Here is a 122485-nt window from a genome sequence, read left to right on the forward strand (position 1 = left end):
GCTGGTTGCTTTTGTGAGCGGTACCTACGATTAAATGAGGAAATGTAGGCTTTATTCACAGGTGATGTGAACATGCATGTTTTCCTGAGCAGAAGTGTACTCCGAGCTGCTTTAACTCTGCGTGTGTTACTGTCAATTTGCTAGTCTCTTTAAAAAAAATATATGCAGTAAAAAGGTTTGCAAATATAGGATATTACGCGTACTCTCAGGTCGTTGCATTTACACATCGAAACCACGAAACGGCTCATGCAGGTAGATCGTCATCGACGTCAGTTTGTCAAGATTACATTCTCTGCTAGCACACGGTAAATTTACTGTGCATAGTTTTGTTTTCATTGTATAGGTGTTTGTCGAACGAATATACATATCTCTTTCACTTTATTGTGTGCTAGTCCTGGATGCTCTGGCCATCCGCTATGTGTTGTCGGTTCTCAAGGGAGGACATGTCGTCAGCGGCTTCACTGCGGGTCTTGGGGACCGTAGCTTTACTGTGACCAAGCTTGTTCCTCAGAAATGGAAAACAAACATTTAGTTTGGATTTTATCTACGTTTGGGTGCAAACAGAGAAATAACGAGACGAAAGACAACACGCAGGGCAGCTGTGCACCACAATTTTATCGATAGGTTTTGTTTTTGATGCCGCGGGAGCAAAAGCGGCGAAAGGAACTACTGCGCCACGGCACAGCGGATGTGAGGGCGCGACATTTGGAATACTTACTATTTCATACTAATTTACGCTGTAATTTATTAGGATTGTGCACCTCCTACATATTTCCACAGATGCGCGGAAGCACGTTTCAGGCGGCGTTCGCGTCATGCACAATCCGTTGCCTCTTGCGAAGGAGCATGTTATGAGATGCTGCCAAAACAAAGCCATTGCTCATTGAATTCATTTACCGCTGCCTTTTTTTTACAATTTGTTCTTTTTGGTGCAATAAATGTGGTGTCGCGCTTCGCATGGCGGCGATGCATGTCACCGTAATGTCCCCACGTCCTTGAGCAATCCCTAGGTTGAAGCTTTACACACACGTGTCCGCACCTGATTATTTCGCTCTGGCGGTTTTCCCGAACTGTTCGTACATTGAACAGCCAGGGCGCTCACTTGTACCTGCATCCGACGCCAGGAGGCTCCACAACCGCCCCATCCATCGACCAGTGCATGGCGGAAGGGCGAGTGCGCGCGCGCGTGTGTGAGTGTTCGTGTTAAGCGTATATTGGCTTGGGCAGGAACGTGCACGTAGCTCGTGCAGTGTGATTTTGCGACACGCTGACCAATGTTTCGTGGAGGCATTCTATTGGCCCAGTTGTTTCGAATAAGTACACGGGATTATATTACCAACGGCTATCTGCTAGTGTGACAGCTGAGTTGTGACAGAGGTAACCGTTGTCGATCGATCTTCTGCGTATTTTGTGTACTGTGCGCCTTGTGATGGGTCCCGATTTTGTCGTTGCGATCATTTGATTCTCGTTCAGTTTCAGTGACCACTCGGCTTTTATAGCGTGCAAGCTTCACAAACGTGTCTCTGTGCCGTTCAGTTTCATTTGAGGTCAGGCCTCGTGATTAAGTTGGCATCTGACGTTACTGGAAAGTGAAGCCTACATTACTGTGTCAGGTGTATGTGGTTTGTTGCAGGTACTATTGTCGTGCCTCTCGGCTGTCGGACTCTGCTCGGTATACCTGAGCTGCGGCGAGGCTGTAATTCCATAGCCTCTGCTTCCGCTGCTTTTGGCGCGTATCGATCACTCGACGTGGTTAGCTGACGATTGTTGGCGGCGTCATCAACGGAAAGCTGCTTCGCGTGACTTCTGCAAAAAGGGCCCCTTTTTTTGCAATTTCTCGTGAGTTTTTTGTCGCGTCTCTGAAGCTTTGATTGCCCCGCCGCGGTGGTCTTGTGGCTAAGGTACTCGGCTGCTGACCCGCAGGTCGCGGGTTCGGATCCCGGCTGCGCGGCTGCATTTCCGATGGAGGCGGAAATGTTGTAGGCCCGTGTGCTCAGATTTGGGTGCACGTTAAAGGACCCCAGGTGGTCGAAATTTCCGGAGCCCTTCACTACGGCGTCTCTCATAATCATATGGTGGTTTTGGGACGTTAAACCCCACATATCATCATCATCTGAAGCTTTGTTTTTTTGGTTGTCGCATTTAGTGGAGTGCTGTGTCACGTACCATTAGCTTGTGGGCTGGAACGCAAGCTGACGGTATTGTGAGAGCGCTAGAATATGCTTGAAAACAGCGGTATGTAGCCCCGTACGCTTTGCGAGTTCATCGTGTTTGGCGCTACTGACCGCAGTTTTACTGGTGTCAGCACAACTGTTATAACTAACTGTTTGTTATTATGTAATCACATTTTTCGGTGCCGTAAGGGTTTCTTCTTTAGTTGGTGCCGCTTATTAAGGCTATGCAACATTAGGCTCTGCTAGTGCCACAGTTGAGTGCCCATGAAGTTTACCACTGTCTTCTCTGTGCTCACGTCTCACAGAGATCACATTTTATGGTTTGATTACTATAACAGCACCGAAGCATCACAATGATAGGCCGCAATTATTGAAGATATTGGTATGACGAAAGGTGCACACTGTGGACCAACTTATGGGCCGAGTGTCAGCTACTTGTAGTTTTTTGTTTGTTTTGCACCCTTGATGACACTCGAGTAGCATGAGTATAATGTTATAATTGCATTGCAGGCAAGCAGCTAAAGTAGTCTCAAGAGCATTTTTGAATGCCAGTGCTGCAAGGGACATGATTTTACAGTGTAACCTCAAGCAGAACCAAAGAAGTGCCGCTGTCTGGGTATTCTGTTATGTGAAGTGTAACACGAAGTTCAAACACTGTGATAATGTGTGAGCATGGAAAGAGTCCCCGCCGCGGTGGTCTAGTGGCTAAGGTACTCGGCTGCTGACCCGCAGGACGCGGGTTCGAATCCCGGCTGCGGCGGCTGTATTTCCGATGGAGGCGGAAATGTTGTAGGCCCGTGTGCTCAGATTTGGGTGCACGTTAAAGAACCCCAGGTGGTCAAAATTTCCGGAGCCCTCCACTACGGCGTCTCTCTTAATCATATGGTGGTTTTGGGACATTAAACTCCACAAATCAATCAAATCAATCGAGCATGGAAAGAGTGGTGGTAAAAGAATTTTGAGAAGTTGTTAGGTTAAATACTCGTGTTGCTGAACATGCGACAGAACATGAAGTGTGTTTTTATTATGCATTCTTATATTGCACAAAGTTATCCAAAACTGATGTAGTAGAACATTTGATTTTTTTATAGCATTGATGCAAGAACTTATCCCCGCTACTAGAATGTTGAAATGCTTGCTGTACTGCATTCTGTTATAAACAGGTGGTGAATAGGTATGCCATTACTATTGGAGGATCTAACCCTGCTGCTGACATGTAAATTCTGAAAAAAAAAAAAAGGTAGTTTATGCATAGTAACATTTCTTTGTGGCCTAGAATTTGGTTTTGCTTTTCTGACAAATTGGTGTTACTTTTCCAGGGTGTAAAAGTGATCTGTTATGGCCCCAAAAAAGATGGACTTCTTGGGACGGAAAGTTGACCATCAGCATCTAGGCCTACACTCGTACATTGGCGCTAAAGATCACTTGTACCAGATTCTTTACCGTTCTCTAGTGTCAATGGAAGGACCAGAAATGCTCCATGGTGGCCACGGAGGGATCTTCAACTTGGAATTTTCACCTGATGGGTATTGACTTCATTTTTCGTTCTTGCAAAGTTGTGGGTTCAATTGACATCGAAGTGACAAAGCAGACCGGAATGTGTGTTTTCTATGCAAGTTTGCTAGCATGCACGTTGTCTATGTTATTTAATACCGTTACTTTGAGGCAGGTTGCTTTGAGCTAGGCTGTTGCCCTGCGACACTTTTTGAACAGTCTTTATTTAGCAGCGGAACACGCGTAGCGATGATTATTGAGACAAATGCAACAAGAATGATGTAAATTGGTGCACGGACAGTGAAGGTATGAGTCCTCAAAGTTCATAACTTGAGCAGACGAGGAGAAGCATTCTCTTTTGCATTTCACTCGCCTGCCGACGTCAAAGACCGCTTCCAGTCTCGGTGCATGTTTCGTAAAGACATTCCGGAAATGTCACCTCATGGTGGTCTTCACACAATACCTCACTACCGCTCTTTTTGATGGCGTCGTTAGTATGCTTACTATGAACCACGTGCGTCGAGTAGAACCTTAGAAGACGCTTCCATGGTCACTGTGTAAAATACGCACATACACTTTAGGCAGGTTTACTTCTCAGCTTGCATGCAAAACTTGTTCTACGTCAACACTGGCACCCACCGCCCGTCGCATTGTTGGCTCGCTAAAAACGCGGCATGCCTTTTCATGTTTAGTTGCTTGCTGGTGTACCATAGCCTCGTTCGCAGGCTGTGTTGTGTTCGTTGTTCTCCAAAGACATCATTTTGAAACAGGAATGATTTCTTTCTGAGAAAGTATAAAAAAGGTTTTTGGTATTTTTAGCATTCACTCCTATGGCCTAGCTACCACCATATGCATATTGCACACCATTTCTCGCGTCCATCCAATCAAAAGTGAACGGTGTTTGTCGTCACATGACATTACGTCACTTCCCATAACAAAAATAGCCGATGTGTGTCGCCGCAGTCTAAAACCAAAGTAGTTTGTCCCGTGAATTAAAATTATAACAGCGTCGATTTCGACGTTGCCTTTTGTGCTATGATATCGGCACGTTCCAGAGCACCTGAAGAACCAATGAAAAAATACATGCTCAAATAGTGTCGCAGGGCCCCTTTATTGGGCGACCAGTAAAGTACAACACAACTAAATGAGGATAACAGGTAATAAAACAAAGGAAAGTATAGGGAGTGGAATTTCTAGTTCTAAATTGAAACTAATATATAAATTAAAGGGAAATAAAAGTTGACCAAAAACAACTTGCTGCTGGTGAGGACCAAACCTTCACATTAAACACACTACCAGTTCAGTGGCTGGTGCTGTGTTTTCAGCCAGCATCACTTGAAGCCTTGGCATTGAGTGTGAAACATGCTGTCATGTAGACCTACTGTTGGTTTCGCATAGTTATTTAACAAAACAGATGCCTTTATCTATCCCTCTTGTTCTGTTCATGTAAGGTGCTGTAATGCAACACCTCACCTTCATGTAATTATGCTCAACACAGTGCTGTGTTTTGCTCGCATTCAACTGGCACATATAATTTCAGTGAAAATACAGGCCCCATAATGCTCGAAAATTAATAATAAATAATGTCTGTGAGTTCTTGCTAAAGCCTCTTTAAATATGAGACCCCTTTGATTCGATGAAGTGCAATCTTCCAAAGTGCTGTTCTAGACAGCCTTCATCAATTAAGGTATAAACTATGACAACCATGAAAGCAGGCTAAACATGATTGAAAAAATGCCCTTGTGTTATTAAAAGGTGAATTGAAAGTGATGCAGACTTTCTTGGAACGTTCCAAGTCAAAAGAATTTCATTACTGCAGTTACTTAAATCATTACATGCATGCTTTAATATTGCATTTGGTGCTCTCATTTGGGTCTCCTTTTACTTTCACTTATTTAAGAAAAATCCTCAGCGCATGGAAGCAGGACTCCTTGTGGGATGGTTGTACAATTAGCAATATCAATAGATTTCCTGCTCTTGCTTCGTTTACTTAGAGGGAGCAAGAGGCAAACAGTAGTTCAGATTTCAGTGATAGGTTATTTTTGGGGAACATTTAAAATGTTATTATTTTTTACTACTGTTTAAAATTGGGTGCATTGAGGTGATGACTGAACTCCAGCAGGACATTCGAGCCCTAGCCCATCATGCAGCATCTCCTTAGTATAATTCTGACTTTAGTACTCAACCATTCTTATTGAAAGGCCATTGCATTGTGTAGTAAGTAACCATGTTACCATTACTGTTACAAGCTTAAACAAGGTAATTGTTGCAGTGCATGCGAGGGGAAAATGAGTAACAACAATTTTTCGTTACTCTAAAAGCAGTGATTAAAATGTCACAAAAAGTATATTTCATATGGCATAAAGTTCAGAAGACTGGTAGAAGGGTCAAGTAACAAGTGCGATCAGAACACAAGATGAGTCACAACAAAAGAATGGTGTCAACATATGTTTAAAAAAAGTGGGGAAGGAACGTTATTGCTTCTCTCAATAAATACACCTACTGACAATCAGCCTCTTTCCTTTTTAATTATGAGCTGCAACATCATTGTTAGAGATATAATTGTGTGTGTTTGAGCAACTGTAATAGATTGATAGTAGATGATAGATGATGATAGATGATTGATCATAGATGATTGTAATAGATTGACTGTAATAGTCGAGAGTCTGGAGCATGGTTGGTAAGGTGGCAGGACGAGGAGCACATTCGCTTCCTCTAGTGGACACACAAGGGGAGAGTTTGGAAGACCAGGCAAACACTCTCGGAGCGCACTTTGAACAGGTCTCCAGCTCAACACACTATAGTGAAGCGTTCCGACGATACAAAACCGCAATAGAAAAACAGAGATTAGAGCGCAAGCCCAGAACACATGAGGCATACAACGAACCTTTCTGTTTGGCTGAACTGCAGGCCTCACTTGCCTGCTGCAATAAATCTGCCCCAGGCCCGGACCGTGTGGCATATGAAATGTTAAAACACCTGCCCACTGAAACCCAGAAAGCTCTCCTCTCTCTTTATAATGCGATATGGTCTTCTGGCGAGCTACCCTCAGCCTGGAAGGAATCTATCATTATCCCAATTCTAAAACAAGGCAAGGATCCGGCCTCAGTTTCCAGCTACAGGTCAATAGCATTAACCAGCTGTATTTGCAAAGTCTTTGAAAAAATGATTAACAGGCGCCTGATGCACTTCCTTGAAATTAGTGGCCTACTTGACCCATACCAGTGTGGGTTTCGAGAGGCTCGGTCCACCACTGACCACCTTGTCCGTATCGAGGCACAAATTCGCGACGCTTTTGTTCATAAGCAATTTTTTCTTTCTGTGTTTCTCGATATGGAAAAGGCATATGACACTGCATGGCGCTTTGGCATATTGCGAGACCTGTCACATTTAGGTGTGCGGGGTAGAATGCTGACAGTTATCGAAAGCTACCTGTCCAACCGTACATTCCGTGTCCAAGTTGGCACTGTCTCATCTCGAGTATTTGTCCAAGAAACAGGAGTGCCACAAGGAGGTGTATTGAGCTGCACACTTTTCATAGTTAAAATGAATTCCTTGCACCTGTCTCCTCACGAAATATTTTTTACTGCATATATGTCGATGATGTGCAGATTGGTTACAAATCGTGCAACATCTCAATGTGCCAACGTCAAGTTCAACTAGGGTTGAACAAGGTATCTCAATGGGCAAACGAGAATGGTTTTTATACTCAACGCGCAAAAGAGCACTTGTGTCTTGTTCAGCCGAAAGAGGGGCCTCCATCCTGACCCCGACATTGACCTGCATGGTCAACTTCTGTCAGTGAAGGCCGAGCACTAGTTTCTTGGTCTCATATTAGACACTAAGCTAACCTTCATCCCACACATCAAGTATTTAAGGGACAGGTGCTTAAAAACAATGAACATTTTGAAAGTGTTGTCACGCACTACATGGGGTAGTGACAGGAAATGTTTAATTAACTTGTATAAAAGCCTCGTACGCACACGCCTAGATTACGGTGCTATAATCTATCAGTCGGCAACACCATCAGCCTTGAAAATTCTCGACCCTGTCCACCATCTAGGCATTCGCCTCTCTACGGGTGCTTTCCGCACCAGCCCTGTGGAGAGCCTGTATGTGGATTCGAATGAATGGTCGCTCCACCTACAAAGATGTTCCCTGTCCTTTTTGTACTTTTTGAAGGTAAAGGCAGACAAGAAACACCCTTCCCATTTCACAATTAATGATTTGTCTTGTTCTGGCTTGTTCGAGAACCGTCCTTCGTTTAGGCAGCCCTATGCGCTGCGTGTAAGGAGCCTGGCCGAAGAAACAGGTGTGCCTCTTGAACACAGTTTGATGGCTCCTGCAACATATCTGCCACCGTGGCAGTGGCAGCTTATAGACTGTGATGTCTCTTTTGTTGATGTCACAAAGCACGCACCACTTGCACACATACATACATACTTCCTAGAACTACAACATAAATACACATGCCCCGAGTTCTTTATTGATGCGTCAAAGTCAAACACTTCTGTGTCATATGCAGCAATAGGCCAATCCTTTTCCGAGGCCGGCGTTCTTCATCCTAATGCAAGCATTTTCACAGGAGAAGCTTACGCAATACTGGCGGTCGTAAAACACATTAAACAGATAAAATTACAAAAGGCGGTAATATGCACAGATTCTCTAAGCGTGGTCAAAGCCCGGAAAACTCCTAAAAAAACACAAGAACCCCGTGCTGGTGTCACTTTACTCACTTCTGTGCACACTCTACACATCAAAACAGCATGTCGTTGTCTGCTGGGTTCCAGGGCACCGTGAAATACGAGGGAACGTTTTGGCCGACAATCTGGCTGCTTGCGCCAATGTCACTACTGCCAATGCATCAACACCAGTCCCTGCACTTGACTTAAAACCTTTTATAAAACGAAAGCTCAGGGGGTATTGGCAGAGCATGTGGGATAAACACACAGATAATGAACTCCATGCTATTAAGCCGTAACTAGGTTATTGGCTGCCACTATCAAAATCACGACACACAGAAGTAATACTAACAAGGCTTAGAACAGGACATACACATTCTACACATTCATTTCTTCTGTCTACTGGTGATCCACTATATTGTGAGAGATGTGGAGAGCCCCTTACGGTTCTCCACATTCTCGTCCAGTGCAATGAGCTAGATGCTCTAAGAATAAAGCACTTTTTACTGCCCTACCGACAGCAGCTCCCTCTACACCCTGGGATTGGTAGGGATCCGCTTTTTAAACTGCAAACACTTTTCACGTTTTTAAAAGATGTGCAAAGCTTTCACCCGATATTTCGAGGTCATTCGTAGCACGACCTCTATAGAGTGGTCGTGGCTGCGGTGACTACACCTTCATCATGGTTTTGTTATCATGACATTTTGCCATCCGCTATCACTACACATATGTCACGCCACTGTCATGATTTTATTACTTTCATGTTTTAACCCGCGTTAGAGCAAGGAGTTTTAAGGCCCCTTTACAGCCACGCACCATATCATTGTTCATATTTGTAGTCAATTGAAATGGCGCTGTTTGGCCATCAATTGGCCCTTGCGCCACTAAAAAACTACTCATCATCATCATCTGTAATAGATTGATCTTGCCATCACTATGGTAAATATAATGGCATTGCAGGGCCTAGTTTCTCACATGAAACATTTATGATGTAGTTATAGGTTATAAAATAAAAGTGATCGTTTGTGGTAATGTGTTACTATTACCTAGTCATTGTCTGAGTCTGGTGCACGTTAACTTAAATTATGTGCCTTTAATGTCCCCTTTAAGGGTATATTGCCATTGTTACATATACGAGTCACATTCACCATTATCCTTGTTGATCTTCATGTTTGCGAGCTTGTTCTTGTGTTAGGATTGGTATTGTAACCATCTGGCTCAGGGCTGGCAACCAAACATCGACAATTGAAGAGTACCTGGGTGGTTTGAAGAAGTGTGCTCAGAAAGAACAGGCAGGGGAAGAAATATGCAGTATTTACAAATATCTGCCTCATACGTAGTGAGGCGCTCTTTGTTTCAGATAACTTGCTTTGCTGCTAATGTGTTGGACACGTTGCTTTTGCTTAACCTTTTGAAACCATTGCTTATCTTTGTGTATAATCGCTCTTTCTCCAGCTCAATATTGGTTGCAGCCACAGAAGGCAAAAGCATCCTGATGTTTGATCCGCTCAGCCGGAGGCTTACTAGGGAAGTGAAAAATGCACACGCCGACTGCGTGAACAATGCTAGGTAAGTATTGTATACATGATAACAAACATGCTAGTCTCGCAGAGGAAGAAAACAACTACAGTGAACGAAAGCATAACAAAATCTCCTATCAACAGGTTCCTTGACTCCCGAACGTTTGCCACCTGCTCTGACGATACCACAGTGGCATTGTGGGATGTGCGAAACATGAGGAGGCAGATACGTTCTTTTATTGGTCACTCCAATTGGGTCAAGAACATCGAGTACGCGTCGGCAGAGAAACTGCTTGTGACATCTGGCTTTGACGGAAGCATACACACATGGGACATAAATAAGTGAGTCTGTTCCAGTGCTTATTTGTTTGTGTAGCATTGCTGAGTATTGAACTGTTTTATTTATTTAAAGGGGTACTGACACGGATGGTGGAAGGTGAGTTTGCTCTGCTTTACAAATCTCCTGTATAGTGAGACGGCTCTGCACAAGTGTGAATACACACTTGTATTGACTTTCACAGGGTGCACCTACTAACATTGACACTATATTGTCAGGTCTGGCTACAGTGTCAATTCTCGTGTTTTCACATACCAGTATGGCTAGTTGTAGTAACATCAGGTTCCCAAAAATTCTAATCGGCCGCTTGTGCATGAACAAAAACATCCAAAATGGTGGCTTGTTTGTCACCGATGAAGCACAAAGCGGATATGCTGCAGGAACATCATGAGCATGTGGCAAGGAGCTCATAAACACAAAAACCTGGGCCAGATGTGGTTGTTGTGCCTTCAGAAAAGTGCCCATTTTTCAGAAATCTCTATATGTTGTTGTGCATGGTGCTCTGTTGGCAGTTTACTTACTTTGCGGCTGTGTGTATATTTGCTCGCGGTATGTGACGGCTGCACTGTGGCAATGCATAATCCCTCATTGTGCTTGTGCTATGCGTGTGCTTTCAAAGCTGCTCATGCGCATGATCTCTCCTTGTGTTTCGCTGAACGGCAGCACGCATGCTCCTACTCATTGGCCTATGAGAGTTAGCTTACATGCCAAACACACGCTGCGCTGGCACTTGTGTTATATTTCATTGCAGGTTGTGGACTTGCGGGGTTAATGGAGATGGTGTGTAGCAATTTTGTCTAGAGAGAACTGTAATGCCTTGGAAGTCCAGAAAGTAAAACCTTGAAAAAAAAAAAAGTGGCCTCAAGGTCATTCAGAATATTGATGATGAGACCTTGTGCAACTATGAGGTGAAAATAAGTGCAAAATAAATGTGAATGTGGTCACGCTGTTTAAAAGCATGTGTTGATATTAGAGTGAGGTGTTCATAATTGAAACAACCAGAATGGAGATTCACGCTGCAGCAAGTAAGCACCAGCTCGCCCAGAAACAAGTTCTTTTGGACAAATTCAAGTCAACACGAGTTCGGCACCAATTAACCTAGAAAACCACTTGAAAAGGTGTTTTAAGCGATTTATTTTGTAAATTGGTAAACTAGATTTTTTTGGGGTGAACTGCACGAGGGAAGGGGATCAAACGCCATGGCAGGGACAAGGACAACAAGGGAACAAAGACCACAAGACAAACATGCCATTCCTTTATTGTCCTTGTTCTTGTTGTGCGGTTTAATCATCTGCTATAATTAGGAATCGGCTAGTCCTCGTCAAGTTGTTGCTAATGCACAGGGGAAGGAAAAAAAAAGGTGCAGTTGCATCTGCTACTGTTTTGCCTTTAAAGGGCCACTCACCAGGTTTGACAATTTTGAGCTGACAAGCGCAATATGTAGACAAGGCGTTCATGATCACATCAGCAAAATTTGCAACGCTACGCTACGCGCCACGGAAATGGGTCAAATTTCAAGATGAACGCTGCTTCCTCTCTCTTCTGCCGGCACGCGCCAAGAGAATGAGGGCATGACGTGTGCGTATGAATGGCCCTACGTACACGGCAATGCAGTGATGTTGGTCCTCTACGTAGACGACTCTGCTCTAACGTTGCAAACAGTGGCACGTGACATTGCGAAAATTATTTAACACGGCATGCGTAGTTTATGTAATTTGTTGCTTGAAAAGATCAATAAAACTCTAGATAAATAAAGAGACGCAATAAGAGAATGCGAGTGTCGTTTTTTTATTTTTCTCCCGTAAATTGCAACGAGATGCGGGGCTAATGTGTGGGCGTTTCGCATGCATTCATGTCCCCGCAGTCGGAGCATAGAGCAGACGACTGCTGTGGATCGCTCCTACGCGTGCGCACTCATTGTGCTCATCTATTCCCCCGCGTCTAAGCCAGCGTTTCCAAACCATCCCGCAGAAACACGCAAAAGACCACAAAGTAACGCTGATCAACAAAAAAACTCTGCTCGCGTGCTCGGGGGCTGGATTTGTTTGGGCACGTCATGCGCACGTGACCTCTTGGTCGGATGCTAGAAAGGGTGGGAAAGAGATTTGGCTTGCGAAGGCTACGCAGAGGAGCGGCAAGGGTTTCGAGCTTGCCTTCTCTCATCCTCGTTTCGCGCTGCTTCAAAAAACCTGTCCGCTTATGATTAACCGATTATAAAAATTTTTGTGGCAAAATGTTCCTCATCGGACACCCAACAACTTCCACTGTCTAACTAAAATTTGGTATGGGTCCTGGTGAGTGGCCCTTTAAGTTCTCCCCAAGTTTGAAGTTGGCAATTTTCCTGTTCCTACGTTTTCCAAAGATAGAATGGGGTAAAAAAACAATTGCTGTTCATTTCCTTCCAATATCATTTCAAAGCAGCATAAATGTGCGCGCACACATTCACTCGCTCTCTCTCTCTGTGTTCGGCCAGCAGCACTTTCGTTTTACTGATTCCATTTTTTTAAAGTTTGCATTTGTATGCAAACTAAGGCCAGTTATCACATTATTTTCTGCTCTGTTATACAAAATGGACGAGTTTTTGAGTGCTGAAGCTTCTCATGTATTTATGCATCTCATGTGACGTGATTATGTTCGCAGTAAAGCACTCAATACAGGCCATAACAAAGCTTGCCATTCTCAAAACTAAGTTGAAATGAACGAGCAAGGTCTAAAATAATGTAATTAACAGAAATAAATAAGTAATTGCAATAATTGAATTGAAATAGCTAAGAGCACTTTGGGTACATCTGTCACACTCTCATGCAGTACAAGAGGTAACGTCACCGACCACTAAAAGCACAATGCAGGGGTGAGACAGCTGCGCATATTGCATATTTTTTATACATTTCTGCTTTCTTGTTCCAAGCTGCTGCTAAAGCATAAAAATGGCAAAAACTGCTGAACTGCTCCGAAACAAGCAAGAATTTTGACGCCAACCTCAGCTTCAGTGGCAAAAAACGGCCGAGTTGACTACATGATTTTCCGAGCAGCGTCGGTAATACCAAGAAAAAAAGACGTGCCCTAGCGTGTTCTTTACTTGACACCCTTCTGGTTACGAAGGCTCCCACGGTGCCGCCATAATCGCCTGTGGACTGTTGTAAATATGCGTGACCCCGCAAAAATGTGCTGTCGTGCATCGAGCATGCTGCTTCTGCTAGTTAGACCTTGTGTTCTGGCACCAGTCACTTCGCGAAAACCGCTGTGTTAGGCACTCTTAACGGAGTGGCATGCGTAGCGGGATTTTTACTCTCAGGTTCTTTGTTGTGCGTAACACGTTCAAGTCATTGCAGTCGCCTACGCGTGCGGGTTCTGCACATTCGTGTTCGTAGGTGGCGAGAGACCCACTTGATAGCAGCACTAAATACTCGTCTATAGTGCACGGTATGAAACTTGCACGTTTTGCGAAGTCGTGGTGCACAGAACCTGTGGTGTTCAAACCAGTTTAAACGGACGCCTTGGTGCTTTCTTCATGGCTCATGATGTGTCGGCGATCATGTGGCACAGTTTTCATGGGTGGTAGTTTCCAATACTGCTCCGTTTTATAATCGAAACTCGCGATGAGCGCTTTAAGAGGCCAGTCAACAAACCCTGACTTATTTTTTTACACCCCCCAAACAGGCTTGGTAATTCCTAAAGTAGACCGCAGCGGTCACGTTTCCTGAATATTACAGAGCTGTGCGTCACGCACAGCTTCCATTTCGAAAAACAATTTCTATGCTCTTTTCCTATGCCTGACCAATCTCCTTGCGTGCACAGTGACGACAACTCAGCGATCGGCGACGTGATGCAGCACGCAGCTCGTCGATTGGTCTAAACCAGGTCTCAATAAACAGTATTGAAGTCAACGACAGTTCCTGTTCCCGCCCACAGCTACGACAGAGCTATTCAATCATACGAGTTGTGAAACTCCCCATAGGCTTTAGGCATCAAAATCGGGACACTTCACCTACGCAGTTTTTGGGAGTGAGCAGATTGTCGCACCACACCCACTATTAAGCACATTATTTGTGTTTCATGTTGCTGCTCCCAGATGGTGCGACATTCTAGAAAAATTGGGTCAACTTCATGTTCGAGTTTTGAAACAACGTTTTGCTGCAAATCGTTGTCGGCTGAAAATCAAGCGACTGGGCTGCAGAGAAGCATCGGCACCAGGTAAACGGAAAACAACCAGGCTTCGCAGAAAGCAGAACTGCGACTGATCGAGTTCGCCTGTGACGTCAATCGCTGACTCCTTGTCACATCGCCGAAGTGGCCAGAGTTACGACAACGGGCTACGCCTTCCCCTTCCTCTAAAGGAGAAGGGTGGCGAGACCGCACGAAAATTTTAAACCAGCTGAACGCAATGTTCTAGCCCCTGTAACTTCCTTAATATAGCACGTATTCGCAAAATTCTTGCGGCAGCATGTTCACGAAGTAAAAGTGTACTTATTACTCTTTACAACAATTTTTGGTCCCTGGGGTTGTTTACTGGCCCTTTAACAGGCATCGCTGTGTGCCACAGCTCTGGGCTACACGACCTTTAGGCTTAGCTTTACGTTTGACTGGTGTTTCGGTCAGCGGCCATTCTGCAGTGTGACTGGCATACTTCTTTCTTTTTTTATCAACTAATCTGGCCTATGTCCGCTCTGCGGTTCATTTGCATGGACCGCGCGGGGCGGTGTGGGTGGCAATCACAAGTCAATGGCTATTGATATTGAAGAAAAAGTCATAGCTTTGCTGCAAAGGCGAAGCAATAAACGCGATAGCAACAAATTCGAAGGTCACGCGCAGAATGTCCAGCAAATCGAAACGTGCCCTGTGTTTCTCACGCACAAATCACGCATGAAAAGTACTCTCAGGTACAGATGAATGTGAATAAGCGTCTCGATTGTTACTTCATTGTATATGAAAAGCGCTCTCTTTTTGCAAACAGATAATGTGCAACGATTGCATTATGCGCCCGGTAACTAGAACAGGATCGTTCCGGTAAAAACCGAAGGCCAGCCAACACATATGATCCTTCCTGCCGTGAGATAAAGGCGTGAACGTCGATTCCCTACTCTTCGCGAGGCAAAGTGCGCATGGGAGATGAGAGTGCGCGCCGCCGCGTCGTGACGATGTTGCTATGCGCGCTCATTGCGGCATCTTGCTGATAATGCTGACAACATGATAGTTCTCCCTTGAGATGCTCGTCGGCAGCGGTAAGTGGTAGATTAGATAGTTTGCCGTTTGAAAGTTGAAATACGTGCTCTCCTTGGTGGCCAAGTGATTAAAGTCTCGCACTTATGATTCAGAAGACCCAAGTTCGAATTCGTGTGCCGGAGTTTCTTTCTAGACTTTTTTTCTTTCTTGCATTTTCATATATATAGATACGTATACATATACGGTGAGTGATGGTGACGCCCACTCCTTCGCTGACTGCAAAATACAGCCGAGAGTGTCCATATAATTGCTTGTGCATTAAAATAGAATAGGCTAACGTGGGAGTACTAATACTGCGTGGTTGCGCCTGTCGAGAGATGTTGTCACCTAGTGCCATCTGCGTATCACTTAGTGCTATAAGCATGCGCTTTACGAGATAGTCGGTGAGGTGAGATTTCTCGGTTTCCGCTCCGCACTCTTGAAGTGGTCCCTCACAAGGTGGCCTTGAACGGCGGTGCGTCCGCTTTTCTTGTCGGTTAAAAGCTTGCAGTACACTTGACAATAGCATGTCACTTTTCTTAAACGAAGACCCACTGTTACGTAACTACGATTCTTGTGCAATCGTATTTTCGCAAATTTTTCAGGTGTGTGATGCGTTTATCTTTTCAATTTTTTCCGGTGAGCCTAGTTTTTAGAATGTTTTAAAATGTCATTTCACGCTTGTTAAAAGGTCTGGATATGTTGCGTGGTATGTAAAAAGGTAGTGCAGTTCATGACTGGCAATAATCTGTTCGAAAACTTTCTTCAAAGTTTGTTTCAGTGTACTGTGTGTTATAAATAAATTAAAATATGCACCTGTGCTGACGCGTTGCTAAAAATTTGCTTTGTCAAGCTCCCATGATGACATATCAAATGCCGCTAACTGCTCCGAAGCGAGGTGCATCTGCTCTAAAATTGAAATTTTGCTGCTCCAAAAACTGCTCCCAATTCAGTCTCAGCTGTCTCACCCCTGACTGTGGAATATTTGATGTTTGGACAAGTTATAATTGGTTATGCATTTTAGAATGGACACTGCAAGAAACAAGGACGCTAGAAAACCGGGCAGCATGCGTCGTAGTGCGCAGCCACATGTACGGATAAGCCAATGCGAAGTTTTAAAGCCCACTAGGGCAGCATCCATGGCTGTCATTACGTGTGCAAACTTGGTGTGTATAGATAGTGTCTTTGTGTTTTGCACTGTCCATTGCAAAATGTAAAAGCGTGATAGCTGCTCCCACATAAATGCATGCATATCTCCAACGCTTGCTCACTATATTGTTAGTTATCTTGCCCAACTCTTGCATTACCATGCCTGGTGAAATTGAGCACCAGTGATCAAGTCTTTGAATTGTTGATTTTGGCGTGTTGAAATTGTTTCTTGTACCTAGCACAGCTTTATTTAGTCCGGCCACTGAACTTTCAGAATCAGTTTGGATTTGCCATTTTATGGCAACATAGTGACTTTTTTTTTACAAACTCTTGCATGAACGAAGAGGCCAAATGTGTGTGTGTTGTTGGGAAAATGTGCTTAGCTGACAAACTTGCGTGCCAGTCGCGATTATGCGTCAGGAACATTGAAGTTCTGCAATCATAAGAACCCTTGAAAGTCAAATGTCAAGTTATGATGCCAGCTTCACAATCTGACAAGCCTTGAGTGGTGATAATTGCCTGAAATTTATGCCTAGTTTTTCACTCGGGAGCTGTTGGTAGGGGTAGGGGAAGATTTATTTTGCCTAAAATTATTTCCGAAGGTCTGCCTCATGTATTACAGATACAGGTGGCCTTTTCAGCCACTTTCCTGCAGCTTTGGTTTCACTTCTATTTTTATCCAGTGTTGCTAGTCTCTCTCATGGCGTCGTCGTCACACGTGCATGGGTTTGCACCTGCACTGTGAAAAATGCGCACCACTTGAAGCTATATTGAGACTACGCATAAATTGAATGACAATGAGCTTCAACTCCAAATCAGCCTGCGAATCTGCATTTGTTCAGGGGTTAGTTTCATTCAAGGGGAGATGCTACTCGAAGACACTTTTTTTTAAATATTCACCCTAGAGCAGTGAAACTTGAGCTGTTTATATAACTTAGTATGCTGATTTGAAATATATTATGAGTTTTCTTGCAAGTTGCGTAACTTTCAGCTCTGCGACATGACAAAGTGAAACAAGTGTACAAGTGTGCCCCCTTTTTTAAAAGTATGATGATGTGTGAGAAGTTGAATAAGCTTTAATGCTGTATACGTAAGGGCTACTTAATGTGCCTTATTACAATGATCAAAAGAAGGCACCCGAAATAAATTAGGATTTGAATCTGCGTACAGCTATGGGCATGTTTTGCCTATGTATTTCCCTTGAATGCACAGTTTCACAGGCTTATTTCAGTGATTATAATCTTCTCAAGGCTGCTGTGGCACTGCACGATGTATAATTGGTGTGTACCTAATTGTGGGATGATGTGGCTTTCCTTGCTGCATGGAAATGCAAGCACTCTCAGCACACTTGGTAATGGGAAGCAGCTTGTACAAATGAGCCAACAACCATCAACATTTAAATCAGCCCACCAGGGCAGCATCCAGCGCTGGAAATGCACATCCAAATTTTTATGTTGCCTCAAATATACTGTGAGCGCGACAAGCGAATGACTCATTCTCTTTAGATATCATCATCACCTGTACATCCTCATCGTCTGTAAATATCACCACCAGTCTGATTTAGCTCGAGCCTGGCTGAATAAATTGGTTCCTCACAAGTTGTGGATGGTGCTTTTCATTCCCCCAACTCGCCCGTTCTCGCTGGAGCTCCGCTCGGGTCGTCGCATACAACCCGCTGCCATGGCGGCCCAAGAAAACCCTGGCCCATCCAACGTCACCGTCCTACTGCAGCCACCGACACCCGTTTCACCCAACAACATTCGCCTGCGTGATCCACCTGTGTTTTCCGGTCTCCGAGCCGATGATGTAGAAGGCTGGATCAAGAACTACGACCTCATCAGTGAGATGAACGGGTGGGACAATCCACAGAAGTTGCGCAGTGTCCCATTTTACTTGTCCGATGTTGCCAAAACTTGGTTCTGGAACCACCACCTGGATCTTCCCGACTGGGACACTTTCGAGCAGCAACTTCGTCTAATTTTCGGTGCCCCCACAGTTCGCTCTGAGGCAGCAAATAAGAAGCTCGCTGAATGCAAGCAGCTGCCGGGTGAATCTTACACCTCGTATATTGAGGATGTCCTTGCACTGTGCAAGCGTGTTAACTCCATCATGTCTCAGAAGGATCAAGTACGCCACATCATTAAAGGCGTTAACATCGTTGCCTTTAACGCCCTCGCCACGCAAAATCCTGCCACCACCCAGGACGTGATAACCACCTGTCAGCGACTTGACGAGCTTCAGTCTCTTCGCCTTTGTTACGATGCCACCGACATTCGTTTGCCTGCACCCCTCGACTTGTGTGCACTTATTCGCGACATTATTCGTGAAGAGTTTCACGGGTGCTGCTCTCCCTGCGCTGCGGAAGTTACTCTCCCTTCTGCAAAAGATAGCTTGAAAGACCTGATTAAACAAAAGATTGCGTCCGCATTGCGTCCGACGTGTTCCAACGGTCCCTGCGTGCGCCAGACGCCTACGTATGCCAAAGTTGCCACGCTCTCTGCCGCACCCACCGTTTCTGTGCCTACACCAGCAGACCATACGCCCGTGGCTTCGTTGTCACCTTACTACGCACCTCAGCGCCCACCTTGGCCAATCTGTTACTACTGCGGCTATCGTGGACATATCGCCGTTTCGTCGAAGGTGCCAACGAGACGAGCAACGCGGCTACATTCCTGAAAAACATTGAAGTTTACGTCTGACCATGAACTACCTACGACCACCCTCCAACTCGTCTTATTACCGTTCACCGTCTCTTACCTACCATACTGACATGCCTGGGAATTCCCGTACGTCTCACCACAGGTCGCCTTCGCCAGGTCGCCGTTCAGTGTCGCCTCTGCGGCCCGCCTCCAATTCTACGAAAGTTCACGCAGAAAACTCCCCGATGCAGTTTTAGGAGAGGAAACTGCATCCACCAGACAGCTAACAATTCCTCCAGAGCGGCCATCGAATTTGATGGTAGTGTTTGTAGAAGGCGTAGGCGTTGAGGCTCTTGTAAACACTGGCACTGCTGTTTCGATGATTCATGCTGATTTTTGTTCCTGCCTTCGAAAAGTCACTATGCCTTATGGCGGCCCACCTCTCCGGGCATCGACCAACGCTCTCATTTGTCCACTTGCACAGTGTACCGTTCGTGTCTGCATAGAAGGCATTCGTCATCACATTGTTTTCGCGGTATTTCGTGAGTGCACCCACGCTCTCATTCTGGGATGGGATTTCTTGTCTTCTGCGTCCGCTTTCATATCTTGTCATCAGCGCCTCCTGCATCTAAATGCCACTGACTCTTCTCCGCTTGAACACGATGGACGTATCCGCCTTGTCACCATCTTCACCTTATGTACTTCGGCCATACATCGAAGAAATTATAAGTGTTATTGCACTGACATTGTGGATGGTGACGTACTAATTCTCCCTTACGGCCATACCCTACGTAGGGGCATTGTCATCACACCAGGGCTTATTCGCTTCTTCGATGGGTCTACCTACCTAACCACCTTAAATCAAACGCCCGAGTGTGTACTGCTCCCCTGTGGCTCAACAGTATCTTGCGCAGCCGACAGTGAGCCTGTTGCGATTGTTACTCTTCCGAACAACAACCACAACAATGTCCTAAGTCACAATCACTGCCATTCAATGCCTCTTCCACACCTGTGTTGGCAACCATAAACACTGACTTAACACCTGATCAAACTGAAGATTTGCTCGCCCTGTTAAATAGACACCGTTCTCTATTTGACGTGAACTCGCCCGCCCTCAGCATGACTACCACCGCTACTCACAACATCCAGACTGACTGCTCTCGTATTGTACATCGGCGTCCATATCGCGTGTCTCAGGCAGAACGCAAGATCGAGGAAAACGTCTCAGACATGCTACGACGCAACATCATACGTCCTTCCTCGAGTCCCTGGTCATCCCCAGTTGTTCTCGTTCAAAAGAAAGATGGGACAGCGCGTTTCTGCGTCGATTACCGTGTGCTAAACAAAATAACGTGCAAGGATGTTTATCCCCTCCCTCGGATTGACGATGCACTGGATTCATTAGAGGGCGCAGAGTATTTTTCTAGCCTCGACCTTAGGTCAGGCTACTGGCAGATACCAATGTCGGAGTCTGATAAAGAGAAGACCGCCGTTTCAACGCCTGATGAGTTGTATGAGTTTAATGCAATGCCTTTAGACTCTATAATGCGCCCTCCACCTTCGAACGCATGATAGATGGTGTATTGCGTTATTTGAAATGGAAAAAGTGTCTGTGCTATGTCGATGACATAGTAGTGTTTTCATCCACGTTCTCGCAGCATCTACAATGTCTTGACGAAGTCCTCACGTGCCTCGCAAAAGCCGGTCTACAGTTTATACCTTTGCTTGCAAGACAATCAAGGTTCTCGGCCACTTCATCAGCAAAGAAGGAATTCAGCCGGACCCCGAGAAGCTTGCCGCTGTCCCCGATTTTTCTCGTCCATTACGTCAAAAGGACCTGCGCAGCTTTCTTGGGTTATCTTCTTATTTCCGGCGCTTCATACGTGGCTTCGCGGAACTTGCGTCTCCGCTCCGACAACTCCTTGCAAAGAATGGCGCCTTCGTTTGGTCCGAAGACTGCGAAAGCGCTTTCACGGCATTGAAGCAAGCCCTCACGTCGGATCTGGTACTGTGCCACTTCGATTCAACCGCACCCACCATCCTTCACACAGACGCAAGTAGGTCTAGCTGCGGTACTCTTGCAGCGTGACAAAAACTCAGGCGAACGCGTTATTGCTTACGCAAGTCGTGTTCTTGCTGCCGCAGAAAAGAACTACACTATCACCGAGCAGGAGTGCCTTGCTGTTGATTGGGCAGTGCAAAGATTCCGACCATATCTTCATGCCCCGATGAGTTTTTCATCGCTGAAAAACTTATCGGGTCGCCTCGGTCGCTGGGCGCTTCGCTTGCAGGAGTATGATTTTGATGTCACCTGCAGATCTAGGAAGAAGAATCAAGATGTTGATGCTCTATTGTGCTGTCCTTTGCCCAGCAAAGGCCATTCACCATTCATACTCCAAAACGACAGCACCTCTCCAATTGCAGCGCTATCCTATCCGTCCTTGTTTCACAACAACGTGTGGACCCATACTGCCACACCATTTTTGACCGCTTGACCGGCTCTACTACTCCTCCAAACGCTAGACTTCATTGACAACTGAAACAATTTAAGCTTGTCGGTGTTGCTTTATACCGCTACATTTACCACATCGATGGCAACAAGTGGGTACCCGTCATCCCACATTCTCTGCAATGTGAAGTTATGGAAGCCTTTCATAATGATCCAACCGCCACTCATCTAGGCTATCACAAGACTTACGACAAAATACGAAGTCGTTTCTTTTTGGCCTGGCCTCTCTTCAGCCGTCCCTAAGTACGTTGCCTCCTGTGTCCATTGCCAACTGCGAAAACAACCGACAACTGCTCCGGCTGGCTTAATGCGACCTCTTCCTTGTCCCGCCTCGCCTTTTAATGTCGTTGGAATTGACTTGTATGGCCCTCTTCCTATATCATCCAATGGGAATCACTGGATTGTCATGGCCATCGACCATTTTACCCGCTACGTAGAAACGGCTTCTATACCATCTGGGACTGCCACTGAGGTCGCCGATTTCTTTCTTCGCCACATCTTTTTGCGCCATGGAGCTCCGCACATTCTCCTGAGCGATCATGGCAAAGTCTTTCTCTCGTCTATTGTCGAGTAAGTTTTGCGTGCCTCGAACACTGTTCACAAGACCACTTCTAGCTGCCACCTGCAGACCAACAGATTGACTGAACGCTTTCATTGGACCCTATCGGACATGATCGCCATGTGCCTTCACCCTAACCACACGAACTGTGATGCAATTTTACCCTTTGTGACATTTGCTTATAATACGGCTGCTCAACGCACTACCGGCTATTCTCCATTTTTTTCTCGTCCATGGTCGCTTTCAGAGTTTCTCTCTGGATGTCTCTTTTCTTTCGGCCCCTGCACCCTCGATGGCTCCTTTCTCTGAAGAATTTTTATCTCGTCTCGAACACTGCTGTCACCTAGGCCGCGATAACACCGGCCTCTCTCAAGACACTCGAAAATCTCGCTACGACTCGTCTCGCCGTGTTGTGAGTTTTTTTGCTGGTGACAAAGTTCTTCTATGGACTCCACTGCGTGTCCCCGGCTTATGCAACAAATTCATCAGTCGCTTCATTGGGCCATACACGGCGGTCAAACAGACATCTCCTGTCAATTACCGCATTTCTCCTTTTAACACTAACTGATCATCGTTGCCGAGGGACAGAGATAGTGCACGTATCTCGTTTGAAGCCTTATGCGCGACACATTTCATAATACTCTCAGGCGACCAGGCAGCTGCTTTCACTGCGCGGGGGAATTGGTGTGAGCGCGACAAGCGAATGACTCTTCATTCTCTTTAGATATCATCATTACCTGTACATCTTCATCATCTGTAAATATCATCACCAGTGTGATTTAGCTCGAGCCTGGCTGAATAAACCGGTTCTTCACAATACCTTGTTGTGACGTCGAGGTTAAGTATGAATCAAAAGTAGCATGCTGTTAAAGTCGAACCTTTTTATAAGAGACACTGATATAAAACACAAATGGGTAGAGACACGAGCACGCTTACAGTAAAATACGGGTTGATAGGAAAATGCTTACAAGGTACCCTGCTTATAAGAGATGTCTCATATAAAAGACAGGTGTGCTCCAAGCAGCAATTCTTCTTATAAAGAGATTTAGCTGTATTAATTTTCTAGGGTGAAGTCATACTTACCAGTACACTTTCTAGGCCTTTCATTTGATGAAAAAAAAAAAAAAAACTGAATACTTCGTGTCAGTACCCTTTTAATGATGTTGAATGTATGTGTGTAGCTGCCTGGTAGAAGCTCCAGTCATGCATTGCACTGTCACACCTCTTCCTTGAGGGGTGTTGGCAGTCTTGTGTTATTGTGTGAATCCATAGCAATGTCCATAATTTCGAGCGATTGCTTTTAAAATAGGCTAAAGGTAGAAGTGATTTGAGTGAAATGATGCTCTTACTATAAGAAGAGACTTGATCAACTGGAAATCTGTGATACAGCTGGCAAGGTTGCCATGAAGTTCTTGCACCCGCTCACTACCATGTCGTAGATTTTGATGGTGTGCATCGAAGCCTGCGTATTTAGCTATTAATAAATAGTGACTGTGTTGTCTTTTAACAGAGATGAAGATTGACTTTGGCAGGTTTGGTGAGCTTTTACTGAGACCAAATTGTGGCATAAATGCCTTGTGATGCTTGATACCATGCTAATGTGGTAGCACTGGCTATTTGGCAAGAAATTCGAGAACTTTCACCTTTATTTTTAAGAAAGACTTTATAAAAAATGTTTTATTAGTATAAACTTCTTTGATTTAGTACCCTTCTATAAACTTGATTTTCAGATATTGTAGACCTTAGCACTTACTCGTACGATCTCAGCTATATTATTTTTGTCTTGGCTTTGGGATTTAAATATGCTGCCCGGATGTGCTGCTAAATGTGTTTGTTTATTGAGACTCTTCTCATTTTCGCTCAGGTTCTCAGAGAATGGGGTAGAGTTCCAGAGAGTCTTTTACACAAATGGGCTCATGAGGATGCGCCTAACCCCAGACAGCAAGAAGATGGTGATTTGTACAACAGGGGGTTACTTGATGGTGATTCATGACCTCAACTTGCGCACACTGGCTTACGACTTACGTGGGTTTAAGGTAAGTACTAAATGATTGTCTTTCCTTTTTTAGCAGTGATAAACGACGTTTGCATGTTTGCATAGGCTTACTGAATTCTGCCGGTTAATCTGGAGCTGCTATGTTACCTGGGACAAATGCTCACATTTATCGAATCTAAATAGGCCGGAAGAAAACTGTATACAGTGTTATGGCTTACAGATCGAGCTGTTGCATGCAGTTGGGTTGTAGAAATGATGGCTTTAATTTCTGCAGTGTCTAACTGGGGTGCTTTAACTTGTACGATGTTGTTAGAGGAATATTTTTGCTCCTCTCTCTTTAATTGACAGTCAGATGACCCCTGGTACCAGCATGAAGCCCAGTGGTAGCAAGAGAGTTTCAATAAAAGGGCAAAAAATGCCCTATTGTTCGTATATAGAGTCAAAAATGGACTTCTTTGTGCTCTTTGTAGACATGACTAGACTCATTGTGCAGAAGTTCTTGCTCATCTCAATCCTTACTAGCATAGTGCTCTGCACTCCGCTGTTTACTGTGTTGACAGCACTCTGCTGTTACATTGTTCCGAATTATCCGTGGTCAATGTTGAACATCTCGGCATTGACCAACATCATTCCATGACCACTCGGCATGACCAGCATCCAAGCACTCAGCATCATTAATGTCTCTCTGTCAACATAGTCATTGTAACCACTACAAGACTGCACAAGAAGAAATTCCAGTTGGGATTTATTTTTTACTGCTAGTTAATAAATGCAGTAAGTCTTGTATATAAGTTGCAACAACTTTTGCATAAAAGGTAAATCATGTTTTTTTGCTATAACATGTCACTATATTAACCTAAAAACCTAAGCCCCTAATTAACTCTTAAAAAAACATGCATATAACACATTATTCTTTTTTTTTTTGCATGGGTTATACATGAGAAAATATGCTGTTTATCAGATTGCATAAATTGCAATGCTGCAGATGGAAAAAAATTATTTCGATATCTTGAGGGTAACGAGATAGACTGCCTTGGCGTGGTGTTGCCTTTTTAAAGGGCTGCTAAAGAATGCCATGATTCAAAACTTCTCATGATGTACAGATCACTGCACAATCCTAAAGTTAGAACCTGCTGTCACAATAATTTTGCATACAGATAGTGTAATAATGAAGTTATGGGGGTAACACCCCCATTTTGACTGGTTTCTGTTTCGTACTTGGCCTCACAGACCTTCTTCGTCACACAGAGGTGTTAGCATAGCTTGTTGTTATGCCTATGCCTACTTTGGCAATGTAACACAATATCGGCAATTACATCAGCGCGCAGCCAACGAAAGAGCGAGGCTTTCTACTCATGTCAGAGCGGCGCAGTTAGGAAGCGCTGTGCGAGGTGTGCATGGCACAGGCGAGGTAAACTAGAATGTGACACATGTGACAACTGTCGAAGCCAAGACACCTTGTAGCACAGAGGACCAGTCGATGAATTCAGGGCTATGTAATGTTGCCCATGGGCAACATTACCTCACTAGGCGGGTAAAGGGGACTGGACAGGGATTCAGGAATAGTTTTTTTTTTGGAAATGAAGCATCTGCACGATGTGCAGCACTGTAATTTTCTGAAAATGTGATCGCTGGGGCCTTCTTTACTACGACAGGCATAATGCCAGCCGCTTGAACTATGCACGTATGTGCCGGGCGAAAAGAAAGATTCTTCTGCTTGGGCTCTGGGCTTAACCGGTCAGCCTGAGTGAGCTTGTCAGAATGACGAGCTTGTTGGGGGGGGCGGGTTGCAAAAAGAAAGTTGTGGCCCGTTTTACTGGTGGTTTAAGCTTACATTGTTGTTTTACCCGAAGAAAGAGAAGATAGGCAAACATGCCTTCAGGAGACATAAATAAGGCACTTTGCTGTCGCAAAAATTTAGTGTGAAATTCAGGTAAAACGTGCTCTTCAAGCATATTATTCAGTATTTTTCCAGTTGTGAAGGCATGCCGATGGTTAGTGTCGTTACTTGAATGAATGAGGCACTGTGCTGATTTGTGTGAAGAGATAGAATGGATACCTCATTATGGTGATTAGTTGGGGAATTTATATTTTGGTTATACACTTTAATAAAAACACTTAATAAAGATCTGGGGCTCCGCTGCGGTGGTCTAGTGGCTAATGTACTCGGCTGCTGACCCGCAGCCGAATCCCGGCTGCGGCGGCTGCATTTTCGATAGAGGCAAAAATGCTGTAGGCCCGTTGGCTCAGATTCGGGTGCACGTTGAAGAATCCCAGGTGGTCGAAATTTCCGGAGCCTTCCACTACGGTGTCTTTCATAGTCATATGGTGGTTTTGGGGCGTCAAACCCCAAATATAAATCAATTAATAAAGATCTGGGCTTGATATCTAATTTCTGTCTCATCAGGTGAATTAGTGAAGATGCGGGCTGGAGATCACATGCGAGACAAAACATCGACTGCTGTTGTCCGATTCACAAAATGAACTGAATTATTTTGTGAAGATTTACGTTAGACTACCTGTCCAAATTGCAGATTTAGCTGCCTTGGCTGTCCCATTATTATGGTTGGGAGCTTGTTCAAGAAACCCAGGTGCTAAAAATGAATCCAATTTTCCTTACATTGTATGACGATTTCAGCATGAAGAACCCAGGAATGTAATATAATCAGTCATAAGATTGAAGCAGGATAGGAGTGAAGTAATGTGCATTCAGCAGAAGTCCATCATTTAACCAGTTTCGAGAAGTACGTCTTCAAAATTTATTTTGAATACATATTTCTTTTTATTTATTTCTAAGTGCTCTGATGTTGCATGCAACCCTTATCAGTTTGCCATTTCCCATAATAGTGAAGGAAGATAGCTGGAACAATAGGGCATTTTTTCATATATTGGAGACGTACCACAGATATTAAAGACGTACCAGAGATATTACAGTTTTTCAAACTAGTGCTATGCACAGAGTATCTGACAACCAATAATTTATTCACTACTGCATATGTTCTGTTAAGTAATTGGTATGTGTGCTGTAAAGTGGTTAGTTATAAAATAGTCAAATTTGTGTTTATCTGATATACCACTTTGCAACTGTCTTGCATATAGTAGCAGCTATCTTTTAAGGTGTGTCACCACTTTAAAAAACAGACTTGCTAACAAAAGTAATTTTATTTTCTACATCTTTGAGAACCATTTTTATTCAAGAATATTCGGAAAAAGGAATTCTGTTTTTTTAACTAGCGTAATTCTAACTCCTCCTTTGTGCATTCTTAAAGCGGGACTGAAAAGTCCCACTACAATAATCCGTGCTTACTCATCATAGCTGCCACTAATCATAAGACTCTGGTGTGGTAATAAAAATCTTTACTGTTGTTATCATTGTTCTGGATTACTACAGTTTCCTAAATTGTCTGTTGACTGTATCGTAGTACATATGCTTACGAGTCTAGTGAAGTGCATTGGGGGGCTTATGCAGCTGTGCTGGCATCATTCGGGTAATATTACATTTGCATCAGCATAGGACCACTTTGTTTTTATGATGATGCACACTGTTTTGCCAAGTTCTTTTTGTTTAGAAGAATTGGCTTCCTGCATCAAAACATCATCTGTGCTTGTAAGCTATACGTTGCTGCTAGCTGTGATATTTTGTTATGAAAAGAAAAAAAATCTTGAGTGGAAGAGTTTCAGCGTAGTTGCCTCAATGTACCGTATTTACTCGATTCCACCGCGCCCTCAATTGTAACGCGCACCCGGTTTCCACGTCGAAAAAAAAAAAAAAGTAAGATATCAATTGCAACGCGCACCCATTTTTCTCGCTGGCCCGCACAATGACATCACTCGAAAAAAAGGACTCCTTTCGGGAGCGTCTTCCATTTAAATATGAGGTATGGGGGAAGCTTGTGTCCACATTGACGTGTAACAGAGCATTGACGTCACTGTAGTTTTACCGTGGACCGATGTCAGCACGCGAACTTGCTTCGCCCCCTTCTTCTCGAAGGTTGTGGTGCCAGACATGTAGAAGTAAACAGGCGTCTAATCGGCATTCCCGATTTTCCCTAGCAGGTAGCCGTTGTTGTGCTGCAAGTTTAGGATGAACTTCTAAAAACTGTGCAGCTTTTCATTGCACTCCTCCGCAAAACTTTTCGCAGATGCCCGTTCACCTTCAAAGGGAAAAGCCTTTCCTCTTCATAAAGTTAGTTAGCCAGTGCCTGCTCGCTTTAAACTGGGTCCGCATTAGCCCTTTTTCCAAGGCTAATTGCATAGTCCGTACTTGGAGCAGTCCTGTCGTCACGGGCCACTGTGCCGCTCGCTGCTCAAGCACATACTAGCCGAGCAGCTCTTTAATTTGCGGAAACCGACCCTGCTGTGGTCCACTGAAGCCTTTGCGTGAAGCTTTGCTGTCGACAATCTTCTGCTTTTGTTACCGCCGGTCCCGCACGCACGTTTCGGGAACTCCGAACGACCGCGATGCGGCCCGATTTCCGTCCGTTTCTGCACACGCGATGACTTTTCTTTTAAAAGCGGCATCGTGGTGCCCTCTAGTTTTTGGATTCGGCCCTTTCATGCCGTCGGTGCTAATGCACTACAAGATGACGAACTCCTCAGCACACGTACGAAGTGCCGCACATGGGAAACACATAGGCAGAAATGGCCGACGTGCCATGCCGACGCATGTAGGGGGTGGCCATTTTGGAAATGCCGGTGGCAATAGAATGACCGTATTCATTTTTTTTTCGTACTTGATTCTAACGCGCATGCGATTTATGAACTCGCTTAACCGGAAAAAAGGTGCACGTTAGATTCGAGTAATTACGGTATTCCTAGTGTTGAATTAATAGACTGCCTGCAACTGTGTTAAGAGCTGTGCACATTATCTGGCATCTGGAAGAAAAATGCTGCTGAAGTGTATGGTGTGTGGAGTCTATGCCACAGGCCAATCCCTCCTAAAAAAATTATGCCTGGAACGTGAGCTTCAAATGTGCCAACGTACCCTCGGATTTTACCCTCCCCCTCTGGTATGGAGGCGAATGCCTGTGGCGGCCGCCCCTTGCGAACGTAACAACGCTCTCACAGTTGCCTCCGAGCAGCTGTGATGTCACGTGACAGAGCGGTACGGTGACGTCACTTGACTGAGCGGTACGGAGGCGAGTGGTCACACGCGGCGTACGGTCGCAACAAGCGGCAGGAGGCATGGCCTCCGAGATTTCGCGCTGGCAGGAAGCTCCCAATTGAAAAGAGAGCAACGTTTCAGGTATAGTTTTTCTAGGAAGTGTTGCACAGGCATATCTACAAATGCAGTGGCTGGCATAAATATGGCTGGCTTGGATGACAGTTGCATCCACAAGGGTGTTGCTAAATAGACTATTCACAGTGGCAACAGTGCCCTTTTCTGACTAGGTAGGCTCCAGCAGCTGCCTGCAATACATGCATGAACAAGTGCGGGAGGAAAGCAAGAGAATTTGCATTTTCTGTCCAAAGGTATTGTGTCGGTTACATACATTCAGACTACATAATCCATTGGCATGACCTGCATCCTTTCAAGGGTGGCTTGACATCAAGTCTAGTCCTTATAGAAATGTATAAAGGGTGCCCTAGCTATCTCTAGCCAGAGCCTAAAAATGTGCCAGTGCACTCTATGATGGTGGGACCAGAAAAAGAGAGTGAGAATTTATTCGAAGACAGAGAGGTCGGCCTGAGCTAGTGCGCTTTAGCTTGCTACTCTACACAGATTTCGTTGGACCGAATGCATGTTGATTGCATGGAGTAAGTCGCACTATTTTTTTTTTTTCAGACCCTAATTAGGCATGTTTAAGTAACGTTTGAAGTAACAAAGCTGGGCAAAAATTCCAATGAGAAAGTTTCAGATCTGTTAAACATTCGATTTGACAGTTACCGTATTTACTCGCATAATCCTCGCAGTTTTTTCGTCGAAAAACCGATGCAAAGTTGGGGGGTGTGAGAATAACGAGGAAAAAACTTTCCATGAATACGTACAGAGAGAAAAAGAGAACGAAGTGGCCGCAAATCGGGATTCTCACACCAGCAACTAAGAGCAAGCTTTAAGAAGTACTAATTGAAACTTACCTCAACAATAAAATCGGAGGTTTAACACAAGACAAGATTTATTTGAGACACAGAAAGTGAAAGCAAATAGTCGAGAACTAGAATACCATACGCAAAGCTTGTGGACGTTGCGGGCGTAGCGGTAGCGTTCGTCGCTCAACAGGAGCCTTCAGAAGGTAAGCGTAGGACGTCAGTATTGGGCTGATGGCCATTTAACAGAATCGTCCGCAGTTTCCTTCTGAAGAAATAAAAGTTTACCATCAATCCCAGTTTTAGGCACACGGCAGGCCCAAGCGTCTTGGTGGCTTGCAGCTGCCGTCACCAGTAGCGAACACAAAACTCGTAGACCCTGAAGGGCCTACCGACGGCCCTGTTGCCGTGTTTTAGTGCATGATCTATCACTTTCAACTTGAAAGCAGCCGTGTAGCTTCAGTATCGCCTCAAAACGTGACAAGATTACTGACACAACATACAAAACACGCCGCAACGCGCACTGGCCACTTCGGCTACGCTTAAATTCAATTGAATCTCAAATCTCAGTGCAATAGTACGCTTGATGGTTAATAGATGGCGCCAGATGGCGCATGCTATCATCATCAGTGGCTGGAACGAGCAGACGACATTATTGCGGCAGTTTTTGGGGGTGCGATAATTACTCGAGGAAAAAAAGAAATGGGCGATGTGGGGGGTGCGAGAATTATGCGAGTGCGAGGATTAGGCGAGTAAATACGGTAACAACCTTCTGCAAATAACTATTGGTGTTGCTATGCTTACTACAGGTCACTTTTTTCTCTACAGATGCCCGCAAAAAAAAAAAAAAAAAAAAAACCATGTGACAAGCCCGCTTGCATGCCCATGTGCACCTAGAGTTACTATATATGTTACCTTTAGGCTGCTTAGAGGTAGCATATTGCTACGAGGAGTTGTTAACGCACAGTACAACACAGATATTGTTAACAAAGAAGAACGCTGACGGAACCGCTACGACAGATGAAGGCAGCTGCAATGCACGAGCTGGCCCTGGATGTGCATGAGCTTCTACCAAGCGGCCAACGTGCATGAAAAAGAAAACGACTGTGTTCAAAGCAGAGGCTCGTAAGAACTATGCAAGAACTACGCGAGAACTTTGGCTTTGTGCACAAGTTCACCCTTAATAAACTATGTAAATAGTACATCCTCCTTGCGAGATTGTTACATTTGTCACATTTTCAAATGGAGGTGCTGTGTAGATAATTTCGAGCACCACACGAGAGCGAAGTCCGAGCACTGACCAGCCGGAAGCCGTGGGGCTTACTCCCGTGCACCAACGGGTCAGTCGCCGTATCTGTGGAGGCTGGCCAGAATTCGGACCACTTCCCTCAGTGTCAAGGGCATCGGCGATGAAGACAAGTGACACCGCCATTATGACTAGCCAAGTTACGCGGACACAGCTCATTCTAAGCCAACCTGTCGTCCCAAAAGTGTTCCATGGTGACCCATACGAGGACGCTGACTATTGGTTAGAACATTTCGAGAGAGCTGTGCAACGTCTACATTGGTTTGGAAGACCCTGCACGAGGGTGGTTCGAAAACCATGAGGCATCTCTGATGTCCTGGCAAGTATTGTGGTTGCAGCTACTGAGTACGTTCGCCAACAGTGATTGTCGGTAAAAGGCAGAAGCAGCTCTTTGTACACAGAATCAACATATGAACGAAACTGTCGCGATGTACATTGAAAATAGGTCCCGCCTCTTTAAGCGAGCCAACTCCGGCATGGCGGAAGACAAAATCATGCATGGCGCAAAGCAAAAGCTATTCACGAGACTCGTTCACAACCCACCCCGAAACGTGGCAGAGTTTCGGTCAGAAACAACAACCATCAAAACGATGCTGCAGCAGAGAGCCCAATAGTACAACCACGGCATAGCCTGTACATCAGCAGGAGTTTATTCGGCAGGCGTCGTGGATAATCTTGACACCTTGTGGGAGCTCGTCCGGTTGGTTGTCCGGGGGGAACAACGAAAGTGCAGTCACCTCTGAGCTCTCTCTCGCTGAAGTTGTCCGAGAAGAAGTTTGGCAGGCCACGCGGGAGCCAGGAATGATGTTCCAACGACACGGCAGGCGGTAACATACTTTGAGGTCCTCCGGCTACCTGCTCTGCACCGTGCACCGATTTGGATGCTGACTACTTACGTGCAGACAATGCGCAGTCCACTTCATATTGTAGAGGCAGTACGCAGAGCACCTCCTGCAACAGAGACAATACCACGGAAGAGTGATGTATGGCGAGACGCTGCTTGTAGGCCCTTGCGCGTCCACTGCGGAGAGGCTGATCACCTGTACCGATTTTGTCGATACTATCAAGCTGGTCTTAGGAGATTTGCCATCAACGCACCGTGTGCGCAAAATGGCAAGAGACCATTCAACATGGAATAATACTTATTCTCGCCCCAGAACTTTGGCCTACGTCGTTGTCATCAACCTCGCTCACCATCTCCAATGTGCCACTGCTCACCCAGCTCAAGTCACTTTCCAAGCACGCCTAGGCATCGTTCGCCCAGGCCAAACCCAGGAAACTGAAGAGGGCGTCCTGTGGAGGCTGGGCTGCTGGCAATCTGGAATATGAAGATCCTCCACTGCTATACCAGCGTGACGACGACTGTTTGCAGGTAAAGAAGTGCAGTAGTGAAAAAATAACTTCAGACTTGTCGTTGGTTATTGACGGACTAGAGCTCAATGTTTTAATCAATGCCGGTGCTTATTACTTTGTGATAAGTTGTGACTTAGCGAAGCTACTCAGGAAAGTTCTGACTGAATGGAGTGGACCTCAAGTACATATGGCAAGCAGTCACCTTATAACGCCTCTCAGCAGATGCACCGCAAGAGTTGGGATACAGGGCTTCACTTACGTTGGTGATTTCGTCATCATGTCCGTGTGTTCGAGGGATGTCATGCTGGCAATGGATTTCCTACAAGCTAGTGGCACGATTATAAATTTGCAGAGGTCGAGCGTGTCATTTCCGATGGAGCAAGCTATAAAGGTAGCACGAGCAGACGAGCGCTACACGACTCGACTGAGTGTCGTTGATGATGATGCTACTGTACCGCCACGGAGCAATGTAATGGTTCTGGTAAAGAATGATAGACTTAGCGACTACGAAGGTGTGGCGGACAGCAACATAGATGTTTTCTGGGAAAAAAAAAACGCCAGGCCTGCGCGGAAGGTGCAGCACAGTCACAGAGAAAGCTAGGAGAGCGGCCTTTCAGAGCATTTTTTAAACACTCATTGGGTAACTACTGCAAGCACAGTTGCTTGATACCCACTAGGGCATTAATAATAATCTTTTGGGTAGTAGGCCGGCATTTGATATGCTATTTTTCGTCATTTTTCTGGGAAGTGTGGTATCCGCTAAACACTTTCAAAGAATTTTGTGCCAATTGTTCATGCAGTGGCTGACGATGATGAGGAATTATGGCTGAAGTGGGTATGTGCCAGAGTTAATAGGGGAGCAAAAACAAGCTTTTGTGATGGGTTGGAACATTGGACGGCCCACTCTTTACGCTATTCGCATTGTGGGTCGACTGGTTGTTTTTTCGCTGTTTTAAAACGCTTTATGAGTCGTATTCACGCGATTGTTTTGCCAACATCAAGCCTGCCTAAGGTAAGTTTGTCAACAAGTCACAAGCACCAGCGTAGCTCAGTGGTAGAATACTGGGCTGGCACCCAGCGGACCCGGCTTTGAGCCTCACTGTGTGTTTGGTGCTAGGTTTGCCAAGAAGTCAAAAGCACAGGTGTAGCTCAGTAGTAGAATACTGGGCTAGCACCCAGCAGACCCTGGTTTTGACCCCCACTGTGTCTTTGGTGCTAGTTTTTTTTTTTTTCTTCTAATTTTGCGCGATGTGATTGGGGACACTGGCGGCGGCGGAAGAGGACAACTGCGCCTGACCTGAGTTGTGATCTCGTAACAGCTTTTGCTGTAAAAAGGCGTTTGTGTGGCAGAAGGGATCATCCAGATGCGAAACGGGTGTGCAGACATCCTCGAGACAAATTTCAGGAACAAATTCCAGCACATCGCAAAGGGGATGGCCATAGCCTTTCTTCATGAGTTTTGTAAAGTGACAGAAATATCCAGTTTTGAAAAGACGTCAATGAATAAGAAACCACCATCTGATGTCTGAGATGCAATACATGTAAATACTAACCTGCCAGAGATTCAATGTCAGCAGTTCTATGACCTCATACGGGAATTTGGCAGCTGTTTTTTCTATTGTTCAAAGGTATGCTGCATGAGCATTACAAAACACAGGGTCATAACGGTTGAGACAACCAGGTCGGTATGCCAGCACCTGTATTGTGTTTCACCAAAGGAAAGGGAAGTTATCAAGAAGCAGGTACGGGAGATTTTTGAAGATGATGTTATTCAGCCTTATAGCAGTCCGTGGTCATCTCCCGCGATGCTTGCCAACAAGAACGATAACACTCTACGGTTTTGTGTCGACTACTGGAAATTGAATGCTGTGACTAAACGGGATGTAAACCCCCTTTCGCGCATCAACACCTTAAATCAACTTCAGTGTGCAAAGTTGTTCTCATCACTAGATCTGAAAAGTGCATAGTGGCAAATCGAAAGTTGATGATCGTGATCGCAAGAAAACTGGTTTTGTTACCCTGGACGGACTTTAGCGAATGTCAGTAGTTCTCGCGAGCCTCTGGCTCGAATATCGTCATTTTCTTCTTCACACGTTGGCTGCTTGGTAGAAACTCATGCACATGCAGGGCTGGCTCGTGCATTGCGGCTAGCTTAAGCTGTCATAGCAGAACCGCCAGCATTCCTCTTCATTAACGACATCTGCGTTGTACTGTACGTTAACAATTCCTTGTGGCATTATCCCCCCCTCTCAAGCTGTATCACCCAGATGCAAGCAATGAGGCTGTCTAATACCTTTTGTCTATGGGTTTGAAGAAATAAGCTGTTGGTGCATCAAGGGATTGAGGTGGCTATGTTTCGTACCGGTCGTAGCAGGGCTTCATACATACAATGTGTTTACGCTTCGTGGAATCGCGTCATTTCGAATGCACGTGTCCTGCAGGCTTGACTTCATAAACAAGGTCACCGAGTCGCTGTACTATCTCATAGGGGCCAAAATATTGGCAAAAGAGTTTTCCGGAAAAGCCTCGTCGTGGTACTGGGGTCCATACCTACACTTTGTTGCCAACGTCATACCGTGTTTTATGTCTTCCTCGCTTGTAGTGGTTGGCATCAGTCCGGTATTGGTGACGTTTTCAGTACCTTGCTAACTGGTGGGCCTCTTGCACTCTTTGTAGAAAGTCGTCATGATCAGGGGCATAGTTATCTTGCTCTATCGATAACATAGCGTCCAGTGTTGCGGTAACAGCACGACCTAGTTCAAATGTGGGTGATCTTGGTGGTCTCTTGTACGCAATATTGTCAGGAAAGGTGACATTTGGTAAAATTTTGTCCCACTTTTTGTGCTCGACATCCACATACATGTCAGCTAGAGTTCTGTTAAGACGTTCAGTCAGGCCACTGCTTTGAGGATAGATGATATGCGGTGGTTTTTCTGTGAACAGTGTGAGTCGTGTTCAGCAGGCACTTCATAAGTTTCGCCGTGAAAGCCGTTCCGCAATCGGTGATTACAATAGTTGGAGCGCCATGTCAGAGCTATGCTGTGTACAAATTATTTGGCCACTTCAGCAGCCGTTCCCCGTTTTAAGGAGTCTGTTTCAGCATATCTCGTTTAAGTAATCAGTCGCCACAACCATCGATTTTTTGCCGCGTGAAGATGTCGGGAAAGGTCTAAGGAGGTCCATTCCAATTTGTTAGAAAGGTGTTTTTGGTGGATCTAAAGGTCGTAGAAGTCCCACTAGTTCAGCACTTGGTGTTTTCCGTCTTTGGCACTCACGGCATGTTTTAACGTAGTGTTGCACTGAGGCTAATAGCTTGGGCCAATTATAATGAAAACTAATTCATGCAAGTGTTTGAGTCACACCCAAATGTCCAGATGTGGGCTCATCGTGGCACACTTGTAGTATTTCTTGCCGCATTGTTGCAGGAACGACAAGCAGGAACTTTTCACGGTTGGGCTTTGGGCTTAAAGGGATGGTGCCACCAAATTTCGAGGCTAAAACAAGCCTCTTTTCCTTTGTATGTTTGGACACTCGACACGAATGGTCGGATACAGCAAATGTTTATAATATATTTAAATTCACCCCCATAATGTACCTAAATGCTCATTCTCCTGACCGAAGCCCATCGCGAGCGTGCCCAGAACTGTCATAGCTATCTAGGAAGGCCAACAAAAGTTGCAGTGACGTCACACCAAATCTGTAGTGAGCGTAGGTGGGAGCAGGTTTCCCCTTTGGGGGGGGGGGGGGGGGCAAAGGTTTGTCGTAGTGCACCCCCTCCCTATTATGTCAATGTATAAAGCTGACTGACCCCCCTCCACCCCAAGTTGCAGCGCTTCGTCCTAATTATGTCAACGCAGGGGGCTGTGTTTATACCCCCCCTTGTAGTTGACTACAGGAGTCCTGCCCCCTCACCCCCCTTTTGTGGTACACCTGTTGTATTGAGGTGAGGGATCTTTGGAGACCTCAGCTACGTACGTACTGTCAAAGCATCATGGCTGCTGTATGTTTGTTTGGCAGGTGCTTGTGTAGCACGTCTGTGCGAGAGCGGACGATTATCAACATGAGGTGCATCACATTGTGTGGTCTCATGACCGAGCCACCTACACTGCCATGTCACAGTCCATTTTGGTGCCCAGAAACCGAAAATTGGCCACATAAAAAAGGCAATAATAATTTATTCAGCGAGAATAAATCTTGGTGCATGTATCATGCTTCCTGGAGCTATGAGAAACGCTTGCAGCAAAGAACCCACAAGCTACAATTACGGTGGCACTACCCCTTTAAAGTTTTTCTCGTGGAGAACATTTCGGAGGCAGACCGATGCGAGGCTTCAAGAAAATATACGGGGTACTTGTATGCCAACTCTTTCCTGGTGTTTGATGAGCTAGAGCAATTATTTGTTTGCATGTTGAAACTTTGCTATTTGAGCAGTCTCGCCAATACCTACGAATGGAAAGTCCTCTTATTCTGGTAGTGGTGTGTCTCTGTAGTAGCCCGTGACAGTCGGCATTGGTATGCTTTCTCCCAGATCGGTTTATCTTGCTAGTTGTCCTGACGGGTCCTTGATGTTTGCCAGCCAGCAAAGAGCACGATGATCGCTGACTGCCTCGAATGGTCTACCATATAGGTACGGCCGAAGTTTACTGATGGCCCAGATGACGGCAAGGCATTCTTTTTCTGTGGCCGAATAGATTGCCTCCGCTTTTGTTAGTCCAGCTGGCATAAGCTGTCACCTTGTCTTCGTAATTCTGTCACTGTATTACGACGTATCCAAGGCCGATGTTACTGGCATCTGTGTGTATTTCTGTGTCAGCTGTCTCATCAAAATGAGAAAGCATTGGGGGCTTTTCTAACCTTTTTCTTAATTTATTGAAGGCTCTCTGTTGCTCATTTTGCCAGTGGAAACGCACATCTTTTTTCTTTAGTTTCGTTTAGGATTCTGCAATATTCGAAAAATTCCTGACAAGTCGTCTGTAGTGAGCACATAGACATAGAAATTTCCGTATCGACTTTTTGACTGTTGGCACCGGAAACCTTGCAACGGCGGCCATCACATTGGAATCAGGGCCAACACCTTGGGTGTGGACTACATGTCTAAGAAAGCGAAGTTTCTAACACTGACCGCAGGCGCTTGATGTGCTCCTTAAATGTAGCGGCGAAGATGACCACGTCGTCTAGGTACACTAAGCAATACTGCCACTTAGATCCGGAAAGCACACAGTTTCCATCATGCATTGGGACGTTGCCGGCGCACAACAGAGACCAAACGGGAGAGCCTCAACTTCTGTGCTTCTTTAGCTTTGGGCACAAGTACGCCCTTAATAAACAGTGTAAATAGTTCATCCTCGGTGTGAGGTTGTTACACTTGTTACAATATACAGTAACTCTATGCATGCTGCAATTGCAGTACTTCCTAGTGCTCCGCGTGCAAATGATGAGATCACTTGGCTGTGTGTGTTGCCTGGACAGGATAGCGACGATAGTAGTGGCTGTGCAATGATGTGTATTTTGCTAGTGGCAGCACAGTCGATTAGCACTCTGTCTGTTTGTCGTTGTTATGAACCAATAAGAGGAAAGCGTATGGTCTGTACGAGGAAGGTTAGGGCGCTCAGCGATCAAATTGTGGCATGAGTGTGCAAGCAGGCATGTCACGTGGTACGTGGTATTTTTTTGTATTTCTTGGGCATCTGCAGTTAGCAGAAAACACGATTCTTTTTAACAGATAAAATGCTGAAAAACTGTCTAATCGAACATTTTTCAAACCTATCTATAACTTTCTCATTGGAACTTTTACCCAGCTTCATTGCATCAAAAGTTTGTTATTTAAACATCCTTGATTAGACAGTGAAACGGCAAATAAAAAACAGTGTAGATTCTTCATGTAGTAGTCAGCAGCATGCATTTGGTTGCATTGTCATCAATTTCATCGGCATATTGTTATCCTCTGGCTAGACATAGCTGGGGCACCTTGTATATGTGCTGTTTCCAAGGGGTCATTATTTTCTGCTCTGAAAGTGTTTAAGATTTGTTTTACTGTTTGAACGCAAACAAAAGTATCTTTTGCGTGTAAATTCGCTTGTTGGCATTTATTTTAGCTGCTTCATGATAAAGTTACGGCAAGCTTGTGCTATTGGAGCATATTTGAGACATCCTAAGTACCTACTAGGACTTTCTTGATATGTATGGCAGGAAGTATGCACATCTATCTGTGCAGAAGAATACATTAAAGCCTTTCTTTAATTTCTTGGTTATTCCTGTGAAAGAGTATTTATACTGCTGAGCAGCATCACATGCTTCATGAATTTTTCAGAACATTATAGAAGTAAAAAACAACATATTTTGATATGTCTTGTTTTGCAGTTGGCTGATACTTTCGTATCGCCACTCTTTTTGCCCCACTGGTGAAATATTGTCTCATTTAAAGGCCAGATTCTTGGTGACAAGCCATCGTTATCTTGAGCAAGAATGCATAGCTCAAAGTTTTTTTTGGTGTCAAGTATCAATCCCTGAACACTGTACAAGAAAGTGAGCCTGCTCAGTAGCCTAAACTCACTTTCTCAAGAAACAACTGATAGGTTCAAGAAACACTTAGTGCATTCTTCTTCTCAGATTGATTGGAGTGCATACTACCTATTGGGCTTACTCAGAAGGTTTTCAAGTCTGCTAGCTAAATCAAAGGCTCCTGTAGCATTGAATCAACTTTGCAGAATCTTGAAAAGAAAGCTATTTCACAAGCTGATGTATGCATAAACATTGATTGCCCTGCATCGAAAGCCTGTGTGCAATTTTCAAACACTTTCCATAATGAAACTTCAGCACGCCTTTCTGTGTGCTGGAGCTTCATTATGGATCTTTACTCACACCCCCAACTGCATACCCTTGCAAACACTGTTCTGAATGTAATTTTTCACTTCAGTGTTCACTGTAACTGTTGCATAATGTATTCATGCCAGCTTAGTTCCAGTTGGTGTAATGCCATACATTGTCTTCTGGCATGCAGCTTCCAAAGATGCACCACTGGCAAGCTTCTGGCAAAGCAGCCTACCATGTGGGGGACTGCAGTTTCCATTACTTCACTGCACGTCGCAATAGGGTTGAGCTCATCTGTGACTTCCCGAGTGAGAATGATGCAGAGATAATCTCCTCCCTCCAGGTTCATCCACATGGGTGGTGTGTCTTATCTCGCAACACGAGCAGGAATGAGAAATCAGAGGTAGGTGCCTCAAAGAAACATGCTTTAGTGCTGTAGAGATGCGTAGAAAAGCAAAGAACATGTACGCCGACTTAGGTGCTATCATTAAAATATAGAATATTGTAGCAGAACACACTGATTTGAGACACATAGAATGCAGTGATTGTTATGAAAAGGTCACTACAGTCAGTTCCCCTTTGGGCAACAAGTTATCGAAAAAGCTTATCCTTAAATCGCACTGCATAGAAAAACTATGTATCAAATTTGCAGGTCAAACATTACTTCATATGATCTGCTTTCTTTCAGTTTCAGCTCGCCTGTTGTGTATAGAATGGAGAGAGTAAATTTTTTTGGCCTTGTTAGTTAAGGCTTCTTAAGGTGAAATTAAATGTCATCTTCCTGAATTAAGCTGAATGCCAAAAAGGTTCTCAATGCATGTTTTTGAGAATCGGTGTTTGAAATGGCAGGAAAAAAATCTACAAAGAATCTACTTTGGTAGTTGTCTTAGTGATATGTAATCAGCAGAGCATTACTGTATAGGTTTGTGTGGATAGTAAATTCTAGGTTCGAACGAAAGTTGAAGTGAATAGTGACTTGGTTCGAATACTTTCAAATCGAATTTTAATGGTAAATATCACATACTGTGAAGAAAAAGGAGCATATTTGTCATGACCAAACTAACCGGCTTGACATCTTTTAAAAAGTTAAAACAAGGCATGCACAAATGTCATCCTTTTTAGTTCAAAGGAAGTGGAAGCAACTTTGAATAATGGCAGGATTCGACTTTCGGTAGAATGCAAGTGATAGTCCTTAAAATGTGTTGTTTTAAAATTTATTGTACTAAGAGTGTATAAGCCAGCATAACAAGCTTTTAAACTTAAAGAAGGAAGCATCGATGTGAGGGTAATAGTATGTTCATTTTACTTGAAGTAAGACTGCGGCAGTGCAGATTTTTTCTGGACATATGTATTCACGATATAGCACACCTTCACTGCAGTGAAACCACTTTTGCAGGTGTTTACATGCGGTTTAGTATACACCAATTAATTCATTTCGAATACTTCAAAATTGATAATAATTTACCTCAAATTGTAGTGAATGTGTTAGTATTCTTTCGAATATTCAAAGTGTGCAAACATTCATGCTAGCCTATTGCTGTAGGCTGTGGTCTTCGCTAGAATATTGTTTTCAGGGGACATTGACATGGTGTTTTTCATCTTTTTTTCTAGCATTCATCAATGTGTGGAACAGCACCACAAAAGGTGCATCCCATGAACAGGGAGATGCGAGTTTGTCATTGTATTGTTAGTCTAAATTTTCCTGATGTGTGCAGCACTCCATGTCAGCCCTACATCTTGTCCTTCTGCTATGAAATTCAGCAAAGCCTTCGTAAAAGATGTTTTTCTCTCACGTTTGTTTTGCACCGTGTGGTCGAAATTTCCAGAGCTCTCTACTAAGGCGTCTCTCATAATCATATGGTTGTTTTGGGACGTTAAACACCACACATCAATCATCGTTTTGCACCGTGGGCACAACACATTCAATTCTATTAACTTTGGTCAAGTGGCACTCTCCTTTGGAACTTTAGCTTTAGAGCCTGGGTGTGAAAGCTAGATCTGGCAGGAATATTTCTTTTGATTTATAGACGATTTTCCACAGCTGGTTTGCTCATTCAAATCTAAATGGTTCCACAACACGATGGACGTCTCCTAACCATGACAGTCTTTCTGCCGTGGCCTTCTTCAGCACTGCTTAACAACTGCTTCACGTCTGTTCGGCGCCCCCATAGCGTCTGCGCGCATACGAGTAAAAGCGAAGCAGACGCTATGGGGACGCCGAGCAAACGACGCGACGTGGATGTTCAGCCGTGTTGCAGAAAGCCACGGCAGAAAGACGGCCACGGTAGGTAAAATCAACATAGCGGCACCTATGGGTGCAGTTTCGTTCTGCTTCGAGCTTATCATGTCGTCATCCTGTGCTGTGGGGCCCGTAAGTTCACGGTGTACTCGGTTATTTGCTCTATATTTATGTGCTGAAGCTACGAGATAATGTATTCGTCGGTATTTTGCAGTGTTTTCTAGATTTATTCTCAAATTCTTGGAGACAAGGCTTAGCAGGCGTGCCTAAATAAACACAGCTGATCTAATAAAGACAGTACATACCTGATGTCTTGTCCCCTGTGTGAGGTGACACGAAGCGGTAGCTGATTTCACCACTTATTTATTGCTGTGACGACGATGGGCGAGTAGCAAGCGTGAGTTTGGATCGAAGTGGGCGGTCGCGTCTGCATGGGTGCTGCCATGTTGGCTTTTAAACTCACCTACCGACGTATACGGCCACGGCCGCTTCGATGCCCAGTGCGTTTGCTTGTGCAACTGACGAGAAGGCCAGTTTACAGTCACGTGATCAAAAATGGCAGCGTGCGAGTGCCGCTGTGGATAATCGTCAGTAAAGGCATGGATGTACAGATAGATAGATAATAGTTCTACAGATGCACATTTTTCTTGTTCAGATGACAGAAATGCTTACGCAATTAAAACTTGTGGGGTCAAGGTTCACCCATGGCCTTTGCATGGACATTCACCTTTTGTGCTGCCTTCTTACTTGTCCTCTTTTAGCTACGTCATGTGGTAAGCAGTCAGGGCTATAGTGTACACGTATCCTGAAGGAGTAGGGCCACTAGCATGGGTCTGGTCTTAGCGAGCCGCAGGGCACGCGTTAACCGTCGCCATGGTGAGAACACAGTACTGCTCAAGATCGGAACACTTGTCTGCGGCAACACCAAAACGTAGTACCGAGCTTGTTGCAAAGGCGATGCGGGTAAGCAAATGAACTTATCTGGGCCACGGGCGAGAAGTACTATGCAGGGGTGCCGCGAGCACGTCTCCGTGGGCAAAAGTGATTCACGGTGACACCGGGACAAAGGGCTCGATTGCTCGAGGGAGGGCAAAGGCGCTCACGTTGGCTTCCGAGAGATACGGGTCGGTGCAGTTTGACCACCCACTAGGAAACCGCACAGCTCTTCGGCCTAGCATTCGGAAGGGGGGCGACAAAGGGTAAGCGTTCGCCGCGGGAGCAAGGCGCAGTTCGGGAAGTGCGAACGAGGCCCAAACAAAGGGAGCCGACAAACGGAAAAGAAATGCGTACTTACCCCTTGTCGTCTCGGAGAGGTTCTCTCTCACTCCCAGCGTGCACGCGGGAAACGTCTAGAGAGACTTCGCGCATGGCGCCACAGTGGACATGCGCTACCGGGTGAGAGGGGTTAAACGTCACTCTTCACACTCCTAGCGTGGCTGACCGCGGAGGAAGGGAGTCATGTCGGGACGTGAAAACGCAGAAAGAGGCGGCAAAGTCCGCGCAAAGGCGGCAGGATAGCCTCGATTCCCACAGGGCAAGACACTGTTTTCGGTGTGGTTCGCGACGAGAGCACTGTGCGCGGTCTAAGAGGCAGTGGAATTTGGTGTGATCAGGCGTGCATGCATGCCAAATGTACCGTATTTGCTCGCATAGTCCTCGCACTTTTTTCGTGGAAAACCGATGAAAAATTGGGGGATGCGAGAATCATGTGGGGAAAGATCTCCGCCAAAATGTACTGAGCCAAGAAGAAAACGAAGCGGCCACAAGTCGAGATTCTCACACCATCAATTAACTAGTACAAGCTTTGAGAAGTACTAATGAAGACTTATACCTTGACAATAAAACCACAGGTTTAACACAAAGCAAGATTTATTTGCAGACACAAGCCACTGTCTCAAGGATCTTCACGTGGATACCCGTGACGTAATCAAGAAGTGCCGCCTCAACATGTGAATACTATTTCCCAGTCCTAGACTCACGGAAGACTTGACGCGTCTTAGTGGCTTTCAGCTGCTCATGCTGCCGTCGCCAGTAACAAACACAAAACTCGTTGACCGCGAAGTGCCTGCTGGTGGCCACATGGCTGTTGTTTTGTGCATGATCAATCACTTTCATCACTGAAAGCAGCCATGTTCATTACGTTTAGCCCCAAAGGGAACAAAATTGTTAACATAAGAAACCCCCGTCAGGTTCACAGAAAAGCGCGCCAGGTTCACAGAAAAGGCAACTACTCTGTAACTTCCCATGAAGAAGTGAAAAATTTTGTATGAAAACGTGTTGCAGCCGAGTCTGGTCAGCAAAAATGCCAAGCTGTCTTAATTTATTCCTTTTTCCCCTTTCAAAACGTCACTTATTTTTGAACCTGTGTGGCAAAAGCTGATGTTTGTAAGAAATGACCCCGACTTTTTCGCGTGTGCCCATGCTCTCCTGTACACCATTATCTGTAGCACGTCGTACGTGCCCCTGAGCTCTGTAGATGCTTTCGGCCACAGCAACCAGCAACGTCTCAGGATAGCCAGCCTTTCCAAGACAAGCCACAGTGCAGTGGGAAAGTGCGTGCAAAGAATCTGTTTTTGCTAAAGATACCCCATTTCCCCCCAAATTCCTCAAAACTAAATTGCGTCTACGCTTTCTTTGTGAATGCCTGGTAGGCGACAGTGGTCCGACGCTGCAACAAGGGAATTCGTCGGGGCGAGTTCTGGGAAAGTGGCACCTTCGGAATAAAAAGTAACGAGTAATGTGGCACCTCACGTTACCGAAAAAAGTAACGCCTTACCGGTAACGACGTTACCTGTAACGCGTTACCGCCAACACTACGGGGCGGTAAGTGGGTGAACCTGTTGAGACCGCACGCCTCTTTCGGCTGGCCGTGCAGCAGAAGAGGCAAACATCTCACGCTTTTCCGCACGTGTCGCTATGACGTGGCAATGCTTCTCTCAAACGTACACCCGCGCCATCACCGCGCCTCCGCTGCGTGCCATTCTGATTGGCTGCGGCAAAGCGGTGAGTTTGTGCAGGCTGTAAAAAAGTGCTCCGGAAGCGATCACCCTTACAACCTGGTTTTTGTCCCGCTTTCGCCACCTAGAGAGGGTTTTTTTTCCTGTTTCTGCGTTGCCGCCTTGCAGCTTTGGCCTTCAGTGTGATACATGCCGCTTTCATCTCTTGCACTGCCTCCAAAAACAAGCAACACAGTGGCTGCCCCTAAGTTTTCCGCTGTAGTGTGAAAGCAGAGGTGAAATGTCAGTTTCATAGTGCACAGTTTGAAAGAAACATGTAAGCACAAAATATAACGTGCAATGGTAAGGTTATCTGCTGGTCACTTGCCACTTTCATGATAACACTGTGCTTCAACAGGTCTTTTTTGAACATTTATTGCTCTGTTGCCATAAGAAGTTCTGCTCTCTCGTAACAGAGTGGCCAGCTTCCCCACAAGCCCGGTTTCAGTATCAACTCAATGGGGGCCTAGTAGCCTGATCGTGAATGTCTCAAATTACACGAGATTTTTATATCTATAAAATTTTGAGCTCCAAATTTTCCTGCAGATCTTGAAGGTGCCTCCATTATCCCCCTCCCCCATCTACCTTGCTGAAGTTCGAAACTTCAGCTTATTTTGTATGAGCAACACATGTTTTCGCTAGGCCAATCTCCTTTTGAAGACAAGTAAGACAAGAACTCTTGCTCGCGTTATTTGTCGTTGATCTTGTTATGCTTCAGTGACATACTAGGGAGTTCTTGAATAAAGGCCCCCCAAAAAATAGTGTCGAGGCCATTGCCCATGTGTAAAACCCAAATCGCATTTGGGTTTTGCGTTCGGGACGTTACTTCTTTGAATTTAGCGGGATCCTCAAAGCCTGCCCCGAAAGCTTTGCGTCACACAAACGTGACGGCACCCACTGAAGCTCTCGGCCAAGACTAGCATGACCTAAAACAGGGAGTGTCCAAAGCGCCGCAGACCCTATTTGAAAACTATCTGCTCCTTCTTGACCCAAAGCGTGCATATGCAAAGAGCTTTGGGGCCCCAAACTTTAGGCCCCTATTAAAAAATTCCTTACTGTCTTCGGAAGTGTCAGCTTAGTTGTATGATTAGATCGTCTGGCAAGATAATCGGCGCCTTGTCATGTTGGTCTGGTGTAAATGCACCTTTAAAATTTGGAAATGATACTGCCCACTGCAAAGCTTCACGACTTGCCACGAAAAGGTCTCCCTCACATTTGTACAAATTGACACTGCTGAAGAGTGGACTTTAGCTGGCTTTATTCAAAGGCAAACTTGCACTAATGTGAGCAGGTAACTTTTGATAAATGGCAGGGCTTGGATGATAACATAGCAAAGGCGGCACCTTTCTCTCTTTTTTTTTCTTGCACGATGCATTGGCACTGTGTTAGTCGTGGCTGGCAAACAGAAACTACCGTATTTACTCGATTCTACCGCGCCCTCAATTGTAACGCGCACTCGGTTTCCACAACGAAAAAAAAAAAAAAAGTAAGACATCAATTGCAACGCACCCATTTTTCTAGTTGGCCCACATGATCACACCACTCGGGAAAATGACTCCTTTCGGGAGCGTCTTCTGATGTGCAACGGAGCATTGCCGTCACTCTAGTTTTACCGTGGCCCGATTTCGGCATGTGAACTTGCTTTGCCCCTTTATTCTCGACGGTTGTGGTGCCAGGCATGCCGAAGTAAAGGGGCGTATGATCGGCATTCCCGATTTTCCCTAGCAGGTAGCCGTTGTTGTGCCGCAAGTTTAGGACGAACCTCTGAAAACATTGAAACTTTTCATCGTACTCCTCTGGAAACTTTTCGCATATTGCTGTTTGCCAACGGAGAGAAAAGCCTGTCCTCTTCATAAAGTTGATTATCCAGCACCTGCTCACTTTAAACTGGCTCCGCATTAGTCCTTTTTCTAAGGCTAACAGCATAGCCTGCACTTGGAGAAGTTCTGTCGTCACGAGCCGCTGTGCCGCTCACTGCTCAATCATATACTTGCCGAGCAGCTCTTCAATTTGCGGAAACCAATCCTGCTGTGGTCCACTGAAGCCTTTATCTTCGCTGTCGACAATCTTCTGCTTTTATTTCCGCCAGTCCCGCACGCACATTTCGGGAACTTCGAACGACCGCGATGCGGCCCGATTTCCGTCCGTTTCTGCACACGCGATGATTTTTTTTTTAAAAGCGGCATTGTGGTGCACTCGTCAAGTTTTTGGAGTCGGTCCTTCCATGGCATCGATGCTAATGCACTACAAGATGACGAACTACTCAGAACACGTATGAAGTGCCGCACATGGGAAACACATAGGCAGAAATGGCCAACGCGCCATGCCGACGCACGTAGGAGGCGGCCATTTCGGAAATGCCGATGGCAATAGAATGACCGTATTCATTTTTTTTTCGTACTCGATTCTAACGCGCATGCGATTAATGAACTCGCTTAACCAAAAAAAACGTGCACGTTAGATTCGAGTAATTACGTTATTTGAGTACGTGAGAGACAAGATGCTGCTTTGTACACAGGACATGTCAGAGACTGTCGAGATTTGGGCTTGTTGGTGCATTGTGACGACCGAAAATAGCGCAAAGAAACGGGGACACAAGACGAGGACACTAGCGCCTGTGCCGTGTGTCCTCGTCTTGTGTCCCCGTTTCTTTGCGCTATTTTCGGTCGTCACATGTCAGAGAGTGTTATTAGTCAATTAACAGCAAAGCTATTGAAGCTTGCCATAATTTGTCTGTTAGAAACAAATGATCATCATGATGAACTGGCAAGCATTCTTACATACTCTTCTGCTTCGCACCCAGTACCCGTGTGCTGAATTCTCTAGTGTGGCTTGTAATAACCCTGCTGGGTGAAAGAACAAGTACAGAGAAAGAGAGACGGGAAGAAAGAGAGAAATTTGAGAAAAATTTTCGGCGAAGAATTCCTCACAAGGCGGGATTTGAACCAGTGCACCCTCCATTCATAGGCAAACGTCCTAAACATTCAGCTATCCAAGCACGCTAGCACACCCTATCATAGCCGTGTGTAGGATAGTGAAGCCTGGGGGTGGAAAAAGGAAGTGAGCACAAGGACAAGAGATGTGGTGTGGAGGAGAAAAAAAAGGGAGAGAGAATAGCATAGTATAGAATGAGAAAGTTGAAAAAAGAGGAAGCAAGTGAGAAATAGAGAGAGAGAGATAAATGAAGGAATGAACGAGGAAGTTAAAGCAAGAAAAAGAAGTGGGGGAAAGAGAAACAAATAGATGGAAGTAAACAGAGGAAGCAAGATAATGAAAAAACGGAAATAGAGGATGAAATGAAGACATAATTTGCAAAACTTAGCAAAACAGCAGAGCTGGGACTACATAGTAGGTGCCCATCAGCTCCAATGTCTCTTTAGCATTGATCCTCCAGTGCAAGCTATGCTAATTTCTTCGGTATGGGGATAAACCTACTTCGTCTTGAGTAGCATGCCACAGTGAAATTTCTGGTAATTGTCATGCGGTACTACAAATCACTGTAGTCCTTATTAGTCAGCTTGGTGCAGTTAGTGACCCTAATGGCTATGCCTGTGTAAGCCAAGTACATTGTTCTATGTGCATTGGCAAAGCATCCCTTTAGTTCTGTCTCACTCAACAGGTTAAGAGCAGGTGCTCCATGTTCCCAAAGAAGCTGAAGACCATCTGATACTAACTTATTCAATCTTGAATTGGCTTAGACCGATGCAGGATGTAATGGCAGATTCCCAAAAGCTAATGCTACCTTTGGCGTATAATCTTGAATTTCACGCATGAAAGTGTTGAAGTATCCCTGTGAGGAACGAAGAAGGGGACCTGGACCCGATCTTGTGGCTGTGTTGAAGGTCAAGGGATCAACTGAGCAAGCCAGCGCCCGTGGTTCGTGCTTGTGCCCGCCGCCCCTTCTTTCTCCTTTATTTACAACACACTCCCGCGGCCACAACAACTTATGAAGTACTGCCCGCATCGAGAAGGTACAGTTTTTGCACCGGTCGCCTGATGATGGAGCCAGATGCCAACCTCACACGGCACGCTCGTGTGATGTTGTCGAGGCCGGGAAGCAGTTCGGTTACGCGAGCCGTTTTTCACATTATTGGTGGTGAGTCGTCGCGCACCAGGACAATGTTGCCGACCTGAAGTCGCGGTGGGGCCTTGGGTGCCACCTCGTGGGCTAAACGCAGAAGCAACAAGTACTCCTTTCGCCACCGTTTCCAAAGATGATTCATCAGCGCTTGTCGATGGTGCGCTCAATGTCGCAGGTCGGCGCTCGTCGACTGAGGTATAGCCGCGCCAAAATGTTGGGGCAAGCATGTCGCGTGTTTGCTAAGCAGGAAGTGTGAAGGGGTGAGTGGGCTTGGGTCCTCGGGATCGTTAGGTAGATAAGTCAATGGGGGCTGTTGATGTTCGCTTATATCTCGCAGAGAACCGTCATTACGTCTTCGAAGGACAGATGGCTGCGACCCAGCGCGCGTTTTAACGTGTTCCCGGTGATGCCTACGAGTTGCTCCCCGCTCCCACCATGGGGCTCGCTGGACACTGAACTTCCATTCGATGCGAAGGTTACTGTAGAAATCTGTCAAAGTCAATGGATTTCCGAGTTGTTTAGCACTGTGATGTAATGCCAGGGCGTTGTCTGAGAAGATGGTGGACGGTATTCCACGACGGGTAATGAAACGTCGAAAGGCGGCAATAAAACTGGCTGCAGTCGTGCCCGTGGTGAGTTCAAGGCATAGGTCGGCACTTTGAGAGACTACTCACTCATACTCACTCACCACAATTTTTTCAGCCTTCACCCTCATTCACGGTCATACTCACGCCTATTGACACTCACTCCTACTCACTCACATTCATACTCACTCCTTCTCACACTCAAAGTACTCACTCATGTTCATACTCACTCCTTGTCACACTCAGAGTACTCACTCACGTTCATACTCACTCTACTCACACTCATGAGTACTCACTCACGTTCAAACTCACTTCTGCTCACACTGAAAGTACTCATTCACGTTCATACTCACTCTTACTCATACTCATGAGTACTCACTCACATTCATACTCACCTATACTCATACTCAGAGTACTCACTTGTGTTCATACCCACTCCTACTCACACTAATGAGTACTCACTCACGTTCAAACTTACGCCAACTCACACTCTAGGCCCTCACTCACGTTCATACTCACGACTACTCACACTGATGAGTACTCACTCATGTTCATACTCACGCCTACTCACAGTCACTCGCGTTCATACTCACGTCTACTCACACTCATTGTTCATGGCTCACGTTCATACTCACGACTACTCACACTCTTAGAGAAACACGGACTGCTGGGCGAGTTGGTAATTCATTTTAACTGAGGTGCGCGAAAAATTGAAGTACAAAAGGAACACCTCGAGACAGCGTGCCGTGTCCAGGTGTCTCCTTTTTGTACTTCAATTTTTCGTGCACCTCAATTAAGACTCATAGTTACTCACTCACCTTCATACTCACGCCTGCTCAAGATCATAGGCCCTCACTCACCTCTGCATTCACATGAGAATTCATTTTCATACTTACGCCTACCCATACTCAGGCGCACTCACCCACGTACTTTTACATTCACATACTCATCATCATCACAGCAGGACAAAGGCCTCTCCCCTGTTCCGCCAGTCAACTCGGTCCTTTGCTTGCTGTTGCCACTTCATACCCGCAAACTTCCTAATCTCACCTGCCCACCAAACTTTGTCTCCCCTTTTCCCGCTTTCCTTCTCTTGGAATCTACAAAATGACCAGCAGAAAACGAAAGTAATGAACAACAATTTGAAAGAAAACAGCGCTTTGAGATAGGTGGCAGTGCACTTGAAGTTGGAAAAGGTATATACGTCTACTTAGGATAGGTAGTACCTGCGGAGCCGAGCCACGAGACTGAAGTAACTAGAAGAATAAGAGTGGGGTGGGGAAAATTCGGCAAGCATTCTCAGCTCATGGCTGGTAGATTGTCACTATCCCCTCAAGACAAAGGTATATAACAGCTGCATTATGCCGGTACTTACCTACTGAGCAGAAACCTGGAGGCTTACAAAGAGGGTTCAGCTTAAATTAAATTGAGGACGACGCAGAGAGCGATGGAAAGGGAAATAGTAGTTGTAACTTTAAGAGTCAAGAAGAGAGCAGAGTGGATCAGGGAACAAACTGGGGTTAAGGATATCATAGTTGAAATCAAGAAGAAGAAATGGACATGGGTCGGGCAGGATAACAGCTGGTCATTAAGCATAACTGACCGGATTTCCAGAGAAAGCAAACGGGTTAGGGGGAGACAGTAAGTTAGGTGGGCAGATGAGATTATAAAGTTCGCGGGTACATAATGGCAGCAGCAAGCACAGGACCGAGTTGAGTGGCGGATCATGGGAGAGGCCTTTGTCCTGCAGTGGACGTTGCCAGGCCGATGATGAATATTAACATTGAGGTAGCGTTACGTGTACTCAGGTTACTCAATAAACAATCGAGCTGAACAATTGTCGCTTTCTTTAAAGGTCGGTTGGTTCCACAAACAGGCAATGACTCAGCACAATTACGACGCACCTGCACATTCATTTGTGTGCCATGACGCGTAGGAGATGCTAAGACATCGTTTAGAATCTCAGTAATGTGTTACAAGCATTCAAAACGCGCTTTTGTAGGCTACGACGCACGCGCGCGAAATAGACGCTCTCGGCAGCTTCACTATACTACACGGCTGCCGCTACGATTACCCGCCAGAACCCAAGACGTTGCCATGCCATCCGGCTCGGCCGCTTCGTTCGTTCCACTGCCACTAGCCCCTTCTGACTGCACTAGCGGGACAGGCGGGCGCCGGGGCCTCGCCGCCACGTCTGCGCCGCGGCCACCCCGGCCACTGGTAGGTGTTCCTTGGCCCGGCGCGACCGTCGAGACGGCGCCTCCCCTCTGCCTCGCCTTCAGATGGAATACGTTGCATACGGCAGTTTTGCATTCGAGAAATTGTGTGCATCTTCGGAGATGTTTTCCTTCCTCTGTGGGTTGCTCTCACGCGGAGACTTCGTTGGCTCCGTGCCGGCACTGACGATTCCAGGGGGTCTTATTTATGGATCTGCAGACGCGGTTAACGTTCATTGGCAGTGTGCGTACGCAGGGTTATCGCGGACAGCCGAATAAAACGGTAATTAACGAGCTGCGTTGTGTGTGTTTTTGTACTAGCCCGCGTTATGTGAATGATAGAATAAATTATCAAGGGTGATTGGGCGCTTATTGCACATTGTGTCTGCACTGTTGAAGGCATAATAAGCCGCTGAAAACTGAAGGGAGGGTAGATTGAAACGACAATGCGAACAGGGTCCGGTTACGCTATCGCATACTATACTATTGACGGCGAAGCTCAACCATCCTCCAAGCTTTCTTTTTTTTTCTTAATGGGGCACTGAGAAGGCGAAGTTTGCACACAGCTTCGCGCTTGAGAGGTCATGAGATCACTTCAGGTTTTCGTTCAAGGCAACCTTCACTTGAGGGACAACGCAGAGATAGAAACTGCAAAATCGCTGCGCGCAATGTGCGCCGCGCACACAATGTGCTTTCTCTCGCGGGCCATTTCAGCGTTTTTTTTTTTTTGTCGCTTGCGCAGTGCATTTCTTTTTTCTGAACCGGCTCACGCTGCGATTTTCGTTAAAGGGCCTCTCAAGACCTTGTTGTTTTACATGTATTATCAGCGGGTTGCGTAGACTGAAGGCGCAAGAGGTAAGTGCAGCAAGAACGGTAGCTATAGGGACAGGCAGCTCAAAGTTATTCAGCCTAGAAAATTCGAATTACAATAAAATTGACGGCTACCCTCAACTCGAGTTTTGCGCAGTCACCTCGCCCCCCCTCCCATTGATGTAGGATGGCTCCCCCAGTTTCCAAACTAACTGGAGGCTTTTACGTACAGTAAGCTTGCATGCCATAGTGCCCGTTATTTCCAACGTATTGAGGACGCCGTTGCGATAGTTACAAATATTTATCACACTCATAGTAACTCACTCATGTTCCTACTCGTTGCTACTCACACTCACACCAACTTACTCACCCTCGCAGTCAAGTCTACTCACACTCATGAGTACTCACCCACATTCGTACTTGCTCCTACTCACATTCATGAGCTCTCACTCACTCCTAATCACACTCATGAATACTCACTCACGTTCATACTAACGAATACTCACACTCATCAGTACTCACTCATGTTCAAACTCCTACTCACTCACGTTCTCACTCGCGTTCATACTCTCCTTCTCACACTCAGAGTACTCAGTCACGTTCATACTCACTCCTACTCACACTCACAAGCTCTCACTAATTCCTACTCACACTGATGAATACTCACTCACGTTCATACTCACGGATACTCACACTGATGAGTACTCACTCACGTTCAAAGACATCTACTCACACTCATGAGTACTCACTCACGTTCATACTCTCTCATACTCACACTCAAAGTACTCACTCACGTTCATACTCACACTCACAATACTCACTCACGTTCATACTCAATTTTACTCACGCTCGGAGTACTCACTCACATTCATACTCACTTATACTCGCACTCAGAGTAGCCACTCACGTCCATTCTCACTCCTACTCATACTCATAAGTACTCACTCACGTTCTACTCACTCCTACTCATACTCATCAAAACTCACTCATACTCACACTCACCTCATTCAGATCAGTATGAATGAGTGTGAATGAGTGTACTCATGAGTGCGTATGCTGAGCTATGGTTCAAGGTGTAGAGCGCATGTCACAGTACACGAGAAAATGGCTATGTAGGCCTTCGAGCAAATATTCTTTTCCATATGACAGTAAAGTGAACCACAAAAGTCATCGCCGATGACCGCAAATGGGCTTTCTTCGGTGATTAGGTCGCGTGGTAATGGTGCTGTAGGTGCCGTTTCTGGTGCGATTTTGCGCCGTCGGCACATCAAACAATCTCTCAGTGCGAACTTTACGGCTTTTCGACCTTTCAGCACCCAGAAATGCTCTTGTAACTCGATGAAAGTGAGCTCGACGCTCGACAATGAAAGTGAGTCACCGAGCTACTGAATCAGTAGCTCGGTGACAGCATCGTGAGGAGGGAATATGGGAGGGTGACGAACTGACATGCAGCCAGGCAAAAGTTGGCGAGGCCCTCCTACTCTTAAAATCCCATCATCATCGATGAATGGACACAAGAGTAGGAAATGCGATAAAGTAGGTAGAGGTTTTTCGACCGACAGCGCCAGAAGCTCATCCGGAAAGTGCGAATGCTGGACTTGCTTGACCAGTAATCTTCAGCTTGTGCGATTTCTCGGACACCGACCGACAGCGCCGCAAGCTCATCCGGAAAGTGCGAATGCTGGACTTGCTTGACCAGTAATCTTCAGCTCGTGCGATTTCTCGGACACTCAGCGGTCCGACTGTAGAGGTTCTTCGTGTTGATGTGTTTCCAATGAAACGGTATATCCACGTTGTTACTGCAAGAAGGCGCGAGTACCAGCTGAAGTCTTTTACCTTCAATAATGCTTGTTGCTGCGAAAGGGTGACGACACAAGCAGCCTTGGGTACATATTCCTCAGTGGGTGTTTCGAGCCTTGTAGTTCTTGTGTCAGGTTCCCAGGTGTGCTCGTGATGAGAGAGCCGTGGAGGACCTTTCCACAACAGAGATGAACGCAAAATCGTGACTTCCGTGACACCTCTTGTAAGCAGATCAGCCCGATTTTCCTTGCTTTTGCAGTGCTGTCTCACGTGGCCCGCTGTGTGCTGCTGTATTTCTGCGACTTGGTTTCTGACATACACCTCGCGATGTCCTGTATCTTGTGATACCCAGTGGATGGCAATCTGGGAGTCGGTCCAAAGGAATGATCTTGTGTTTAGTAAAGATGGAATGCTCTTGATGTGGTTGTAGATGCGGGGGCTGCTGTAAGACAGGCAAGCAGCTCCAAACGAGGCAGAGATAGAACTTGTAGTGGTGGGATTCGTCCCTTGCTCATGAGAACGTATATACTGCGTTCTTGCGAGTGCTGCGATTAAGTACATATGTAGGCAGCTTCATCATACGCCTGCAGGCTGGCATCCGGGAAGACGTGTAGCTCAGTAGTTCTGATTAGATAATCTAGTGCCCCCTTGACTCGTCAAGGTAGGCGAACCTCGTTTAGCATCAAGAGCTCGGCATTCCAGGTGTTCCATGCTGAGTGCTGTTCTTGTGGCAGTGGACAATCCTAAGCACGCTTTGGTTTCCAGAGATTTTGGAAAATCAGTTTAGCTTGAAGAGTGAACGGCATAAGAGAGCAGAGGATCGTACAAGCTTGCGAATGCTTGAAGCGTTGTTTGTTTTGATTGATTGATTGATTTGTGGGGTTTAACGTCCCAAAACCACCATATGATTATGAGAGACGCCGTAGTGGAGGGCTCCGGAAATTTTGACCACCTGGGGTTCTTTAACGTGCACCCAAATCTGAGTACACGGGCCTACAACATTTCCGCCTCCATCGGAAATGCAGCCGCCGCAGCCGGGAATCGAACCCGCGACCTGCGGGTCAGCAGCCGAGTACCTTAGCCACTAGACCACCGCGGCGGGGCGCGTTGTTTGTTTTGTAGTAGGCATAGTCGACAGTAACTTGAGGACGTTGTCGGTGCTCACAATAACTGAGTCATCGTTTCTTTCCCAGAAGAGCCCAAGTACCTTCATTGTATGTGGATCACCACCGTCATTTTCTAATGATAACTGATCTGTTCGGAACTGTTCTCCTAGCAAGGAGCTGCTTGATGCCCACTTACGAATCTCCATTCTGGCGTCTGCTAGGATGGTTTTTGCTTTTGAGTAAATTTGTTGGGCTGTCTGCAGGTTGTCCGCACGAACCATTAAATTGTCGACATAAAATGACTGTCTGAGACACTCCACTGTTTCGGGGAATCGCTTTTCAAAGCGTTGGAAATGGTGATGCAACGTTGCTGCGAGCAGAAAAGGGCTCGATTTTGCGCCGAAGGGCACGCGGGTCATTCGCCAGTGAACAATTTGTGGAAACGGGTCATGTTCCGTAGGAAGATGATTGACCCATAGGAAGCGCAGTGCGTCCTTATCGTCTGGGCGAATGCTAATCTGAAGGTAGGCCTCTTGATGTCAGCTACCATGATGATTGGATGCATTTTGAAGTTGAGTAGGAGCTTAAGTAAGTCGGCGTCCATGTTAGGCCCCTTCATGAGCACATTGTTCAGGGATGGTTGACCGGGAACTTGAGATGATGCGTCGAAGATGACTTGCAGCTTGGTGGTGACGGCATCTCGACAAATTACTCCATGATGTGGCATGTACGTTTTGGGCTTGGGTGCGAGATCTTTGTCCGGAACTTGTTCCGCATGGTAGTCGTTGAAGTATGCCTTGATGGTGTCGTCATAATGAGCCAAAAGATCTGGTTGCTGTTGAAAGCGGCGTAGCTGCATTAGGAGCCGCTGTTTGGCGAGGATATACAGTGAAATCTCGGTATAACAAACTTCAGGGGACTGCGGAAATTTGTTCGTTATTTTGAAAGGTCGTTATAGTCAAAGCTCGAAAATTAACCATAAATACTTATTTTTCACTGACCAAAACGGCTTACCTTTACAACGGTGGGTCCTTGAACTCGTTTTTCACGAGAAAAAAAAATGCACAAGTAAACACCAAAAAATGCACGTTTACTTTAAAGAAGTCTGTGATCTTTTTTTTGACGCAAGCAGCACAAATTTTGCAGCGCGAAGGCCTCCAGCTCACCACAATCCTGTGGTGCGACTTGGTTCTTTGGTCACAACAGCCTGCTTTTTGCCTTCCAGTTGCCGAAGAATATCCATTGTCTCGCTTAGTGAAAAGTGCTTCCGCTTCTTCGTCGCAAACAGAGATGAACTCATTTGTAGTATCACCGCAGCGCGAACGCAGACTTGCTTTGCGGACGCGATAACTAAATACCGAAAAGAGATGAACGCGACTGAAAAAACAAGGTCTCCAAAGAAAAACCCGAAGTGTCACGACTGTCATCGCCTCTTTCGAAGTAAAAAAAAGTGCTAGAAAAGAAAATTCCTCGCGTTTCGTTTTCTGCTCTCTCGCTGTCTCAGGTTTTCCGCGCCCATGCTTCCTGCTCCGCAACTCAAACTTTGCCTCGCTGACCTTGCCCTCCCATGTTGCCCTCCCATGTTGCCCTCACCTCTGCGCTCGCTTGTAAACCTGCAGCGTCGGCGTTTCAACAGAAAGAAAAGAAAGTCGTCCTTTCGCTTTGTCCTCTGCTTGTGAACCGCTCTGGTAGTCACGATGGATTTCAGAAAGTAAGTTTGTAGTACTGAGGTGTTAATGTAATGCGGAACTAAATTAACGCTAGTTATTCTGAAAAGTTCGGTATGCTGAAGTACATAGTAGTGAAATAATTTTACATTGAAACTATTAGCAGTCAGCGCGGGATTTTTAAAAAATTTGTTAATCTGAAAAGTTTGTTAATGGGGGGTTTGTTCTACCGAGATTTCACTGCAGTTGCTCTGTCCATTGTCTAAACCGGGCTCCTGAATAAGGAGAGGAACTTCGTAGCGTTCTCCTACTTTGGAAATGCCCCTTTCGAATAGTTCGAGGGCCATGCTGCTGCCTTAGCTGCTGTCAGGATCATCCTGAATTCCGAGAGAGTCGAGTCGCCAAAAGTTAGTGATTCCCGCCTCCAAGTTGGCATCGCGTTTGGAGGCACCTTCGATAGCAATAAAGGGGAAGGTTGCACGCGCGCCCGATCTTTGGGTTAAGTTGCGTAGGAAACCCTGTAGATCCGATCCTATTAGTACACTTATGTCATCCTCGCGTAATGTCATCGCGTCTGGATGTGCATTGGCGGGGAGCATCCCTTTCCATATCATGGTTACGATTTCGCCGTCGGATGGCAGACTTGTCACCGGGCTGATTTCTGGTATCGCCAAAGCTTCTATTGTCTCGTTGCTGCTGTGTTGGCTCCGCAACGTCACGTCAATGCAACGCGCTAACAGGTGAAAGTCGCGGGCCGTTTCGTTTGCCCGAAGGTAAACAAGGTGAGGCGCTCAGTGCCTCGAACAGGACATTTCAAATTTCGAGTAATGTCCTGCCGAATGAACGAACGCTGACTTCCTGTGTCGAGCAGGAACCGAACCAGAACTGTTTCGCCGGTGTAATAGCCCTGTAATAGCCCATGCTCTGCCAGTCTGCAGCAGTACAGGCGTCAAACCAGCGCCGGTAGTTGAGACGGACGTCACCCGAGAATTGAGTGGTTGTAGGCGCTGGTGCAGAATCTTGTTGCACCAGCGTGTTCTTGGCATGCTGTGAGTGGTTCGCTCCATTGTTAATGTCGCACAGAGATGTTAGGTGTTGCCCCGTGCATCGGCGGCCTTGCAGGGTTCTGGCAGAGCGGCAATCATTTGCGAAATGGTTGCGTTTACCGCAGCGAAAACGTAGCTTCTCTTGGTGAAGCCTCTTCTGGATATCTTCCAGAGGAAAACGTTTGGAGCAATCCTGAAGGGTGTGTTCGGGAGAGGTGCACAGGACGCAGGGATGCGAGTATGGGGATCGAAGTTCAGCTGAAAAGGCTGCAGCAGAGGGCAAGGGTGGCTGACGGATCAGCAAGTCTCGCTGCGGAGGCCTCCGGCTTGTAGCTGATATCAGTTGCTGGAGACCGCTTTCCTCCTGTACCTCTACTTGTACTTTGATAAAGCTCAGGAGGTCTTTCACTTGTGACTGGGCTTCCCGAGATGCTGTGGCGTTCTCAGTTAGCATGGCTTTCTTTTGCCGTTGGCGACATGGTATACCGAGGTCCGGAAGTAATGCTTTTAAGAGATCACGCCGCAGCACGGTGGCATTTTCGCCTGGAGATACTTTGAGACCTTCCAGGGCGTTGATGCGGAATGTGGGTTCATCATGTAGATTTCTTAACAGAGTTACGCCTGCGGAACTTTGGACTGGTGCGATTGACAGCAAACTGTCGAGATGGTCGTCGACTAGCATGTCGTGACAACCGAAGCGGTCTGACAGGATCTGAATAGCGACGTCATAGTTCACTTTGGCCAGGCGAATACCTTGAATGGCTGCCTTCGCTGCCCCAGTCAGGTATATCAATAGGTATTGTAACTTGTCAATTTTCGGTATCCAGTCGTCGTTGTGGATACTGGCTTGAAACTGGTCCCAAAATCCTTGCCAGTCGCGTCGTTCGCCTTAGAAACTTGGTATGTGCATGCAGCTTGGGCAGTGCGAGGTGAGACGGCGTTGTGGGCGTCGGAAGGCCTGGCGAAGGTAAGGTTGCGGTTTGCTGCGATGTGCCAGCGAGGGGGTCACCGAGTGAAGCGGTTGTGACGTCGACGTATGCGGGTGGGGTTGGCGACTGTGGCTTGGTTGCGCGTCGAACCCTTCCTTTAGCGCAGATGACCCGATCTTCGTATTCGCTTGCGGTGGTCAAGTCTACCTCAAGGTCCTTACCGTGCAGCGTAGCTTGAATATCCTTGTCGAAGGTGATGAAGTAGGTGTGTTTCGCCACAATGATGTCGATGAGCTCCTGGAGCCTGTGAGCAGGGGTCGTCGAGTCTGCCAGTAGGGTGTCGAGAGTCGATATTGCCTTGGTGATGGCTGTCCGGTAGAAGCCACGCTGTACTCGGAGTTGATGTATTGTCGAAAATTGGAGGGCCAGACGATCGGGTGGGTTTCAGCACCAGAACGAAGTGTGAGAAAAGAAGGGGACCCGGACCCAATTTTCTAGCTGTGTTGAAGGTCGAAGGATCAACTGAGCGAGCCAGCACCCATGGCTCCTGCCCGCCGCCCCTTCTTTCTTCTTTATTTACAACAATCCCAATATCAGTGACACCATCTGGTTTTATAGTATTCGGTTTCTCTGTTTTTTTTATGTATAATACAAGAAAAGGCCATAAATATGCACAAGTACAACTTTGTGATTTTGTAATAAACTGTAAGTTGTGCCACTATCTTGAGGACTAGACTGTGGGGTAGTTCAGTGTTGCTTCTACATTATTTTTGGCACACAAAGCTTCCGAAGTATTCTGCCAGTCTAGTTACACAGTTTAAACTTTCGTGTACTGTAGTAGTCAAGATACAAGGAAGCCAAAACATATTATGCGTACCACTACTGTACACAGCAATAGAGCAGTTGGAAAATTGAAAAGGAAAGTGAGGAATCTGTGCATATGCCTTTAGATGGAGTGTTTACAAAATATAAAAATGAAGAAGCAGTAAATATTAAAGTAAAAAGAAACCATGAGGTACAAGTTTGTTACAAGACCAATTATTTTTAGACTCCTTTCTATCTGAAGCCAAATGGTGATCCGGATCGTCTGAGATCTTTTAACTGCTAAATAATGCTAAAAGTCAATTGCAACAGTTCTTTTTTTTTTCTTTTTGCTAACTTTCAACTGCATTATACAGGTAAATGTCCATCTCAGTAGTGTGGGCAATGGCAATTTGTCTACCACCAATAAATTCTGGCAGATCCCCAGCATTGTGGGAGTCTATTTCATGTGGAGCAGTTTAGGCTTTGGAGCCAAGTCTGAGCCAAAGTGGATCGATGTGTTCAGAGTTTTTAAACATAGCTATGTGCGTATTACGGGTTTACCAGGAACGTTTACTGCTCAGGCAAGTAAAGGGTAGGTTATGGTCTGATTAAAGTAGACACTCAACTGACAACTGCTAAGTTACTTATATCTAAAGTGTGACCAGCATTCATTGGTGTATTATTGCTGCAGGGACAAGGAATGCTAGACTACGGCTTGCTGAAATGTAGTACACGTGTTATGTTTACAACATAATTATGTAGGTAGCCACTGCCAGCACTATGTACTTAAGCACCACCACAAGATATTTTAGCCTACCTTTTGGTGCAATGCAATGCAGCATCTTTTGTCAGCATTTGAATGCTACATCAAAATTGTAAACTCTATACCCCCCCCCCCCCCCCCCCCCTTCCAGTCATGTGCACCGCAAATGACTGGAGGAAAAAGTTTCCATACGTACACAACAGCCATGTGAAATTATTCGTGTCATAACGTCATTATGTCCTTTCGCAACGTTGGCATCTTCACACACACGTCCGCACGCACACGCACAAAGGGGTTTCACAATTTAGTTATGTGTGTGTTTGAGTGTACCATGTCAAGTAGGCAGCTAGATAGCTGGAATTCGCTGGAATTTTTACACCCCACAACTATGACACACATATGAAGTGTATGCCGGTCTCTCTCTATTTGGCCCCTTTAAAATGTGCCCATCACGGCCAGGAAATAGAACCCATGTGCTCGATCTTGGCAGCAATACATCCGACCAAATATGCTACCATTACAGTTCGCGTAGCCTGTCGGAGTGCTCGATGCAATTTCTCAATTTTGAGGTCTTTGGGCAGAGAGAATGCATGAGCACTTATCAGGCTACCTGTTGTGTAAAGAAAAAAGTGTATTGCACTGCTTCTCATGTTTTCACTGTAGCATCAGCAGCTCGAGGAAAGTGCATTCATAGGAAGAGAGCCCTGGTTATTATGTGCTGGAGCTGTGTGAAATGAGAAGCTTGTTACGGCAAATATGCTTTCATGCTTTTGTTTGCAGTGGACCTGTGTGCACGACATCCAAGAACACCCGCCGCAAGAGAGTGCAGCTGGTAGTAGCGCCTGCGAAGACAGAAATTGGCCCGACACAGACTTTGAGATCGAGGAGGAAATTCTAGTTGGAGGAGGCTTGGCTGGCGGTGAAGACAGGGGACAGCAGCAGCCGGGTATTGAGCAACTGTGGGATGGCAACTGGGAGCAGCTGTGGGCGACACCATCAGTGTTCATTGAGGAAGAGTCCGAGGGGGAGTCTGACGATGTCCCGGAGTCTCGCGTTTTCCACGTGTCGTTGGATGCTCCAAATGGCTCCCCAGTGGTGAGCGAGGGCACCATGGAGGATGCCATGGCACTGCTATCTGGCGAGCCACCCCTTACGGGCCTGCAGTTAATGGGCAGTCCTGGTTCTTCCAAGGATGTGCGATGCAAGGCCTCCCAGCAACGGCTGCTGTACTATACTGAGGAGTGCAATGAAGGGAGAGGATGGATCAAGGAACTATGTTTTAGCACCGATGGTAGACTTGTGTGTTCACCGTTTAAGGGTGGTGTCCGCCTCCTTGCCTTTGACGACGACTTCAAAGAACTCTGCGACTGTGTACCTGCTTCTCCACCTCGTGGCCTGGTTAGTGTGCTGACAAATAATTGCCACTCCAAATATGTTGTGAGCACCAAGTTCTCACCAACCCATTTCCTTCTGGCCTCTGGCTGCATGGGTGGACAAGTGTGCTTCCACCAGCCAGTGTTGTGAGTGCAATGCACCGCTAGTGTGTTTGTGTGTGTGGGGGGGGGGGGGGGGCAGGAAGAGAAAGCATTGCCAACTGCAGGTCTGTGTGTGCAGTCCTAAGACAAGGACTGGGGGGGGGGGCAGGAAGAGAAAGCACTGCCAACTGCAGTTCTGTGCGTGCAGTCCATGGGACGCGAAGTTCAGTGTCACGCATTGTTCATTACCACTCTGTATATATAAAGTTCACAGAGACAAATAAAGGCTGCACATGTTGTCTGTACAGCAATCCTTTAGAACATAGTAGCCGACGTATGTAGAGTTTATTTGTCCACTTAGTTACAACAACTATCTTGGGGTGGCCCTTTCACACAAAAACAAGTAGCACAATGAGTAGCGCCCTGTGTCCAGCAGGTGCCACGGCAGCCTTGACAGAACACTTATATATCTATACATACAAGTCAATGAGCTCCATCTGCTTTCAGAGGATGGTGCAGCATTGATTGGTCTTGCGGGCCTGCAGAATGACACAGCCAGATTATAACACACATTCACTTACAGCTCCGTAGTTACATGTGCCTGAACACCTCAGCACAACCATAAAATTGGCTGGCTGTCATGTTAACTGCGAACAAATCTTTTGATTAAGTGGGTTCGTCTTCTATGGCACTTACATTCTCTTTTTTTTTTTGCAACCAAGTAGAATCAAACTCTATCAGTTGTTACACACACATCTCGAAACATGCAACTACTATAGCTACAAACAACTCGAATTTTGGAGAGACCCCGCCCAGACGACCGAAACGCAACTGAAGAAATAGTCCCGCTCATGCATTGTGCAATGTTCTCCGAAAGTGGGGTCCTGCCGGCTGTCAGGCTCATGGCATCAGCCCAGAGTGTGCGCTGGTTGGGGCAGGCTTGTATACATCAAGTGCATGTTTTGCAGGATGAACTGCCCAGTCTGGTAAGCGAACATCAAATGCACCACGAGTTGTACAGAAGGCAACACATGGTCCTTCACAGACAGTAATACTGTCTCAGAATACAAATGATAATAGGCATTAAGTTGCCGTGCTGTAAAAGTATAGGAGTCTTTCTTACAGCCAGAACCAGTGGTGCTCGAAGGTTTCCGTTAACTAAAAAAAAAAAGTGTGTCCATTCCCTTTGTATTTCATCAAAATGCCGTAATTTGAAACTGGGGCGCAGTTTTACTAAATAAATAAGCAGTGTGTGTTTTCAGGTTCTCTGGCAAAAGTACCAGCCACGCTTAGACATTTAATGCACTCTTCACTAATTATATTGTGCACGAAATGTTTTAATGTCCCCACCTTTATTTTTTTTTCTTGTTTATGCTTATGCTCATAGAGTCACTTGCATGAAAAGCTGTGCATACATTTTCACAGAATCTGAGAAAACCTGTAAGAATGATATCCCTGCCAGTTTCACAGCTTTGAAAAAACTAAGATGAATTACCACTTCACCAATAAGAACCAGGTCACTTGGCAGGTATATTTCCATACATTAGATTCTGTGGGTATTTTCTTCCTGGCCACATGAAAAGTGGACGCTAGGAGCTTTTGCTACACATGCAAGTCGGCCTGGGTCTGCCGGCCGTTTAAGAGATTAATTTTTCTGCACATATTGTAAAATTCACAATGTAGCCTAGTCATTTTAAGGAGTGATTATGTTCTGAAGCCTAGTTCCAGGCAAAGCACCCAATGTGTGAAACCCAATGCGTTGCACTTGGCAGGCTAGTTCACTAGAAAGCTTGACTGTTAGATCGCAAAGGGATCACCAATGATATTCGATATCTTAATGTGCAGGTAGGATATAATGCAATAGAACATTCAGTACAAAAGGTTACATCTCTTGCAGCAGTTGCAACAGGCACATGTATTGCACTATTGTGGGCATGTAAGTACCCACAGACTATTGTAAAGCACTATAAATTAATATTTATCGCAGTGTATCACAAATTCAGCTCTGGACATCTGAAGTGACAACATAAAAAGCATACTTTTGCAGAATGCTAATTTACCAGTGTGTTAATACTTCAGTTGAGTGGAAGCCTCAATGTACCAAGAAATTTTGCATTTAACAGCTTGGCTCTATCAGCACTGAATGTAGCCAGCAACACGCTAGGGGAGTTTAGTATTCTATAGATTCTCAATACCTTATAATACTGGGCATGTGTACAAGAAGATTCACAATTACCTGCCTGTGTTTTTTTATAACTGATAGAAGGGAGCATGCAAGAGTCTGAGATAGCCTACTTAACAATTGGAGGGCACAAAATTGCATTTTACAGGCTTTGGCAAGTCATTTCATTATCCAAACAAAGCATTGTATTGAAGCCCATTAAGGTAGCATGCTGAAGAACTCGAGATGCAGCTCTAAGCAGTAGCAAAAAGTTTAAAAGAGTTATGCACAGCATTAAAAGATGCATTCGAACAACCACCGTAATCGAAGTATTTTGTGCACCATCAAAAATATAAAATACAAGATTTACAATGAAGCACATATAAATGTACTTCTATTACAAAAAAAGAAAGTCTGGTTGGGGATATGAGAAGCAAGTAATAAAAAAGGGGCAAAAAGCTGCAATTGTGAACACCAGTGAGACACGAATCCCAGGTTAAAAGTGATACTATTTCACGCAAGGGTTGCTTCGATAAATTTGTTAAGCCAGTTGTCTGAAAGTAAGCCATAATAGCACTTACAGTCTTGTAAAATGTTTTTGATTGCATGCTCAGGTCTTCAGATTTTGCCACAAGGTCGTCCAGTTTTTCACCACGCTCCAAGACAGCTTCGATAGTATTGTGCTGCATGAAACGAAGTGGGTCATGTAATGCTGTCAAATAGCCACAGAACCAGACTCACCAAGATGATCTTGGTTTCGTCCAGGTCAGCTTGGATTTTGGTCATTGCATCAGCTTCTGTGGGGACCTTGGTAAAAATAAAAGAAAGTGAGCAGCGGTGCATGGCAAGTACACTAATAAAGTGTACACCAGAAAAGACACTCAGCAAATTACCTGGTACTTTGCCAGATAGGCCTCCAAGCCCTGGTACTGGCATGTGCTAAGAGAGTAGAGGAGGAGAGTATGAAAGATGAGAAAGTCTGCTACGCACCACATTACCTTTCAGATAGAGAAGACCACGTATGTGCCGGAACTTTAGAGGCAAAGTCATCCAGTACCTAGGGAGGGGGGAAAAAAGTACAGAACGGCGAGCTGCAAGAAGACGTAGGTACACAAGTTCTTGTTTTATTACACGCGACGCTATGAGAAAACGACGTCACAAGCTATGTGTAAACAAGCGATTCCACAAAGCTGGTGTTGCTCAGAAACATTACTTACCTTGTTGAGTAACGTGTGCGCCACTCGGCTCGGGTATTCGTGGTCAGAAACGACAACGCCGGCTAAGGAGTCGCTGCGAACGTAGACGTGGCACATGTATTCTGCGTGAGAAACGGAATGCCGATAAAACAACCGTTGGCACACGCAGTGTCACGCCTACCTCTCTCTCGTACAGATGACCGCGTCGCCACGCAGCTTCGAGACACTATGATTTGGCTGGAAAACTTGAGAAATTCAACGACACTGCGAAAAGAAAAATACTTGCATGTAGCTAGGCGCAGTGGATGCAGATTCACATAATTCACTTGGGGCCTTCGTAACTCGACGACACGTATGTGACAAATTTTGATACATGGACGCAGCCGGTTCCACGCACCTCGATCGCTGGAAGAAGCTGAACGACGAAACTTCGCTCGCGCATTTTAAAATGACGCCTTTCGTTGGGTGCTTATACAATACGGATACGTGAAATAACTTGACCATACTGACGTTTTTTCCCGGATCTTCTGTTGGTCTGCAAAACAAGGAACACCAATTGGCATGAAGACAGCGCTGGGTAGGTCCGATTCGGTATGTTATCACCGCAAACTAGATTGCCACCAGATTGCATACCTATTCAATAAGGAGATCAAACAACGAGCAACCTGGCCTGACCTTTCAAGAGTATAACGTGCACTTTATCGCAAAACTAACTGCCTATTTCCCATAGCAGCGTACTCACAAGTACAAAAGTTTCCCTGACCAAATCGACGAGCTATCTTGGAGCGGAAAGCGGAAGTGAACTGATACCCTGGTATCCAGTTCTTGCTACGTAATGACACATTTATTAGAACAATGTAATAAACCTTAATATTAATTTGGCTGTATTAAAAATTTGTATTTATTTGTGTTTTATATTATACAAATTGCTGTCGTGAAGAAGTTTTAGGCACGCATTTTGTGACAAGGTTCTGGAACGAGGGTTCACCGGCTTTCCTTCTTTCCGGTTGCTGCACAGCCGAAGTGAGTAGCAGATGTTTTCGCTGCGAAAATCGTTTTGAATCGCAGTATTTTGTCGCAAATATTGAGCAGCCTTACCACCGTTTGCGTGTAATAGAGTTCTATTTTAGCCATTGACGTGCTAATTTTTAGGTTTCTAGCAGTGCGAAGATTTTTAGACATTTTCAAGCAGGCACCATCATACGGTGTGTTGCCATTGCAGCGTTTTGACATTCTTGTTCTTTGTTGCAATTATTTTCTCATGTTGCGCTTCCTAACAATTATTTGGTGTCCTCTAGTTGCACGCGTTTCGCCTTCTGTACATTTTTCTGTAATGCCGTTCATTTTGTGAAGAATGAAATTACACGAGCACGTCTCCACTTTTGATAGCCATTGCTGTTCAGTTGTGTGTTGCAGCGTGTGTCACATTCGCTTATTTCATCTTTTATTTAGGCCTTAAAAAGACCACATGGCTAAGCTCAACCGCTTGGTGTCCTCTTCGCGGAGGAAGAATAGGAAAAGGCACTTCAATGCCCCATCACACATTCGGCGAAAGATAATGAGCTCCCCGCTGTCGAAGGATCTTCGGCAAAAGTACAATGTCCGCAGCATGCCCATCAGGAAGGACGACGAAGTTCAGGTAATTGTGTTCACTGCTTCTTTCAACTCAACTGCCCCCACGTGCTGAATTTCGTGTTCACCACTGGGGGTGGTAAAAGCATACCTTCTTACACGAGGTTATCTTGCTTCACACCACCAGCGTTCTTAATAGGAAAGGCAAATGCATGGTGCTTTCACACTATATGAGTTCGAAAAATATTCTTAAGTGTTGCAGTCAAAAGGCGCAGGACTAACCTTGGGGCCGCATGAAACGCGGCTCGCCATCAGTATTATACGATTAGAGTATCTTAATGCAGTTAAAAGAAGCTGAGCAATTTTACCAGTGTGCGGCCACTTTCGGTGGTATTTGTGGTGGAGTGCTCTTCGTGTTACGACAAATTTGGTGACTAAAGTAGGTAGTCTGTAGTCTGGCCAGATTACCTGCTTGGTCTACCAGTTCGTATGTAGTCTGGTACAGTTTAAAAGGACAGGAGAGGCACAGCCATAGAAGTGCAGCAACTGATTGCCTTTGCAACTACTGCTCACATGTTTGGCACTGTTCAATAGCAGAGTCCAAGTCGTGAGGCATTAGTCGGTCATATATATGTACTCATTAGTGGAGGCTTGTGATCATCTGCCTTCGAGGGCAAAATGCTGCGACTTTCTGAAGGTGTGTGTACTGGGTTATAGTGATCATCTGTACATACGCTTGCAGAATAATTCGGAACGCAAACAAGCAGCGGCTTGCTGGTGGAGCGCACCGGCAGATATTCAAGCAGGGTCTGCATATTAGCAGTCTGCCTAGAGAGCAAGTTTATCTCCCTGATTCATCTAGATTGGCATTGCACCCTGGTTCATCTAGATTGGCATTGTCTTGCTCCAAAAAGGTAGTGCTAGGTGCTCTTAAGCCGATGGAGACGGAAATACTGAAGGTGTGCTCAGATTTGGGTGCACGTTGAAGAACCCCAGGTGGTCGAAATTTTACTCCGCTACGGCGTCTCATAATCATATGGTGGTTTTGGGTCGTTAAACCCCACCTATCAATCAGGTGCTCTTAGACGAAATGACGAGGGTGGAGAGAGAGGCTTGTAACGTGCCGCGCACAGCAGTTCATGAATATGAAGACTGGCCGTTACCTTGCAGTGTGTTATTGCAATTATCTGCATCCAAGTGCTATTCTGGGAGACTACATGACAGTAAGCCGGCATGGCTACAACGTTAGTCTGTTTTCTGAACTATGGGTATTTGCCTTATATCCCAATGTGTTTCTCCTACCTTGATTATACGAGGGCCAGTGTTCTCCCCAGAAAATTTTGAGAAGTTGACTGGAAACGGGGGGTGTGTCATATGTGCATTAATGGAATAATAAAAACACAAAATGCACTTCAAGCAGGAGGGGTCATATTGATTGATATGTGGAGTTTAACGTCCCGAAACCACCATATGTTATGAGAGACGCCGTAGTGGTGGGCTACGGAAATTTCGACTTCCTGGGGTTCTTTAACGTGCACCCAAATCTGAGCACACGGGCCTACATTTCAACCTCCATCGGAAATGCAGCCGCCACAGCCGGGATTTAATCCTGCGAGTCAGCAGCCGGAGCACCTTAGCCACTGGACCAACGCAGCGGGACGGGGGGGGGGGGGGGTCATATTATTGTGAACTCAATGACAATGGAACAGCTGAGGTTCAAGTGCAACTACGAAACACGAGAAGGCACTTTTATTTCCACTTCTTCTCAGACACGCTACACCTTCAGCCTCTGATTCTTGCTCTTCGCCCACGTTTCAGCAAACTTGTCGTATGGGTAGGTGTCAACGTTGGGTCCTTTGCATGCAATACGAATAAGGCAGTCCCGTGACTCTTCTTTCAGGTGGTCTATTAGTTGTGTCTTAATTAGCTTCAGAGTTCTTTCAGGTGGTCTATTAGTTGTCTTAATTAGCTTCAGAGCTGAAGTTGCATCCAGTCTATAGTGTGTGGGGGGAGTACAAAGTAGGAACCTGCTAAATAAGCCGTGACAAGAAACAGCTCTTTCACATCATGTGCCACAAAAAGCAAAAAGTCTGTAGCTGTCAGCTTTTGTAAATGTTCACATTCAAGCACCAAGTTGACAAAAGCAATCCACTCTGTAAGCATCTACTCGGTATATTGCTTACCAAGAGTTGGGCACAGCCTCTTCAGTGCATTGATAATTTCAATTCCATTGCCACCAACAATTTCTTTGCAGCTGCTGCAGGCAAACAGTAGAATAGCTGGCCAATATAGGGTGGTCCTGAAACCTGTCCTGGATATTTTCCAGCAGCTTCTTGACAAATTCTCTTTTCGTGCTATGGAGTCTCAGGTTCCTGTGTGATTGTATGTCGTGGCAGACACGAAAATCCTTAACTTGTCTGGATGTTTCATTGAGTTTTCAAGGTTTTTATGCATGTTTTGATAAGTCCTTGTATTAGGTCTGCATGCAGAGATGTCTGGAGAGTTCTGGAAAACCTGTTGATTGCTAGAAGCTCGCACATCATCCACATCGCACATCATCATCAGTAGGGTCCCAAGAAACTTTCCATTTGTACTGAACTTGAGAAGTCCTGCTGCCTTGATGTCACTGTTTTTCTGCCTCCCTAAAGAGGCTGATGATAATGGCCGAGATATTGTGGACAGCTGTGCATGACACACCAACACTCTGCCACCGTGTGGCAGATGACATGAGTTTCCCTTCACATTGCTCAGACTCCAAAATGTTCTGCATAGCACTCAGCCCAGCTGTTCGAACTGAGCTGGATGCAAAGAAGTTCTACAGTTGCTGCAAACGTTCTTTAGGCTGCCATACTGCTAGGTTGAGCTTGTGTGCCACACAGTTAACCCCTACAGCCTGAAAGTTCTGGGGAGCTGTTAGAGCTTTTTGCGTGTCAGTCAGTAACTTCACAGCTCCCCCCCCCCCCCCCCCCCGCCTCTTTTTTTCATGTCCTAACTGGTGTGGCTTCATTTCCTATTCCGCAAATGGTACTAAAGAGTAGGCCCATCTTAGTACAGTGGAAGCCCTTTTATCGGTGCAAATGGGCAGTCTCATTGCCATAGCTATCGAGTTATGGCAGCGTCCATGCTTGCTGAACAGCGGTAATTTCTGGTGGTGCCAACGCGTGTTTTAGACTTCGTCGACGTATTTTCAGGCTCTGAAAATGCATCGAAATATTAGGTTGGGTTTACTGTATAGCCGCAGATGATCCGAAGCTGATGTTCAGTTGCTTTTAGTTCATGGTTTCCTTCGCGCAGCTGCTGGGTGCATCTGCGGAAAGATGCCAGCGCGTGTTTTAGACGTCGACGTATTTTCGTATTCCGAAAATGCATCGAAATGTTAGATTGGGGTTCCTGTATAGCAATAAATATCTGAGCCTGAAATCTCATCGTGAAATTTCGTTGAAGTGGGACGGCAAAAGAAAAAGTGTTCGTTGTGGCGACAATATTTGTGCATTTGACTCCTATGGACTGCTGATGGGAAACCATGAATTTTTCGTTGTAGCGGGAATTTCGTTGAAGCGGCGTTCGTTGTAGCGGGGTTCGACTGTAATAAAATCAACAGCACAAGTAAAGTTGGTGGCATTGAGGGGTATTGATTGCTCCTTCGTCACCTGGGTGTAGTTCGTGGTTGCCAAGTACATCAATCATGGTCAAGAATTTAATTTTTAATTCCCCACCAAAAATGTACTAGCAGTGGATGACCAGCTGCTCCACAGTTGCACATTCGGTCGTTTTTGAGCATAAGAGCATAGTGCTCACTCTGACGACGTTCGCATAGGATTCATTTTCAATAACATCCGACAGGCAGCCGAATTGATCTCTGGCTATTGTACGTTGCATTCTTACAGGCTGTTATTTAAGCTTTCACATGAAGGCCAAGCAGAGACAGCAGACCGAGAAGCAGCTCAAAGTGTGTTGTGTCCGGTTTGCACAAGTAATGCATTGATGCAAATGCATGCTTGCCTGGTGGTGTTGCGGGAGACTGGGCACTGCACTTTTTCAAGTGGCGACACGACAAGCTTGCTATTTGCCTAAAACATCATGGCGTCACGGGGAAGCTGGCACGTATCATGTTTACAAACACTGTTAAGCTGTATTCATTTCCATGGTTCATTCCATACGAACCTCTCTAAAGGCCTGTTGTATTGCAAAACACCTCACCTTTGCTGTTGTCGTAAAAGAGCCGAAGTGAGCAAGAACAGGTCCTAAACACGAAACTAATCGCAAATTATCGGAGTCAGTAAGGTAGCGTACGCGTGTGCACTAGAGGCAGACGATCAAATGCAGTCGGTGGCCGGCAAAGTTGGCAAATGGTCTGGTCACTCCAGGCCGGCGACGCCAACAACAGTAGCAGCGATCAAAAACAGGGGAAATGGTCGAGCGGTCTTCGAAAGATCGGTGGCAGTGTAAAAACACGGGCCTCGTCTTGCGATGCGGGGTGCTCAGAGTAGCGGGGGGACAAAGGACGGAGGGGTGCGTAACAAAAAGCAGTAGGGGAGAGCGGCAACAGGAGGAGCGTGTAGGCAGGCTCTCCGATTAACAATAAGAATGTATGGGCACCTCGCGGATGCTTGATCGGTGGTCGAAAGTGGTTTCCCGGGAAATCGGCAGAGCGCTGACCCCGTTCGCTGTAACTGATCTGCGTAACTCGGAAACGTTCATTGTAAGTGCGATATGGTACCATTGAACAAATGTATATTTTCATGGTCACGCAGATATTGTTTATTTTAAGCGAAAGTTCGTTTTAAGTGGGGCCATTATATGTGGGCTTGACTAACTCCGGTTGCGTAGTGTAGTGTACACGTATCCCGAAGGATTACAGCCACTAGCGTGGGTTTGGTCTTAGTGAGCCACAGGGCATGCGAACACGATACTGCTCAAGGTCACAACACTTAATTGCCTGTGGCAACACCAAAACCGCTTTACAGAGCCTGTTGCAAAAGGGGCGGTGGGAAAGCAAGTGGGCTTATCCATGCCATGGGCGAGAAGTACTACACAGGGGGCCGTGAGCACGTCTTTGTGGGCAAAAGTGATTCACGGTGACGCCAGGACGAAAGGGCCCGGTCGCTCAAGCGTGGGCAAAAGTCCGCTTGCATTGGCTTTCGAGAGGTACGGGTCGGCTTAGTATGACCTCGCACTAGCAGGTGCGAGGTCATACTAAGCAGTGTTCTAGCACTAGGACACTGCACTGCTCCTCGGCCTAGTGTTTGGAAAGGGGCAACCGAATGTGAGCGTTCGCCGCGGGCGTAAGGCGTCAGACGAGCCCGAAACAATAGGAGTTTACAGACAGAAAAGAAACGCGTCCTCACCCTAAGTCGCCCTGGAAAGATCTGACTTACTCCCGAAGCGCGCGGAAAACTGCCCAAGCGACTTTGCGTGCGGCGCCACAGTCGACATCCACTACAGAGGTAGAAAAGTTAAATGTCACTCCCGCTCTCCCAGCGCGACAGACCGCGGAAGGAGTCATGTCAGGACATGAGAACACCAGAAATAGGCGGCAAAGCCTGCGCAAAGGCGGCGGGCTAACTTCAATTACCACGGTAGTTCGCTGTTGCGGATCACTACTAGGCACTTCTTCGCTACTACTAGGCTGTCTTTTTTTCGCAGCCATTTCCCGCACACTGAATGAATTACTATTAGCTGAACAGACTGAACGACTGTGAATTTCATTAGGCTTCTTCAGGTTTTTGTTGGCGCACTCGGAAAACACAGAGAACATCTGCCACTTCGTATGCTTAGATTGGATTGGATTTACGAGGTGGGAAGTCAAGTTGGGACGGTCAGTGGGACCACAACACGAATGCTTTAAAAATGTACATACCACGAGCATCTAGGTGCTGTACTAGTGGTAATGTTGCACAAATAAAAAAATGCAGCTTCTTGAAAAAACAAAGTAAAGTTGATGAAGAAATCAGTGACGTTACGAGTAGAGGCCTTAAGCAACGAGAGAAGAGCTTACCCGAGCAGTATGATGAGTATTGGCACGCCGATTGCTGTTTTTCTGTGGCTATGCAGCCAAGCCAATGCCAAGCGAGCTAAGCCTAGGCAGGAAAGGGAAGGAGATTGTCCCTCTTCACGGTATCATGACCAGCCCCGCCGTGGTGGTCTAGTGGCTAAGGTACTCTGCTGCTGACCCGCAGGTCGCGGGTTCAAATCCTGGCTGCGGCGGCTGCATTTCCGATGAAGGCGGAAATGTTGTAGGTACGTGTGCTCAGATGTGGGTGCACGTTGAAGAACCCCAGGTGGTCGAAATTTCCGGAGCCCTCCGCTACGGCGTCTCTCATAATCATATAGTGGTTTTGGGACGTTAAACCCCACATATCAATCAACGGTATCATGACCATCACCGTGCACTCTTCTGTTATTTTGCGATGAGTGAGTTCTTTGACCGTTACTTCTCTCCAGCCGCTAATGAGTTTGTTCATTAAATGTCTCCTTCCCGGCCTGTGTTTGCCATTCGCGGCTTGCGAAAGCCTGCGTCACATGCTCGTAGCTTCCAGTTTATCCCGAGCGCAGCAAGCTAGAACACTGAGAGGTAGGCGGCAGTGGACGGCCGGCTTAAGAGGTGGAAGGCAAAACCGCCGCCGACCACCTTGGGGAGAACCTTGACGAAAATATGTACCATTACATCACTATTCTCCTTACTGTGCCGGCGATGCCGCCAATGAAACATTTTACAAAATGAAATATGGCAGAATGTTGAAATGTAGAAATCTTGTTGCTATCGAAAATGACCAGTAATTGCAACGTGTTGCGAAACGATAGAACAGTGTAAACGGCCTTGGCACTGTATTTGTTCCAGTAATTACTGCCATGGTCTTCTATAGTCTACGGATGAACAAACTCATTTTGTCAAAGCAAATTTCATTCACATAAGCTGATTTTGTGCGTACTCTAATTAGCTCCATACAGCTCCCAAGTATTTTATTTGCACACCACATGCCAATGGTTAGGGTATAATTTGTGCTCTAATCATTTACAGAATCTGGGTGCTTGATAACGAGTATTTGTACATTTCAATCGCATGTAATTTGTTGCCACACACATTCATTTTCTTTTGCTGAGACTTTCTATACAACGCTGGTCAATGACGGTTTGTCTAAGCTAAATGCAAAATAAATAGCAACATAGTAGCAGTGGTGAAAAACCTGTGCAAACTGGAAATTACTGGGCCATACTGCTTCAAAATTGTCTTTTTTTGTTACTTTTAGCCATTGCTGTGGCACAAGGTGGTTTTGGAACTGAAAGTAATGTTGACAGCATGCATCGTAAGTGGATATTACGTCATGGTCGCGATATTGTACTTGCGCTGCTGCTAGAGAACTGAATCGGCTGATCAATTCTTCTGACATTTGCACGATTGCAGTGGTGCCTTTTTTGGTAACCATTGGCAAAGAACGAAATAGATGGTGTAGTCTACCGAAAAGTTTGCCAGTATGACATATTGCCAACAAAAAGCCTTCATGTGTGCCCTGCCGCGGTGGTCTAGTGGCTAAGGTACTCGGCTGCTGACCCGCTGGTCGCGGGTTCGAATCCCGGCTGCGGCGGCTGCATTTCCGATGGAGGTGGAAATGTTGTAGGCCCGTGTGCTCAGATTTGGGTGCACGTTAAAGAACCCCAGGTGGTCGAAATTTCCGGAGCCCTCCACTACGGCGTCTCTCATAATCAAATTGTGGTTTTGGGACGTTAAACCCCACATATCAATCAAAGCCTTCATGTGTGGCGTAGCGCCGCTTTGAGCTTACTGCAGGCTTTTAATAGCTGCCGAATACCTGAGAGCGCTAACGCTCTGATGACTGCCGCCTCTGTTGTTGGGCAAGACTGTGTTGAGCGTGCACCGCTTTGCAGAAATGAAAGCCCCTCGCTGTTTGCGTAGTTGAGCATTGTGGACCGTAGGGACCTAGACTGCAAGCGTAACACACGTTTTCATGAAGCGACGGCTCAAACGCGCCTTTGTCCGCTGCCAGGACTGCTAGAGCTTCCCTTGCAGAAAGCTCGCATCGTCACTTTAACAGTACAGGCTTATCACCGCATCTCTGCACGGTCTGAAACGGAGTGAGCTAAAGCGGCTTGGCGCGGTGTGTAAGCCAACGTTTCTAGAACTAGGTAAGTTGCCAAACTAAGCCATGTTGCGCGGTGCCGCTGCTGCCAGAGACAATTGTGCCGCTGCTGTCGCATCCGCGTTCACTCACTGCATGCTCGCTCGTGTCACTCTCGTAACCTCCGTCGGCTGTGCATGTTGCAGTGCATTGCTATCCATGGAGGCTTCTTTCTGCGTGAAGTTTTGTGCTTCAGCGGGCCCTGTTCTGCTTTGTATGTGTTGCGTGTTTTCATCATGCCCCCACACATTGCGTTCCCGGCTGTATGAATGGCTACAAGTAATGAGTGACGTGTACCACGACATTTCTTTTGTGCCCCACGTGTACCTGAATAGCAAAAGGCATGGGCCACGCTATTCCTTGTGCGGATAAGAAACTGCCCAGCACATCACGTGTGCGTGATGTACACTTTCATGAGGAGGACATCCTGAAGGCTTTCACTCACGTCATCAATGGTAAGAAGGTACAAATCGCCAGAGGAAAGTGGGACATCGTCGAGGGATGCGTTTTGCGAATATTCCCGAATTTGCCCGCTTACCTTTTGAAACTCGTGACAAAGAAGCGAAAGCTCCCCAATAGAAGTGGGGTAGTTTCCAGAATATTATTGGCGAAAAAGAATAGACAATCTCTGATCACTGAGCTCGAAGACAGTGAAATAAGTTCCGACATTCCGTCAACGAGTGGCGTCAGTCCGCTTCAAGACATAGAAAACGTTTGTTTGCCTGCTGCATGCTGGCGGAACATCGTTGAGAATGGCAAGACAAGATGTGATGTTTCTAGTGTTTCAAAAAAAAAAAGCGCTATTTAGGAGAAATGCATGGTCGTCGCAGAAGACATTAGTTACCATAAGCAGCAGTCACCATCGCTTAGCCAAATTGACCGGCTATGCAGGTACCATCACCCAATTGGCCAAACGTCTGGAGGACATAGAAAAGTTGAAAGTGTGTTCATGCTGTCCTAGTGCGTCAGCAGGCAGCGCCGTGAGTAATGACTACGAAGTGCTCACTAATAACCCAAAGTGCGGTTCCTGCTCGAAGCTTTGGCTTCAGCTGTGTTAACAGGTTTCATTAAAGGAACTCAAGGAGTTGCAGAGGGAAGACTTGCTTAAGAAAATGGCTGCACGCGCAGCCTTTCGACTGTCTAAGTTGCTAAAGAATGGGACTGACATGAAAAAAAAAAAGCCGACTACAGAACCAGACAAAAGGCACGATAAACACAGTCACAAGAGAGTTACAAGACATTGTAATTATTTTTTTTTGCACCTAAAAATCAATTCCGAACGGTCATCAACAAGCAACTAACGGAAAGACTCGTTATGCTATATATATGTGAAGGTTAGTTTATCGTGGGCAGTTCAGAAAGCCATAGCTATACTGTATTTACCTTACGCTGCTAACTGGCTAACCTCCCTGTCTTTCCTTTTTCAATCCTGCTCCTCCTTACGCCGCTAAATATTACTCAGTATTAAGTTTCTGCAGCAGCACAACAGCAAATCCCAATAATATAATACAAATCCCGATAATACTGTTGGCAAAGCTCTTTCAGAACACAAGTGTTGAAGATTGGGCGTTCTTTCAGAACGGAGTCTTATTTGGGTGCACGTTAAAGAACCGCAGGTGGTCGAAATTTCCGGAGCCCTCTGCTACGGCGTCACAGATAATCATATGGTGGTTTTGGGATGTTAAACCCCACAAATCAATCAATCAAATCAGAACGGCATCTTGCTACGATGACTACGCGTTTTCCTCTGCTAGCGGAAGCTTGTTGCGCCGCCAGCGCCACTAAACCGGAAGCTGTCCTTGCGCCGTGTGACAGGTAGTCTGACACGGGGAGTTTGGCCACTTAACTAGTTCTAGAAACGGTGTATGCCAAGTAGGTGAAGCGCTGCACGCAACTTGCCAGTAGACATTCGGCTCCCTGCGACCGTATCGTATCTTAAAGTCAGTGTTCGCTAAGGAGCAGATCGCAGTAGGCATTTATTGCAAACAGCTGGCTATGTCAGTCAGTGCGTTGGCTGCGTATCCCGGACTCCACACTAGTATCGAAATGCTTTTTGGTGTCGTCACCAAATGCCATCGGATGGTCGTGTGAGAATGCCAATCATTTCTGAACATGGGCGAAAAAGTAATGGCTTCGTAGTGGGTACTTAAGACAATATTTGCTGTGGCACTGTATTTATTCTTTAATGGTGATGGCACGTTTCAGAAATGCAAATTGGTACTTGGTTATAGGCGTGCGCAAGGCCAGCCAACACATTGACATAATAGGAGAGGGGAGACTCTAGGTCAGCCCCATACATTGGCATGATAGGGAGGGGGGCAGCACTAGAGGACTGCGACGTACGCGCACTCAAGCTTGTCACAGACACCAACCACCCAGCCCCTTTTATAGAAATGCAAAAGGGGATGTAGGCCTATCATTTTAATGCAAATCTACCTGCACTAGGGAGCATCGTTTGCTTGTTAGGGAGACTGCATGCGCAGACCATCGTACTACTTTTCTGTGGGCACGCTCTGCAGGGGAGCGGCTGCGTGTCCAGCGTTCGAAATTTATATGAGAGCCCTGTATTATCAGCCTCAAATGAAAGTCGAACAGCAGAGCGCATGCCACAAGCATTAGAAATGGCATAGTGTGCGCCATTCAGTCATCAGCGCAGAGAAAGCCACATATCTGGGTGGGTAGCACAGCACTGTAGTAAGTTTTTTTTTGTTTTTTTTGCCTGTGTTGCCACTCAGATTTTTTAAAGGAAGAAAATAAAAAGGCAACAGAAGCGAGAATTCTTCAACTTCCATGCATTCGGTTAGCAAACATGCACATCGTTGTAAATCGCTTGCCGGTGCTACAGTCTCTGGCATGGGCGTGCCGATCGCTTGTGGTTAGTTTAGTTGCAGTGTTCTGCTTCAGCATTGTAGCGCTGTCGGTGCAACTTTCATACATTCGATTGGCAAACATGCGCATCACATTAAACCGCTCCCCGGTGCTACAGTTGCCGGCACGGGCATGCCGATCGCTTGTGGTTGATTTAGTTGTGGTGTTCCACTTCAGTATTGTGGCGCTGTCAGCGTTTGGGCACAATTTGAGTTGCGCTTCAGCGTTTCTGCACTGTCGGCATCTGATTATTGACAGGTTTAGGTAGTCTTTGATCTCAAGAGCCGTGATAAACAGTGCCTGTTTTGCTGCTTGTTTGAAAGCAGGTCCTTTGCACTGTCTGTCACCCGCTGCCTGTGTCCACAGGGAAGGTTGCATAAGCGTCCTTCTTTCGAGAATGCCTCAAATTCTATTGACAGTACCAAAGGACAATTTGTAATGGGGGCAATTTGACGCTGGCTCATGTCATGCTAGTAAAGAGAAACAATGCATGATCTCTCTTTGAAAGAAACGTTTGGAATTTTCAGTTATGTGGCTGCATTCCCCCCAAAAAAAAAGGTGCAGGTAACAGTGCTGCTGCACAAGGAAAGGTGATGTCTTGAAGTCAACCACAAAGTGATTAGATTTATCTTTTCTTTTTACGTACCCTGATGCTCATTGCAATGCAGCGCTGGAGTAAATGCGAAGAACTGCTAGTGATACAATGAAAATCGCTTGGCACGTTTAGGCCGGCCATAGCTATCACCATACGACAGCTGGAACAGAAGTGTGCGATGAAAAGAGAGGTAGGAAGGGGACAGGAATACAAGCACCCTGTATATGCCTAGAAGAATGTGATGTCATGGCTTGTCCTCGCTTGTGTCCACTGCGTGTGACAATCCACCGAAATTGCTGCCAACTGTCCAAAAATACGTGAAATTGTTCATCGGAATAGTGGCGTCGGTGTATAGTCTTAATGTTGTCACGTTTTTCTAATTTCTTTTGCATTATCCCTTTAACAGGTCATAATGATTACTTAGTGGAGCATTAGCCATTCCATGTCAGTCTGCTAATGGAATGTACGAGAACAGGCTGCAGGATTTTAAAGCGAAAATGCTGTGGGCCCGTGTGCTTAGATTTGGGCGCACGTTGAAGAACCCCAAGTGGCCTAAATTTCCAGAGCCGTCCACTTAGGCAACTCTCATAATTTTATGGTGGTTTCAGACGTTAAACCCCACATAGCGATTGAGGCTGCAGGCTTTTACAAAAAAGTCAAGTTGATTTATTGTGTTGGTAGTGGCGTTCTGGTGCCTATTGCTCCTAAAAACTGTACGTGCAATGTTTGTGTTTGCTTCACTGCCATATACATATTGTATACCGTAGTGAAGCAAACATACAGCATTTCTGTGTGAAGAGCCCGATTAATGACTGTTGGCCTTATCTTGTTTACATTATAGCAGCATGCCCTATTCCAACAATAATCGGAATCTGTACCAAATAGGCACACTTTCTCTTGTACTGCTGCTAGTGATTTCAAGCACAATTTTTTTGCGCCTCTGAAATAGCTGTTAGGCTCCAGAAATTACTGTAAATCTTAAGCTGGCAGGAACAATGCTACACTAGGTTCTGCTGCTTTGGCGGTGTCAGGAGCATGAGCCATACCCTTGCATTAGGCCTACAATGCACCAACCTGTAGATTATTGTCGTAGCATTGATAAACTTTGCTCCTTAAGAAGTCTGTTGTTTCAGCACTCTGAAAGGTGCTAAAGGGTAGAAAGGTGGGCTAGTTTGTAGTTCCATATTCAGCTAACTTTGAGCGTGGCAACCCATAACAGAGGAACCACACAGCATGAGTACTCCCGCTAGTCTGCAGCTCTGCTGCTGACCCGAAAGTCCTGGGTTCGATCCCAACCGTGGCGGTTGCATTTGTGTGGAGGCAGAATGGTTGAGACCTGTGCGATGTCTGTGCTTGTTAAAGAACACCTTGTGGTCAAAATTTCAGGAGCCCTCAATTACGGCGTTTTATTGTGGCTTTGGGATATAAAACCCCTCGTATTACTATTCCTCTGTCTTGTGGGGATATAAAACCCCTCATATTACTATTCCTCTGTCTTGTGTTGCTGTGCTCCCAGTTTGTCGGAACAAATCTGAAAGGTGTAATGAATGAGGATGCTCTGCACTGCTGTCCTTTTTTTTTTTTTGCTGAGGCTCAAATATACAATGAAATCTCGATGATGCGAATATTAAGAGTATGCAAAATATTCGTATCACCCCGAATTTGTATGAACCAAAAGTTAGGCTGATCATGAAGATCAACAACTACTACTAAAAAAAAAAAAGTCCATTATGTTCTCTTGAACTTTTCTGCCTTCGTCATCTCTCAAGAAAGCTGCTTGAAAGGAATAAAACTCCACTGTTTCCTCTCATGCTGCTAGCACTTAGGCTCTTTCATATTTGTTCTCAAAGGGAGCAAAAGCAGCAAAACTTCCTGGTATTTCACTTGCTTCGCCACTTGAGTACTCGGTTATTCTCGTTGCGAAGTGTATACAAAAAAATCTGCCCTTGAGCATTCACACTTAAGAAGCAAATTGAAGATGTCAGAGCGGCTGGAAAACCACATCGGCACGCTTCGAAAATGTAGACATTCGTTCAGCCCCTCGTACATGCCTCTGCTGTCGCCCTCTTCGCCACTTCGAGGATTCATTCCATTTTGCCCATTTCTTGAGCATTATTAAAATTCATATTGAGTGCTAGATATGCAGGCAAAGCACTGAAAAGCAACTGTTTGCACCTTTTCAAATGTTTTTTTGGGACATAGGCCAGCAGAAACAACATGAGTAGACTCAGCGGTGGGACGGATTCAGTTTGCTGTGGAAAAGTTGAGACACGTTCGGGCATGCAGACTTGGTACTACAGTACCTTCTTTCACTTATGGTATTCTAGACTATTCTAGCCACCACTGACGCCTTTATCATCATGTTGAAATTGTAGTCTGAGCTAGTGCAGCATATGTGGTCGACGTGGTGTAGGTGTGCAACCTAAAGTGTGAAGCGGGAAGGTGATCTGTCGCATGGGGAAAAAATTGGTTTTGGACTTTTTTTAGAGCCTACTTCCCAGCGTGGTTTTCCGGCCAATGAGGCAGTGAAGTAAGGGAAATCCTGTAAATTTTGCTACATTTGCTCCCTTTGATTCCCAGTCTAAATGTGCCTTCCCACAGACATGCTGTGTTGTGCTTTTCGTGTGCAACGGTCAATAGCACGTTTGTATCATCCGCCGTATTCACATAACACCGAATCACTGTGCATTTTACATAATGTGGTCCATCTGATACAACCTTAGAATTTAGATAGTGAAATTCGGATAAACTGTAATCACATCACTGCTATTCTACTGTATTGCACCTCTTGCAAAAAGGCTTAATATAATCTTGCTTGGCCAGCTAGCAGTTCCCATCATTTATTAACTCGTCAGCCAGTGAGGGTGGTAGCTGCATGCTAGCTGGATTTTTCTGTTGCTGATAGTTATAGCGCGAGAACGGAACGATGACAGAGACAATGACTTTGTCGTCGTTTGTTCTCACGCTATTACTATCGTCATGTCATACCAACTAGCCCAAACTGCCACTCTTTTGTTGCATTGGGCCCCTAAACTTGTGGCTCCTCTGTTAGCAATTTCCATCTATGTTATGTTTTTTTTATCATTTTGCACAAAAAAGTTGTTACAATGGGGGATTACACAGAGGGAGATTCCAAAGTCAGCAGACTGTACTGGGGACCCCCCATAATAAATGAGTAACAGAAGTGTATACAACGCAGCTATATATGAACAAAAACTAAACACTAACAAAAGAAGCACCACTTTGTCTGCTGAGTGCACTTCCGAAAAACTGTTTTATCTGCAATGCTGAGAACAGAACACCTGGCAGAATGGAAGAGTGAAGGGCATAGTTCTGCATAGGCCACAATCATCTTGAGGGCTGTTCAATCATTTGATTAGCATAAATTACAATCAAATAATTAGGAAGTGCACCTTTTATGGTGGCAGTAAATCAGATGAGTTTTCTCAGGAGGGCCCTCATTTGTTTGTAGATCAGTTCAAGAATGCGACAGAAAAGCCACTAGGAATAAAAAATGCTCGCATGTGCTTGTAAAGAAATGCTTGGTTGAATACAAATGCAGTCACCATTTCTGTGTGTTCCTGTTGGGTAAATTACAATCAAATAATTAGGAAGTGCACCTTTTATGGTGGCAGTAAATCAGATGAGTTTTCTCAGGAGGGCCCTCATTTGTTTGTAGATCAGTTCAAGAATGCGACAGAAAAGCCGCTAGGAATAAAAAATGCTCGCATGTGCTTGTAAAGAAATGCTTGGTTGAATACAAATGCAGTCACCATTTCTGTGTGTTCCTGTTGAGCGGAAATGGCGGGAGAGGAAGAGGGACTTTCTTCAACCCATGTTTTTCGTAATGCTGGTTTAGTCCTTACTGCAAGTATTGATGTTTTACAGCTGCTTGCTTAAAATAGTGAGATTTCGGTTTATTTTCTCACTGGGATTTCTCTGGGTAGCTTAGTCATTCACTGTTACTGCCCCGCCGTGGTGGTCTAGTGGCTATGGTACTCGGCTGCTGACCCGCAGGTCGCGGGTTCGAATCCCGGCTGCGGCGGCTGCATTTCAGATGGAGGCGGAAATGTTGTAGGCCCGTGTGCTCAGATTTGGGTGCACATTATAGAACCCCAGGTGGTCAAAATTTCCGGAGTCCTCCACTACGGCGTCTCTCATAATCATATGGTGGTTTTGGGACGTTAAACCCCACATATCAATCAATCATTCACTGTTACTGATCAAACGTTGGTACCTGTCCAGTTCAGATAAGTGTTGTACTTTGGCTCGATAGTTTACTGCCAAATAAGTTTGTTTTTCTGCTTTTCCTGACTTTTTCTTAATCTAAACAGCCAGATAATGAGACAAATGTTTTTTCATGGCTGGAATCAATGGAAGTTCACAAGAGTGTCATAGTAAATGTTGCACGGTCTTTACTGGCTTGATATAGTTGTTTTTAGTGTATTTGTGAAGAAAGAGCGGATCAGATATGTTGGGCTGACTGAAATGAAAGTAGTAGGCATTGTGGTTTTGAGCATTTTTTGCTACCCAGACTTGAAGGGAGTACTGACACAGGATTCTGTAGACGAGGTAACATGGGTGCTTGATTTGTGTACACAGTCACTTGCATGCACAAATGTTTGAAATGATATGCACTTGAATGTAAGACAACACTTAACGGCATTTACTTGGCTTCAATGAAACGAAACAGTCATGTACATTGAGATTCTGGGCGATGACGTGTCCAGTTGTGTTCACGTTCAAGAAACTGAGGCAGAGTTTATTATTGCACTGTGAAAGTGCTACTGGGAGCTATGGAAACAGCTTCTGATTAACTGTGGAATGAAGGTTTCTAGCCAATGTGAGTTGGTCATTTGCTACCTATGGCAAGAGAAAGTACGTGATTCTAAATTTCTCTGTGTTTTTTTTGTACATGCTGCTACAGTAAAAGCTTGTAAATTAAGTCAAACTGATGCCCTGGTCCCGACAGTGTGAGTGTAGCCCTGTGCATTTCTATGGGGAAAAACTTCTGACAATTCGAACCGTTGATATCCATGATGGTTAAATTGAACTACCTTTCTTTGCTCCTTTCAGAAGTCGGCCTAGTAGTTACAATATGTTGAAAAACCAAAGAAAATTCCCTAGATATGCAAAATAACGAAACAGCTGCATTTCTAAGTCTGTTTCTAAGTCATTTCTGTTTATATATATGGTATTTTTCTGGAAACAATGTTTGCTACCCTTTGTTGTTTTGCTACCTAACTTTTTTACCATGACGATGTTTATCCACCCTGCTAAAATCCCCTATGGGGATTGCAGTATCTGTAAATAAAATAAAAATAAATAAATTCGATTTGGAATGCTGCGATGGAGTTCTTCACAACTACGAACAATGCTCAGTCACGACAGAATGCTTGAGTAAACGAAAATTACTGATTGGGATTTAATTAATCTTATTCTGGTTCAGAGAACAAACACACAGGGGAGACCTCGATTGCTTCTTGACTCTACTATGTAGATACATGTGTTTTGGAGCTTAATCATATATTTGATATTAGGGCTCACTGCCCACATGAATGCATGTCGGTGTTTTCTGATGTATCATTGGCTGATGTATTATGTTCATTGTTAAAAGCTCTATGAACTTTAATGAAATCATCTGCCACAAATGTGTTCCAGTGCCTAATAACAAGTCAGGAGATGGCTTTGGGTTCTGCTTGCAATGTGGCAGTGTTAGCACATTTGAGTGCCTGTCCTTAATTAAAACTTTGCTTAAATAGAACACTTCTATTACAGTCTCTTGAGTTTGAATTGCAACCTTTTCCTGTATAGCATTCGCTCTTCATTCGTTTACATTACTTCTCTACATAATTTGGCTATTGCAAAGCAGCCTTGTGCCACTATTTCCAAATTTTAATGTGTACTAAGAACATTATTACTCTAAAACTTGGCATCGGCCTAGATTTAGAAGTGTCTTGATTTGCGTTCCGTCTTAGAAAGTTGAAAAGGGGGAAAGAATGTCTTGATTAGGGTTACTGTAGTGTGAGTGCTTACTGTCAGCAAAGCCAGTGACTGTTCGAGGGACTTTTCCCAGTATTATGGGGAGGTGGGAGAATGAACTCTTTATTTTGTTCATGATGCCCAACTAGCTGTGCCAATAATAAATGGACACTGAGAAGTTGCATAGCCGAAAAATATTAAAGAATTGTGAATTATTGAGCATGCAACAGGGCACTAGCAGTGCATGTGTTTGTGCAGTGTTCAAGTTGTGGTGGTTTGTTGCAGGTGGTACGTGGCCACCATAAGAGCCAGCAGGTTGGCAAGGTGGTGCAGGTGTACCGCAAGAAGTACGTGATCTACATCGAGCGGATACAGCGAGAGAAGGCCAATGGTGCTTCTGTCTACGTTGGCATTCACCCCTCTAAGGTGGTCATTGTCAAGCTGAAATTGGACAAGGACCGCAAGAAGATCCTTGCGAGGCGCGCACGTGGCCGGCAGCTCAAGGACAAGGGAAAGGGAAAGCACACTGAGGAAAGTGTTGCCATGGAGACGTAACTTGAAAAAAGACACCTATCATCTGGCTGAGTTTAATAAAGGGCTTTGCTTGCCGTGAGTGGTCGATTTTAATCACACTCAAAGGCGAAAGCCACGTGGTGTGGCCATTTTACTGTACACATATCGACTTCCAGCGTTGATGTATTTCAGTCAACTCGCTGCTGGCTTTAATTGCTTTGCAATTGTATATTTATATCGCTGCTCACTTTCATTTGCTTTTGTAGGGCGTTAGCTGCCCTACTAGTCGGTAAGCGTCGCAGTTTACCTCTTCTTTCACGTGAAATAAAAAAGTCGGCCCCTGTGCTGACTACCCTTGTGGTTACGTGGGGAAAGCAGAAACGCCGTCCAAAGACAGACAACCGCGCAAGAACGTTGCATCCAATTTTGTGGCAGACCACTGCGCAACTGCGTTACACGCTATGATCTGGAAAAAAAAAAAAGCCCGTGCCTTTGCCTGGGTGAAAAATCATTCTGCACGCCTTTATCTCGAGTCTCCATCTAAAGCCGTGTTCAACAAACTACCACTGTGCCAAATTACACCCAAGTGCCCTAGCTGCTACGTGCTACATTTCCTTAATTTTTGGCGAGTCTACGCGCCCTGCCTGCGCCAAAAGATGTATTTTTCTGATGGAGGCAGAAATGTAGGCCCATGTGCTCAGATTTGGGTGCACGTTAAAGAACCCCAGGTGGTCGAAATTTACGGAGCCCTCCACTACGGCGTCTCTCATAATCATATGGTTGTTTTGGGATGCTAAACCCCACATATCAATCAGATGTATGTAGTCTTGCAGAAACTAAATGAGAACAGTTCAATTCACGCCGTCTTAAGTCGTAGCGTTAACAACACCACCGCATTTCAGATTTATTTATTGTGCAACTTTTACAAATACCATGAGCGTATGTTTGCTCAGCTTTTCATATATGCGATTTCTTTTGAGCAGCAGCTTCGAATTCAAACCCGAAAGGTGGGTAAGCTGTCGCACGCAATGATTGATTGTCGAGATAAGTATACTTCAACGGACGCCATGGGCACGCGCGATGACGAAGCCGACAGCGAAGTGTGTCGAAAACAAGATGCCAAGTGAGTGCTTCTCGAGGAGGTTTTTCTAAAACTTCTGAAGGGGCGGAGTAGCTCCCTAGCTGAAGCCGGCGCGCTGCCATATTGCTCAGGGCAAAAAGCGGATGGGCACTTGTAGCGTAAGTAGCTTTCGCTTTGTGTATGTACTAGCAATGTTGCGTGTGGTGCCTGTAATTGAACACCATGGTTCTGAACACGTCCGTGATAATTTTTCAACGCGGATGGTAGGCTTTGGGTAGCATTTGGCCGGGCAAATCGTGTGTAGCGTACACCGGGCAACAACTTGCGATGTGTAAGAGGGCATGCTGTGCTCGCTCGCTTTCCCTCTCATTTTCGCGAGTACATGGATTTCCTTTTTGCGTCCGGGTGCACAGAGACACTTCGATTAATTTTTGTACGTTTCAAAATTACAAAGACTTGCAGTGCGCGGCACATCAGAGTGCGCTCTGATTCGACGAGGTTAAGTGCCGAAAAAGAATGGCGACTTATGTTCAGTACGCTTGTTGAAGCAGGCTGCTTCGATGAGGCAGGGTAAACAAGACTGGCTTGTGGGATTACTACAGTGTTTGAATCGTTTCCATGCGCACTTACAAAAGACAGTACGTCAATGCGCCTACTACAAGTGAGCGCTTCGTTTTTGAAAGGTAGTTAATGTAGCACCGGTTCTGTATTTCTTGGATTTTGAGTTTTATATATTTTTATGCGCACTATGCTCCCGATGCCAAACTTTCTTATGTGATATGCGGCATGCCTCTTTTTATGTAGGACAAAAAGAAACAAGCTCCTCTGCAAAGTCAAGGAAGTAAACACTTTCGTCTAAAGCGCCTCTCATTGATGGAGCTGTCAAAATCCCACGACCCTCAAACTTCAGCCACAATGGAGTCGTACAAGGAAAAAAAAAATCGTGAACGAGGTACAAATAACAGCTAAAAAAGAAGGGTATGACATCGTAGCAGTACCAGTGGGGCCTTTAAATATATATATTGCTATTTAGCTGACATATCAGCGGTCAAAAGACAACTAGGAAGTGGTCTGTGGTTTGTGCGTGCTGTCCTCCATCATAGTCGATGCTATATGCATCAATTTCAATATAGATTCTTAATATACACGCCTCGTGTCATTTTCTACGTAATATATATATATATATATATATATATATATATATATATATATATATATAGATGAAATAGATGATCAGAGTTTCTTCCGGCTACCGTAATAAAAGTTATAAACTTCGAGAATAGTGCAGTATAGGAAACAAAACAATAAAATATTTATTTAATCCTAACAGTTTAATCCTACGGGAACTTGTATCATTTCACTTACATCCTCCGAAGAAGGCTGGTCCACCAGCCGAAACTGTTAGGATTAAATAAATATTTTATTGTTTTGTTTCCTATACTGCACTATTCTCGAAGTTTATAACTATATATATATATATATATATATATATATATATATATATATATATATATATATATATATATATATATATATATATATATATATATATGTATGTATATACTGGGGAAAATATTCCTAACAACCCACCGTGGGCTGCACCGGCGACGGGGTTACAGTGTACACTCTAACGTGGTCGAGGACCGAAGGTTCCCGATCGCTTCACGGGCTCCCCGGAGTGCCCGGAGTTGTTTCGCAAGTCGTGCACTTTCGATACATTCTAAAAAGTCAGTGTCGTTTACGTAATGCCTCCTTGTTGAAGCGCGCAAGGGGGGGCACCGCCACATCAAATGAAGGGAGGTGGCGAGCTAATCGCATGCCGAGCAGTTAGGAGACATGTCCATATACAGCGCCATAGTGGCCGGTGACGAAAAGGAGCTAGTTTGGAGGAGTCGGAGGGCTATCTGCTGTCTCCTTGTTAGCTCTCTGTGCGGATCTGGAAAGGATTTCCTACTTAATCGGTAGTGCGAACGTAACTCATGAAAGGTGGTCAACGGGTCCCCGTCGGCGCCATCACTACTCCCCTCCCCCTCAGTATGAGGGGGGCTCGTTAGCCCGGGGTGGAGAATGAGTCTTCGCGACCGAGCGTGAGCCATTTAGTCGGGGTTGGTGATGGCGGAGGCGTCATGTGGGCGGTGAACAACGTCAACTTGTGAGGAAATACTGTGCCGTTCATGACAATTCTGTAAGCAGCCGAAGAGATTTGGTTAATGTCAAACGACCTGATGGCCGTTTTCGATTCGGAAAAGAAAAATAGCGGACGGATCTCTAGTCGTCAGCGCTAGAAAGATAGCGACGTGTTCAGCTACCCCGATGGACTTGGTCCTCACCGAGGCTAAGGTACTCGGCGGCTGACCCGTATTTCGCGGGATTGAATCCCGGCTGCGGCGGCAGCATTTTCGATGGAGGCGAAAATGATGTATGCCCGTGTGCTCAGACTTGGGTGCACGTTAAAGAACCCCGGGTGGGCGAAGTTTCCGGAGCTTTCCACTACGGCGTCTCTCATAATCATATGGTGATTTTGGGACGTTAAACCCTACATAACAATAAATCAATCGAAATTGATATCTGCGAAATGGAATGATTTGTTCAAACTCATAAGCCAAGGCTTGAAAGGGGTGCTATAGCGAAAACCCATGAGCTAAAGAGGGGCCGTCACATCATTTGTGCATCATCTCCTTATGTGTGATATCAATAAAACTACAAGCAACACTTCTGAAGCTACCTAGAATCGTCGAGAAAATTAACTCATGGAAATATTAGTTGTTCGAAAGCTGGTGCGTAACAGTACAGAGCTAAATGTGCGAAATTTTTCTGTTAGAAGAGACATGGCGCGAAAATAAAAAAAAAACGCATATAAATAATGGCACCCACACAATGTAAGCAACAAGCACAATTCACATTATCGCGAACATAAGCATACTGCGAATATAACCGATATCAAGCAATGTCTAGTAAATACGCTTGAGTCCCGCAGCCAAAAAAGTGCCCCCCCCCCCCCCGATATTGAGATGGAAATAGAGTGGCTTTGTTCTTCAAGGCCCTCAAGTACGACACCCCCCCTCCCCCGGGAAAAAATTTTCGCTACCAGCTTGGTACACATGAAAAGAATAGATATGCGATTTAAATCATATGTAAAATTTCAAGAGCAGATGTGAAGCTGGTTTGTCATAACTCAATTACGTTTGTTCCATGGAAAAGCGTTGCATTTTTCCAAAAAAAAAAAAAGGCACCACTTTGTTTTCACTCGTGCAAACAAGTAGTCTTGCTGTGATTCCATTTCGTTGCCATTTGTCGGTTGTACTGCACGCAACTAAAAAAATCTATATTCGCTTTGCTGTTAAAAAGCCTTTTCCAAGTGGTGTTTTCTGCGGGATTCTATATATAGAGTACGAGGACCACTTTAGGGGGGGAGGGTGATTTTAAATGAAAAGAGAAAAGTTAGCCCCATAACTGTCTCTCCGGGGGAGGATATATAAACAGTAGCTCACGAGGAATCGGGGTAGAGAAAGGATTAAAAGGATGGGGTTAAAATGCAAAGACATAGAGAGAGAGGAAGGAGAGAGTGAGGCACAGAGACAGTGAAAGACGGAAGTAAGGAGAAGACAGGAAAGATGGACACGGTTGCAGGAGTCCGAGGACGGGGCACCACTGGCGAGAGCTCTTGTCGGCGACAGGAGATGGCGTAGGGCTAATCCAGTCGGCCAGAGCTACGCTGTCGTCGGAGATCGCGAGGGCACAACCGGTCAGCACGGAATCCAGCGAGCGAGTCAAGGCCAAGGACTACTTAATTTCCTTACGTTAATAACTGAAACAGACATTCATGATGAATCACGGCGCTTTTTTGAACATATTGTTCACGGTCATCAATATTGTGACGATGATGTAACTTCAAGTTCTACGGCTTCTAAGCAATAAGAACAGCCGTGTTACGAATGTGGCCTTCATCACTTGTACGATACGCGGACATACATCCCAAACAAAAAAAAAAGTTTACACCAACATTCCTGTTGCAATTGGTCTAAATTATTTTATGGAACAGCAACTGCGCAGTAAATTCTCATTCATGGTAGAAAACGTGTACAAGCTAGTGCACACGACGCCCTGCTAAGAGTTATTTGCAAGTACATTCCGTGCAAAAATGCACAACCAACATCTAAAAGAAATGGAAATGGTTGGAATCGCCCAATAGGGGCATGACCTTATTTTAATCGTTGGCACACAATTTACTATGACGGAAGTTGACGAAAGAAGAGGTAGAAATATTGTAACCAGCCACCTGAATTACTAATCATTATGGGATGAAAAAAACAAAAAAAAAAAACACGCCAGGTCTGCGCGGATCACGCAGCACAGTCACAGCGACAGCTAGAAGAGTAGCCTTTCAGTGGGTAACTATACTGCAAGCACACTTGCTTGATACCCACTTGGTCATTATTAAAAAAAAAATGATTTGGGTAGTAGGTCAGCGTTCGCTATGCTATTTTTGTCATTATTTTGAGAAGCTGAGCAGCATAGTATCCAGTAAACACATGCAAGAAATTTTGTGCCAATTGTTCATACAGTGGCTGACGACGATGAGAAATTCTGGTTGAAGTGGGTATGCGCCACAGTTAATAGAGGATCAAGAACAAGCTTTTGTAAGGGGTTGGAGCATTGGACGGCCCACTCGTTACGCTTCTCGCATTATGCCACGCCTGGTTGTTCTTTCGCTGTTTTGAAGCGCTTTATAGGTCGTATTAACGTGATTGATTTCCCGACATCAAGCCAGCATGAGGCAAGTTTGACAAAAAGTCACCAGCACCAGTGTAGCTCAGTGGTTAAATAAAAAAAAAAAACGATGTAGCTCAGTGGTAGACTACTGGGCTGGCACCCGGGTTTGAGCCACGCTGTGTCATCGGTACTACGTTTTCTTTTTCTAATTTCGCGCGATGTGGTTACGGACACCAGCGACAGACAACTGCGCGTGACCCGAGTTGGGATCTCATAACAGCTTTCGCTGTAAAAGGGAGGCCTGGTTCGAAACAACCCTCGTAGATCGGAGGTTAACCGTTTGCAGTGTCTGAGTGCGTGGCTCCTATATAGCATTGCTGTTGTCTAAAATGAAAGAGCTTTTCAAGGTAACCATTCTCAGGCGTTGAGTGTTTCAGTGAAACCGACATTGTCGCTAGGCGTTCTGGGGAAGCACAATTTCATCCTATATAGCACCGAAAGATTTTCTCAATAAGCAAGATGAGAAATGACTCTTTATATTAACGGAGAAAATTCGCCTAGGGCCATCCTGCTTTTCCTAAGCGCCCTGCAAAGTCCAGGAATTTTACTTGTTTTATGATGAAATGGTGCCACCGTCATCAAGCAAGTGAAAGAAAAAACCATGCCACAATAAATTGATTGCAGGCATGTTAGAAGGGTAGTGGTAAAACGGAGTCAGGGAACAGCATCTTTGGAGATATTTGGATACTTCATAATACTATCTTATTGTTCAGAGTTGTTTAAAAAAATACTACGAAAATATATGCTTTAATTTGTTTCCTTTTTTTTACGGTCAGCCTAACGGCCCCGTTTTCTTGCAATAGGACATTTACGCTTGTAATGCATGCAAGACTGATGCACCGTGGCAACCTAAGGAAAAGAAAATCAAAGCTGTAATAAACCTCCTGGTGGTGCAGCTGATTTTGCAGCTGGTACCCCTCGAGAAAGGCTAAAAAAAAGATAGCTTTGGGGTGTCCACGTGCCATTAGAAGTGTGGGGGTAGTGCTTGATCTGCAAGCACAACTCATTCAATTAATTTCCGACTTTCGGCGCGCGTTCAACATGAGACCGTCCGCACAAATTTTATTATCTGTTGCTGGTCTGGGAACGGCTGCCAAGGGTTGCTAGGAGCAATACGACGATTTGCCTTATAAATTAGCGTTGCAACGAGCCCGATGTGAATCACGTGAAAAGCCCGCGTGACTAGAGCTGGATGTCCGCCATCCAGTGGTGAAGGTGTCGAACGCCGGAGCACGCATACCGAATAATTCTTAAATGCTGAGCATTACTTAGTCGAACCATGTCACGGCTCCGGCGTCGATGGTGCCGTCCGGACCCCCCCATGCGCATGCTCGCGTCTCGTGCCAACTGTCACTCCCTTCACCCTCTCTCGCCTCGCAAGGCCGATACAGGCAGCGTCTTCTAGTAAAAAGACAACCGACGGCTTTGAGTTGCACAACCATTCACTGGCCACTCCGTATAAGCATTGGATCGTGCGATCGGAATTCAGTCAAGGGCGTCTTCATCTGGCTTTCGTTTGACTTGAGCTTTGCTTGACTCGAGTATAGATGTGATGGAAGCAACAGTACCTTCAACCAGTAGTGGGGCACAACCCAACATCAGCGTCCCACCACTCGTTAAAGGAAACGCCTCTCCTTTATTCAATAAATAGGAATAATAAAGACCAAATAACAGTTAAACATTCCCTAAACAAGCCTAATTACGCAAAATTCACGCGATACCCCTAACTCGCTGTGACGCATCTACTAGAGTTCTCCACGTGTGAATACGCGGAAGGCTTTATTTCTCTTTTTTCACCAATAAGCGTCTTATGCCTCCTCCACTGCGTTAATAATATGAATTGGCACTTGAGGCATAAGGCGGAAGCTCCCTATACCTCCCATGTTTTCGCTGTCGGCTGCGGCAGCACCGTTTTTACCACTGATGATTGCCGGGCATCCTACTAGAGAGAAATTGCGAACAGAAAAAATTTTCATGACGTAACTGGTGACGTCTTACATAGAGGGAAAGAACAAAAAATTGCGAGGAGGAGGGCTGCCATGAAAGCCCTTCTTTCCCACTTCACATGCAAGGGGAATGCGCTCGTGCCGTGCTCCCGACTGGGCTTCCGAAATTAGGTGCCTTTCTCCTCTTCTAACCACTACCACCACAACCACCACCAGGTCCACTGGCCGCTTGGGCGATGCAGCCATTCGTAAAATTTTGTTATTATTTTTTTATTTTGTTCATGTTTTTTGAAGAGGCAAAACTTAATCTGACTGATTTGTCAGCAAGAGGAAACTCGATCGGCACAAATAAAATGATCTTTTTTATTGCGCAGAAACAGACATACATGTAGTGTGAAAGTGTCAAGTCTATAAAAGCAGCTTCAACTTACAAGTGACACTACACTTCTCTCAGTCCAGTCAGGCTTGCAGAGAGCTGGGTTTAGTAATATGTACTCATGCAAAATAAATAGCAGCTCAAATAATGGGTCCGAATTTCTTTGCTCACCCACTGCATTTAGGAAGCGTTGAAAAGCCTTCGCGAAACTAGAAATCTCTGTTTTAGCACTCAGCAGAACCGCGGAAAAGATGTGTTGCCCAGTTGAGCGTACTGCGCAGGGACCGCTTGTACGGACGGCGACACTGCGTGAAAATTGCATGCGGAACTTCGCGCTAACATAATTTTTTTCGCTTTTCTTTGCTGCCTTTTCAATAATTAGTATAAAGATCTTTCTTTGCAGACACTTCGCTAAATTCTCGCTTGCGTGTGTGGTTTTGCGGTTTTTCGCACTTGCGTTGTATTTATGCAAAGATTGTGTGACACCAGTGCACCTATGGTCGCTTGGATGGCATGAATGAAAAGTTGCAGTTGATGATTGGAAGGCTATACTAAAGCAATGAATCCATGGTATTTGCTGCGTTGACTGATTTTCGTGCAGTAATCTAACCGGGTCGGCATCCCGCTCTCCCATAGTAGAGTACCACGTACTCTTAATCGTTTAACACATTTATAATACACAGCATTAGCTGTGTTGTTTAGATGCAAAGAGTAATTGATTTGGGGGCTTAACGTCCCAAAACCACCATATCATTATGAGAGACGCGTAGTGGAGGGCTCTGGAAATTTCGACCACCTGGGGTTCATTAGCGTGGCCCCAACTATCAGCACACGGGCCTAAATTTCCGCCTCCGTCGGAAATGCAGCCGCCGCAGCCGGCATTTGATCCCGCGACCTGCCGGTCAGCAGCCGAGTACCTTAGCCACTTGACTACCGTCACAGAAAGTGGTGGCACTGGTAAAAATGACCGTGAGGCAGCGCACTTCGAACCGGAAGTCGATGCAGATGGGCGCCGTGGTCCACAATCCTTTGGGTGAGCCATGAGAGAGAGAGAGAGAGAGAGAATAAAAGATTTATTTGCGACCAAGGAAGGAATGTCGGTAAGTGGGATCCTTAGTCCGGATCCCATATCCCATTGGCACTGGCCGCTGTCTTCGCTCGTCTCACGAGAGCCTCTTGGGTCTTGGGATCCGAGCTGGAATGAGCTAACTCCCAACCTATACAGTGTTGAGTTGTGCTCTGGGTTGTAGAGGTGGATTGTGTGGACACTCCCATACCACGTGGTACAGGGTGGCTGTTTATTGACGCAGAATCTACATTGTGGTTCGTATGCGTCAGGATCTATTTTGGACAGAATGTATGATTTGGGGTAAGACAAGGTCTGCAGGTGACGCCAGGCTACCTGAGATTCTTTGCTGAGTTTTGGCCCCGGGGGCGTAAGTTTTCGTCTTTCGAGTCTGATGTTCTAGAATATCTGTGTATGTTAGGAGCGGGTCCATACTCATAGCCGAGGGTGGAGGTCCGGAAGAGAATTCTCGGGCCGAGGCTTGGGCGAGCTCAATGCCTCTAACTCCGCAGTGGCCGGGTATCCATATTAGCTGTTTCCATTCGCCCTCTGAGCGCGAAGACGAGAGTTGTGTAAGAAGTCGATGCTCAATGGGGCCAATGTAGCCTTTACAACGATTTCGGTAGGCTGCTTTTGAATTTGTTAGAACGAAGGTGGACCTTGGGTTTCGTAGGGCGAGGGCAATTCCTGCTTTTTCCATACTAGTTGTGTCTGTGTCCTGGGCTGATATACAATCAACCTGTTTTTTACGATTAATGACGCTTGCTGTTTTTTTGCCGTTCACAGGTTCAGCTGCATCGACAAAGAAGGCACCCTCAGTATCTGAGTAGTTGTCGTGAACATTTGCCCATGATGGACGTCCATGTTCGTTGAACTGAGGATGCATGTTGCATTGTGTCACAAACGAGTGCTGAAAAAAGGGCGCGCTGCCGAATTCTCGCGACCAAGCGCTAGAGAGACGCCTCAAGGTCAACGATAAAAAGAAAACAAACATCCTAAGGCTCCCTGGGTGCGCCGTCCCTCCCCTCTCGGAAGCGTTGTCTCGCCGACTAACCTCCTCACATCGGCGGCCGAACAAGCCCTGGAAGGTTCTCGAGGGAAAGGGGCGTGGTGATGCAGAGTTGCGTCATCTGTCGCGGAGGGCCCTTGAACCGTTTCGCGCTTTCCCCAGCCTTCGCTGCGTATCGCGCCGACGAAGCGATGAGAATTTTCTGGAATCTAGCGCGGAAGGTATTTAACCGAGCCACAGAAATGGGAGAGGATGAGAAGAAGGAATATTGCGCCAGAGTGCGTAGGGTGTTCCGCCTTGTCGGCGAAGCCTTTTGTCCTCAGTGACAAAGTAGGAGAAGAAGAGGATTTCCACCTGAGGGGTGAAGACTCGTGCTACAGGCAAGAGTGTGTGTCTACCGCCAGCGAGCGAAGATGCGTGGAAACAGCTGCGCATGGGAAGCCGACGTGTTACCAGCGAAGAGGTTTGGTGCTTGTAGAGCGGCCAATTGAAGACGCGAGGTTTCCTGGAAAAGAAACTTCGGGGGCAGCGGAACGACAACAGCGCTGCACTTTGAGTGAGTGATTCTCGGAAGAGTATCATTCAGACTTTTGTTCCAAGGACTTTGGACTGAATAAGTTTTCGAACTCTTTAGTCTTTAAGTGTCTTGGTTGTTCGATGCATGCGACTGCATTGTAGTGCATACTGTTGTTTGTGTCCATTGTTTCGAGTGTGGCTGATTGTACTGTGTAGTACGTTGTTTGATTGGTGACATATTGTATTCAACTATTGTCGAGTGTGCATATTTTTGTATCAATTTGATCTGCCATAAGTGAGAATATAATTTTGTTTTGTTTATCAACTTTAGGCTCTGACTTGTTCTTTAGGCCACAGCCGGCGTCTGCTGGCGCGCCAAATAGGACCATTTCTAAATTGTCCACGCTTTCGTGGTGCAGTTCGGGGGGCCGATATTTTGGTCCTTGGATTTATCCCGGCGATCGCTTCCATAATTAACAGGACCTGTGACACATGGTAGTGGTTTGATGATGAAGTCTTGCCTCCATTCATGTGAGATACGTTGTTTTCCCCTTCTCTCAGTGGGGGCTTCGATGCCATGTTCTGACAGTGTTTTCTGGCCCATTTTAGTGATGGTGACGCACATGGCTTGATTCGTGTCGTGTGCATGGAATAGTTCTGATAAGGTATTGTGGAGCCCCATTTGAAGCTGACGTTGCATGAGTGTCCACGGGGGAAAGTTCAGAGCCTTGTTGAGAGACACACGCGTGACTCTGTTTATTTTGTGCTCGTCTGCTTTCAAGACCCTCAGGTAACGAAAGCTATAGAATATGCGACTGAAAACAAATGCCTGAATGAATCGCATTATGTCGTGTTCTTTCATCCCTCTTCATCGGTTAGCCACCCGACAAATCATGTGAGAGATTTGGTGGCACAACGTTTTTAGTTTATGTAAAAGCAGATGACTTGTTGGCTCGAATATTGAAGTGGGCCCCCAGAATTCAGATGGTTTCAACCTCTTTTATTTGCGTTCTATTGAATTGTACCTTGAGGGGTGTATTGTCAGATGCTTTATTTCTATATACTAGGATTGCAAGTTTGGTGGCGAAGCACTCCACAACACTCTTGCGTTCTATCTTTTCCACGATGAAGGCGGCCTTTTGGAAGGCTTCTTCTATCTGACCCAGGTTGTGAGACCGGCTCCAGATCTAGACGTCATCAGCATATATGGCGTGGAGTACTTGCGAAATTTCATTTAGGGCCTCCGAGAGGCGCATGAGGGCGATATCCAAGAGGAGGGGGGAAAGGGCAGCACCTTGGGGAGTACCAAAATCACTCACGGTGATGGGTTGAGATTTAAGGCCCCCTATGTGGATAGTGACTTGTCTGTCTGTAAGGAAGTTCAGCACACGTGCAAATAATTATAGACCGCACTTGAGTTCCCGTAAGTTTTCTAAGATATTGAAGTTCCGAACATTGTCAAAGGCACCCTTGAAATCAATTGTAAGAATGGCCCTTTCCGCTTGAGTGGTTCCGCTAGATAGGTTGACAATCTCGTGTTTTAGTTAGAGGAGGATGTCCTGCGCTGACAAATGGGGACGGAAGCCGTACATAGTGCCAGGCAAGAGGTTCTGTTTTTCTAGATATTCGGTTAGCCTTATTTGTAAGGCCTTCTCCATCACCTAACCAGCGCATGACGTGTGGGATATGGGACGGAGGTTATCAATATTGAGCGCTTTTCCGGCTTTCGGGATGAAAGTGAGCTCGGCCGATTGACACGCTATGGGAAGCGTATATCCGGCGTCCCAGTACTGGTTCATTTTATCTACTAGCAACTGAGTCATGTCATCACTCAGGTTAGAGAGGAGCCCTATGAATACCTGATCGGGTCCCGGGCCGGTACCTTCTCACAACGACCTGCCTTTGGTCTCCGACTTTCCGTCGGTAAACGTAGCCTTCCCGAAAATTCATTACAAAATTTCATTTAGGGCCTCCGGGAGGCGCATGAGGTGGACATTGAAGAGGAGTGGGGAAAGAACAGCTTCTTGGGGAGTACCAAAATCGCCCATGGTGGTGGATGCCTGCTCGACTCGTTTGATTATGTTCGGTTGCAGCGCAGAGTAGCGGATATATATATATATATATATATATATATATATATATATATATATATATATATATATATATATATATATATATATATATATATATTGTTACGCCACGTATGTGCCGGACGAAGAAGGAAAAAGAAGCAAGGGGTGTGGAAGAAGAAGATCATCATCATCTGCCTGCGCCGATACGGCTCGTCCCTCGAACCGTGTATCAATAAACCCCCAGACGCCTACTGAGGTCGTAACAGAGTGGTGGAAGGTGCTGGGTATAGGAACCAACGACGGGACCGCTACCCCTCGGATTTCGCCGGAGTCGTCGCCTCGCCGGCCTGCCTCCTTCTTTGGCCATCATGCCTGACGAAACAGAAGCTCGGGAACCAGTCCCCAGCAGTTCTTGGCCGTATCACAGAGAGCCACGAACCTTCTCCGGGAGGGCCAATGACGACGTGGACTCATGGCTCAAACATTTCAAGCGAGTAAGCAACTGCAACAAATGGGATGCTGCCTCCCAACTGTCACGCGTTGTTTTCTACCTCACTGATGTTGCCCTCGTTTGGTATGAGAACCATGAAGATATTCTGACAACATGGGAACGCTTTGTTGAAGAAATCAAGAAGTGTTTCGGCAACTCAGCTGCAAAAAAGAAGCTTGCCGAGCAGAGTCTTGCACAGAGGGCCCAGCTATCCGGTGAGACCTGCACCGTGTATACTGAAGAGATTTTGAGGCTGTGTAGGGAAGTCGATTCCAGCATGTCGGAAGAGGACAAGGTGGGGCATTTGCTGAAGGGAATTGCAGAAGATGTTTACAACTTCCTTATTAGCAGGGAAAGCCTGACTTCAGTGTCTGACGTTGTACGGCACTGCCGCACGTTTGAAACCCTGAAGCAGCGCAGAATAGCGCCTAAGTTTGGTCGTCTGGCAAATGTCACCTCAGTAGCCAGCATAGAAGCGGCCTCAACTGGTGACCTTTCGGCAACCATCCGCCAAATTGTTCGGGAAGAGTTACTCAGACATGGCGAAATGACACGTGAACGGGCAGCTGCCACGTCTCCATCCTATTTCCCGCAGGACACCACTGCCCCACAGCTTACAGTTTATGAACATCCATCCGTCAACGCAACGGAGGTTGCAGGGCCTCGGCGTATTCAGCAGTCAAGTCCGGTTTTTTACGAGCGATCACAGTACCCTCAACGTTTCCGTTCCGTACGCCCATACCACCCACCGACAACTGATTTCATTGAATCTCGGGCTTACGCGAACGCTCGCAGACGTGAACACTTCGAAGGACGGCGACGACCTCGTCCTGCGCCTGTGTGCTACAACTGTGGTCTGACTGGTCACATATCGAGGTATTGCGATCGTTCGCGCATACCACGCTATGATCAGTGGACAAGCTTGACCGATAAACCTGCTGTCCCACCTTTTCAAGGACACTGGCCCACCGACGCAAGACCCGGCAGCAGCTTCTGGCACGGACACTGGCGCAACAACTCCCCTGCCTCTGATCGAAGTGTGACGCCACCTCCTGCGCCTCGATCCCACCGGTCTCCATCGCCACGGCGCCGCCCATCGTCACCACATCAGGAAAACTAAACAGTGCGGCCGATGGGGGTGAGGTCGCTGGTGACTTGCTGCAAAACGAAATACCCCCGTCTGTGTTGATGTTCAAGAACAAGGTAGAAGTTTTTGTTGATGGTGTGTGTACGATGGCTTTGGTGGATACTGGTGCTACAGTTTCGATTATGAGTGCTGCTTTTAAACACCGTTTAGGACAAAAGGTGATGTTTTTGTGGGAGAAGGCAACAACATTCTGTGGCGTTGGTGGTAACTCGCTGTGTCCCATTGGTGTCTGTACCGCAGAAGTGTGCTTGGGTGATCAAGTGTTTGTCACAGAGTTTACGATTCTTCCAAGGAGCACACACGACATAATCCTGGGGATTGACTTCCTTCGAATGTGTGGCGCCACTGTTGATTGTAGAAATGGAGAGGTGTACATATGTGATGCTGCCCCTGGAGAACTATTAGAGAATTCAGACAGGGAGCACGGTGCGCTCCGGGTCAGTGAAGATAGCATTGTGCCGGCATTCTCTGCAGTCTGTGTCCCTGTATACTCTTCACGCATTGAAAACAGTGACAGTGCGTTCGACGCATTAGTGGAGCCCTTTCATCTCAGTTGCATTAAGAAGAACACATTGGTGCCGCATTGCATAGTGTCACTCGTTCAAGGACGCACAGGACTATGGGCGGTAAACTGTTCAGCTGAGTCGGTGGTTCTACCAGGAGGACTGAAGCTTGCCAAGTTCAAAACATACTCACCGATGGCAGTGGCTGCCCTCAGTGATGCTCCAGGTGGGGCCTCAGCCAATACTTCTACGGCCGATTCAAAACTTTTACCTATGATCGACAAGTCACTTACTACTGACAAACGCCGCATGCTTCTGGACGTTTTGTCGAAATACGTGGCGATTTTCGATTTTTCCCATGACCATGCGCCCTCGATTCCCGCGTCTCGGATTCTCCACAGGATAAACACGGGAACAGCACAGCCCATCCGCCAGAAACCCTACCGAGTGTCGCCGTCTGAGCGCAAGATAATTGATGAACAAGTGCGTGATATGCTGCAGAAGGGTGTCATTCGAGAATCATCGAGTCCTTGGGCGGCTCCCGTGATTCTAGTCAAAAAGAAGGATGGTACCTGGAGATTCTGTGTGGACTATCGCCGTCTAAACTCCGTCACAAAGAGAGATGTCTACCCTCTCCCACGCATTGATGACGCTCTAGACTGCCTCCATTCAGCATCCTACTTTTCGTCCATAGACTTACGCTCAGGCTATTGGCAAATACCTGTGCATTCAATGGACAAAGAAAAGACGGCTTTCGTTACTCCGGATGGACTATATGAATTTAACGTGATGCCTTTTGGTCTATGTAACGCGCCCGCTACATTTGAAAGATTCATGGACACCATTCTGCGCGGCCTGAAGTGGAACATCTGTATGTGTTATCTTGACGACGTTGTTATCTTCGGGCGTACATTCAGTGAACATAACGAAAGGGTAGAGCTGGTTTTGAAATGTATTCGAAATGCTGGCTTGGTTCTTAATGCAAAGAAGTGTCATTTCGGAGCTCGACAAACACTGGTGCTGGGACATCTCGTCAACAAGGATGGCATCAGGCCCGACCCGAATAAGACGGCGGCTGTTAGAGCTTTTAAACCACCTGGCTCAGTGAAGGAGCTTCGGAGCTTCTTGGGCCTCTGCTCTTACTTTCGCCGATTTATTCCCGCCTTTGCAGAAGTTGCCTTTCCACTGACCTGTCTTCTCCGCCAAGGTGCTAGTTTTGAATGGACTCCTGATTGTGAAACTTCTTTCAACCAACTGAAGTTCTTGCTCACGTCGCAGCCTATCCTGCGGCACTTCGATCCTTCTGCGGCGACTGAAGTTCACACCGACGCAAGCGGCATTGGCATAGGTGCAGTCCTGATACAGCGATGTAATCAAGTGGAACACGTAATCGCATATGCCAGTCGTACTTTAAGTAAGCCGGAACGCAATTACACTGTGACCGAACAAGAATGCCTTGCACTCGTCTTCGCTGTGCAGCGATTCCGCTCATACCTATACGGTCGTCCTTTCCAAGTAGTTACGGATCATCATTCTTTGTGCTGGCTTATCAACCTTCGGGATCCGTCAGGCCGTCTAGCACGCTGGGCCCTCCGGCTGCAAGAGTACAACTTCACGGTATCGTACAAGAGCGGCAGGAAACACGCGGACGCAGACTGCCTTTCAAGGATGCCAGTTGATGCTACAGTTTGCGACGCTGACGATTTCGATCATCTGATTGCGTCCGTAGCACCAGCGTTCCCGGATAAGGCCACCTTTGAAACTGAGCAGCGGAAGGACGTGAGTTTGAATCCGTTATTCGTGATCGCACAAGCATCCACTCCGGAAAGCCGCTTTTGCGTCCGTGATGGTCTACTGTACAAGAAATCCATCTCCGGCACCGGTTCCCGCTTCCTGCTGGTGGTTCCAGAGGCACTACGGTCATCTGTTTTGTACGCCATGCATGATGACGCCACTTCAGGTCACCTCGGAACGACGCGCACTCTTCATCGTACCCAGGAACGCTTCTACTGGCCACGTATGCGCCAGTCAGTTGAGTTGTACGTGGCCAGTTGTGCGCAATGCCAGGCGCACAAATCTCTCTCAGCAGCTCCGGCCGGACATCTACAACCTGTGACGCCTCCCAGTTTTCCGTTCGAACAAATTGGCATTGACCTGGTGGGCCCTTTTCCGCGTTCATCGAAAGGCAACAGATGGATTGTGGTATGTGCTGACCATCTTACTCGGTACTGCGAGACTGCTGCCCTGCCATCCGCGACTGCTGGTCAAGTGTCGTCCTTCCTTCTCCATTCTATCATACTGCGTCATGGGCCCCCTCGCGTCATCATAAGTGACCGTGGACGTCAATTCACGGCAGACGTTGTCGAACAACTTCTCCGTATGTGTGGCTCAGAGCTCAGACACTCGACGCCTTATCACCCGCAGACGAATGGTCTCGTCGAGCGAACAATTCGAACACTGGTGAATATGCTTTCTATGTACGTTGCTTCGAACCACAAGAACTGGGACGATGTCTTGCCGTTCGTCACATACGCGTTTAATACTTCCCAACATGAGACCACCGGCTACAGCCCGTTCTTCCTCCTCTATGTTCGACCCCCCCGTTATACTCTGGATACAATATTTTCCTTCTCTGATCGGGACCAATCAGAAATCTCCCTAGCAGAAACTCTTTGTCTCGCCGAAGAAGCTCGTCGTCTTGCTCGTTTACGTACAATAGCCTCGCAAGACAGATCGAAAGTTCGTTATGACAGCAAGCACCGGCAGGCCACATATATTCCGGGAGATCTCGTGTTGGTGTGGAAGCCTTTACGCAAACGTGGCTTGTGCCAAAAACTGCTCGCGCACTACATCGGACCTTTTGTTATCCTTGACCGCCTGAGCGCAGTCGACTACCGCATCGCACGTCTTACAGCTAGCGGGAGACGTTCCAGAAAGACAGAGGTCACGCATGTCGCTCGCCTGAAGCCTTTCAGTCAACGCGACACTGCATGAAACGCGCGGCGCGCTTTGTCTGCGAGGGGGGAAATGTTACGCCACGTATGTGCCGGACGAAGAAGGAAAAAGAAGCAAGGGGTGTGGAAGAAGAAGATCATCATCATCTGCCTGCGCCGATACGGCTCGTCCCTCGAACCGTGTATCAATAAACCCCCAGACGCCTACTGAGGTCGTAACAATATATATATATATATATATATATATATATATATATATATATATATATATATATATATATATATATGTGTGTGTGTGTGTGTGTGTGTGTGTGTGTGTGTGTGTGTGTGTGTGTGTTATTGATTGAGTGACTGGATTTTGTGTCCGCGTTGTGTTTTCCTCATATTGCACTTCCGTTACCTCGTGATAAGAGCACAATGCCGTGGTCTGTGTTGCTTTGCGTTGTAACAAATTAAAGTTTCCTTTGCAGCGGTCTCGTCAATTTTATGACAAGTAAAAATTGTGCGTACTTCCGAAAACGCATGTTTGATTGTGACGGGTACAGCTGTGCAAAGAACAAGTGGTCCCAGCAGTGTTTGTAGACTGATGCGTTTGTTGCTTCCAAAATAACAAATCATATATTCAGTGTAGGTGGTGAGAGGCATTCTATGCACCACGATATGCTGATCTAGTCCAGACGAGCGAAAAAAAAAAGAGATGAGAAAGCCGAACCTAGTTTGAAACAGCTTTCTATTTGTCTGTGCGTTTGTTTTCGGAAAAAAGCAGATATAAACTAAAGCTTAGGAAAAAAAAAAAGCATTTGTCGCTTGCAATAATACGTAGCCCGAGTACGGCATACATACTAGCAGAGTCCTTCAATTATACTTCAGTGCGCAATGTGCAGGTAATGCGTCTTAGAAGTGTAGCGTACGTTTAGCAGTCTCGTTTTCTACCTTGGGTTCTCAGTCATCAAATATTGTGTGCATGAAGCTAACGTCAGTCTTAATGCCGAGAATATGCTTCTGTGCATTTATTCAAAGAATATTATTTTGGCAAGCCAGGTGAGCGTTTCGAGGCAATCTTTAAAGTTCATCTGCAAACAATCAGTACATCTCTCAAGCATATAATTTAGCAAATATGAATAAAATGTGCAAAGGAACGTACCCAGTGAATTTTATTGAGATCCATTGACCTCGAAAAATCACCGGAGTTGCCCTATAAGAGCACAGCGCTTCTTTCAGTTTTCTGCTCAGTTAAATGTCATGTCACTCACTTCGCATTCATACTGTCAAACCGCACAAGATGATGGCAATTATGCTGAAGATTTTTACCCGTGTCAAAGCAGCAGTTGACTCTCCACAGGAAGGACCCTATTCCCTAATTGACTCGACTACCTGTTGCGAACAACTTAAGACTTAATTTGATGTTTAAGTAGTCATAATTAACGTCTTCAGTATTCTACAATATTTTCTGCTACAGAAAGTGGAATCAGTAAGGCAGCAAGTAAATATTAAATTTCTCTAACTTTAAAGCGCTTTCAGAAACGTTTTTCGAAGCACCTTGAATACCATGTTGATTGGGTGGTGCCACGAAATTGGGGGCCCTAAAAAGCCTTCTGTAGGCTTCCTGTGCACGCAAGGAGACTCAGCACAAAGTGTTGAACTTTGCAAATGTTTAGAATATATCTTAATTCACTTCCAAAGTTTGCCTAAATGTTCATTCTCGCGGTTGAAAACCCTTGCTAGTGCGACTGTCACTGACTTCACTGTGTAGGAAGTGTAACAAAAATTTTAGTGAAGTGACACCACATTACAGTGACATGCAATGAACAGCGACTGACCAATAGTTCTGTTGCACCTGGCAACCAATAGGTTGGTGAATTGTGGCAACACAATTTTTATCAGCCTGTTGGCGAAGTAGCCAAAGTTACTACACTTTTGGAAAGTGCTTCACATCGTCATGCGAACCTTTGAAGGCAAATTTAGGAAATTTCAGTTTGTTTAAAAATCTTGGCTTAAGCATACTTGGTTATCATGGCTGTAAACGTGAGACCAGATTGGTGGGGCCACATATAGGTGAGACCAGATATATCAGGGTAGCACAGAACTGATGTTGCATATATATAGCACACTTTAATTGTCTGCTGGTGTCAATCCTCATCAGCGATATAGTTCTAAATGCAAAACTTTTTAAAACATTTTTCACCACGATCACTCAGGAAAAACAAAAAAAAACGTTCCTGTAATTGTGGTTGCATGAAGTGTCACAAGATGTCAATACCATCTTTTGGTAACTCGGTACTCGGCAAAGATCTCTGCACATACTGGAATTTTATACATGCTATTACTTTCTATTAGAAAATTTTCGTGCATTTTGACGGCAGCCAGACAGTTGCTTTGTGTGTGTGTGTGTGTGTGTGTGTGTGTGTGTGTGTGTGTGTGTGTGTGTGTGTGTGTGTGTGTGTGTGTGTGTGTGTGTGTGTGTTTAAGAGCAGAGGCTGCACCACTCTATGTGTCCCAGCTCTTTGGCCCACGTGCTCTAGCTTTCAACGCAGTAATGTCACTGTTCATCTTGGCACCCAGAAACCGAAGCTGGAAGTAGTAATTCGTGTAAATAAGGAGACATCAAATTATTGACAAGAATACGTGAATCCTCAAATACGCATCATGCTTCCTAGAAAAATAAGAAACATTTTAAATGAAAAACACGTAAGCCACAACGATATATCGTAACACCTCATTAGGAAAACTGCCAGGGCATGCAGACAAAGAAAGCCAGATAGAGAAAAAGGTACATGAACATTGCTACATTGCCCTGTGGTCTGTAACGAGATGCTTCACATTCAATAAACGCTTCAATGCAAATGTGAGAAATCGGCTATACTATTCATGTATTCAAGCAAGGCTAAGTGTTGTTCAGGTTGAAATGAAATGGAGATTTTGTACGTCTATTTTCCCTACTATTAACAGCCGTATACAAGGATAACACGAGTATTACTCGCCATGGTACTTCATCAGATATGGTGTAGCACTGTTTAACCTCAAAGACGCGGGTTCGTTCATTCTTCGAGATGATGGCTGCATTTTAATGGAAGCAAAATGCAAATAGGCCTATGCATTTAGATTTAGGCGCATGTTCAAAAACCTCATATGGTCGACCTTATTCTATAACAATTATGAATATAGTAAAATACACAATTATGCCAGCTTTAGGAAAATGAATAAAGTAGAAATGCGGAGGACAAATAGCCTACCACAACACAACAGTTCAATTGAGCTCTGGACTTGATTCTGTAGCGCAGCACTAGTAGTGGCTAGCCAGCCTAAGAAAAAGACAAGCGTCGGTCGTGTGAAGCACCTAGAACGTTCTGGGGATTTTGACTAGCTGGCTGCCACAGCCTCTGCTCTTCTTTGGTATCTCGCTTCCTTTCCAAGCTATACTCCTTCGTCCTTGCATTAAACCAGCGACGACAGCACGTCTACATTGGACGCGGTAACGTTGCTGAAATACAGAAACCCATAATGTACACTAAATCTTTCATTTTAGAGGGACCAACAACCAATTTTCAGGTACCTGTTTCTTTGGCCTAATAATGGAAAGCACTTATCTGACCTGAGCTGATCATGGAATGGTAATGTGCAAAATGGTAACGTGCCACAGCTTGCGATATTCCACTAGTTGCGGTGAATGCAGTGCGAGTTCTCAGTGTCACTTCCTCTTATATTGTAGGCAGAAAACACAGCAGAGATAGGTAATAGCGTACGTACTGCAATTTTCAGCTCTGATTATGGTGCGCCTAAAAGTCTACGACTACGTACTGTGAATGGAACGACTCTATATTGTAGTATGAAAGCTTCTCTGGTATGTTGCGCAACATACTGGTTAGGATAAGAGAAAGCTGGGCAGCTTGGTATGCATTCATTCCGACTAGGCATGTGAGCACAGACGCAAGGAAGATGTCACAACACCATTAACACTGTCTAACAACTGCAACGGTGCACTGTGGCAAAAAAGAAAGAAGGCACGAAAACTTATCTCCTCATGCACAAGCAATAGGTCGACCCATCAATCCAGCACTCATGGGAGTCTGTCTATGTACATGTTAACTGTTAAGGCATTTGATTTCTTTTTGTGTAGGTTAATAGACTGTCGATTCATGCATGAGCTACCACTGTTATCGATATGTCATGCCTCAATAGTCAGGCGCATCCTTCATTTCTGTACCTGTAAAAACTGTGCATTCATCGAGTTGCAGCATGCACTTACACTCTTGACAATGTCAAGATAGATTAGAAGGTGAGCCTCTGGATAGTGATCTCTTGTATTTCATTAAACTCTGATTAATGCAGCAGCCCAGCCTCTCTACATAGAAATGGCTGCATATAAAAGTAACCTTATAAGTCATACCTGTGTGGCAATTAGTGAATTTGTTGATGTGTTTTACAAAAACGTGTCAGTCTGCTTCTTATCTATCATCCTTTCTCTGCACAGCTGCACAAAGTCTTAACTAGCTTATTGGCAGGCTCAAAAACAACATTAACATCATGTCTACTTTTTACTTTCTTTAGCCTGTAATATACACAATAAATGTACGAAGTGCCTGTGACATGTTTCTTGTATTATCGAAGCTGTTTAAGCTGGCCTGAGTTTGTACAGCCTAACAAAAATGGGTATACATTGTTGTGAACTTTGTAGCAGCGTGTTGAGTATAGTTGCTATTGACACAGTGTATGAATGAGATCAGTAACTACCTGGACTATGTCACAGCTGAGCCTGACGTTAATAATGTTAATCTTCTGCTGGATGCTATATTATTGCAGGCAACGTTGATAATCCTTAATTACCCTTTTTCAATCATAAATGATATCTGCGCTTGAAATTCTTTCAAGTTGTCAGACATAATAAAGCTGTGAACCCTGCGGTGTAATTCCTTGCATAGGAATCAATGCTCAAGAAAACAATGAATAAAGTCAGTTTTGATGCTCGGTTTAACTACAATGACTATAACAGCACTATAGAGGTCAAGCGTTTTCAAAAAAAAAAAACGTCATTACACTATAGTGTAATGAAGTTATATATGGTTGTGTGCGTACGTGTGTGTGTGTGTGTGCATGCGCCGATAGTCTCTCAATTTGTCAAACGAAACCATAACATAAGTACACTGCGAACAATTTGCCGTTTTGTTTACTTTTGATCACAAGCATCTTCTTGGAGATGTCTAAACCGCTTCGAAAACGTGCGCCATGCGGGAATCCAGACTCAACTCCAAGGTTCCTACTTCGTTTTCTTTTAGCGTGAAAACGGTGCCGATTCACTTTGTCAAGCGGCCTTAACGAAACCTCCGAACGGCTGCAGCGATCCAACAGCGATGCAATGACTGGTATAATGAGGAACTAGCTGCGTCATTCGCAAAATATACACACATATATAAACTCTGTTTACGTACCTCACGCTGTCGACGGCGACGCCGTGCAGGTTCGCATAAGGCAAGCATAATAGAAAACGTTGGCAGCTGCATATATGTAGTTTTGAACAATAAACATGGCAGAAATGAATAAAAACGAGCACGCGATTTACGTAAATGCGATCGTAATTGACGCTCGGTTAGTGCGTACTTGAAGTGTTGAGTGGCGTGACCACGCCTCGCGGCCTGATCCCTTCCACGTTGCCCGTAGCGACGGCGCTGTAGTTGAATAGTACCGAAAGAGCTGCGTGCCGCGTGCTATGCGCTTCGGCTCCTCCATCGCGCTTTCTTGATTGAGGTTTTTTGGTACCTGCCCATCGATCGTGTCTAGCACATGATGCCATAACCCTTGAAGTATGACACGCCAATCTACTGAATTTGAGTTCCATAAAAGCCTTCGTGAGGGATCGAAAATAATTTTGAAAAGGCGTGTCTTATACCGATTTCTTCTGTCGTAACTCTTGCTTCGTTTTTTAGGCGTCTACAAAATACAGAACAACTGAGCCAATTTATTGGAAGTTACCTGCGCTCAGAAAGCTGTGAGATTTAAAAAAATACCGTTTCAAACGCACGCAGAACCAAGAGGCCGTTAGTAGAGAGGGGAGAGGAAGGGAACCATGAAATTTTTTCATATTTTAACTTTTTAGGGTGTAATAAAATATTTACACGCATTCACAGCGACCACCGATTGCCAAAGTTAGTCGTACTGCTGCACCCCCCCCCCCCCCCCCATCGAAAAAAAAATTTCTGGGTGCTTGTTTTGCGCCGAAAGTTTATACTTGGCGAAGCTGAATATAGCGCGTCTATGTACAAATGCGCACTCGCACTGTAAAGTTCATCTTTTCGACAATATGACAACCTAAAAATAGTTCACGTCTAAAGTAGTCGGACTCGAAATGCACCGCCAAAAAGTAGTAGCTCTGCTAGCGGCATTGCATGGATATTGTTAATGGGGCGGTGACGTGTGACCTATCTGCGTGTACTTATGAATATATATATATAACCTCAGAGACATGGGTTCGTTCATTCTTCGAGATGATGGCTGCATTTTAATGGAGGCAAAATGCAAAAAGGCCCATGCATTTAGATTTAGGCGCATGGATATATATATATATATATATATATATATATATATATATATATATATATATATATATATATATATATATATATATATATATATATATATATATATATATATATATATATATGTATATATATGTGCGCTACTTCTACCGATATTTTTGTGACAGTGCCTTAATTCTATCGCGTATATTGACTTCCTGTGTATGTCATTAACACTGTTTAAGCTCGCTGGCCACTTTTTGGTTCCTTTATGGCGCGGGAGAGTAGAAGTTAGTTCACTACACTCTTGCTATCTTGCACATTTCTGATCTGGCCCTGCCGTGGTAATCTAGTGGCTAAGGCACTCGGCTGCTGACCCGTAGGTCGCGGGATTGAATCCCCGCTGCGGCGGCTGCATTTCCGATGGAGGCGGAAGTGTTGTAGGCCCGTGTGCTAAGATTTCTGGAGTCCTCCACTACGGCGTCTCTCATAATCATATGGTGGTTTTGGTACGTTAAACCTTATATATCAATCAATGAATTGTATTTTTGATCTCGGAGGTCATGCATTTGTAGTAAAGATATCCAAGTGGCATAAATAAAAATTTATACGTAATAAAATTTGTGATCGTAACGTAACACATGGCGCTCGAGCAAAAATATCTAATGGTTTGCACTTCGCCCACTTTGTTCACTTGATGGAGGAGGGGAGGAAGTTCTTAATCTGTTTACTTGTTCTTTCTCCGTGTGTTATGTGGCACTGCCCATATGACTTGTGCATTGCTTCTTTATTTAAACTCTAAACGGGAGCAAATAAGATCAGAATCAACTGACATCAGTTGGGCTTACAGATATGAATTCTGCTATTTAGCTCGATCTCATCATCAATATCACTGTGGTTGATTTCATCACCAATATCATTTTTTTAAATGAAGTTGCTGTCATGGGATCTCTTCTTGCCCTCTAGGTCATGTTTCAAGCTGTTTGTGTAAAGCAAGGGATTACCACATTCATGATGTAATTACAGCTGGTCTTTATCACTGTGGGCCAAAGTCAACAAGTATGTAACAATGTTGATACATCTTATGCCAAGCAAAAACTTGTGTTATTTAGTGTTTTAAATGATGACACCTCGTTGCCCTGCATAAGAACAATAGCCTCCTCAGTCGCTAAAACAATATTGCTGGTCAGTTTATTTGAAACTTCTTCATTTAGGTATTGATCATAGAGAAAAACAGGAAAAAATTAGTTCGGATCAACAAAAAAAGAACTGAAAAACCATGGCTGTCTCCAAATGAATCCCCTGGGTCCTAACAGGTGTGGAAGTCCTCACAGTAGTTTTTGTTCTGAAGGCTACAGAAAACACGCTTTGAAAAATTTCCTCTTGATATATCTCCATACCCAATTTTCTGCTTTCCCTACTTCATCCAAGCTTAGGGTTTAGAAGAAAGTTTCCTCAAATGTCATGTCTCGGGTGGCGGGGTGGTGACCGAGTGATCTCGCGCCTTTGTCGGCTGGTCAGCATTTCCTTGCTTTAGTTTTTTGTTTCGTTTTCTCCTCCTCTACATCGTCATTCAGACGCTGTACAGTGGCTGATGCTTCAGGTAAACATGTTGCCGAGCTCGTTTTGAACTCTGAGTTAGGTCAACTTGAGTTTTCGAGACCATTGCTTGCTTAAACTTCATCCACTCATTACAGCATGATTGTTACATACAAAAACTGAGCGAACATTCAGATAGTGTTCTTTGTTATGTTCAATAAATGGACACAAAAGCGGCTGCTGAAGCCGACCTCGGTCATCATCCTGTTACCCCTAGCAACCATTCGCCTTCTTCCTTCCGTAATTCGGCCATACTGTCTTTCCACTTGACAATGCATATTGTTTTGACGCTCTCCTTCTCCACTTTACTGGACCCCTTGTTTCAGGCATCATGCAAATTGAAGCGTCTTGTTGGCCATTGCTCTCCTCACTATCACGCTCGACATGGCTGCCAATGTAATAGTTATGGACAATAAATTCAGGATCATCAGAATGTGAAACATCATCAGCATTTTCTTGTAGGAAGGACTTGCATTTATTCTTCAGTCAGGTGCCTTCCAGCCATCAATAGTGTGGTTGTAAGACCCGAAAGCACCGATTGTGAACAAGCAATTTGAACGCCTATTTATAAAACTTTACAACAAAGATAATGGCTAAAAATCTGTTACAACTTGACAAGACACCCTGTAGTAGTGCTGTCTAAAATACTAGCTGATGTTCACTGAAAAAATGCCATTTTCACACACACTATGCATCACAGATGCCGGACATCGAAGGTCATCTCATTGAGCTTAAGTAAGGTAATGCTCTGTTCTCCATGTGACTAAGTTGAAAGTACGAAATGTTTGGTTCAAAATTAGCTCCACTTAGCTTGCACAAATGGCCTCGAATTGGGGTCACAGGGACAGAAGAGAATAATGCAAGTCATTAGGCAAAGCATTTTAACAGGCACTACTTCAACCAGAAATCTCTTACTACTCAGTCAACTGAACCATGCAGTTCGCTGGCCCTCAAGCAAGCTGCTGGGCAGGATGGTGCAATTTTTCTTGTCTCATCCAGCCATGGACGGTGCACATGTTCTTGCTTGACTTTGATATTTGTTTTAGCACTCACTAGAAAGAGAATCAATGCATGAAAACAACATAATAAGTTTGAATGCGGGAAAAAGCAGTGCTGACACACAGGCTACTGCTATGCCTGCCCTAATGTTCAACTGGTTGTTTCCAGTTGCTTTTGCATTCACAACTCATAAGAAACGCTTTGGTGTTCTTGGACTGTCCTTTATTGTGGAGAATTGTATTTTATTAGTAGGCATTACTTTGCAGGTGGTGTCCTGTGAATCTCCATGGTTGCACGGTGCCCAAGTTTCCACACGTGTTCCACAATGGTGCAACGTGAATCCTAGAAAAAAAACAGGAAGAATTATTTTCTGTGGAAAAATAAATTGGTGTGATAAACCTAAGGCCTAAAAATAATGGCTGCCAATAGAGTCAGTGGACACATTCGCTGCATTAGTTTTTTCAGAATCAATAAAGACTTACCTTGAGTGTATTTTAGTGACTGGCAACCAGGGCTATTACACTTTGAAAAGACAAAAATATTCTCAAAAGATAACACAAATTGGTGTGTTATGACCACTGTGGCAATATCCTGCATTCAATTGTAAAAGTCGGAAAATCCTGTACCATTTGACATATCATCACAATGCTGTCTGTTAATTCTTTATGCTACTCTTGTTCTTTTTAATAGGCATACACTAACAATGGTTGAAACCTCTGCCTTTCAGCGGGCATAGTTACATTGATGGCACCTTTATTCGGTACAATACAGTGCAAGCAAAATGTTGATATAATACAGAAGGAGGTCCCAAAGTAAAAACTGTCAGGGGGACCTCCTGTGAATTCATGTATAAAAATATAGAACAAAGATTGGCAACTAAGGAAAAAACAGCAAGCGAATACTTTCACTGATGATGACAATAAAACAAAATTTTATATTGAAGTACCCTTCAGAAGTTGTAGCCCTCTTGGTAATCCTGGCTGATGTAAGACTGTTTTTATTTTAGTTGGAGAACACAAAAGTAGGCTTGAGGTTATGTGTGCTACATTGAATGACAGCAGTATTGATGCTATATACAAGCAGGCCTGACAGACTACACTCAACAAAACCATGTTTAAAGGAGTGCTGACACATAGACGGCACATAATATTCTTAAAAACCATGCAAAAAACCTCTGGAGGTGGTCACCAAGAGGCCGGCTATCTGCACCATATTTCGAGAGAAGGCAGCCATACCGCTGGCTCTCACTATCTCTTTGATCACCACTACTATCAATGCCAAGTGGTTGAGCTGTCGATGGCAGTTGCGTGATGGCACGCATTCTCTCAGCAATGCTGCCAAGTGAGGCACCCAAACGGCGAGGGATCATATCTGTGCAGTATGCGGGAGTACAAGACTATGCGATGCGGCCAAATGCAATGGCAGGCAGAGGATTAATCACGAAATCCAATGTTGCACTGTGTGCGATATTTGAAGAATCTTTCATGAATAACATGCACGCCACGACGAAAAAAGATTGTCCAGTCAGCAATAGAAAAAAAAAACAGCCGTCAATGTTTAAACAGAAGATCACTACGCTTAATGCCAAAATTGATGGGATTGCTGCGCAAGTCAGCTATTTCATCGCGCACATGAAGAACACTTACGTAACCATGGCACAGTTCGACAGCTTGAACAACCCATGCCAAATGACTCGGAAAAAGACACAAGCGAACAGGCACAATGCTTTTCGCTCAGTCTCGCCGAGTCGCGATCGCAGGCATGACATCAAATTGATCGAAGATGACAGTTCCTAACCATAAGTATAAGAATCAGCATTCAACTTTACGCATATGGCAATGGAACTGTCAATCATACCGCCCTCGACACACAAGCCTACAAGAATTCATCAAGCTTAACCAACCAGACATCATTGCACTTCAGGAAACCAACACGCAGAACGTACGACTGCAAGGGTACACAACCTGCGCACAAACCCAACGCACTGCCATACTTGTCAAAAAAGCACTTTCAACGCAAAAATACGAAATCGAGGATACTTAGGCGGAACACACCCTAATAGAGTATCTGCCGGAACGAAAGACGCAGTAATGTCTTTTCACAACCAACATAGACAACTCCCCAGGAGACCAACTAACAGACTTCGATCACTTCATACGAGAAATCAGGAAGCGAACGAATGGCCACCAGATCATAATAATGGAAGACTTCAACGCCTCTCACATGGCATAGGACTGTCATATCACCACAAGGAAGGGTTCTAGAGTACACGATACTGCTCAACATCACAGACTAACACTGTGGATTGACCCTCTCCAGAAGACGAGAATCGTGAACAGCGTCTCCAGGGATACAAATCCCGATCTTACCTTTACGGCGAACGTCACTAGAGCAGAGTGGAGTGTGCTACCGGAAACTTTAGGAAGCGATCATCACATCATCTAATTCTCCATAGCACACACTCGTAAACAGACCAAGACTGGAATAGCGCAATTAACGGAATGGCAATCCTTTAGGGATAACCTCGACGTTGAAACCACCATAATAGACATTGAAGGCTGGTTTAAGAATGTGCTCAAGATAGCCGAACGCTACACGGAGGACATACAGCTTGACGTCGATACACCCGCCGTCGACGCGCGTCTCCTCCACCTTCGGGAGGCTAGAAGCGGACTTCTAAAACGGTGGAAGCGGCAAAAACTAAACATAAAGTTACGAAAAAGCATTTATTTCCTCACTGAGCTATATCAAGATTATGCGAACCAATTGGCCAGGCAGAACTGGCACGCTTTCTGTGACAAGCTGCAGGGGACTCTGAGCACCAAGCAGACGTGGCATCTTCTGCGCACACTTCTAGCCACGCAACCCTCCAAAGCAGCACAGAAGCAGCACCTTCAGAGGCTTATTCGAAACTACGCCGGTACAGAGGAATAGATCCTAAAAGAAATACAAAAGAAGCTTTGTGGTGATGCACCCACTGGGACATCAATTCACACCAAAGAATGCGCTGGCGCATCCAACACTGAATTCGACCGGCCATTCAGCCAGGCTGAACTGCACACAGCCCTAACGAAGTTGACAAGAAATACCAGCCCCGGAATAGACAGGATTGTCAACAAGCACTTACGCAACCTACCGTACCAGTCCACCACAGCTCTTCTCCGATATTACGACTGCTGGGATAAAGGAGAGCTACCTGCGGTATGGAAGCACTCGGAATTCACCATGATCCTCAAGCCTAACAAACCAGTCGGCATTGAGAACGTACGCCCTATTCTCTGACCTCGTGCGTGGGAAAGCTGATCGAACATATGGTGCACGACCTCTTAACCCAGTACCTGGAAGATAGTGGACAACTACCGGACACCTTGTTTGGCTTCACGCAGGATCTTTCGACGCACGACGTGCTCTTACTTCTCAAAGAATACCTCCTTGATCACCTCACCCATCGACGGAAAAACTCCATACTCGGAGTCGACGTCAAGGTGGCCTTCGATAACGTCAGCCATGATGCGATCATCTACAACCTCGAAGGCGTTGGCTGCGGCATTAGAACCTACAGTATGTCAGAAACTTTCTGACGCACCATACGGCAACTGTGGGCATATGCAACATCCGCAGCAAAAGCTTCCAACTACCGAAAAAAGGCACGCCGCAGGGTTCGGTCATCTCGCCGTTACTTTTCAATGTGGCTATGATCAATCTGCCAAAAATTCTCGACAAAATACCAGATTTAAAGCACGCGATCTACGCTGATGACATCATGCTCTGGACCAGGGCTTCAAACACAGGGAGACAAGAGACCTGCCTACAAACCGCCGTAGATACCATCGAACGGTATCTCCGAAACTGCGGTCTCTGCTGTTCCCCCGAGAAATCCGAGCACCTCATCCTCAAAGCGAGAACAAGAAGCAGACCCCCTCTCTACGACGAGCCCGACCCTAGCGTAACACTGAAGGGGAAAGTAATTACAAAAGTCTAGGCTCTGCGAGTGCTTGGAGTTCACATCTATAAGATGGATCGGGAGCTGCCGCCCTCCGAGACTCCAACGGACAATATCAACACCCACGCACCTCGTCAAGAGGATCGCGAATCAACGAAACGGACTCAAAGAGCACGACATGCTACGTATAATACAAGCTCTGTTCACCAGCCGCATTACGTGCGGCACGTCGTACCTGAATTTGAAAACAGCTGAAATTGAAAAAAAACCTAATATAATGATAAGAAAGGCCACTAAAGTAGCTCTGGGGCTTTTCCCAATAGCCTCTACCACACGTCTCCTAAAGATGGGCGTCCACAACACGTGGCAAGAGCTCATCGAAGCGCATAAGAACAGCCAGCTGGAGAGGCTCAAGCTGACGCCCACGGGGAGGTCGATGCTCCGGTGCCTCAACTAAAGCGACAAGTTCATCGCCGATGCATACCGCAAAAAGCGCATCCCGCTATACGTTAGAGAATCGCTGTCCATCGCACCTATTTCACGCAACATGCATCCTACTTACCAGAAAAGTAGACGCAAGGCTAGAGCTGACGCTATTCAACGAAAGTTCAAGTAAGACCCACACGCCCGCTACACTGACGCAGCCAAGTATCCGCATAGAAACACGTACGCTCTCAGCGTAGTGGATTCTCAAGGCTGAGAATTAGCGTCGGCCACGATCAACGCACTCAATTCAGACGCAGAAGAAGAATCGGCAATCGCTCTAACAACTACAATATGTACAGACACCGCGGTGATTTTCACCGACTCGCAAGCCGCTTGCAGGAATTTTGCTAAGGGCTGTATCTCAGCAAATGCCATCAATATTTTGAAACGGCGAACCACTCCACTCCTTTACACTTATATATTATGGATGCCAGGACATGAGGGTCTGCAGGGAAAAGAAGCGGCCCACGCCACTGCCCGCGAGCACGTCAGCAGGGCTGCCCCCTGCCCACAGGACATCCGACCCGCGTAGAAGAGATGGAAGTTGTTCAAAACACCTACTCGTCGTTACTCCAGCATTACAGGCTGGAGCGACGAGTATACCTTCCACCACACCCAAAAATGACAAAAGAGAAAAGTGTGATACTGAGACGCCTACAAAGCAGCACATACACACATAGGGCCCTAATGCACCGTCTCTACCTAACAAAATATAGCTCTATGTTCCCGCTCTGCAGCGTACGGGACACCCTGGCACACCTGCTTCTCATGCCAGTGTATTGCCACACGTAATCTGCAACAAAAATCGAGTGATAATGAAGCAGGACGGATGAACGAAGACCTAACCTAAACGTGGGAGGCGAAGCTCGCTCTCGTGGACCTGGAAGACCAACAACTCGTCGCCAGGGCCAAGAGGGCAGTAGAAGCCAGAGATTTCCTGAACAAAGGAGCCCTCCCACCTCAGGGTGACAGCGGGCATTGCTCGGGACAGTGTTTCAAAAATAAACGTTTACTTCTCTCTCTCTCTCTCTCTCTCTCTCTCTCCCTCTCTGGCTTGACCACTTCGATCGAGCTGCAAGCATCAACGAATGGGATGAAGCTCGCAAGCTGCGACGAGTTCACTTCATTTGGAGGACTCTGCCAAAATGTGGTACGAGAATCACGAGGGTTACTTTGCGACATGGCAAGAGTTCAGCCGATAGTTTTGCGAAGCTTACCGCAGCGCTGAAAACAAGGAGATAGTAAATCAGACAGTCTCGTATTGCAACCGACGACCTAATGAGAGTGTTTCGATGTTTGTCAAGGACATGCCTCGACTCTTCAACCGTGCCGACCCTGCGATAGTAGAGGAAACAAAGGTGCGGCATTTATGCGTGGGGTAAAAGAGCTGCTCTTCACTGGACTCGTGTGCAAGCCGCCTACGACCATGGCCGAGTTCATAAGTGAGGCAACCACAATGGAGCGTACTCTCCAGCATTGGTCGTCAAAATATGAACACCATGACGTCAACGCTGCTGCATGCTCTCGGGGCTGACAGGGAGAGGCATGCCCTCGCAGAGTTCACAAGAAGTGTCGAGCGGGACGAGCTACGCCAGCTCCAAGCAGCGGGACCCCAATCACCCGTTACCGCACTCGCAAACGTGATTCGAAAGGAAATCAGGCAGGTGGTCGCCCGCTCGCACCAACAAGGCCTGAGACCCCTGAACTGATTATGCAGCTTCGAAGCGGTCTCCTGCACCACACGCTACTGATCCCAGTATGCGGACAACAAAAAAGGCTAGCCATCGATTACAGGGCAGCTCTTCGACTTCGTCACCCACCTCAATGTTCCCGAGTGCACCCACATATCCCTCCGGATCACAACAGAACGCTGTGAAGGCCAGAGCGTGGCACACGTCGGATAACCATCCACTCTGCTACCACTGTGGTGAAGGGAGTTCCGTCTACCGCGATTCTCAATACCGCCAACTTGGTCTCCGGCAGCTTGAAGAAAAGTCGAGAGGCACAGCAGAAAGAGCATAGCCAAACATTTTTTCTGGGGAAGGTTCACAGCGAACCGACAGTGGGTGGGTGGGGGAAACAGGTATCAGCTTTTTTCTGTGACATGACTATTGGTGGTAACTGTGTCTGCATGTTACCATTTGAACGATTCTCTTTCTAGCGGATATTATCGTAGTTATCGACTCCCGAGAGATCTGTTTCAGCTTGTACAGGTACGACTACCACGTAGCATTAACGCTGTCACTGAGCCAACTTGAAATGTTTGTGGTCCACATTGCTGCCCCAAATATCACAGTGTGCCGAACCCTTGACAAACAGCGTGGCACGTTTTTCCGTATGCAGACATTTATCACTGTAAAATCTCCCAGGAATAATATTGCGATAGTAGCATCGCTTAGTTTCTAATCCATGTCGGCGAGAAGTGACGAAAAAAAAAGGTGATAAGTGGTGAAGGGGTTGGGGTGTCTCTTGTAAGTTCCCGCCCTGGTTACGCCATTGTACAGCAGCGATCAGAAGAACAAGCCCAGCCAACCGAGCAATGACGATACTGTAGAAAGAAGGCGCATCTTCTTTCTCACAATCGCACCCGCGGTAATTGTACTGGATGAACCTAGTATCCTCTCTTTTATTCGTGTGAAAGATGCTCCGTATATAAGTGACATTCTTGTATCAGAAGAAGGTGTGCTGTCTCTGTCGTTAAATCGGACACGAAGAAAATTCCTGGAATTGAATGCATACCCAACAATTTTCTAATCAGGTACACTGAATGGTGCTCCAAGTACTTATGCCTAAACAATTTAAAAAATCGCTATCAGGAACTCAATAACCAACAGAATTGAAGTAGAGTGAAATTATTCCGACACCGAAAGGTGGGGACTCGTGCCAGGCGACATGTGACAGGCCAATCTCCCCACTGTGATCCTGTTCAATGATACTAGAGCACATAATCTTCTCGCATATATCGTCGTTTCTGGAAAATAACAACGTTATTGATAATAGGCAAGATGGTTTCGGCAAAGATAGATCTGCAGTGGCGGCACTCCTTGAAACCATGCATGACTTTGCGGCTGCTATTGATACTCAATCGCGAAAATACGTGATTTTTTGGACTTCTAGAAAGCTTTGGATTGTGTTTTGTATTCAAAACTGATAATAAATGTTAGGGCAATACAAAATAATACTGCTTTGCGTCATAGATTGAGGCGTAATCACCACAGACAGCAATGTGTTTCAATTGATAATGCTGGCTCAACTCCTGAAGCTCTCCGGTTCGGTGTTCCAAAAGGCTTGGCGTGAGGGCCATTATCTTTTCTTATGCCTATAAATGACACATAGATGAAATAGCGGTCAAAGTTATGTTAGGAGATGACTACGTGATTTATCACAGAATTGACAACCTTCATGACCACGTCCAACTGAAACACGCTCTTCAGGACGTTGTATATTGGTTTGAAACCTGGAAAACGAAACTTTACCCCCAAAAGAGATTTCTGATGAGGATAACTAGAAATATTTGCCGCTACAATATAGTTACAGCTTAAAGGGAAGCATCTTATCTGAAGTAAGATCTCTCAAATACCTAGGTATCATACTGACATCGGATCTTCGGTGGAATGAGCACGTTTCTTACATAAAAAAGCAGCAAGTTAACTATAGGGTACTTTTGGTAAACTTTGCATCAAGATCCTCAAGATATGAAGATATCCGGCTATAGAACGTTTCCGACCAATAATCCAACACGCATTGATATAGTATGGGACCCTGACGCGAAACGAACCTTGTAGAATTTGAAAGTAATCAAAGAAAATGATGAAAATACAGCTGGAGGACATCGGTTTGCAGGCTAGTCGAGAGGGCTGAACTAGGACCCCTGGAATTGCGACATTCAAAGGAAAGAGCACGGTACTGATACAGGAATTTTCATAATGATTGAATGGATTATGATAGGTGTTGGTGACATTTCTCCAGTACAACCGAACTTATCAGTTAGAAGTGTGGCAGCTTGGGGTAGTTATCATACCAGTATGATACCTAGCGCTCGTGTCTTTCGTGTCCTTCTTGTCTCTGTGTCGTCGTTTTGTTCTTTAGCTTATCACGTCCCACACAGAGTGTGCTCAGATATAGAAACGAAGGCAAGAATGAACAATACAATTTTTATTTATTTATAGATGCACTTGTAACAGCTCAAGAGGATATGTTACAAACACGACCCTCGGTAAGTAAAATATATAACAATTATAAAAAGTAATCAAACATTGAACGTTTAAACGCAGTTGCCATCATATTAAGAAGTTATAGTTCATTGGCCTCGCTGTGCATGGAGCCAGTGGCCTTCACCATAGCGAACACCATAATAAACAATGGAGCTTCGGCTAAGCCGACTTAGGAATTTTGTCTTCCAGGCTGGCCGATCCGCTCGTTCTGCTCTCTTCGTCGTCTTCTGCGTTTTCTCACTGCGGTAATCATGTTAACGCAAACTTTTGGCGCTGCTACATTTATGGCATCACGTGGACACAGCTAGGCAGCTGCAGATGCTGATGACGCAGGCGGGGCTTGTCTCGAAGCGGCTGCGTGCAATGCTCTGCGGTCGCACAGCGTCGCCCACGGAGCGGAAAGAGGGCAGGCGGTCCACTGTGACATGAATATAAACCGATGATAATTCTAGTCCTTGAAATGATAGAAAAAATAAAGGACAATCCGTAGTGAACTGAAATGCCATTAAGCCATGCCTTTGAGCTTTAAAAACATATACAATGACAAGCACAATTTCAAAGACAAACTCGATTATATTAGGCAAACATATCGATCATGGCGGAGAATGAAGGTACTACAGGCAAGTTAGCTATGAAAATGACCCATTTCCACATCTCAAGCTGAGTGGATTAACTTGCTGCCACTCGCATTCTTTCTCTCCGAAATTACCACCTCACCAACCAAAGTAGGAAAACTCACGGACACTGTTATGAAGATACGTGGCAAAATTAGAATAAAGAAAGGAGCACTGTCAGACATGATTATCAATAAAAAATTAATTATGACACCCGCACGTTTCCTCAGCAATTATATCACGCAATTTGGTGAATGCTTATGCCAGGCATAAATAAATCTGAACTATATTTGCCCACACTGCTGCTTAATTGCATCATTCGTTACACTCATCTTTTTTATCATGGATAGAAATCTAATGCACCATGTTTTATTTGCTTTAGCTCAGTCCCTTTATTCCAAATGGTTTTTGCAGCGTTTCGTTTTTATGAAGCAGCACCATGAAAAGGTAAACAAGGGTGCGAATTCCGCAATTATACATCTCTATAAAGACCAATTATATGGTTACTTATGCAACACCAAAATAATTTATTATAATATAGAGAAAGTAATAGGTCACAAAAGCATGCACAAGCTTGCGTAAAGAACGTGTTGAAAAAGCAGCGTTAGTTCTGTCGGTATATTTCTTTGCCCAAATTTGTAGAGGTTGCCTCGAGTTATCCAGAACATGTTATATACTACCTTTACAAGGTAGTTATCAAGCAACCGTAGCAGTAGGTTACTCTGTTTTCTTGTTTAGCGTCCTAAATTAGATTTAAAGACATTAGCCTTTTATACAGTGGTTTACTGGATTCTCCGTGAGTAATAGAAGCTGCCTAGATTACGGAAAGCGCCAGACAGTATTATTTTGATGCAAGAGAAAGAGACTTACTTTGCGCGACGCATCACGCT

The 122485-nt window shown here is 45.5% G+C and overlaps 3 protein-coding genes across 9 annotated transcripts; 2 read left to right on the forward strand and 1 right to left on the reverse strand.

Annotated features, from left to right (window-relative positions):
- Positions 1 to 286: 286 nt before the first annotated feature.
- On the forward strand, positions 287 to 62598 carry LOC119175935 (DDB1- and CUL4-associated factor 10). 5 transcript variants are annotated; one of them, XM_075877120.1, is made up of 9 exons: positions 1143 to 1377; positions 3338 to 3414; positions 3494 to 3700; positions 9806 to 9919; positions 10015 to 10212; positions 10283 to 10306; positions 24130 to 24301; positions 39948 to 40160; positions 61579 to 62598. In XM_075877120.1, the coding sequence occupies exons 3-9, from the start codon at positions 3513 to 3515 to the stop codon at positions 62320 to 62322; spliced, it is 1653 nt and encodes a 550-aa protein (XP_075733235.1). In that variant the 5' UTR covers positions 1143 to 1377; positions 3338 to 3414; positions 3494 to 3512; the 3' UTR covers positions 62323 to 62598. The 5 variants fall into 5 exon arrangements, with proteins under 5 accessions (XP_037282881.1, XP_075733235.1, XP_037282880.1 ...); XM_037426984.2 differs by lacking the exons at positions 1143 to 1377; positions 3338 to 3414 and adding an exon at positions 287 to 305; XM_037426983.2 differs by lacking the exon at positions 3338 to 3414.
- A 1-nt stretch (position 62599) lies between these two features.
- Positions 62600 to 66461, reverse strand: Ykt6 (YKT6 v-SNARE homolog). 2 transcript variants are annotated; one of them, XM_037426987.2, is made up of 9 exons: positions 66373 to 66461; positions 66028 to 66165; positions 65812 to 65894; positions 65652 to 65752; positions 65433 to 65491; positions 65328 to 65373; positions 65176 to 65241; positions 65016 to 65117; positions 62600 to 62812 (listed from the first exon to the last, which is right to left on the reverse strand). In XM_037426987.2, the coding sequence occupies exons 2-9, from the start codon at positions 66132 to 66134 to the stop codon at positions 62777 to 62779; spliced, it is 600 nt and encodes a 199-aa protein (XP_037282884.1). In that variant the 5' UTR covers positions 66135 to 66165; positions 66373 to 66461; the 3' UTR covers positions 62600 to 62776. The 2 variants fall into 2 exon arrangements, with proteins under 2 accessions (XP_037282884.1, XP_037282883.1); XM_037426986.2 differs by having other exon boundaries at positions 66264 to 66432.
- A 71-nt stretch (positions 66462 to 66532) lies between these two features.
- Positions 66533 to 85398, forward strand: RpL26 (ribosomal protein L26). 2 transcript variants are annotated; one of them, XM_037426988.2, is made up of 3 exons: positions 66533 to 66653; positions 67083 to 67269; positions 85071 to 85398. In XM_037426988.2, exons 2-3 carry the CDS (start codon positions 67099 to 67101, stop codon positions 85338 to 85340), a joined length of 441 nt encoding a protein of 146 aa, XP_037282885.1. In that variant the 5' UTR covers positions 66533 to 66653; positions 67083 to 67098; the 3' UTR covers positions 85341 to 85398. The 2 variants fall into 2 exon arrangements, with proteins under 2 accessions (XP_037282885.1, XP_037282886.1); XM_037426989.2 differs by having other exon boundaries at positions 66650 to 66835.
- Positions 85399 to 122485: the final 37087 nt, after the last annotated feature.

This window comes from Rhipicephalus microplus, chromosome X (genome assembly GCF_043290135.1).
Source record: "Rhipicephalus microplus isolate Deutch F79 chromosome X, USDA_Rmic, whole genome shotgun sequence".
In the NCBI taxonomy this organism is placed as follows: domain Eukaryota; kingdom Metazoa; phylum Arthropoda; class Arachnida; order Ixodida; family Ixodidae; genus Rhipicephalus; species Rhipicephalus microplus.

Bases quoted from the DNA above. Each gene is read 5' to 3' on its own strand.
- LOC119175935 (XM_037426984.2), top strand. From the start codon at position 3,513: ATGGCCCCAAAAAAGATGGACTTCTTGGGACGGAAAGTTGACCATCAG. The intron at 9,920-10,014 runs GTAAGTATTGTA...TCCTATCAACAG, and splicing joins GACTGCGTGAACAATGCTAG to GTTCCTTGACTCCCGAACGT. The intron at 40,161-61,578 runs GTAGGTGCCTCA...TTTTGTTTGCAG, and splicing joins GCAGGAATGAGAAATCAGAG to TGGACCTGTGTGCACGACAT.
- Ykt6 (XM_037426987.2), bottom strand. From the start codon at position 66,134: ATGGTCAAGTTATTTCACGTATCCGTATTGTATAAGCACCCAACGAAA. The intron at 65,492-65,651 runs GTAAGTAATGTT...CCCCCTCCCTAG, and splicing joins CGCACACGTTACTCAACAAG to GTACTGGATGACTTTGCCTC. The intron at 65,118-65,175 runs GTGAGTCTGGTT...CGTTTCATGCAG, and splicing joins ACGAAACCAAGATCATCTTG to CACAATACTATCGAAGCTGT.
- RpL26 (XM_037426988.2), top strand. From the start codon at position 67,099: ATGGCTAAGCTCAACCGCTTGGTGTCCTCTTCGCGGAGGAAGAATAGG. The intron at 67,270-85,070 runs GTAATTGTGTTC...GGTTTGTTGCAG, and splicing joins GGAAGGACGACGAAGTTCAG to GTGGTACGTGGCCACCATAA.